Source organism: Haliotis rubra, unplaced genomic scaffold (genome assembly GCF_003918875.1).
Source record: "Haliotis rubra isolate DU_JTF1 unplaced genomic scaffold, ASM391887v1 Scf234, whole genome shotgun sequence".
Taxonomy (NCBI): domain Eukaryota; kingdom Metazoa; phylum Mollusca; class Gastropoda; order Lepetellida; family Haliotidae; genus Haliotis; species Haliotis rubra.
This window is the reverse complement of record NW_025766381.1, coordinates 797,607-919,502: the sequence shown is the minus strand read 5'-3', so window position 1 is coordinate 919,502 and position 121,896 is coordinate 797,607. Positions and strand designations below refer to the sequence as shown.

Here is a 121,896-nt window from a genome sequence, read left to right as displayed (position 1 = left end):
TCATGGTGGAAAGTTTGTGAGCAGCTGTCCGACTCATCATTATGTTGTAGACAAACACCTAAGGAGCCCGTACCACGCTCTCAAAAATTACTGAACCTAATCATCGAAGTGTTTACTTCTATGTGACTCCAGTGTTCACAAAATGACATATTCCGGAAAGAGGCGAGCGGTGACGACTGTGCAACGTTATGAAATGACGTTCCGAAAGTGTCCCGATTGACGCTGAATGTTCTACGGGAGGCAACTCGTTGAACACAGCAGAAGATATTGTGGTAGGAATTTTCGTAACTTTTAATTGATTCCATATTATCATAAATGTTGAAGTAATCGGAATAGGTATATATGTTTCTCGTCTTAGGTATTCAGTTGATCAGACTTTATTGAATATCGAAATTGCGGAGAAGATGATATGATTCTTCCATACAACAAACAACTCATATTGCACAAGTTGAAGTCACCTTTCGTCAGTTTCGAATTATATAGACCAATTTCACAAGAATAATTCCAGCCTTTAACTTAGATACGATTTGCCGATAGTTGTTCTCACGTTCATGACTATAAAAAATATATCTGACAGTCATATGTAACATAGGGACAGGGCAGTATTTTTTAGGTGGTGTGTGTTTGAAGAGAGTCAGAGTGGCAGGGTTTGCAGCATAGCCTAGAGTATATATAGGCGCCCGACTCTGATATATTTATAAGCATGACCTATATCGATATATATGGTCATGCTTATAAATATATCAGAGTCGGTTTGCAGCTGTTTTTGTTTTATTCTGCACATTGATGGCCTATTGTCAACCAAAATATATTTGAAATGTTTTTGTTTTATGTGTTCATTGTTTGCCATGGTCAAAGTAAAGTAAAGACAATGTGACTAGATAGCAGATTATTTTCTTGTTAAAATCATTAAAAATGGTTAAAATCAATAAAAAATAGAGTGAAGGGTTTAGTAATTTATCTATGACATGCAGAAATGGTATTTATGCCTAGGCTGAGACTACTTTACTGTGTAGAGGAAAAGTAAAATTCCATAATGATAGTCTGAGATTGTCCGATAGTCTAATAGCATTTGTGAGCTATAATTATCATTCTTAACCTGTTCTCAGTGCTTCAGTTTTTCTACAAACTGAAACTGAATAAAACTGACATGAAGTTTGCACATTGTAAATATTGTTCAAGCATGACTAGCTCAAAATTCTAAAGGTACATGTAAATTAAGGTTAACATTAGTCCCTTTGAATAGTCCTCACATGTATTAATGTTTAAGGCAGGTCCCTGCAAACATTACAATTATTGTTTATTTTAATGAGTCGTGTATCCCAGTGGAGCCAAACAGTTTCAGCCCTGTTCATGCTAACAATTATATTAGCAAATTTGTAAAACTTGTTATGTATTTAAAATAGTCTTTAGTAAAGGCCACACCCCAATATATCACTCACATCATTTCAGGACAAGCATATAAATATGCACATATAAAATAGTGTTCAAGTAAATGGACAAGTGAACAAACATTTTCAAGTTTGAGATAAAACATGACCAGATTTAAGATGAGATTTTATAAAATAGATAAATAACATAACTTTCAAAATACACTGAAGACCTTTTTATAGCCTGGTTGTGTAATAACAGGATTAAATTGTGATCAGTCCAAATTTGTTTACAGGTTTGTTACACCAGGTCTTTGAATTGCATTTTTAGATGTCATACACATAAGGAAGAGTTTTAGGGATGTCAAATTCTTCATTAGGCCAGACCAATTTTATTTCTTGTTTCATGGACTTTTGTCCTCAGAATACCTAAAGGCATGAGGGAAAAAAATAAAATAAAAAATCACCAGTCAAATTAATATTCCTTCTTTATTTATGAAGTGTATATGGGGCTAAAAAAAACATCCAAAAAACATTTTTCTTGTAAGTTTACATTTTGGGCCAATAAAAACATTAGGATTATATTTTTTGAGCGGCGATAATTATTATTATTTTTTTTTTCTTATTCTTGAAAAAATATGACAGGCGGATCCATAAAACAAGAAATAAAATTGGTCTGGCCTTATGAGGAACACAACATTTTGGAGTATATCCTTACCCCGTCATAAGGGTACAGTCCATGACATTGTGTTCCTTGTGATACATAAGTTGACATCCATAAAACTCTCTTCCTCAGGTCTGTTACATGAAGAAACAGTCAGTTGCTTATTATTTGAAGAGGTACAGCAGAAGAAACACCCTACCACCCATCTTCAACAACACCACAAAGCCCTCCTCAAAGAACTCAGGGATGAAAATGAGATTGTTTACAAAGTCAATCATAGGTTATACTCAAACATGGTGTTTTTGTTATATGACAAGATTTTGCTGGATGCAAAACATTGCATCATATATATATGTATATTCATAAAAATTTGACTATTGACAAGCAGTTTTAAACGGAAAAAAGTGTGGTTTGAATCATTTACTTCGCAAAACTGTTGGTTGTATGTTGTGTTTAACTGACATTTTATGTTCAGGTTAGAATTGTACCATTGGTTGATTGAAATTGAGACCATTCTATAAGAGACTTAGACATGTAAGAAAGTGCTCTGATATAAATGATGCTATTTTCATCATCTTGGTACCCCAGTGTGTTGCCACCGTTCAGCAACACCCCTACCAACTACCCCACCCCCACCAAAGTTATACTGAGACCCAGGTAAATCCAGTCGCCAAGTACCCTGGGTGATGTTGTACAGCGTGACCTTAGAGCTGAGGTGATCGTAATTCCCATACCTTAACACAGACTTACGATTGTCTTAGTGCTAAGGTTCATTTGTACAACAGCCCCCAGATCCATGTCACTTATCTTTACCCTAGCACATAATTTCTACAGCACATAAACCTGATGTCAGTGACCAATACTCCATTTAAACATGACTTTGATATAGATCTATATCTAAAATTGTGGCCTAATCTGAGCAAGCCCTTGATGTTGTCAAGTTATCTTGCAGCTGGAAAGGATGTTTCTCCTGAGACCTGATGCAAAGAAGTGAGTGAGTTTTATGCCACTTTTAGCAATATTCCAGTAATATCACGGCGGAGTGCACCAAAAATGATCTTTACACATTGTACCTACAGGGCTCGATTTGAAAGATGTTAACCTGCTTGCGAGAGGTGCAACCTGAGATAAAAATCTAGTTGCACCTGACAATTTCCAGTTGCACTGCTTTTATTGCAATATGTAATGAAAGAAATGTGATATTTATTTATTTAGTAGTTTTATTCAGAAGTTTACCCACTCAAAAATTGACGTGTACCTGGTGCAATAACTGGGTTGCACTTTGTAAAATTGGGTTGCACCAGTGCAAGTATCAAAGCACTAGATCGTGCCCTGACCCATGTGGGGAATCAAACCCGGATCTCGGGCGTGACAAGTGAACCCTTTAACCACTAGGTTACCCCACCGCCACCGCAAGGAAAGGGAAGTACTAATGCAAACAGACATTCCAGTTATATTTGTGTGGGCACCACTCTGTCTCAGGAGACGAGAACTAGTATTAAAGCCAGTTGTATCAATTATGAAAGAACCGTGTAATTGACTGGATGTCTGTCACACAAGCCTCAATGTAAGGTATGGAAAACGGATCATGGGGTTATGTGTTACAGATATGATACACTGGGTAGATGAATATGGGTAATTTCATGATACGACCATTTTGATAACAACAAATCCCCATGAATACTTCTGTCATAAATACATTATGAGACAGAAAAAAGTGAGTACCGTCTTTGTTTTTGCAGAAACCAGTAATGACGTAATGACTGATTAGTTGTGTTCCGTGAAGGAACATTCACTGATAAAATAGACAGGTGATAGAAATGCAATTTTGTTTAAGGGTGGCATAAGGAACCGAAGAGATAATATAGATGTGCCTTTGTGGAAGTAAGTGTGCCCATACCTTTTGATAATCCAATTACACTCTAAACATGACAACACCTAAGTCATTTCAATTTATTGTTTTATAAATCAGTAAACATCATGTAAACCTGTATACTTGAGAGCTTAATTTCATGAACACAATCATTAGATTCATTACTACAAGAATAGTTCAGCTACCTTTGTCCTGGACGCATAAACTCACCCACAAACTATCACGTACGGTTTTATCTTATAAGATCTTATAAGATTCTTATAAGAAGATGAATTTTTATAAGATTCCTATTAGAAATAATTGGGAATAAGAAACTTATAAGAAATCAAAATGGTGTTTCTTATATCAATCTTATATTTTTCTATTGTTATTATCTAAAACGTGGTTTTCTGTAATGTACACTGGCATTCAAAATGGACACTCATATGTTAAGCTGTAAGATTGAGAGTGTCACTGATAAACAGTTTCACAAGTTTTGAATCATTTTAGGTGGTAAAATTTACAACATTTTCCTTTATTATTTTCATAGTTTTAGTTTATTTCAATATTTACTGTGCCATGGCACCCAAATTAAGCACTATTTCAATCCCTGACAGACTGCTTTGGATGAAGATCACGTCAAAAACTGTCCAGGAACCCAGGTTCTTCATCAGCAAAGCTCATTATAATAAAGATCATACACAGCACCCAGCAATATTCCAGCTATATAGTGGTGGTCTGTAGATAATTGTATCAGGACCAAACAATCCAGTGATCAACATTGATCTATGCAATTGGAATACAATGACATGTCTCAAATAAGTCAGTGAGTCTGACCACTCGATCCCGTTAGTTGCCTCTTACAGCAAGCATGTTCGTTGACAGGTTTTTACAATTTACCATTAATTACTATGTATAAAATTAATTGTTCTCGTCACGATATGGCTGAAATATTGCTGATGTGATGATAAATTTTAACTCACTCACTCACTACAGCAAACTTGGGTTGCTGAAGATCAGTTCCACCCCAGATCTTCATGAGTGAAAATTTGTGACCTGATATGATAAAAAATTACTATTACCCATGCTACACTTAAATAACTGTTCCTCTTCTTCTTCATAAAGCTTTCTTCATTTTCATTTAGTAAGAAAATGTTTCCAAAGTAAAGCAACTCGATCTTCATACAACTATTTAAAGGCTATAACTATGTGATCTTAATTTATTTGTTTATTTTAGAAATTGTCCAGTTATTGCAAACACAATTTGTTTTATTGTGTCTAGTATCTCTTGCAGGTGAAGCAACATCTGTCAAGTGAGACAGCTGATCCTTTATCAACACTTGTCCCAGGTTGTCACATACTTCAACATGCAGGTAAGTACATTCTGATTATTCTTTAGTAGGACTTCACGGTATACCGGTATATCGCAATACGCTTTTCATCCAATAGGTATTGCAATATATTTTCTGAGAAACGGTATATTGGGTAAAGAACATATATACTAGTATATGAATTTTTTATGATTTTCTTTATGGTTTTAATCAAAATCTACACACTGTTATTCACAACAAATATTTTCCTTCATTATTCAATGACAAAAAGGCATACTATAATGCAATAAATTGTATAAAACAGAAAATAGAATCCATGCAGACTATGCAACCTAATTTTGAGATTGCTGTTATCAGAACCACAACATGTATGTTTAGGGGCTTATAATGTAGAAAAGAGAATCGACATGTACAATTATTAGTGTCACTTACTGTCAAACACTTTAAGTTCCCAGTATATCTCAACATGTATTGCAATACGGGTACCTGATGCACATCCCTATTCCTAATGCATGTTTTATTGTGACTAACTTGTTTCATGTTATGAACTGTTGTCATGGCTCTTTGTCCTCCATTTGTAAGAGACTTGAGAAATGCCTCTGCTCCATGGAACATCCTTACAAATAATAGATAAGTAAATCTGGTCTAACTTGTCTCATCGAAGTTGTCGTCCCTGTTCCACCAAGTAATCTAGAACTAAAGTGATAGTAATTCCCATGCTTGCGATAATCAAAGTGATAAGAGTACTTAATTATCGTTCATTCCAGAACTTTTTTGTGCATCTCTATGGGATTAGATATCGGTATATAAATGTTCATAAAAAATCTCCTAATGCAGTTAGTTTATTACCAATTCAAATTATCAAATTTGTATTTTAAAGGCACAGTGTCACACTTTTTCGACAATATTTTGGCCTATATTATATATATTGGGGCATATGCACTCACTTTAGCTTCCTATTGATGCAGGAAAAGACTTAATTATTATCCTGTACTTAATAACTTGCCTTAAATCAATAATTGAAACTTCGAGGCGGACAGCTTCCAAACAGAGAACACTTGCCATATATGGAATGTAAACAATTGCTCCGTACATCAAAAACTGACGCACGCGGTGTTGTGGGTGTTTGCAGAACTGGTTTTAATCACAAGTTGTTTGTAGGATATTCGTAAAGAGTGCTCCAAGGGTCATAACTCTATGGGGTGCATTTGAAAAAAAATTACCCCGGTAGAGGGGGCGAGAGTCAATTTAATTCAACATTGCATTAATTCATTCAAACTTTTTAATTGAATATTCTAATCTAAATACGTAAAAAAATTGAATAAATTATATGGTAGCTTCCGAGGGCTGATAGTTTGTATCATTGAGAGAAATGCATTATTATTTTTTAGAGTGGTGTGACAAGGTGCCTTTATAACATTGTTTAACTCTTGCATAGGAACCATAGGTCCTTGGTCACACTTGTACAAAGAGTGTTCCATATATGGTGGATTGGCTTAATCTTTAAGCATGGGAGTGGGCTACTACTGTTAAGGATGTGATTTTAATGACACTAAATATACTCTCAGACTAGGAAATTCTGGCTTGTTGCAGAGAGATCAACATGGTGGCCCCTCTCGGCCTACTCCAACCCCCCATCTTCAACCACAGGAAACGACAAAGACAGGCCATGTTTGCTGATCCCATCAGTAACCATGGCAACACCCCATCCATGCCTGCATCAGCCCAACCTAGCTATCCAGGTAGCAGTCATAAATATTTCAGCGTTATTTGAATCAGAATTTCAGTCATTACAGTAATACTAAAGTACCAAAGTGAGATACTTTAATTGGTTTCAGTCAAGCGTTCATTCTGCATTATTCATTAAATCCCTATAACTGAAATTAGTGGAGGAAACTCCCTAGCTAACTGCCATACCTTTCCTGGGTCGATTTACAAGGAACATAAATCATCACAAGACAATAGATGTCAGGTTGTTGATCCATCTCTATGCTGCATTTTTCTTCATTAGTTTGTTTATGAATTTATTTCTTAAAACTTTTGTCATTGGTCTCAATTAAAATAAAATACATTATTAGCTACTTCAATTATTTTTCTAACATTTAACATCTTTTAAAGGTCACATAAACCCTAGGGGGTAAAAATACATAAATCACTAACTGGCATCGTTATAAATGCAACCCCGTCATTAAAACTACTCATTTCGACCTTTAATTGACTTAAATCGACCTTTTTGACAACAGTGCACAATTCTCACCCGCAAACGAAATTTCAACCAATCAGAGCGGCGCGACTCTTTGACGTCATATGAGGAATAGCTTTGAGGGCCGATGCAGAATTCATCTACATTTTAAACCCGTGAAGATCCGGGGTAGAATAGATCTTCAGCAACCCATGTGCTTGCCATAAAAAGGCGACTATCTTGTCGTAAGAGGCGACTAACGGGATCGGGTGGTCAGTTTCGCTGACTTGGTTGACACATGTCATCGGTTCCCAATTGCGCAGATCGATGCTCATGCTGTTGATCACTGGATTGTCTGGTCCAGACTCGATTATTTACAGACCGCCGCCATATAGCTGGAATATTGCTGAGTGCGGCGTAAAACTAAACTCACTCACTCACTCATCTACATTTTAGGGGGTAAATTATCTTGTTTACAGGCTTGTATAAACCTGAAATCGTGACAATTGTTGTGGAAAATGAAAGCTATATGTTCTCACAATCTACTGGCATTTAATTTGGTCTCCTGCTTTGCCTAGTTTCCGAGTTACAACTTGTTTTCATAGACGCTTCTGTCACAATTGATTGGTGTCGTTAGGCCCTATTTGTATAATGACTGATCCAAATTGATCCCATTTCTGTGTTTTTTTGCCTCGATATTTAATCATGTCATGTAAAAATCTGTTTGTATTCTCAAAACAGTGTCGGCCCATAAGTTTTCACATGCAATACAGCAATTAATACTCCCTTGTTGTAACCGTGTTAGGTGGTATAAACCTACACATGTTATTTGTCATCATTCACTTGATGGTCAGTTAATGAATTTATAACAGGTATAATTAGTGGTAACACACTTAGATTACCCGACAAAGGTTCCCATTTGGCATTTCTTGTGTCTGGAGTAAATATTCAACATTATGAGCATCGATCAAAGGATTAACCGATAACATGCTGATTGATTAATTACGTTTATCTTACACAGCGGAATTGTCAAAAGGTAGTGTTTATGTATGTAGATTTACTAATCTATACTGAATACACTCTGCCGTGTCAGTGTCTGCGTAAAAACAACGTCCTTCTTTCAAAGGATTAACCCGGCAATACATTGATTGATTGCCCATTATTGGCTAACTAAATTACTGTTTTAATGAAAGGCGGACATTATGCAATTAGTTGCCAGGTGTGCTATCTTGGGTGACCAATGAGACTATACACCAATACCTGAAAAGATTTATCACTTTTAGTATATTAAACTGTTAAAAGACACATCATTTGGAACAGTTTTGTGGATATTGATGGATACATTCCTCAAACAAGGTAATGGCCTGATATTGTTCCTATAACTTTAATCTGTTTTAATTTTAATATTTGCATTTTGTTTTTTAATCATTTGTCTTAGCATTCAACAGAATCATTGTTTTCGCCGTGAAGTGTAATGAGACAGACAACATACACTAGGGTGTGTGTGCGAATTATGATTCACATTGGCAAACTATAAAATGTCTAGATATTACAGTTCTGTTATAAATTCACTGTAAGTATCAGCAGATCGTCAGCTTTTTTATTTAGTTTCAAAATGCATAAAAGTATGATAATAAACTAATTATGATTATAAGACCAAATATAAAGACGCACATTGACTAGTATCTACATACTGGTGAGTGGACATTAACCATGTGATAATGTAGCAAGAAATTTATCGCGCAGTATTGTGACTTCGACCCCCACCTCGCTTCCGTGGAAGAAATCGTTATGTTATAAGTTGTATCTTGCAAGATCCTTTTGGTTATGATTCCAATACATATTTAACTACGAGTAGAAAGTAGTTTTGATTTTCTAACTTGATGAAAACAAACTATAATCTCATTAATTCTAACAGACTTTACGATTTTCAAAATGGTACCTGTCGGGAACATCCGCCAGTCTGTGGATAAATGCTATTTAGGTTTGTTTTCACCGAGTTACAAAATCAAAACTACTTTCTACTGGTAGTAAAATATGTATTTTATTGATGGCCAATAGGATTTTGCATGACATAGCGTATAACATAACAATTTCTCTGGCAGCAGTGGGTGTCAATATAATACTACTTACAATATTATTGTTGCCGACCACAACCTCACTTCCGAGGAAGAAATCGTTATGTTACAAGTTGTGTTATGGAAAATTTTATGGTCATCAATCATATACATATTTTACTATAACTAGTAAGTAGTTTTGATTCTTTAACTTCCGTGAAGCGATCTGAACACAAGTAAGATATCGTTTCAGGCTTCCACCACGCTTAAACCGCACTCACAAACATAACCCATTTAGCTTACGAACTGCGGGATCCTGTGGAAATCTGTGCATGGTGACACCATCACCCGACCCTAAGAGCAATTGGCGACAAAGCAACGATTCGGCATGTCGTCGTTCATGTCGAGAAATCATCAAAATGATGAGCGTGCTACACACTTTCTATACAACTAACTGAAAATCGTTCCTCATATGACGTCACTGCAGTGCTCTGGTGACAGAGTTACGTAACCTGTCTGTGGTTTCGTTGGCGGGCGAGAGGGAAGCAGGCGACTTTTTGGCCACTTTTAATCGCTCGGTATTAATTAACCACAAGTTTTTAAAGAATAAATTTGGTGTTCCGCATAAGACTAACCACAAATCTTTCATATGTAATGGTTAAAAGAGTAACAAAAAACAAAGTTTAGTGGTTCTTTAAGAGGAGGGTTGGTGTGACAAGAAAAGGTGGACACAAAGTTTTCTATTTTCAGTTCCACATTTTTATGTGGCGTTAATATTGTTAATATTGTGTATATATAAATAGCACTAGTAGTGCTCCAATGGGGGAAATGTCATATATTCATTAGGACTGCACGTTATTACCAGTATAGCGGTGTATCGCAATGACCTGTTCAAACGATGCGTATTGCGATATTTTTTCTGAGAACCGGTATATTGGGTACAGATCATGTATGAAGTTTTTGTGATTATCTTTATAGTTAAATTAAAATCTACACATACTTTCAGTAACAACAAATGTTTTCCTTCATTATTCAATGACATATGGCATACTGTAATACTCTAAATTGTATAAGAATGAAAATAGAATCCATGACTCTGCAACCTAATTTCGAGATTGCTGTTATCAGAGCCATAACATATGTATGTTTAGGGACTTATAATGTTGACATGCACAATTCAAGCTCACTGTCTAATGCTTAAGTTCCCAATATATCGCAGTATGTATTGCAATACAATTTATTTGCCAATACACAGCCCTAATATACATGACCTGATACATAGAGAATCTCATATCTTTTGATATCAAATATATCATCACGAGTTGATATATAACAAATATCCGAGGCCTGCTGAGGATATTTTTACTTTTATCAACAAGTGTTGATATATTTGATATCAGAAGACACGAGGGTGAGATTCTATTTATCATCAAAAATCTCTCTTCATTAGTTTTCAATGAAAAAATATACATCTCTGAACACAGTACTGCCATTAGACTTGCAGTGCAGCGATGTCATAGCATTGTGACGTCATCAAGTTCATGACGTCATAGCATTGTCAGGGCATTGTGCAAAATCTACTATCAAAACGATATCTCCTAGGAGATATCGTCTGATCTCAAACAAGCAATATCTCCTGTGGAACACAGTTTTGGATGATTAAGTCAAATACCAAAGTGTCGAGTTTTGATATATCAAGCATACGATTGTCTCAAAGTAAAAGCTTGGGCTGGCTATTGATGTTGACCATGGAGATCGATAATCATTAAATAAATATTGATTGATTATCGATAAATATCAGAGAAGTAACTTTGAGCGAAAAAAGTCTGAAAGTAATGAATATATTTCACATCACTGCGGAGTGGTGACATGTTTATACATGGAATATTAACACAGCAGCATCCTGAACAATAACTGAGAAAGCAGCCCATGAAAACGAACCTAACTTTGTATATTGTGAGTAAATTAAACAAATTTCCATCACAAAAGTTAATGTGGGTATTATCGAGAACACATTTTTCATATTGATAATCATTAATAATTTGTCCTCTCGACGATATTTCCGATAACAGATAGCCAGCCCAAGTAAAAGCTTAGTGAAAGTATCTTACATAGCCTGCTGATCCTGAGTCCGAAACATGATCTTTTCTCTGATGGATTTCATTTGAGTAGTTTGTATACTGGATTACTGTGAGCTATCACCTTCACTGAGCTAACAGCGTGGGTGGAGCTAAAGTGTTCGCTCATCACGCTGAAGACACATGGGTACAATGTGTGAAGCTCACTCACTCACTCACTCACTCACTCACTCACTCACTCACTCACTCACTCACTCACTCACTCACTCACTCACTCACTCACTCACTCACTCACTCACTCACTCACTCACTCACTCACTCACTCACTCACTCACTCACTCACTCACTCACTCACTCACTCACTCACTCACTCACTCACTCACTCACTCACTCACTCACTCACTCACTCACTCACTCACTCACTCACTCACTCACTCACTCACTCACTCACTCACTCACTCACTCACTCACTCACTCACTCACTCACTCACTCACTCACTCACTCACTCACTCACTCACTCACTCACTCAGCTAACATGCCACGACAAAGCCCCAAAAATTGTTCTTACTGCTTTAATCCTCTCATTCTATTCATGTTTGCACCACAGATTTAATGCCCGTAGGGGGATTCCAGGCTCAAGGACGAAGACTGCACACCCAGTCAACAAGTGCCTATGGAGTAGGTGATTCCTACACACCTGCTCAAAAACAGAGAAACTGTGGTGCCAACAGTGCCAGAGGTAGGAATAGGGAGATTAAGTGACAAAACTGCAACTAATGTTGAGGTTTGCCTGGCCCACAATGAATCTTAGCATACTCTTGTGATGTAACTGGGATATTGCTGACTGTAACACTCTCCCCCAGTGCCTTGAAGTATGGGGTCATGTTCTGGTAGTTCAGAACATCTGCATTACTTCAAATTTAAAGGGGCGTTGGGGTAGCCTATTTGTTGAGCATTCACTCTTTACGCTGAAAACCTAGGTTCTATTCCCCACATGGGTACAATGTGTGAAGCCCATTTCTGGTGTCCCCCGCCATGATATTGCTGGAATATTGCTTAAAGCGGCGTAAACCTAAACACACTCACTCACTCAAAATTTGAGTTTCTGCATCACGTTAGAATTATCTGCATTTCTCCAGAATTTCTGCATTACTTTAGAATTATTTGCATTACTCCAGAATTTCTGCATCACTTTGGAATTATCTGCATTACTCCAGAATTTTCTGCATTACTTTAGAATTATCTGCATTACTTCAGAATTTCTGCATTACTTTAGAATTACCGTTATCTGCATTACTCCAGAATTTCTGCATCACTTTAGAATTATCTGCATTACTTCAGAATTTCTGCATTACTTTAGAATTACCGGTATCTGCATTACTCGAGAATTTCTGCATCACTTTAGAATTATCTGCATTACTCCAGAGTTTCTGCATCACTTCAGAATTATCTGCATTAGGCCAGACCAATATTATTTCGGTAGGAGTGAAAGAAATATAAAAAATGAAAATCATTAGTCAAAATAATTTTCCTTTTAAATACTAAAAGTATTTTATTTTGGGCAATTTATGAAGTGTATATGGGGCAAAAAAAATCAAAACAATTTTTTTTTGTAAGTTTACTTTTTTGGTCAAGTGAGTATTTTATTTTTTGAGCGGGGAAAATTACTTTCTATTTTTTTTTCTTATTTTTGAAAAAAAATACGACCAGCGGATCCGTAAAACAAGAAATACAATTGGTCTTGCCTTACTTCAGAATTTCTGCATTACTTCAAAACGGCTACATTACTACAGACGGCTACATTACTACAGAATACCACTGTCAGGTCATCTCTTGTGCTGCGTAGTGACTTTGCAATATTCCAAAAACTAAAAATGTTTCTTTCCATACTTGTGGATGATGGCAGTTATATAGTTGGATATCTTTTCAAAATAGATATTTTTAGCAATAACACAAACTAAATTGAAAAATCATGAGTATTCTTGACATGCTACAGTGGAGGGTAAATATTTTGGATTTTTTCAGGTGCAGGTGGAGGAAATAGGGTACCATCATCAGTCCCCACTCAAAGTTACCGCAGCAACAACCACGGCTACAGCAACAACAACAACAGCTGCAGTAACAACAACAGCACAAACAATGCTGTGAAAGTTGGTTGGGGACACCAAGGCAGTCACCAAGCTGTTCCCTCCAAAGATCAGAGAAACAGGTGGATGAGAATACAGACGACATGCTCTCTGTATTGTTAATACAATGTGTGTTAAAATGTTCATTCCAAGCACTAGCACATTTAACAGGAAAATAAAACATTTTCTCTCTTTCACCATAGCTATCTGCTTCAAAGACGCAATCTAGCAACTTGTCAAAAAGGGGTATCATTAAGCATCACATATTTTCCATGTGTAAATTTACATGGGCAGTGCCAGTTATTTTCTTTGTCTGCTGGTTGGCTATGATTGTGAAAGTCTTTACAACTGACATCCAATGAAATCATTTGAGACAATACAGGCAATATCGGAATCAATATAGCAGATGTCCTTTTCATCTGTAGCCGGGTTGGTGGGGTAGCCTAGTGGTTAAAGTGTTCACTCATAATGCTGAAGGTCCGAGGTTTGATTCCCCACATGGGTACAATGTGTGAAGCCCATTTCTGGTGTTCTTCGGCATGATATTGCTGATATTTTGCTAAAGCAGCATAAAAATTCACTTACTCCCTCACTCATCTGTAGCCTGTTAGACGATGCCTCATATGCTGTTTCTAAATTGATGTTATCAAGTGAGGCGAATGAGTGAGAGTGAGTTTAGTTTTACGCCGCACTCAGCAATATTCCAGCTATATGGTGCGGTCTGTAAATATTCGAGTCTCAGGACCAGACAATCCAGTGATCAACAGCATGAGCATCAATCTGCACAATTGGGAACCGATGACATGTGTCAACCAAGTCAGCGAGCCTGACCACCTGATCCCATTAGTCGCCTCTTGCGCGGCAAGCATGGGTTAGATCAATATTCTAACCCAGACCTTCACAGGTAAAGTGAGGCAAATGTTCAGATAACTTAAGTTCACATAATACCTATGCTAAATGAGAGTTATGTAATATGATGTGAGTTAACAAGCAGAAAGTTTGGTACCAGAGGTTCCAACCCATACGATTGTTCACATTCCTTAATTTTTTTACGACCATCTTGGTGATTCATAAAGTATGAATTTCTGAAATTTTGTGCATGTGATTATTTGATGTTATCAAGACAACAGTGTAAGTGATTCTATGGTGTAAACCTCATTAATGACAATCCACATCAGTCAAAATATTCAAGATCTCTGAATCTCAGTTTAATATGTAAACTTAAGGTAAAGCAGTGACATAGGTATAAGCAATAACAAATTGGTTGGTTGGTTGGTTGGTTGTTTAACACTGCACTCAGCAATGTTTTAGCTATATGGCGGTGTTCTGTAAATAATTGAGTCTGGACCAGACAATTCAGTGATCAACATCATGAGCATCAAGCTACGCAATTGAGATACGATGACATGTATCAAATAAGTCAAAGAGCTTGACCACTTGATCCTGTTAGTCGCCTCTTACCACAAGCATGGGTTACTGAAGACCAGTTCTAACCAGGATCTTGTGTAACTAGTAACAAGTGAACAGATCACAAGTAGTCATTAAAAAATTCAAAATGATGCTAAAATCGTGTAACAAAAGCTGAAACACATTCATTACAACAGCTAATTGATCAGTTAACTTTTTACTTCAGTTTTTAACTGATATACCCTTCTATAAGAAAATATTCATGATATTACTCTTTAAAACATATATAAAGTAATGTGTGTTACTCTTAGTTTTCTGAAATTACAATTTTTCCCAAGCAAAGTTAATATTTAGAGGTGAAAAGGGTTGGCACCTCTGTGGTGTATTTAAAAGTACACCAGAAACTGTTTTATGGCATCATTTACGAAAGGAACGTCAGCCAATCACTGAAATTCCAACATATCACTTTCCCTTTCCCAGCATTGGAAACATACTTTAATATGTTGTTTAAAGCCTACAATATAATAAACATATAATGTTGACAGGACCAGCAGAGGTGGAAGTAATTCTTTCACCAGGAACACTCAGCCCACCTCCACCAACAACCAGCTCCTGTACCAGGGCAACCAGCAGACAGCCAGAGGTAATTATAATCAGCAGCAGAACAGGAGCCAAAACACACAGGGAGGTTATGATCGCCAGACCCAGGGTGGTGGTGGTGTGTGGAATGCAGGGACAGGCACCCATGACCAGAGTCTACAACAGTATAGCAATCATGCAGCTCAGGCTGGCAGGGGTGGTTCCAAGGGTTGGGGAGGAGCTCCACCCCCACCCAATGCACCTCTGGCTGCATCCCCTCCTCATACTGGGAGTCTGTTGACGGATTCAAGAGTTGGAGCCAACACAGGGTTTGGTCAGGAGTTTGCTTCAACTCTTACAAGATCTAAGGATGTTTCAAAGGTAGGTCATGTTTCCTCTGTTTTCAAAGTCATATCCTGATATGCGACATATATATGGTCTCTCTTTTGATTTTATCCGACAAATTTTGACTGAGGGAATGTCTGTGTTCCCATCAGATTTATATCAAGGAATTACTTTTAAATTACAAGTTGCCATATGTGATATGTTGTTCATTTGTAATCATGTATCAATAAATACTTTAGTCATGAATTGTTTCACACATGGACCTATTCAATTATTTAATTCTGGGTGCGCATTTCAGGTTGTTTGCAATCAGGGAACTTTGTCTAATAGTAGAAAATACTTATGTTGACACTTCAGTTTTACTTGAAATGACATTTACCAGATACCAATACCAGATATTCAGGGAGTTTCAAGCCTATTTATTATCACTATAGTATTTATGAACTTAATTAAATATAAAATGTTCAGTCTAAAATGCTGAGAATGACTTATCGCCATATGTATTGTAACTCGAACAAAGTATCCTAATGCATTTCGTGACAGGAGATTGTCAGTCATGACATCCCTATCATATACTTCATCGTGAACTGACTTTCACTGAGTTCTATCAACTTCAGCTTGTTGCGTTCTCATAAATCCAAAGTACATTCCAAAACATTGTTGTTAGTGCTCTCAGCATGCTTGTAAAATAATAATTTCTGCACCTGAATTGCAATCTGTGTTTTAGCTGGATGACTGACTGACTGACTGAGTTTGGTTGAACTCATATTGGTTGATGTTGTGAGTCAATTTCATTCTGTCAGGCCTCCAACATCAAGTCTTCAAGACAATCAGGCACAAAGGGTAAAGACCAGACAGGTTTGAGAGTGCTGTGTTCAAGTGTGGCAATGGTGAAGAGGTCTGCCCTCCAGAATGATCAGTTGGGGCCTCACCTGTTGGAAGTGTTTGGTGAGTAATAGTATGGTTTTTAATATTCCTGGACAAGTCCCTGTGTAGACTAACGCTAAGTCTCTGAATATATATAATTTTGATAGAAACAAATTGTACCTTTCAAATTGAAAAGGAGCCCCAGTGAGATGAGAAAGGGCTCAGGGTGGAGGGGAAAATAATGCGGATCTGGCACTGTGAGACACTCAGTAATATTCCAGTCATATGGCTGCGGTCTGTGAATAGTCGAGGCTGGACCATGCAATCCAGTGATCAACAGCATGAACATCGATCTATGCAATTGGGATACGATTACATGCATTAACCAAATCATAAAGTCTGATCACCAAATCCCATTAGTCGCCTATTATGACAAGCATGGGTTGACGAAAATCAGTTCTAACCCAGATCTTCAAGGGTCCTGTCCTGGAATGGCACAAGTTACCGGTAACACAAGGATAAGTGCAACTCGAATGTTGTATTTTTGTTTCAAAATTATTTCAAGAATAATTTTTGCAGCGTTTATGCAGTAGTTCTGATGGTACATGTGGGCATTTGTATCATGTTCATCTATGATCAAATTTCATAACATGCATGTTATCTGTCCATCCTCGATCATCTCCAGGGTATACCTTCTGATAAATCTCCACTATACCCTGGATGCATCTACGGCTCGAGCCGATGATTTTATTAGCTCCCTTTGCTGGCTCCGCATTCTCACAGTAGCCAGTCAGATAAGCCGCCGTTACAACTGAGCTTGCCAGTGTCAACATAAATAGCGGTCGCAGCCGTGAAAGTTTGTTCGCAGTGCGACTCAGATTTTTGGGAAAAACATACAGATGAATTGACAGATCTGAAATCTTAAAAAAAATATATGCAAGAACTCTTTCTATCTCTTTCAGAGTACCTCTGCAACAATATATTATTGTGTTGCCAAGTTTAATCGGTTAGATAAGTTAAAAAGCGAAAGTGAGTTGTGATTAGTACGCTCAAGTTCCCAGCATAGACACCTGATTGGATAATAAGCCAAGTAAGGGAGGTAATAAAATCATTGGCTCGAGACGTAGATGCTGATCCAGGGTATAGTGGAGATTTATCAGAACGTATACCCTGGAGATAATCGAGGATGGTTATCGATCTTGCATAACAGGTATTGCTTGTATGCTATGTGTGACACAATCATGTGTTACGTTAAATGCTTGTTTTCTGTTTTGCATTATGGTTATGTTTTCTTCTGTTACAGGTGTGCTGGACTCTGCTGTGGTGGCTGACAAGTCTGGAACAGGGAAGGAATTTGTTCTCAGAGATGAAACTGATGCAGTACACTGCATTTTCTATGAAATAGTGAGTTTTTTTATGGTTGTTTGAGCAGCACTGACCAGGCAATCCAGATGTTACTGGCATGGGTAATTGACACAAATGACCTGTGAAGATCTGGGTTAGGTCTTCAGCAACCCATGCTTGTCATTAGGGGTGACTAACCAGATCGGCTGGTCAGGCTTACTGAACTGGTTGATGTTATCATATCCCAGCTGTAGATGGATGCTCATAATGTTGGTCACTGGATTGTCTGGCACAGACTCGATTATTTACAGATTGCTATATAACGGGAATATTGCTGAGTGGGCGTTAAACAACAAACAAACAATTAGTTAAATATTGTCTTCAGAGAATGACAGCAGTGATGGGGTGCGATCCCCACATGGGTAAAATGTATGAAGCCCATTTCTTGTGTCCCCCAACGTGATATTGCTGGAATATTGCTGAAAGCAGTGTGTGACCCAAGTCATTCAGAGAATGATGAAACACAGTGAACAATGACATGTCTTCAGTGTGTGATGAAACACGGTGTGCCAGGTACATAGCTAATCTTCAGTTGTTGCTTCTTGACACAAGATTGAGATACTAAAGTCACGTAACTGTCGGAAATAGAAAAAAAACTGTTTTTAGGCTGTTACTCTGTATCCCTAAAATTTACACAACTGCAAATAGCATATGTCAAAAGAACCCACTTTGGCCTAACTTGGCATTCAGTGGGATGCATAATAGGATATCCAGAAAAGCATGTTTACTCGTAAAATCAGGCCAAACTTAGAAAAAATATGAATAGCTGCTGAAAATAATAGATCAGACTGTAGATGGCAATTAGGTCGCTCAGCCAGGTATGATGACGGACCATCGACTCACCTGGCATGAAATGCATGTGCTGCCTACAGGCACAAGGGGTCATCTCAAAGATATTTTGTGCTTTTTCATGTGGGTTGACTATGCCTCATCTATTGATTAATATCTTACGTGTCTTTCTTTCCTAAAGTTTATGTTGAGATATGTAAAAGAGTATAATACTTGATAACCATAGAAATGCATCGTATTAAATGTCTCAAAATGTATAGGTGGCATGACCACCCAATTGCGAAGATCGACAGGACTGGGTATTATTTGTAAATTGTTATGACATGCTATGTACTTCCCCAGTATAATTGCCCTAAAGGATTATCTTATCTTAGCTGATATCTCTATCCCGTAGCCCGACCCCAACGATTGTCTGCAACACCCGTCCAGGTTTTGCTTTTGAGACGAACCCTCCTATCTGTTTCTTGTTATAGTGACAGTGAGACTCCATGGTAGCTACATCCTTAATAGATTCAGCATGAAAGTTATTATTTTTTACGCATTGGGCATTTAAACAGTGTCCTTTGTAATACAATATCGTCGCACATTAATTTGCATAAAGCCATGGTCTGTTCCAAATAAATCCTTTTGGACTTAGAAAAAACCCGCATTGCTCATTTCTGCACTAATTTCTCCCCAGTAAAGTCCTTTTGTCTACGTTTCCTACCACTGAGACTGTAGTTAGGTTGAACATAGTTTAACAGATATTTCACACTTGCAGATATCAACTACATAAATTGCAAAGATAAATGAGAAAATACAGTTTTTTTCTATTTCTGACAGTACTTTAGAACTATTTAGTCTTTGGATCCCTACAGGGGTGTTTGGATCCCTACAGGGTTGTTTGGATCCTTACAGGGTTGTTTGGATCCCTACTGTCATGTTTGGATCCCTACATGGTTGTTAGTGTTGTTTGGATCCCTACATAATTGGTTGGACCCATCAGTATTTGGCATTGAAACAGATTGTTGAAGCTGACTGAACTCAGTGTCTTCAACACTGCAGGCTGAATAACCAGTTAACTGACCAGGCAGTAGTCATGCTAAAATGATCAGGGATAAAAATGCAGGTTTTTCGAAGGGTTTGTGCATCAGACAGATAATTTAGGTGTGCCTTTTCAGGATCCAATTAAACTTAAAATATCACAACAAATTATGTCAATTGAAGTTATTGTTAATGAATCAGTCAACTTGAGAGCTTGATTACCTGAACACTGTCATGACTGCAAGAACAGTTCAGCTTCATTTGTCTTGGACCCATAAACTAACCCACAAACTGTGTTTTCATCCCAAATTGGATTTCCTGTTATGTGCACTGCATTTCAAACTATCCATACCCAGGTCAAGCTGTGAAACTGAGAGTGCTAACGATAAACAGTTTGATGGGATGCAAAAATAGGTTTTGAATTATTTGACGTTATCAAATCTATCGCATTTTCCATTTAATGAATCATGTTATTATTTTTATGATTTTAGTCATGCCACCAGAGCACACTGAAAATAGTTCATCTTTATCATATAATGGAGGGTGTAATCTAATAAACTTGGTGTCCCAAGCTGATGAATATGCAATTATAGAAAACATGTATTATGCTTGGCAAAGGCTCGCATAATACAGTTTTCATTCCTAAGATATGATATTAATGTTTTTAAAAAAACAATTCACTGACACATGCTTCAGCAACATGTCCACATCTAAATTGTCAAAGAGCAAAATAACAATGTTTCAAATAAATCATTAAATAAATTGAATAAACTGAGGATTAAAATCAGCAAAAATACTCTTTGAACGGTTGTATCCCATAACCCCTACATGCCACTACCCCTACAGCCCAGTACCCCTACAATTAGTTAAAACAACACACAGCATTTACCTGTCTGGCATAATGAACTGACCCAAAGAGAGATTAGTGCATAGAGTATGCAGATGAGATCAAGGGAGGGATTAAACTGTTCTTTAGTGTTTTGTGTCAAGGAAATTTGGGATTAGCTAAAAGTTGTTTTAGTTTCATGATGAAAGATAAACCTCTAGTGAGTAGAACAATTTTACAAATTGGATAATGTGTAGGTTGTTAAATGTTGAAATTAAGTTGTTTTAGTGCCATGATAAAAGATACACAGTATTATTGAGAAGTGGAGGGAAATGAGAAGGTGAGACGCGAAAGTAAATTGAGATAGTTCGGTATAGTATATAGCTGTTGACAACAAACTAACATGGCATCAACATGGCTGGTCTGCGTAATGTTGAGTTTTTTATGTCACGGAGAGGTAGCCCCCAAGTCCTATTTGACGGTTATCTTCACACTAAGAATGTCGAGAGACAGTCTTGTGTACACTGGAAGTGTGTTCAGTCAACATGCAGAGGAAGAGCCACAACTGTTGGCAATGTTGTAAGGAATACGACAGAACATAATCACCCACCAGAGGATAGTCAGAAGGTCCGGTTTGTCAGCAACCTGAGGAAGAGAGCCAGGGAGGAGTCAACACAGATGCGCACCATCTACAACGACGAGCTCACCAACCTGACCAATGATGAGACACACACGATGCCATCCTTTCTATCCATGTGCAGCGCCCTGTACCGCCACCGCCGGAAGACGATTCCTGTTTTACCACAGACGAGATCAGAAGTCGACCTTCAAGATCCCTGGACGCAGACAGCAGATGGTCGACCATTCCTCCTGTTTGCTGACGGCGATGATGACAAGATCCTGGCATTTGGCACCCAAGAGAGTATTCAGGCTTTGCAGTCAGCCGAGAACATCTACATGGATGGAACATTCACTGCCTGCCCTGCACTATGGAATCAAGTCTACATCATACATGCCAGACGTGGGACCACCACATATCCCCTCATCTTCGCCTTACTTCCCGACCGCCAGATGACGACCTACTCCAGACTCTTCAGACACTGAATGTTCATAGACTGAAACACTTGACACAAATGACTATGTTAACATTGAATGTTAACAATTAATTGTTAATGTCCATCAAAGAATCATGATGACGAATTATTGTTAATTCTTATTAAAATCTTGATGATGACAAACGATGATCACTTTTCATTAAAACCATTCTCTCAACCTTTTAGTTGTGTGTTGTTATGTCTCTTAAGTGGATTAGTCCATTGTGTGGAATAGGTAACAGGCAGTGGATTAACAGTGCAACAGACCGTAAACTATGTTGTTATAAGCTGTAGGGGTAGTGGCATGTAGGGGTAATGGGGGGGTTACCCTTTGAACAGTTGTCAAAAGTACATCTAAGTTACTCTTACCATCTTGTATGAGATAATACAAATGGAAAAAATAGCTGCAGTCTTTGCTACCTTTGTGGTTTGTCTAGATATTATACATGTGTAGAATTAAGAATAAACTTATTTAGGTTGCTCAGATACTATGTTTATGCGAAAATATATGCATGATTCATGTAACCAAGCGGGAAGCCATTGTTATTGGGAAATAGGTGACCATACATATTATTTAAGAAATTTCTTTTTTTAACAAAATTCTGATTATGTCAAAATGAAAAGATGAAATAAAACTAGGTAAGGGGATACAATGACATCTTACAAATGAAAAAATCGTTCAGTTTTTGTTTCCTTCGTGGTTTATCTGGACATAAATGTGTAAGCTTGCATGTTCATGGAAAATAAACTTATTTAAGTTGTAGACGTATTATTTAAACAATATGATAAAAATTACTTATTTATCAACAATAGGATTAGACCTTTCAAAATGGTGTATGACATGTAGTAGCAATAATTAAAGCCTATATTTTCCTTGATATTAACTATCATCTCAGAATCTCAAGTGAGAACTTTAGAATCTAAGTTCAAGTCGTTACGACACAGGTCAACGTGATACGACACTCGTGTGATGTACGAGATTAGTTTGCAACTAGCCATACATTGACCACGTGGGTAATAAATCCCAGTATCGCATTCTATCATATATGATATTAATAATAACAACATAGCTCTTTGGTACAGCTCATTGCCATTGAATTCATTTACAGGGATCGAAATAGTGCTTAAATTGGGTGCCATGGCACAGTAAATATTGAAATTGCTTTGATGAAATATTTTCAATGTGCTGTTGCGGAATAACTAAAATTATGAAAAAAAATACTCACCATGCTTAATTCAATGGAAAATGTGTTAAGTTTAACCAACTAAAATGATTCAATGATTTTTGCACCCTGCAAAACTATTTTATAATCAGTGGCAATCTTACAGCTTAACATATAAGTGGCCATTTTAAATGCCAGTGCACATGACTGTGAAGAAACATAGTTTTGGATGATAACATGGTTTATGGGTCAAGGAAGCTGAACTTGTAGTCATGGTACTGATCATGAAATCAAATTCTTAAGAATACAGCTTTACATGATGTTCACTGAATTATCAGAAAATAAATTGAAATAACATAGTTGTTGTGATGTTTAGAGTTTAATTGGATCATCGAACGGTATGGGCATACTTACTTTCACAAAGGCACACCTAAATTATCTCTCTGGTGCATTATGGCACCTTGCAGAAAAGTTGCATTTCTAGTCCTGCATTATGTCTTTGAATAGCCAGTAGAAGTGATACACATAAAAGGGGAGCGTTTATGGATGTAATTTTTTTATCATGAGGAACATGACATTTCAGAGTTTATTCTTATTACTTCGTCATGTCCTCATATAAAAGAAGCTGACATTCGGAAATTCTCACTTGTTATGTGTTGAATACATTGAAGAGATTCTCTGTATGGTTTATGTTTTGTCATCACTATATTTCCTTATTGTTTCCTTAAGTGATCAGTGAATATAATATGCACCATTTTCCTCTGTACCACTGCTGTAAATTAAGTAGTTTTCAAGATGTAGTATACTCACTCATCCTGTTAAAGAGCTGAAGCTTACACTGCCACACTCGCTCACTCAACCACTCTCACTCACGGGTTGGATGGTTGGTTGGTTGGTTGGTTTGTTGTTTAACGTCGCACTCAGCAATATTCCAGCTGTGGTGGTCTGTAAATAATCGAGCCTGGCAATCCAGTGATCAACAGCCTGAGCATCAATCAACACAGTTGGGATATGATGATATGTGTCAACCAAGTCAGCGAGACTGAGTAACCCGATCCCATTATTTGCCTCTTACGAATAACATGGGTTACTGAAGATCAATTCTAACCCGGATCTTCACAGGTCCTCAGGGTGGTGGGGTAGCCTAGTGGTTACAGCATTTGCTCGTCATGCCGAAGACCCAGGTTCGATTCCCCACATGGGTACAATGTGTGCAATCCGTTTCTGGTGTCCCCTGCCATGATATTGCTGGAATATTGATAGAAACTAAACTCACTCACTCTCTACTTTCAGGATAGAAGCCTACCTCGACTGATAAGGGGACAGTGGCAGAGGTATGTTAAAAATCGGTTGGGAACATGTTGCTGGCTACTGATATCGATTTGAAGAGATCAATAATTGTTACCTTAGTACTGATTGATTATCCATAAATATAGGAGAAGTAACTGCTAGATAAAATGCAGAAACAGCCATATTTAGGGTCACTGGAAAGTGGTCACATGGATATGCATATACATATTTATGCATGGATTACTAATGAAAATACCATTCTGAACCTAATTTAGAAGCAACCCATGTGACTTTGTGTGTTGTATGTTTATATTAAAACTATATTTAATCACAATATTTTATGTAAGATATTGTCAATGACAAAAAGTTCATATATCTAATCGTGAATAATTCTTCCAATCTACAAAAGTTCCACATATCGATAGTTTCAGCTAGCCCTACATGTGGTGAACATAAACCTCTTCATACCTACAGATGTCAGAAAACAATAAGCAGGCACATGAAAGGATATTCCAATATTCTTTTTTACATATGCCAACCAATACGATTTTATCTAATCATTACAAGAAAACAACACAAAATACGCGACTACAATAGCAGTAAAAATATATGATTTGTTGAAAAAATACATTAAATTAAGTTCTCAAATACCATACACAATAAATTGTAACAAGATTTAATTCAGTATCAAGCTATATGTGAATACTGTTTTAGGCGAGTATAACGTTAATAACAAGTTCTTAGAATATCTATATATTTATTATGCATCACTGTTTGACTGACCCAGAGTGTGGCCTGTTTTGCTACTGCATTGTTGTGAGCTGTGAGCGTTATACCACTCTCTGTGTCTATTCATTTTCTCCAAGAGAAAGGTCATATTCTAATGACACATGCAGCAAGTACTGTAGTTTTGATCATTCCCAGGTTTGCATTATGAGTTGATACACTTTTAAGTGACACAACTAAGCACTAACCAACTAATCTAAGCACTACAACTAGTATATATAAGTCTACGTTACAGTAGGTGGTGGGGCAGCCTAGTGGTTAAAATGTCTCTCGTCATGCCGAAGACCCGGGTTCAAGTCCCCACATGGGTACAATGTGTGAAGCCCATTTCTGGTGTCGTCTGCTGTGTGCTGGAATATTGCTAAAAGTGGTGTAAAAGTAAACTAAACTCACTCAATCACTCACTCACTCACTCACTATGTTAGAGTATGGGAGTTATGATCAACGTAGCGCTAAGATCGCTTTGTGCATGTTGACCCACCCGGGTCACAAATGATCTTTGCCCATACTACCATGTTAATAAAGCAATTATCTCTGCTTATCAATCTAGATGTGTTGGCACAGTTGAACACAAGAGTGGCAGACTTAAGTGTGTGTCTGTCCGTGCAGCTGGTCCTGATGAAAAGCATCTTGCCAAACTTGCTGAGCATCACACTGAACAACTGATGACGACAGGGCGGACCACGGAGGAGTGAACATGTCACACGGACAGGCGTGGGCATGATGTCATACATTCTAGTTTGAAGCAAGGCAGCTGATGCAAAGATGGATGTTGAAGTTGAAAATATGCAGCCTTAAATACCAATACACAGTAATTCTCGAAGAATTTGTGATCACCTTGTAGGCCTCAATATTGTGTAAAGATCGTCTAAGCTGAACTCGATGAATACTACTATGAATTGTTGTGTGTCATATTGCTCAAATTATATATTAGTACCCAGATATCCCTTTGTTTGAGGTGATATAGTTCACAAACTGTACCGAATACCTTGATCTTTCTAAGATCTGCTATATGCTAGTAAGCGTTCCACTCACTCACTCGGACTTAATTAATTACATAATTGTATTTAATTTCCATGTTATCTGAAACAAGTATTTATTTTTAACCTGAAATATTTACTCTGTCGATACCACCTATTGTTATTTTATGTGTGACACATTGCCTATTGTTATTTATTGTTATATATTATTATTGTTGATTACCAGAAAATAAAGTTGTTTATGTGTATGTCTTATGTTTTGTCCAGATTTACAAAAGCTCACTATTAACCTGTATGAGAAAATTTTGTTTCCACTATGTAAATGTTAAACGATCTAATCAGAACCTGTATAGGCAATATATTAGGTCTAAAATGTTAGCTTCGATCAACAGCAAGTTCAGCCCAAACAATGCAGAAATATTTGACAATTTTAAGAATATATTTCCCTCGAATACAATGGGATGAAAAGATACCGAGAATATGTAATTACAGGCCTATGATATGGCTTGAATATTTTCAGGGTGTGGAAATAGAAATTTGTCAAGGCCCATTTCTGTCCATTCGTGCAAACGTGAACTGTGAAAGTGAGGCAGAGGAGCTTGCGGTGCAAGGGAGATAACACTTGATGCCTTGTCTCTTAGAACACGGCTTGACGCTCAAATGTCAGAACGACTTGTCCAATCGCTTATTACACCCCTGCTTACGAAGTAACAGGGTATAGAGCGTTCATTCTGACCGCCCGTCTTTCCGTCCGTCCTTCCGTCACTGAACTTTGTACGGAGTATATCTCTAAAGTTTACATGCTAGGTTCACCAAACTTCAGTCATGTTATTTATTACCGATAGATGTGCCCTTTGCTATTTTGAAGATGATCAGATTTTTTGCTGTTTCTTTGGAAACACGACTTAATGCAAACTGTGTTTGATGGTTATCCTCTCCGGAGCATATGACCGGAACTAAACATGCTAGGTTCATCAAAATTAACACACAAGTTAATCATGACCAACGGATGTGCCTTTTACTATTTTAAGGTTTATCAGAATTTGAATATTTGCTGTGTCTATGGTAACACGACTTCGTGCAAAATGTGTTTGATGGTTATCTTGTCCAGAGCATATCACCGAAACTATATACATGCTAGGTTCACCAAGCTTAATACACGTGTAAATCATGACCCACAGATGTGTCTTTTGCTATTTTAAAGTTTATCAGAATTTCATCTCTTGCTGTTTCCATGGAAACATGACTTGGTGAAAAATTTGTTTGATTATTATCTTGACCGGGCATATCTCTGAAGCTATACATGCTAGGTTCACCAAACGTAATACACAAATTAATCATGACCAACAGATGTACCTTGTAATATTTTAAGCAAAATGTGATTATTCAAAGTGTGATGTTGTCTTTTCACTTTTCATGGTATTTCCTTCATGTCATCATGAGACAGTCAAGTTCAACGGTATGTCACGTTTCCAAGGAAACACAAAAACCAAAACATATTTCCATAAATTATTAATGTAAACAATAAATTGCAAAACTATTATCTTACATGTATATAAAGTTTGTTGGAGTCAAGGAGAAAGTCTTGTGAGCTGCTGATCCTTGTCCCATTATATATATCAATATCAGTCATTTCCATGTCCCAAAGTAGGAAGCGGGGGTATGTGAGCTTTGCTCTCTTCCACACTTGTATCATGAGTGACAAAATGTGAGAAGTCAGCCAAAGACCATCAATATCCTAGCGGCTTGTAAATAACCGTGTGTACCACACCACCGGTTTGAGGCGATTGGCAATCTGGAAGTTGACACTCCCCACCATCTGAACACTGACACGTATGACAAATGAGGCAATGAGTACGGATACTATACTGTCGCTGCTGCTACAGAGATGCCAACCTCTACGATTTTATCGTAGTCGCTACGAATTTTAGCCCCAAACTACGCCAATACGAAGAAAATTCATTAAAATTCGGATATACAGACAAAATCATATTTTTCGTCGATTTAATACATGTTCGCTAAAAAAAGAAAACTGTTTTTGGAGATATGTGAAATTAAAGCTTCACTCTTGATTAGTGTAATATTGTCTTTCTCAGAATCCATCATGATTTTAAGTATTTAGTTGACTACTAATTTTGTGGTCACTTTGGGGTGGGCATCTCGGGATACCGCTTTGACATGTTTGAGGTTGCTTTCACAAAGACTTCACACATGACTGCGAAATAGGATCAGATGTTACGTCTTTAGCAAATTTACTGGTCATAGTTCACATACACAATATTCATGTTACACCTACGCAGTATGAAGTTTACGTGGACCTTACAGCAAGAATACCCGTGAATATCTGAATTAGAGTTGATCTTCAGCAACTCATGACTGCCGTAAAAGGCGACTAACGGGATCGGTTGGTTGACACTTATCAACGTATCCCAATTGCTTAGATCGATGTTCATACAGTTATTCACTGGATTGTCTGGTCCAGACTCGATTATTTACAGACTGACGCTATGTAGCTGCAATTTTGCTGAGTGTGGCGTTAACAACAAACACAGAACAAGAAAGGGTCGATGAAGTCTCGAAATATTGAAAGACTCGACTGACATAATTATTTATTATCGTCCAGTGCATAAGTAAGTGATCTTTTACTACTTTTAATCGGTCGTTAAGGCATTTCGCCAATGGAGCTGTGACGATATATCATAGTATCGATAATCGGGATACTTTTTCTGGCGATAAATATATCGATACTTTTTCTCGTATCGTGATATGAATCGTTGACCTTAAAATCGTTAATTTTCCCAAGAATTTGACGGTTATGTAAAAATTTACACTGTTACTTGCTATCAAGTATACTTTTAAAAGAAAACCACTAACGATAGCATATCGTGATATGCATCGAATCGAGTCGAATCGTATCGTTCCAAGATATCGCAATACGTATCGTGACATTTCTGTATTGTCACACCTCTATTCGACAAAGGGACCAAACAAGGACACCATTCATGTTGAGATCAAACACATTCCCTTCGGCTGGACGAAATAAATGAGGACACGGTATCGAGCTGACATAATCTCGGCTGTCAGAGAATCTTTAAGACAATCTCACTATAAGCACCTCCTTATCGCAAGGCCAGTGCACACTTGTGTGTACACTGAAATCACCTTGAATTAGAGTGCTGAGAGGGGGACTTTACCCGATCGAAGGTCCAATGTTCTGTCCCATTTATCAGTCTCTCAAATGGCTGTTTTCCAAAACCTGTTTTAGGTCAAGGCTATACCCGATAAGTAGATGTTTTCGTTGTGAAGAACATGTTCATTACTTCAAGTATTCGCCCAAACGCGTCATTTTGAAGTTTGTCCTCCACACTGTTGAGTCCCCACATTGCACTTCTGAGCTGCAGACATGTAAGACACCGAAGACAGCAGAATGGTCAGCTCGGACTTGTGTTTTGTTCTGCTTGTGTTGGTGTCCTGTGCTACAGGTGCGCCGTTTGAAGATGGACACCGACATTACTTTACCTACTCCTCCAAGTCTCAAGTTCTTGGTCTGCACAACTTGTCCACGATCATTAAGGTAGATGTGTAAGAGGTTTTGTTAGGTATGAAAAATACAGATAGCGAGAACTAGACAGTGAAACTCCTTTAGACCGGTGGTTACTATTCCAAGGGATAATTCTCTGGTTTAACAAGTACAGCGAACTACTGTTTTCAATCCAAGTCACAGTTGTATCGATCTAACAGTCAAAAGTAAAAAGGTCGAGTCGGATAAGTCGAATCTTTCCGCTAGTCAAAAGGAGTTCGAGACAACATGGTTCTATTATATTATATCGAAAATAATATAAGTTATTGAAAAGAGCCCATTGTGTAAATGTATATACATTATCAATGGCAGGGTTTCCGGGTTAAAGGAGATTCACTGGAACGGATTGTTGTAATTGGTCAAGTGAACAATGAAATTTCAAAATAACATCACCGCTAACAAAGTAACTGACCTGTTTACCCGGACGTGTGGGAGCACAGTCCAATACGCTGCAATTCACATAGCAAATATGCGTCCTCGAAGCCTGCCAGAGACTTATGTTTGTGGGTCCAATAGCGGTTCACCCAGAGTATGTTTCTAGGTTTGTCAAACCTATGCTCGTGGATTTCAGTAAAGTTGTAAACTTTGAAAAAATCACTCTTCTCACACGTTTAGCTCACACTTGATTTGACAAATACGCCTTTAAAGCGGCTAAAACGCTAAATCGTTCACTCACTCAATATACTATTTGTATGTTCTTTATTTTATAAGTCGTTCACGCATATTGCCCTGACCATAGGATTAACATAATTATGATTTGTTCTATTTAGTTGTTTTTTGTTATTGTTCTCGAGGCTGCGAAAGGCATTTTTTAATATTTTTATTAGTATTGATCGGCGCTATATTATTTTAGAAGTCGCTTAATAAAAATTATATGCAAAAATATTTTTATCCAGTTATGTTCAAACCACCAACCCTTCAGTTTTTCATAAGAGTTAGTGAGTGAGTTTGGTTGTGCGCCGTTTATAGCAATTTTCCAGCAATATCACGGCGGGGGACACCAGAAATGGGCTTCGCACATTGTGCCCATATGGGGAATCGAACCCGGGTCTTCGGCGTGACGAGCGAACGTTTTAGCCATTTCGCTACCCCACCACCCCTTTTCATAAGGGTAGCAGCAGCAAGGTCTATTTGATTCTCCCCGATTTGTTCTTTAATTTGATTCAGCCAATGTTGTTAACAGAGAAATTATTGAAAAGGTTGTTGCCCTTTCTTAGTGTAAGTGTATACACATGACTGTGTTATAAAGATCCATTCATATCGAGTGCTTACAACGCGTGACCTGAATGATTTTGATACATCGTACATGAATATGTGCATCACTGTTCACGATGTACACGGGTGGTCCTATTTACCTAGACTCTTTTTGAATTCGCCTGGTAAAAGTCTAATTCTTAAATCGAGCTTAACGCAGCTATAAATCGTTGAATCCATCGTAAACGCCCCCGACGTCGTGACCTGATTTAGAAAACAAAACTATCATCGGTGCTCACTGTATCAACCACTGGTTTGTTTGGACCGGGAATGATAAAGAACAGGCATCCATTATATTGCTGGAATATTGACTGCGGTGAAAACATCAAACGAAAGATTATCGGCTTTTGTACACGTACACATTTTTTGGCAGCGGGAAATCTGTCATTCAGAGTGAGTGAGTATGTTTTTAAGCCGCAGCAATATTCCAGCAATATCGAAGCGAGGGACATCAGAAATCAGGCATTGTACCAATGTCGGAATCGAACGCATGTTATCTGCTGACGAGATAGCGCTTTTTAAAGGCTACACCGCAGCCCAATTGTTAAACCAAACCTTTACATACTGCCCTGATCTGAATTAATCTCACTGATTTTGTTCGTTAAAGAAAGATAACGCCCATATACGGTTTGTTCTGTCTCTTACATATTGGCAGTACCAGAGGAAGGTATCATTGCGGTTTCAAAAGCAGTTTTGATTTTATAATGTCGTCGTTTGTTGAGTTTGCTGACTAAAGCAATCGCCCAGGCAGATATTTCACTTTTTATGCCCCTGCAATATTTCTAGCAGGGATATGTCGAAAGCTGTGCAAGAAAAGACTAAATGAGTAACGTCTGCCCCACACTGCATCGACACATCCACTTGTCATCGCGAATCTGCATAAACATGGACATTCATAATTCATGTCGTCACCACGCCGAAGACCCGGGTTCGAATCCCCACATGGGTACAATGTGTGAAACCCATTTCTGGTGTCCCCCGCCGTGATGTTGCTGGAACATTGCTAAAAGCGGCGTAAAACCAAACTCAGTCAGTCAGTCAGTCATGTCGTCACAGATGGCAACGGCTGAGCGTATTGGGAGTCTACAATGACCCTTGTTTAACCTTTGTTACAATTCTGAAGCAATGGCATCTGCCCTGGCTAGCTATTCTCGAAACGTTCGCAGCCCTTCGAACCTCCTGAGCCCATACATAACACATTGGCAATGATCATAGTTTAGCATTGTTAGTGCTACGAACGTTTCGAGAATAAACTACTACCGTGGTTATTCGATAATAAATTATGGGAACTATGCTAAGACCGCGTTCTTTTTGGAACGGGGCCCCAATAATCCACTTCTGACCCACGGATCCTAAAGTCTGACAAATTCCCTAGAACGTGTTAAAGTGTCATCATCAACTTTTTGTATATTACTGGTAGCAAAATACAAATGCTAACATTCCTGTATATTACATTCAGTTCCACGTGACTCCCGTGAACCAATCAGAAGATAGCAGCATGAACCTCCTGATGATTGACAGCTTCGTACAACATTCCGACAGAGGATATGGTATAATGTTTTCAAATATTCGAACAGGCTAAATTCCGGATTATTTATTTCTACATAATCTTCAAGTAAAGTTGTATTTTAAACTTTTTGTCGGTGTTTGGCCTTCCATAATTGCAAACACGGACGTATTATCCATAACAGGCCAAACCTGATCCTAATCTATTTCAAATCGGGTAATTAGTGTTCTGATGATAATGTTAATATCAGACTGGTGTTACTTTCAGTGGACAACAACCCTAAACACTGGGACTTGACACGGAAGTAAGTTATCCATGAACATCACCTCTCATTATTATTTAACAGAGGATGTATAGTTACATATTGAATTTGATCTGGGTTTAGAAATGGTCTTCAGCAACAACTTACTTGTCTAAAGGCGACTTACGAGATCGGGTGGACAGGATCGCTAACTTGTTAAGCCGCAGTCAGCAATATTCCAGCTATATCACGGCGAGGGACATCAGCGAATCTGTATAAACTATCGTATCCCAATTGCGTAGATTGATGCTCTGGATTGTCTGGTCCAGACTCAATTATGTAAACCCTGCCGCCATATAGCTGGAATATTGCTGAGTGTGGCGTTAAACAACTCATATACAAACAACGTTTTTGAATATAGTTACCCCTTAAACATGACCTCATCCACAACTTCCTGGTTTTACAGCTTCCTGTTCCACGTGGGCGGGGATGGAGCAGTGACACAGATCTTCCACCATCCGGAGGAGGAGGACGAGGTGGTGACCTTGAAGAAACTACTAGCCGGAACTCTCTCCATGTACAAGAAGGTACGACTGTACGGACTGTACGACTGTAAGATACTGCCAGGGCGAGTACTTCTGGAATCGTTAGTCTATATTGAGGTGAAAGTATAAGTATCCAAGGCTCGTTTAACTGGCGACCTGTTCATTTGGAAGGTCGATGAGGCTCGCTCACTTGGTTGGTGCATGTCGTATTCCAACTGCGTAGATGGATGCTCATGAAGTCGATCACTGTCAAGACATCTTGACATCATGTTGACACGAAATATACAAGTATAACATGTTCGTGTTCGTTGGTATCGTTGGTATTGATTACCTACCGCATCAAACGATTTTAAACTCAACTCACCTTCTGTATAATGGCGTCTAATTCAGATCGTGGATCTTTGTTAGAGTGTCAGGCACTATTTTAAAGTTTCGTATGTCTTGCAAATCTCCCCTTTAGCGGTGTGGCAAATGGGGTGTCTTCGTTAGAAATACACCTGCGTGATGAGATGATTATGAAATTGTTGAACATTTAGCGCCTCACAGGGGATCGTGCTCCATAAGCAGCTGAGAAAGAAATCAGTTGTCCTATTGATGGTGTGGGCTCTTTGGAGATGTGTCAAAGGATGACCTATAGCGCATTACAAATATCACCCTTCTTATTATTATTACGATTTGTTGTTCATGGCCGTTGGATTCAACCGTTACGACTGCGTTTAATGGCAGGTGTGTTGACGTGTATACATTCGCTTGCTGTCAAACAAATGCGACCGCCTCCGTGGTTTAGTGGTTAGAGCGTCCGCCCGCAGAGCGGAAGGTCGCGGGTTCGATCCCCGGGAGCGTCATACCAAAAGACATTAAAATATGGTACTTGTTGGTCCCTGCCTGGTTATCGGCATTAATGGGTACAAGAAAGACGCGTCGGCTCGTAGTCAGTATAATGTGTCTGAGTGGCGTATTCATGCTTATTAAACAGCAGCATGGTTTCTCAGTGAGTTTGCACTGAAGTCTGGGCTAGTAGAATCAGCCACACATACACACGCATGCACGCCGTCATATGAGCGAAATAATCTTAAGTACGACGTTAAACCCCATTTCCCCTCACATCACCTCACTAACCACATACCTCTTATTTAAAACCTCGTGTAGTAGGCTACATTTCTGTACTGTTTCTTTTCAGCATTCCCTGAAGACGACGTGGACTTACAGCGACTGGGAGACAGATCAACACGGTAATGTATAGCGTTGAAGTTCATATGTCCATTTTTAGAGCTCAATATAAAAGGAAATATACCTGGTAACTTTAAATTTGACTACTATAGAACTGTTCACGTTTTGTTAAGGGAGGCTACTGCACTCGTATTCCGCCAAACGGTTACCAACCGGAAGTATGGTGAGCAGACGACACGAAAGCACGGCCGAAACCCATAGACAGCACGAAAAGGTAGGTGTGTGATCTTGTGTGAGTGACTGTTCATTTATGACCCTGGTACCAACATTCAAGATATGGACGAGGCCATGGTATGATAGACACGGGGTCGATTCGTAACGCTGCAAGTGGAAGCACTTCCCTACCGCGCGGTCCATCGTGTACACTCGAGCAAAGTAATGTAATATTGTTTTTTTGAAATGTAGATAACTTTATGCTTTTGGTATTCATGAAATGTTTTGTTTTGTTTTGTTTTCATTTTCTCAGACGATTGAATATGACCGGAAAGGCCGCATCCAGCATGTGAAGTGTACGGACACCATCACCCTCAGAGACGAACCTGCCCCATCCCAAAGGTAGAGAGAGACTAGAGGCATGGTTATGTTGTCAAATATCGGTGTGTCTTAGTCTTATAAATAATGTTTTTGTCAAGCTCCACGTTCGTGTTGATGCGTATGTTAGCTTCCCCTTGTTAAGGTGACGCTACCGCCTCCGTGGTGTAGTGGTTGAGCGTCCGCCCAGAGAGCGGAAGGTCGCGGGTTCGATTCCCATCCGCGTCGTACCAAAAGACGTTAAAATATGTTGGTCTTGTTGGTCCCTGTCTGGCACTCGGCCTCAATGGGTACTTGTAACAAGGACTGGTCGGCTCGGAGTCAGTATCATGTGTCTGAGTGGGGTATTCATGCTTAATTGCGGCAAGGTATCTCAGTGAGCTAGCACTATAAAACCAGCTTAAGTCTGGGCTAGTACAAGCAGACACACATACACACGCATGCACATCGTCATATGAGCGAAATATTCTTAAGTACGACGTTAAACCCCATGTCACCTCACCTCACCTAAGGTGACGCTATGGGTCTTGTGGCCCCAATTGAGGGATATGAATTCATAAGAGGCTGTCTTACAATAAGAAAACGATGGGCATTATACATATGGCATAGAGGAAAATCAGGTGTTTCATGAATGCTTTCCAGGTTCCGGAGATCCTGGTATGGATAGCCTTGGTCCGATTACTGACAGTGTCGAAGTGTGGTAGTCAGGGTAGACGACAGACAGTTTGCGTGAGTGAGTTAATATTTAACGTCACATCGGCAATATCTCAGCCATATCGTGACGAAAACAATTTATACTATAAAAAGTGAAAACATTTTGAAGATTAAAACCTGTCGACGATGGACAGTAAAAATACTAGAAAATCACAAATATGAATATAAAACTAGCGAGCAAAGCTAAAAACATTCCAATTAAAGAAGACAATACAATATAAAACACGGGCTATAGATCGCCAACAACTGAAGGTAGATCACCATACGAGGAACCATTGGGACTTACATTACTTTTGCTACCTGCATGGAGCCTAGCTGGATTTACACCATCCCTTCAGCCGCTGGCGATTGTAGGATAATTTAGCCGAAATTTAAAAGAACAAAAATACTACGTTTAAAAACTTGTTACGAAAAATTTCACTTTGAAAGTTTTTGGGACTTACGTACCCTCTCAGGAGGACAATAATTTTATGCTACTTCAACACCCTTTGAGGATACAGCCACAAAGACAGTTTGAGGGAGCAATGGTTTCTTTGTTAACACATGTACATTCTATCCTGCAGCTCTGAACAAAAGGGGGAAGTCATCATAGTTTCACCAGACACTGGTAAATATGACGATGTGTATCGACTTCCTGATAATTCCTTTGTTATATTACTTTTATCTTAATCTTTGAGGCACTAGCGATATATGTGACCCGACAACGCTTATATAAAATCAGTTCATCATATTTTTTTCATTAAGATTTACAGGTATTATATAGGAACACCTTAAACTAGAACTCGAATTATGTTAATGTGAACAATCTGTTTTGATTGCAGAATTCCCTTCCCTGTCTTCTACCGCCAACAGTGTAGTAAAGCTTACAGCTCGCAGGTAAACCCATAAGACAGTTGACCGTACAGTTAACCCTCATATTAATTGCAACATTTATTCAGGACGACTAAAGGGTTAGGGACGGTGGGGTAGCATTGTGGTTAAAGCGTTTGCTCGTCACGCCGAAAACCCGGGTTCGATTCCCCACATGGGTACAATCTGTGAAGCCCATTTCTGGTGTCCCCCGCCGTGATATTGCTGGAATATTGCTAAAAGCGGCGTAAAACTAAACTCACTCACTTAGACGTTAAAAGTGTAGCGTTTGTAACGATGGAATTCTTTATAGTCAGTCAAAACCACGTCGTATATGAGTTCATGTTCATTCAATAAAAATCAGTATAGTGAGATTAATTCATCTGTATAAATGGAAACAGGAGAAATATTACATTCATACTATTTGTGCAGTCAATTTGTGGAGAGCAATTAGTTTCCAAGATCACTTTGAGTCAGGCCAGTCATTTGCAAAAAAACATCACTAGTGAAAAGGTACAAAGTATCAAATCTTGAATAGTATTGGAACTGTGGGGGTCTTTATGTGTTTATCTAAACCATTCAAACTTTCAACACTAGAAGTACAGATTTAATTGGAACATTTTCACTGAAGACCTCACACGTAAATGTTATCTTCCTACCAACCCAGGCGAGTGGCTCCAGCAAGTGGAATACTGATGTCTGAGTTCAAGGTGGACACACCCCAAGTTAAGCTGGTCAGTCTTTTATATCAACCCAATGGCTATGCTGGGTTTACGTGCGCAAAGAATCATAACTCAACAACTAACTTGTAACATTATGCTAAAACCTACAGTGTTTCATCACCTGATGTGTGTCATCACAGATCATTGCTCGTGTAATCAAACAGTTTTGGTCATGCCAACATGAGGTTATTTAACTATATGCTGAGTCAGCTGATTTCGGCCCTAACTGCTCTGTCACTAACTCGATACATGATATTTGAAATTATTATTTACAAAAAGCTTATCAGGTTATCCATACATTTATTTACAATTTATGACAAATGCCATAAGTGCAACTTAAGTTATATTTGGGATTATACTTTCTCAGTAAAGTACCGATTCTAGTACCTTGTTGGGTTGAATCCGGTCCGGGATTCGAACCAAAACTCTCAGAGCGAGGCACCTAACGGGCAGCACACAAAATCAGCGATCTGACCCAATCAGTCACCGCGGCATCCGCAAGAAATGAAGTCTGATAACTGGAAGTCTAGATCATGTATTTCGTGTACCCATCTGGTCGTATGTGTTTATAGTTGAAGTAGCCGTTTAATACTGGTTCTGGTTTATTTTCATGTTTGTCTCACGCAGCCAGTACCAAAGGAGCAAGCACTGGAGGAAGTAAAGACACAGTTTCACGATCTGCTGGACTGCATACAGTCATACGATGACAAATGTAAGTTTCTGCCCATACTGTTCGTTTGACGCTAGGGAAGGACGCCATTTTGGTGTGTGTGAACATATTGCTCCAACAAGGCCAAATGGGGCGGAATACTATACTCACTCTAACCGTGTTCTTATGATGTGTTCGAATTGTGTGTAGATCCCGTGTTGAGATATATCCGCGCCTGTTACCTTTACCCGGATTCCAGTTGATTAGGTTTTGATAACTTTAGATTTAATATTTTCTATATTCAATGTAGAAAGTAGGTTACTGTGCCTATCTGTTGTATAACTATTCAGCAATACGTTTCTTCTATTGAACAAAGATAGGGTAGAAAGTCATGAAATAATGCATCCTTTTTCGCATTTGATGAATGTTCTATACGCTAATCTCAAATGGAGATAGCAACAGACTCTCATCTAGAAATCTCAGAGAATGACTAAGACTTTGAAGCCAATTTTAAACCTTTGACCAGATGCCAATTCTCAAGTATGAGTCAGTTGGATCTTGGTATTATCTCTTGACATAAGTCTGTCCTTTTAGTATTGTTAAAAATAAGCCTTCTTAAAGGACATTACTTGTGAGTCACACTAATAATTCCAAATACATGGAGTGTATAATACATCTCTTCCCTCCAAATTCCAGTCGCAGCTAACAGGACTGTGTGCGTCCAAGACCTCATGCGTCTCTTCAGCAACCTGACTCAGACGGACAGAGTCGCCCTCGGCCACCAGTACCTTGCCAAGTGTACCACTAACGACACTGTGTGTAGAGATGAGAGGTACCTGTTCTTGGACATCCTGTGCCGGAGAGGTGACGAGGACTCGCAGAATCTGGTGTTGCAGTATGTCCTGAACGACAGGAACGCCACAGAGGAAGACCTCAGACGCCCTCTGTTCCACTACGTCGCTCTCAAGGAACCAATCCCGGTACGGAAACGTCAATCTTTTCTTATTACACATTTTAAAGGTGCTACTCAGATCACTGATATTGCAGTGAAGGAGAATAATTCGATAACCCAACTCTGTTCTTATCCGAAAATCAATCATCTGGGTTTGAGAGCAATGTTTATGAACTGGATTAAAATAAACGAGAAGCGGGTCGTGACACCTCTGTCCTACAGGGTGACCAATAAGATAACACATTAATATGCAAAAATAACGATTATATGATGTACTTGTTATTTGCATTACACTGAAACTATATTTCCTTTTAATCACCAGAAGATTAAAATGGGGTGAGTCTTAATTCAATAGGTTGACTTGAATATGGTGCCATCAGTAATATGCATTATCATCCAAAACTGTGTTCCACAGGAGATATCGCTTGTGTGAGATCAAACGATATCTCCTAGGAGATATCGTTTTGACAGTAGATTTTGTACAATGCCCTAACAATGCTATGACGTCATGTACTTGATGACGTCACAATGCTATGACATCGCTGCACTGCAAGTCTAATGGCAGTACCATGTTCAGAGATGTACATTTTTCATTGAAAATTAATGAAGAGTGATTTTGGATGATAAATAGAATCTCACCCTCGTGTCTTCTGATATCAAATATATCAACACTCGTTGATAAAAGTAAAAATATCCTCGGCAAGCCTCGGATATTTGTAACTTTATCAACTCGTGTTGATATAATTGATATCAGAAGACACTTGGGTGAGATTCTCTAGTTATTCTTTACAGGAAACAATCAAATCTGTTGAACAACTATGCTTTGTTGGCAACTATGAGCACATTCGTAAGTGTACTATTGGGGCTTTTTAAAAAAAATATATATTGTCAGTTTCATATTTATGTTCACTAAAAACGATTGTTAGTGTCCTGCATTGCCAAGGTTGACATATTCCTAAATATTACAGTTGTTTAGTCCCGCTGAGATCACAGCTCAGACGTTTTATCACCATTAATTCAACCGTATACCGTGGAGGGAGGTAATGGTATTAAAACCAAGTATCAGACTGATTTTCAGCATAGCACAGCTATTCATGATTTTTAAAACAGAGAAGTGCGGTATTTCATCGGATCTCTCGATAAGACAAACCAACAACATATTTTTGTAAAAATTGGAAAAACATTGATTGCAAGTGAAATCATCATATTTGACTGAGAACTATTTATTCCGATTATGAGCCGAACTGAATTAGGCCACGACCTATAGCGGATTGATGTTTCCTGATCAACTGGTTAATGTCCCTGATTTGATGGTTTTGGCAAAATGTGTTGAGGGTTAAATGAAGCTGCTGTTATTGACTCATATTATTCTATTATTTGACTTGAATATGGGTCTTTTCATTATTGAAGTATGAACAAAGACAAGAATGCGGCATGACTAAAAGAACATGACAGCATGGTGGTGATTTACTTCTAAACAACTAAGATGGAACTGGCATGCATGTTGCTCGTACTTTACCATATTAAACACGTATGCTGTGGCAATCAATCCATATTTCCAGCGACACTTGAAATGACCTTGACCCAGAAGCGAGCCTGTCTGACATTGGGGGCTCTCGCCAGATCCCTGGCTGACATAGGTAACAGCGCAGCTGCAGAGGATGTCCTGAACAAGCTTGAGAACAAATTGGGTTTTTACAATAACAGTGAGTTCACTTTAGATATTAGGTCCCATGTACAATACAAAGAACTCTCATTGGTTACGCTCTATTCTTCTGACCTTGCCCTGTCCAGTATTAACCCGTGAAGATCCGGGTTAGCATTGATCTTCAGTAACCCATGCTTGTCGTAAGAGGCGTCTAACGGGATCGAGTGGTCAGGCTCGCTGACTTGATTGACTCTTGTCATCGTATCCCAATTGCGTAGATGGATGCTCATGCTGTTGATCACTGGGTTGTGTGATCCAGACTCGATTATTTACACACCGCCGCCACATAGCTGGAATATTGCGGCGTAAAATTGAACTTACTCACTCGCTGTCCAGTATTAATGGGGGCGGTGGGATAGCCTAGTGGTTAAAGCCTTGACTCGTAACGCCGAAGACCCGGGTTCGATTCCCCACATGGGTACAAAGTGTGAAGCCCATTTCTGGTTTCCCCCGCCGTGATATTGCTGCAATATTGCTAAAAGCGGCGTAAAACCATCCTCACTCACTCACTCACTCACTCCAGTAATAATGTCCATTGACCTACAAGTACGCTCGCGTGTAATTTTATTCAATGGTTGCTCTTTACAGTATCAACTCAAAACAATACTGTCAATTTTAAAGATATATGCTAACAGATAACGGAAGTGATAAGCTGTATCTGTTGTTAGGCACCGGACGATGGTTCATTAGCATTGTTATTTTGCCAGCTCTCTCCTCCCCTATACTGGAGCGCAAGAAGCGATCAATCCACGACTTTGACCATGAGCAACATCACCATATCGTGTCCAAAATGGTTCTTCTACACAGTCTTGGGAATGCCGGAATGCCAAGATCTTTACGTCATATCCGGTCCTATCTTCAACCCAACGTGGGGTCCTCAACATGGCGGAGGGCAGCAGCCAATAGTCTCCGCCAGTACACATGTAATGAGGTAAAGAGCTCCAACATACCCAACAAAGTGTAGTGCAGTGATCAATCCTAAAGCAGTATAAAACAACATAAACCTGTATCTGGATTGTGTAACAATTTAAAGGCATATGCAAAGCTAATTCTGGTAAGCCAAAGATGAAACCTCTATAATTTGTACCTCTGTAATTTCATTTCAATTGCCACAATTATTTCAATAATTCTAATATTGTTGATATTATACAGTATTTATAAAATATTCAGCCAAGAGGCTCTCTCGTTGATGAACAGGCACCAGGGGCGGATACAGCTATTTGAGTGGGGGTGAACAGTTCAGAAAGAGGGGTGCACAGTTCATTTTCACCCGTTTTCACGAGAGTTTCAGTGGTCATTTAATAAACTTTTAGGACAAAAGGGGTGTGTGCACCCCTGCACCCCACCTCTGGATCCGCCTATGGGCACGCATATTCTTTATGTGTTATTTTCTGGTTAACGAAATAAATACGATTATGTATGGGTGAAGAAATATATAAAAATAAGAATTATAAATCGATCAACCACAACATATCAGAGTGCACTGGCGCTGTTTGATGTCCTCGCCCACGAAGAGAATGAGAAGGTCCACAAGGAGGCGAGAGAAGTGTACCTGAAACATCCACAGCGACAGGGCTTGATCCGAGACAAGGAGAACCTTCTTCTGAGGTAACCTTTGTCTTGTTCGGCTGACACTGGAGTCAACAACGTTCTAGCTGTAGGGTGGGTTTAAAGTCTATGGGTTTGGACCAGTGATTGATTATGAGCAGCGATTCTTACCATCAGGTTATGCTGACAAGCATTCAACCAAGTAACCTAATCTGGACTCCCATTTTGTCCCCTCTTTCCTTCAGCATGTATAACTGGGAACCAGACATAGAACTTAGAATCCTCATGGGTTTCTACAGTAGAGGGTTACCATCATTTAGCCGTTGGTAAAATACTTTCATGCTGAGGCCAGAACGTAGATTGTGACAAGCGTTTATATGTATATTTCTATTTGTAGCAGTGAGACTGCTGTGGCCCTATTGGTAGCAGAATTACATGTTAATGTTATTGTCACGAAAACAATGTTCCACGTGGTTTGTTCTTAACAACAAATATCTGAAACTGGTAACAATTCTTCTATACAGTCGCGACTACACGTTCCACTCCTTGTCCCGTGTTCGCCGCGAGATCTTCCACATCGACTTCAGCGACGGTATTCGTCTCACCATTAAAGTGCCTGGCTTCCAGTATGACAAGACCTTTGGGACCAACAAAATAGGCGCAAGTCTTGGCCTTCGCATGATCAACATGCTGGACCTAAAGCTCCGTATGTATTGTTCATTGTCTAATTTCTCCATTAGCCATACACAGTGACATATCAACTTCACATCATTCTTGCGACTTGTGATCGGACGTTGTACAGAAAAGAAGTATGAATTACTCAATGTATTTAACAATGGTGACTATAGAACCTGTGGATTAGTGATGGTTTCGATACTCTAATGACATTAACAGGAGACGAAACATCCTTTCCTGTAGACCTTAAGACGTTTTACGATATACATTTCCTGTGCACATTCGGGTAAATTAGCAACTAAAGGAGGCCTATACTTCTTTGGGGCCTTCCGGCACTAACATATATTTCGCAACAGACTGGTAATAATAAAGGCAACTGACATTACCAACAACGCCCAATGCCGTCGAGATACGATGACACATAAAACCAAGCCTAACCAGCAGATGCATTTGGTCATACCAAAGTCAATCTATTCTGGACCCCAGTGCACAGAGGCACAGATGTTTATATTCGTTTACATAATTTGCCCTACATCTGTGCAACTATCATATTGAAATTCCTACATACTTGACCGTCTTGGTTTCAGATCCACTGCACAGTTTCTTCAAGATAGACGTGGACAATGCAGCGTGGGTGACAGCGAACATCGGCATTATTGGCAAACACGTGGACATCATCAGGGCGTCGCTCTGTTATGCTGGACACATTAACTACGACCTCAACATCTTAAAGGTTCATAGAAGTAACGTCTGACATAAATATGGGATGGCACAGTGATGTTGATTATTACATAAAGGGGAGAAAGATCGTATGTGATAACGTGCCGATATTTGCGCATGCGCAGCTCGCGATTCTCTATGCTGATTGATCAGGTGAAACCTCTACATATCAAAGTCGATGTCCACGGCAATATGACACTATCTTTTGATAATAACTCAGAATATTGAATAAATAAAGTTAGGCGAAAAATAGCCTGACTTCTGTGAAGTTTACCAGTAATGTTGGCAATTCATCCGTTTTTCTTGATATTCATTATATTCATATGACTAAAATATTGTTGCATGTGACGTTAAATTACAAAAAATTGCTAGTGTTAAATCTTTTTTAACACTGTATATTATTCACAATTAAAATGTCAGTGAGTGATATACAGAATACGGGTTTTCACTTCTCAGTCACACGAGCCAAAGGCTCGGGGCTAACACCACTAGATCACTGTAGACATATATAATCCGTACTTCCTTGTAATGGTTTCGGCATGCTCTCAATGTGAATGTTAGCCGTTTACATGTAAATAAAAAAAACGCATTTCCTTTCAGGATTACGACATCAACCACTTCAAGGACCTCCTTCAGAAGCTGGACGACATATTCCACTCTATAGTAGATGGCATCAAGGACGCAATCGACATGTTCAAGAAGATCACTCGGCCAGGCTATATTAAAGACATGCTTACGGAGATCATCAACTTCGTGAAGGGTCTTCCAGACCTGGTTGTCCAGTTTGTGGACGACTTTGTGATCCTTGTGAAGAAGGTGATCAGATACCATACTGATCCCATCATGGAAAGGGTGAAACAGATCGCGCAGAGGGTCAAGGCTTTTGCTGAAGAGATCAAACAAGACGCACTGGAGTTCTACCACGTAAGCTCTTCAATCAGGGTTAGGCACATGAAAGGGAACGGGCTATTATAGTTACCATTGATTGAATTGAAATGAACATGCCACGCGGGCGCTTGGCTCAGCACGCTAGATCTTGTCTAGGTCTTGGCCAGCTAATTGAGATCCTTGTATGGTCCCTATCCACAAAGTGTCAGTAGCGTTACGACCTGTCGTAACTCTATACTGTACCATTGGTTTACGAATGACGTAGTGCTTCGAACGCTTTGTGGATAAGGTCTCTGGTTCTGCACAATTTGTTGTTACTAGTCTTAGTACGTGAATTTGCAAAATCCAACCACATTATAAAGCTGAACTCTAAAGTGTTGTTTTAAAAATCCGTTTGAAACTTGCTATCCAGTGTTTGGTTGTCACGTTATACTCACAGCTTTGTTATTCCAGAGTATAGCTGACGCCGTGGTGATAACGCTGCCCGAAGTGGGCAAGATGCTGAAAGAAACTGGTGATGACATCATTGCAGTTTTCAAGGACTTCTTCAAAAGTCCAGCACAATCCTTCTCCAAACTTGGCATAGGTGTTATGAGGTATTCAGAGCTTTGTACTGTATTATATTATCAGTGTGATATCTTTTATAAGATTGACAGAGGCCGCGGAATTAGTTGTCGAAAGATTGGCATGTCACCCCTGAAAGCCCGGTTTGATTCTTAACATGAATATACTATATAATGCCACATATATTATATGTCATTTTAAGGGTTCGTCTTGCTGTGACCATGGTGATAGATGCCAAGAATAGGATAGTCGATGCCTGTGCATTCATGAAAGGTATGACCAACATGAGATACGTGTATATACATGTACATATAACATATACATATTGTGTACCAGATTATGTTATGGCGCTGTGTTTAATCTGCTTTTTATCCAGCAACATTGCATTAGGGGAAAGTTGATTTTCGCTATGATTATCTGTTTAAGGAACAAGTCCATTCTGGATGCATGTCGATGAAGAGGTCACTGGAATAACAGATGACATCAAAGACTTGGTTGACATGGTGGAGGACAAGGTGAACATGACAATTCACCCCAAGCTGTCAGGACCCGATGGCATTATGGGGCCTGTAAGTATATTTTCCCAATCTTCTTTCATACACTTCCATGATTCTTCATGAAAGCCGGCGGTGGGGTAGCCTAGTGGTTACATCGTTCGCTCGTCAAGCCCAAGACCCGGGTTCGATTCCCCTGTGGGTAAAATGTGTAAAGCCTATTTCTGCTGTCCCCCGCCGTGATATTGCTGAAATATTGCTAAAAGCGACGGGAAGCAAACTCACGCACTCACTTAGGCGTTAAATCCAGCGTAGCGTTTGTAACGATGGAAGTCTTTATAGTCAGTCAAAACCACGTCATACGTGACTTCATGTTCATTCAATAAAAAACAGTATAGTGAGATTAATTCAGCTGTATAAATGGAATAGAAGAACTATTATATACAATTTTCACAATTACCGCCATGAAACACAGCCGTCTATTTTCTGTGTTACACATTTCAATCACCATGAGGACCGCATTCTGTGTTACACATTTCACCATGAGGACCGCATACATATTGCTTATGTCCTTTTGTAATCAAGATTAAACTTATGTTTTGTGGACTGCTTTGTGAGACAAATGAAAGTAGTGAGTGAGTATAGTTTTACGCCACTTTTAGCCATATTCTAACAATGTCACGGCGGGGGACACCAGAAATGAGGTTCACACATTGTACCCATGTGGGGAATCGAATCGAATGTAACGAGCGCATGTAACCACTAGGCTACCCCACTGCACTGTATGTCAAATGAACATGTGAAACACTCTGATTCTCGTTGTACCTGCTCTTTCAGTACTCGATGAAGGTATGGTTTCACAACGAATCGCATGTGCTGCTATCCAGCGTCACAGAGAGGCTATCCAAAGTGCGGACCATGGCAGATCCGTTCTTCAAGGCGTACGCGGACGTCATGACTGTCGTCAAGGGAGTGAAGGAAGCATACGAAACCGTGAAACAAGTGTAAGATGTTGCTTTGTGTGGTGTTATTTAGCTGTATGGCGTACTCACCAATATTCTAGCTATATGGCGATGGTCTGTAAATAATCGAGTCTGGGCCAGACAATCCAGTGATTGACATTGATCTACGCAATTGGCATACGATGACATGCAGTGTCAACCAAGACCGACCATGGGTTACTGAAGATCAATTCTAACCAGGATCTTCGCGGGTCGTAAGATGGCTCTAATGTTTGATGATCAGTAATGGATGATCACATGGAATTGTGGAGATAATGTACACCCTATGTCTGATGCTCAGTAACATTACTGCTTTTGAGATGTAGCATTATTCAGTAAATACGCTTGACTTGAAAGCTGCAACGGAGAAATTAGAGAATATAGTGATTTAAAAGTCTAATATTCTCTTAGGCCATGGTATTAGGAAATGCAGTGTACCGTATCTTACCCAATAAAACAGGTATGTGAAATGAAACATCCTGGCGACACTTCAATACTTTGATATATCCGATATTCAAACAGGACCAGCGTAGGAAAGTCATTGGTTCAGAAGATATTTGGAAGCAAGTTCCACCGCAAGTTTCCAGCTGAGAGAGACTCCGGATCCTGTACAGAGGCTGTGTGGCCATCCACAGGCGGAAACAAGTATCACACTATCGGCGTTGATGTCAGTGCTAGAAGAGGACTGGCTGTACGTAAAATACATATGTGTACTTAGCGGTCGTTCAATCATATGTAAAGCATATATAATTACAGGGCTGTAAGATCTGAAACAAACATACACGCACATTCGGTTAATGCAACACCCACACACACCTTTCTGACAGCAGAGTAAACTTGTCCAATGTGAGTTCCATGCCGAAGCACGGGCGGTGGGGTACGCTAGTGGTTAAAGCGTTCGCCCGGTTTCGTTTCCCCACATGGGTGAAGTGTATGAAGCGCATTTATGGTGTCCACCGCCTTGATATTGCTGGAATATTGCTAAGAGCGGCGTGTAACTAAACTCATTCACTCACGCCATGCCGGTACAAGTGTATCGTGCCTTTAAGAACATGTGTGTATTGTGTCATACTAGCTTTTTCGTTTTTGTATATTATATATTGTATGGCATGTCTTTACATTGTGACAGATCGTTAACCCTGTAGCAGGCCTTGTCAATGCAACAGGACGTGATGAAATCACTATAACACCGACAGATGACAACTTCATTGAATACCAGATCGTCATCAACAACGTCGTTCCAAGCAACTACATCAAAGATTCAAGTGTCGTCATGGACGCCGGGGAGATCATCGGCACTGCTGGAGATACCAGATGCGTTCCCAACTTCATTCACGTAGCTCTTCGTGTCACAGAAACCGGAGAATACGCTGATCCATCTAAGTACCTCGACAGACTTCTACCCATACCACACTGGGAACAAGAATGTAACGAACACATATTTAAGTACGTAGGCAAGACGTATGAAGCCGACGGGATTACACATGAACCGCCCAAAGAAACGGAGGACCCGTACATGGGTGCACATTTCACCAAGATGACTGCTGCAGCTAATGTCCAACCCGACACAACCCCTCCTTTCAAACCTGCTGGAGTGGATCACCCAAATGCCAGGGCTCTCGCACCCTCCTTCTCCAAGCTCGTGTCGCCACTGAAGAACTTTGGTCTTATGTTGAAGGCAATCAAGTAAGTACGCAAGGTGGGGACAGTTAACACGTAGCCATTACGAACATCTGTCAAACTTTCCTTTTTATAAAGAGGTCCCTATATTTGGGGGTGGTGTAGCCTAATGGTTAAAGCGTCATCACGCTGGAGACCCGGGTTTGATTCCCCACATGGGTGCAATGTGTAAAGCCCCATTTCTGGTGTCGCCTGCAGTGAAATTGCCGGAAGATTTCTAAAATCGGTGTAAAACCAAACTCACTCACTCTCGCATATTTGATTTCCACTTCACAAGAACACTGACATGGTTTCTGGGATATTAGTGGAAAGATAAACAAAATGATTTACGAAGCTTACAATTCAGTTTATTGATAATATTATCAATGAAAAAATATCAGCGATGTGCAACAAGATGCCTTTACGACCAAATATTTCGCTCGTAATTCTATTTCTACGTCAGGATCAGAAATATCCCATCCCGCCTGTGTGTAACAATAACAAAAACCCAGAATCATCACTCGTTGTTTTCTATCTACAACAGGATACCCAGTATTGAGTCTGTCTTCAACATCAACACAATGTCGGTCTCCAAGCTGAAAGATATATTGAAGGCTAGGTCAGACATTGTTAAGGGTATCGACGAATTCGTGTCCGATGTCGCCCAATGTCTTAAATCCAAACCCGTCGAGGAACCGATGTCCTTCTCAACATTCAAGATGCATATGCTTCTGTCCCTGAACAAAATACCTGTAGTTGGAGACAAGATTGAAATGTTGGAATCTCTGATAACCAACGGCATGGATGGTAATGACCTTTCGTGCAATATTTTAAACTCTGTGACCCCGTGTGATGGCTTTTCCATCAATCTTATCTAATCCATATTTACCCCTGGATGTAGTTAAATGGCTAAGTAGTAAAAATGGTCTCTTCGATTGAATATTTTTTTTGTGTCATATCGGGACATTATCAGAATATTGCCAAAAATAATTCTCATTTTGTCTTTTGGTTAGATGTTTAAAAGTATTACTTTTTGTTTTTTTAAATCTTCAAGAAAGCTGAAATCAGTACTAAACATTAATGTACGGTCATGAATTGAGCATTGTATCTGTGTCTGATAAACTACATACTGTACGATCACGTCCTATTTGATGGATAGTCATGTTTGCATTGAATAAAACGGCTTCTTTTTAACCACAGATTGTCCAAACTTGAAGGCGGGCATGTCCTTTGCCTTCGGGCACCTGTGTACCCCAGACCCCGACTGCCACGGCATGACATGTGGCGTGATGTTCCCATACTCTCACTACGTGAAGTCTGTCAAGGTGCACATCAGAACATGTGGCTCTACCTTAAACCTGACAGCCCCTGGGATGAAGCACGTCCAGGATACCCATGGTATGCTATATACGATGTATACCCATCGATATTTCTAGTTTAACGTGAAGCACATGGTGTCCCTTAATGGTTGAACGATCGAGTTAAATGACATACCGTTTTGATTTTAAAACATATGCATTTTCAAGATTTACAAAGTGATTCGTCGGGTAAATCATTTTGAAATCATGGCACTACACATTTATTATTGAAATCGACCTCATTGGTATGATAATCATTACGTTTTCATATTTCTATGTTAACATTTAGCCACACTCATTATATTCATATTATTTTGAAGTCAAATCATTCTCAGACAGCTGGAGTGGTTAAAAGCCGGAGACCCAGGTTCGATTCCCCACATGGGTACAATGTCTGAAGCCCATTTCTGGTGTCCTCAGCTGTGATATTGCTGGAATATTGCTAAAAGCGGCGTAGAACTAAACTCAGCCACTGACAGATGGAATGACTGTGTTTAAATCATAGTTTTGCGATTTTGTTCAAGGTGGCGTTGAGATCCACGTGCCTCTGCTTGACGACGTTGTGGAAGGGATGCACATTGTTTTCCAACTGAGTACAGTTCAAGATGGGAAGGACCTGATCGCGAACCTCACGGGCAGTCTCTGCTCAACAGAGTTTGGTTCCTGTTTGCCTGCTGTCGGCATCATAAGAGGCGCAAAGTTCCGCAACCCCATGTGCACTGCAGGTAACAATGAATGCTGAATGCCTCATGATGATTTCAGACTGAAAGTGTTCAGCCAGATCTGTTTGTCGGAACATAATCCATGTCGACGTATTGCATGGCTTGGTCAGCCTCAGTGAGCCATCCTACAACTAGGTACAAGTACACCGACTGCGTGGATCGCTGTTTCAGCATCAATCACTAGGTTATTAGATCCAGGTTCGATATTATACAGGCCTTCACCAAATAGCCGGGACAATGCTGAATGCATGCTAAACAATAAGAAACAAACACAGCTCTAACTGTTGGGCAGAAATACCTTATTTCCTCTAATAAGCGCCGGGTCTCTAATAGGCTTTGGGGGTAAATTAGGAAATAAGCGCCAGGTAGGGTTTTTTTAATAAATGTATTCTCCCTTGATCCAAAAATAGATTTATTTTTGGAATGGTCCCTAACTTGACGTAACGCTCACTAACAATTAATTACGGTACACCTAGTGAGCGCAATAAGCGCCTGGTATGGAAGTCCGTTGAAAACATATAGGAAATGCGGTATGTGTAATAGCACTACCGCTGTTTGAAAAGTGTCGATAAGACAGCCAAATATTACATCACAGGCTCACTAGTGAAACATATTACCAGCAGCAGGAATGTGTGTATATTTCCAATTATGTGACAATCTTCTTTTTGACCAAGTGGACCAAGTCGGGGTTCGATTCCACAAATGGGTACACTATGTGAAGCCCAGCGGTGTTGATCCCCGATTTGATATACCTGAAATATCGTCCAAAGTCAAAAACGTTTCCGTTTTGGAATGTTTGCAAGCCAAAGCATCTCATTCTGTCCTTTCTCTGATAACTGAGATGATAAAAATCTCATATCGTTAATATTCATTTGAATTGTTATAGTGAATAATAAGAAGTTACATTTGCCAAAATACATTAGTATTCAGGTACTCGTTTTGTAGAGATACACTATTTACGCCCAATAATACGTCAAGTTGATGCATAATACGTTTTGTATTTCACAGTCAAACTAAATACCAGCCTGGAGTTCCAAATCGAGTCCATGCCAATCCGAATGTGGATGTCAAAGATGTCGCAGTGTCATCTGGATATTCCCAAAGCAGTTGGACTGCTGAACGATATCAGAGGAGGCATCCTTCACGAGGTATGCACGTCGTTTACATAACATGCTTAAAATGGCGGATAAATAAGGATTCATTGTCACTGTACTGGGTGCCTCACGTACTTACTCCTTCAACTCGCAGTATGGACTATCCTTACACGCCGACCAAGGGTATATGAACAGCACTTAACATTCAGCGTTACTTTCACACTAAACATAATAGTTATTATTTAAAAATTGATTTTCGATCAGGAAATAACTCTATTCCATTGCTAAAATACATATCAACCCCAAGTCCTGTCTTGTTTTGAGTTCCACACAAATTAGATCAGATGGACACTAGTGGTGTTCCGATTAATTGAAATAATCGAAGATTGGTCGCAGTGACCAAACGACCAAGCAATCGATCACATTTTCTCATAATCGAACATAAACGATTTTGGAACTACTGTTTTAGTCTTTGAAAAACTTGACAATGGAACATATCTTAGAAATTGTCAGGGCCTGAAAACGTGTTTAATTCTTAGAAAACTCACTTCACTAACTGAAAAGACATGACTGAATATTTCTCTAAGACTCAAGGAAGTTTATGTTCATGATATATTAGTCATCACTTTAAAGTAGCAAGTTGCATCATGTTATACATATCTGCAATATTGGAATGGAAAATCTGAAAAATCTCGCTAACCAATTTTTTTCGAAGATTGTTCGTTGGTAATGAAGCAATCATTAATTGTGAGATTTCAACCAATTCCCAACACTAATGGACACTCAAATCAATTATGCAACAAACTGAAACGGTGAATCTCAAAGAGTAAAATTTATATTGATGTGGTAGTCCTAGTCCTAGCACACGTGCAGTGCCGTCGTTATTAGGGGGCAACCAACTATTGCAATAGTTTTCTCTCTCCTTAAATTGTCTCATTTGAAGTTGTCATTTCCCAAATGAATGTATAGTTTGTATGGATAAAAACAAGCTGAAGTAGTTTCATCTTTTTTAATAACTGACCAGAAACTTGAAACCCAGATGAAGTACACAGTTAAAACATAACTCAATGAAGCTGCAAGTCTGTACCTAAACATCCTGTATTTTGCGCTGCGCATTTATCAACGAAAGTCAATTGTTGAACTATCGATAGTAACAAATACTATCGATGCTTCGATAGGTTTTCGTTTCTATCATCGATTAATTGCCATGGGAGACTCAACAATTGCAATCCATCGACAGTTCGATGCATCGTTAAAGCCCTAGTCGTTTGGCTGTCTTAAAAATCAGATGAGTATGTACTGTGCTCATATATTGTTTCCCTACAATGTACCTAATGGTCCGTGGGTGAGATTATTGATGATAAGGGACGGTGGGGTAACAAACTCCGCTTGCCATCCACGATCCGGTTTCGATTCCCCAAATTAATCCAATATAAAACCAATTTCTGATGCCCAAATATTGCTGGAATATTACTACAAGGGGCGAAAACCATACTAAGTGGTCCATTTTTTATTTTGTTATTATGATATATTTTATATTATTGTAATGGATTTAGTCACATTCACATGTGAAAGATGGTTATTCAGTGAATAACGTACACTATAACAAGACTCAATTTTATATTGTGTTAATGGCAATATATTTTCTATTTCTGTGGAATGTTATAGTCAGATATACTAAAACGTGATAATTAATTTGCTCATCTCTCTTGATAAGATAATGTGAGTGAGTAAGTATGGTTGTACGCCGCTTTTAGCAATATTTCAGCAATATCACGGGGGGACACCAGAAAAGGGCTTCTGAAATTGTGCCCATGTGGGGAATCGAACCCGGTTTTTCGGCGTGACGAGTGAACGCTTTAACCAGTAGGCTAACCCACTGCCCGATAAGATGATGTGGGCTATAGGATCTTCAGCAACTACATGTGACAACAATGATAGGGAGCATGGGGACTTACAATACTCCCGCCAGTGAGTGAGTGAGTTGGGGTTTTACCCTGCTTTTAGAAATATTTCAGCGGTGGACACCAGAAATGTGATTTTGGCATGACGAGCGAACGCTTTGACTACTAGGATACCCCACCGCCACCAGGTCATACTCTGATAGCATATTCCAGAGTAGAAATACATTGAGCTACACAGGCTCACACGTTAGTGTGGTTCGTTTCTCACTGAGGGGCGGTTGGGTAGCCCAGGTGTTAAAGCGTTCCCTCCTCACGCCGAAGACCCCGGTTCGATTCCATACAAATGTGTGAAGCCCATTTCTGGTGTTCCCCGCCGTGATATTGCTAAAAGCAGCGTAAAACCTAACTCACTCACTCGCTCGTTTCTCACTGAATTGTTGCAGTGATTCTTCTGTCTTGTAGCTATTTGACACAAAGAAGACGGTGATGGAAGTACTGCAGCAGGAGTTCAAGGCCAAGAAAGACAGCTGTACTCATAAAGTTATTCCAGTGAAATCTATCGATATGACCTTCTTTGCTATACGCTACCGATTTATGGTTGGGCCAATTCCAATGAACTTAGGTAAGTATATAAAAGACCCGTGAAGATTCGGGTTGGAATTTGTCTTCAGCAACCCATCTTGTCATAAAAGGCGACTAACAGGATCGGTTGGTCAGGCTCGCTGACTTTGATGGCACATGTCATCGTATCACAATTGCGGAGATCGATGCTCATGCTGTTGATTACTGGATTGTCTGGTCCAGACTCGATTACATACCGCCGCCATATAGCTGGAATATTGCTGATTGATGCGGAGTGCTGCGTTAAACAACAACCAACCAAGCATATGGGAGAGGTTCAAGGATTACATTAGGTTATATGTGTGCATGCTTTACTTCAGGGCCCCGTTTCACCAAGCGATCGTAGCGCTAAGGTGATCGTTACTCCCTTAGACTTAAGATAGTCGTAGCGCTACGATCGCGTTGTGAAACAGACCCCTGGCTAGCTATTCTCGAAACGTTCGTTAACGTTCGATCAAAGTTACGAATTGTTAGGGCTACGAACGTTTCGAGTATAAGGGCCCTGGTCTTGATTTCACTCACAGAAACTATATATAGCTATATGGCTTCACTCACTTCACTCCCCATACCACTCCCTGTTTGAATTTATAATCTTTACGTTGGATCAAAGTAGGGTTTTAGTTGCGCTTTAATTGTCATCGGGTTTTATTGACAATCCCAAGGTTGTATGATGTTGTATACCATCGTACATTGCTGTACATTGTTGTGAGTCGTCACGCCAAAGCCGCGAGTTCGATACCCCACATGGGGAACAATGTGTGAAGCCCATTTCTGGTGTCCCCCGCCGTGATATTGCTGGAATATTGCTAAAAGCGGCGTAAAACACAATTCACTTACTACTAACATCGCAATAATATTTTCATATGACCGAAGGGAGCAAAATAATGTTTACTGTACCACATTCTTAACAATACATATACAGTTCTTGTCATGAAGGACCCGTGAAGATCCGGGTTAGAATTGATCTTCAGTAACCCATGCTTGTCGTAAGAGGCAACTAACGGGATCGGGTGGTCAGGCTCGCTGAGTTGGTTGACACATGATGTCATCGTATCCCAATTACGTAGATTGATGCTCATGCTGTTGATCACTGCATTGCCTGGTCCAGACTCGATTATTTACAGACTTCCGCCATATCGCTGTAATATTGCTGAGCGTGGCGTAAACCTAAATTCAATCAATCAATCTTGTTATGAAGGTAATTATTATGCCTCACCGAACAGTACTCGGTACTATTTCATCACTTTAATAGAATCCTCATTTCTCTTTAAGGGCCCCTAGTCTTTCAGGGCAAGGTACAGCCCATTTCACTGATAAAGTTATTATTATCAATGATTTCAGGATTTGGAGCTGGTGGCTCAGTTGGAGTTGAGATTGCACTTGGTGCTTGTTTCATGAGCATGAGCCTTGAGGTAACAGTTTTAGTTATTGCTTAATAATTAACATGGTTCTTGTATTTAGCATCAAGGGTGAGAAAACTGAAAAAGTAAAATCATAACAATCATCATATGGTATGTTCCTGATATATCATTATCACACCTTAAAATCAGACTGAAGATGTTCTTTTTATAGTTATATTCATTTCATTTGGTTGTTTTCGTTTCATCGACCGCTCAGGTTTTACATACATGTCATACGTCAACCATGCCACAATAGAGGGATGGGCCTATACATTGTTTTTAGTCAAGCACCTGTCAATATGTTTTTTCATTATGTGCATGCACACTGCCCTTTTGGCAGTCACATATATATACTCTTTGCTTAGCTTAAACGTTGCAGGTACTAGATATAACATCCCTATAAGGGCGATGGGTAGCTAAGTGCACAGGCAAACTGTAGCGCAAATAGGGTTGCGCAACAGAGAGAATAATGACCAACCAGTCTTCCTATATGCGAGCGAAGCGAGCACAGGTTGGCAACGTAGCTCCCTCGCTTCGGTTAAAAAAATATTTACAATATCAAAATAAAATATCGCCACCATCAAAGGTAGGCCCCCTTTCCTCACAGGGTTAAGTATACGAAGTCCGCTTCTGGTGTCCCTTGCCGTGATACTGCTAAAAGGCGTAAAACCATATTCGCTCACATTACCACATTGTATTTCTTGTTGCAAAATGGAAGGATGTCAATGAAGGCTAGTATACTGAAAGCCATTAAAAATGAAATTGGTATTTGTTGTCCTGGAGCTTACAAAAGTTCTACTGAAGATTGTTTTTCGTGCGATACAGAGCATGTAGGGATAACAGGCTGTTATTCTGGCCCATTTGGAATTCGAGTCCCGGGAGCATTCCTCTCACATGAACTTCGATGCTTAAAACCGAACCTTTGACATTTCTCGTAAACACAACCACATTCATGAAACACGTTGTGCGCGAGCGTTACCTGCACCCAGGCCCTTTAAAAGCACAAGGTATTGTGAAACTCAATCACTTTGAGAAAATGCCACGCTTGACACAAGCCGAAAGGAATCAGTCTATCGGTACAGTCAGCCAAGGTGTTTCAGATGTGATGATTGCCAGGCACTTTAATGTGCATCCATACAGTGTTGGTCGACTCAGACGTTTCGGGCCACCGGAAGTGTTGCTGATCGTTCGCGACCTTGTGCACCACCTGTGACGACAGCTCGACAGGACCGCAATATCCGAGTTTCACACTTGCGAAATCGATACGGCTGCTGATACGGCAAGGAGGACAATTGGGACAAGACAACGTCATGTCAGCGCCCCAACCGTGGCCCAACCTTATTGCATCGCCTCAGTCTTGCCAGACAGCGATGGGCAGCTAATGGGGCCGATCTTGGCAACATTCCTTGGCGAGATGTCATTTCTTTCAGATGAATCGAGGTTTAACTTATCCTTTGTAGATGGACGTCAACGGATTTATCGACGTCGAGGAGAAAGACTTGCGCCAAACTGGGTCCTTCAACATGATCGTTTTGGAGGGGGTGGTGTCATGATCCTGTGTGCTATCAATGCCAACTTCCGATCCCAGATAGTAGTGGTTAACGGCAATCTGATTACTCAACCTTATGTGGACAATATCCTTCGTCCGGATGTACTCACAATGATGGATCAACATGGCGGTCGCAACCGTTTTGTGTTTCAACATGATGATGCACGTTCCCCTGCAGACAGGGACTATTTGAATAATGAGAATACTTGTGTGGTGGACTGGTCTTAGACATGAACTTGGACTGCGAGTTCTAAAACAACTTGTGCCACCAAGGACAGTTGCTGAATTGACACAGGCCCTTCAACATCACTGGCAGACCATCCCACAGCTGTTCTTCAGAAATGTGTGTCTTTCAATGACTGCGAGCATGTCTTGCAGCGTGTCACGGTGGCACACACGATATTCACTGCAACTGACCCCATCTTTGTTTGATGTCGCTGTTGCGTCACTGATGTTGTTGTTGACTGGACATTTTCAGATGAAATTATCCACAGATTCTCACTTAAAACATAGATGCCAGTTACATAGAGTCAAAAAAGAAACTTCACATTCTTTCTTCAGGGCACTATAAAAGAACAAGAGATGGTAAGATCGTTAAATTGTTATTATTTCATTGCTGAGATCTGTGTGATGTACTCGATACACTGACAGTGCTATAATCAGTTCCATTAGGCTACACCGCCGTTCCAAAACATGGGTATACAGAATGTCAAGTCACAAGAATAAAAATGCGAAATTTCTCAGTTCAATATCGTGTATGGCCGCCCCGCGCATTCACCACTGCCGAACACCGTCTCCTCATCGACTGCCTGATGCTTGTGAACACGTGGTTGGGGATTCTGCGCCATTGCTCTTGCAAGGCAGCGCCAATTTCCTGCAAATTCTGAGGTTGGTTCCTAAGACCACGAAGCCTTCTCCCAAGTGCATCCCAAACGTGCTCTATTGGATTAAGGTCAGGGGACCTCGATGGCCAGTCCATGACGTTGATTCCAGTGTTTTGAAGGAAATTTCGTGTCAACATCGCGGTATGCGGCCGAGCATTATCATGCTGGAAGTGTAGACCTGGGCCATGAGCCGCCATGAAAGGAACGAGTTCAGGGGTGAGCACCTGGTCGCGGTAAGCAGCAGCTGTGAGGTTTCCACGGATGACCAGAAGTCGGGAACGGTTGTTCTCACAGAAAGCACCCCACACCATGCAACTTCCGCCCCCGAATCTGTCGACTTCCTGTACACAACATTGGGCATACCGTTCACGACGTCGTCTCCAGACTCTATGCCTGCTGTCCGCGAATCTGAGGGTTCATTGCTAAAGACGACTCGATTCCAGTCTCTCTGGGTCCATCGGAGGTGACGTTGGGCCCACAGCAGACGTTGACGTTGATGAAACGGCGTCAATATTGGCCCACGATATGGACGTCGAGAATGGAGATTGGCAGCCCGCAACCGATTTCGAATGGTCTGTGAGGACAGTCGACCTCTAAACATCTCAGCCCTGGTTCGTGTAGGACGTGTAGGACGATTTGACGGTCTTCTGCTCGTGACGTCACACGTGGACGACCCGACCTTGGGCGATCAGAAGTGGTGCCAGTTTGTTGTAGACGACCTCGCAAGTCATACACAGTACGACGGCTGCATCCCATTGCTCTTGCGACGTCAATAACTGATCTTCCCGCTTGCAACATGCCAACGGCACGTTCACGTTGCACATTTGACAATCGTGGCATTTCAAGTACCGTTAGAACTGTGGTTTAAAAGTGTTTTTTCAATTCTTGACGCCAATGCAAACACGTGCATATGAAGAAAACTTCGATGCGAAGATCACGTGATCGACTGCACGTGCAAAACCTGATTTGGCACTAACTTCATTTGCACGACGAATGGATGGGTTTGAGTGGGTTTTGCTAACGTTTTTCTAGAGTCGAAAGATAGGGATCCCATTTCGGATACATAGATGTATCATCAGATAAAAATTATTCATTATTTTTCAAATTACATTTTGTGAAGTTTCTTTTTTGACTCAGTTTATGTTGACATTTGTGTGAGTAAAGAAAGTATGAATGTCAAATTGCGTTTTTAATGGCTTTCAGTATATTTCCTCTGCATTGTAGGCCACGGTTACACCCAGTGCTTCCCTGAATGTATGGGGCAGTCTTGGGGTGGACATAGGATTCGCTTATGGAGGAATTAAACTGACAGGGTACATCATGCAAACCAAGTTTCCAGTGACCGGCGGCCTAAGATTTTCGAAGTTCCCCTTGGATGTGACGTAAGATATCGTTTCGTATTTTTCTTCTATTATTAGCCTGTGCTTTGCTCCTTGTCTCATATAGATTCCATAACAGTTTGAATTTTTCTTAAGAACGTTTGTCTCATAAGTCATATAGTTAAAAAAGTAATCAAATTATTGATTATATATTTAGAAACGTACATTATATATCGAACATCAAAATGTCAGGCTATTCTGGAAAGTCATTACCTGTGCCTAAAGAGTTTATTACATTGATATTAAAGGATAATGTACATAGTTAGTCTTCAGCTAAAATATATTTCAAAAACAACTAGCCAAATATTCCAGCTCTAAACACAGGTTAACCTTTGCTGAATGGTCAAAACTTAGTCGGTTAAAATGTGGACGTCACATTTAGACTTCCGACATTGTGTACACTGTGTGAAAGTTCCTGTATTCCAAGATTGTGGCTTTATCTCCAGACAAAAATGTATTCATGAAATCAGTGTCAGTTCCATTTGGTTTCAGGAAGGACAAATGTATCTTAATGCACAAACAGTGTTATTACAGCACTGATTATTTTCGATCTGTCCAAAGTATATAGTAGTGCTCTGATGTGTCGATGAATTTTATGAAGACTACTATTATTTCAGCGCAAAGATGGACATGGAGATGGTGCCACTCACACTGGTACTGTCGGCATATGCAAAAGTCAGACTGATTTTTAAAACTGTGACAGTATATAGAGGGAATATATGGCACTATTCAACGCCAACAATAAGGAGGAATATTTTCACACATCCGTACAAAGGCACTGACTCTTCACCACCAACGTTTTCCAAGAATGCTGTTGGAACCAGGAACAGGAGATCCACTGGTTCTGGAGGATGCGAGGTGAGGCAGCTGAAAGGACGGTCTCCATCTGACACAGCATTTCTTCTGAAAGTTACGACCTATGACGACGTGAGCGATGTCAAGGTGGATTATGCCATAGGAACATACTCGGGTGGAACCAATGTTGTTGAGTGGACTGAAATGTCCGGAAACACACTTACAATGCCTGCAAAACTCACATACGGCATTCCTCTTTATTGGACAGTAAGGGCAAGGAATAGTGAGGGTGGCGAGGCTTTGACACAGTGCATGCTGCACACATACGATGACAGTCCTCCAGATGGTAGAGTTGATGAAGATTTCAGGATATCAAGTAATCCATTTGAACTTGGAGGCACGGTTGTAGTGCTGGATGACAGCATAGTCGATCCTCAACAGGAAATAGCTCTTGGATTCGGCCCTGGAGCGCAGGGTTATGAGGTCATATCCTGGGAGCCAGTGTCTCTAGAGAGAACAACCATGAGATCAGGGGAACCAACGGATCTGAAGTATTTCTCTCTGCCAAATACTGGAAGTTTGACTGCTAAACCAATGAAGAGCCTCACGACACGATTTGACTATGAGTGTGCGAAACAGTGCATTGCTTTTGGCCAGAATTGTGTTTCATTTGACTTTGAATACAATTTGCAAACCTGTGATCTTCATTCTGTTAGTGAAGGCCCCAGTGCAGCACTCCGGCTAAATGGCAATTACAAGTCCTTTGAGAGACTCGGCGTAGGTCAGAATCATTACAAGATCTTCAAAAACCTTAACCTTACACACAAGGAGACATATTTCATGAACACCCATGTTACCAATGAACTTGGGTATGAGAGCCACCTGTCCTCGCACGGAACATTAATAGATCTGACGCCTCCAAGTCCTGGACCAGTCGGGAACTTCACGAAGGATGAATTCACGTTTGATAGCTGCTCGGCATCTATCCTCCAGCGCTGTAAGGATATCTCGAAACTTCCTAACCACAGGTGTGTATACATTTGTCCAAGAAATACAATATGATCATGGGCGTCCGTCATGTTGAATATAAAACTTTCATTGTTTGGCTACTACAATATTGTTTAATAATTATATCACCTATATTTGTTAACCTACATTGTGCAGTGTCATCCCATTGGCTCTTCTGAAAGAGTGAGTGAGTGAGCGAGCAAGGGAGGGGCTGAGTGAGAGAGTTGGTTGGTCTCAATGCCTTCCTGAAGGTATTCCACATTTTGTCAGCTTAATGTGGCTGAGTGAGTGAGTGAGTTTAGTTTTACGCCGCTTTTAGCAATATTCCAGCAATATTACGGCGGGGGACACTAGATATGGGCTTCACACATTGTACCCATGTGGGGAATCGAACGCGGGTCTTCGGCGTGACGAGCGAACGCTTTGACCACTAGGCTACTCCACCGCCCCTGAAAGTCTGAAGCGATACATGTCGTACATGTTTACCAGTTTGGTGAAATCCACGAGTATGGCGCTGACAAACCCAGTAATGTTAACGTCCAGTTAACATCATGTTTCATTTTGTCTTGTTAACGTTTCCTGGTCTATCGTATTCAAGGAAAATAATCGATGGAGCTGATGGCGAGACTGTCTTCAATGGCCACAAACGTCTGTTTGATGAAAAGTACACCCTCTCTAATAATCTCATTGGAGGTAAAAGAAATATTATTTTACTGTTTGAATACCAGTTTGACCTGAAACTCATTTCACACAGTGTACTCTCTAAACTTATATTTATCCTTGAATCTCATCATGCTAATTGGGACTGGTACACATAGAAATACTTACTTGCATTAAGTTTTCGTAAAGTTGTGTATTGTCTTTTTGGTAGTGGACTGTGGGTAGCCAAGTAATTTCTGACACATTACCGATGTTTCAGTAGCTCAAAGTTGCATAAAACCATATTCACTTACTCTTGTTGCTACACATATGGTATTAATGTCACACAGGAAACTGGGATGGCTTTCATGACAACGAGACTGGCATCTATGGTTACACTTGGGCAGCCGGTACATCTGTGTGTGCAAACAACGTGGTTGACTACAACGACCCTCATGCTAAAATACCCAACAGAAATGAGTGGACCTACAGCGGGTTGACCTCAGACCTTCACCTCTCAGATGGGCCTCATTACATCACAGTTCAAGCTGTCAACAACATCATACATGGAGGTGCCCTTGTCACAACAGTGTGCCACTCAACACCCCTCATTGTAGACACGACGCCCCCTATCTTCAATGGCATAGATGACGTCTTCTTTGATGGCGATTTTGAGCTCCTGGGACTGTACTTCAATGGATCTGATCCTCTCTCTAAAATTGCCCACGTCCACGTTGGCCTTGGGTTAACCCAAAATGATGTCACCTTGCGCCCCTATGAAGAATATAAAAGCTATACTAACCCGAAACAATATGTGCTGGTGGATGATTTTGTCCTGAAACCCGGAGTTGCTGCCTGGCCAAGAATCCGACTTACCAACAACGGTATGTTGGCACAATGCGTCTAAAACCTGTAACATAATACCATTGTTTCCCGAGCGGGGTTATGGATGAGAATTGCTCTTCAGCAACCATTTCACGTCGTAAGACATGCTGACTGGATGGTCTGGCGATTGAGTTGGCTGATAGCATGGCATACCTACCAATGATTTTGGATCATTCTGATAGTATCAATACATGTTTTGTCTGGTCCAAAATATTTACAACCTACCATCTGGACAATTCCAGTATCATAAACAAATACACACTTATGTGAAATATATATCCTAATGACAATCCTAATCCTGATAAGAGGATAGAACCTGATTTTTCACTTTGTCATACATAGTGTAAATGAAATCACACTATCCTTCTTCTCTTTCCGTGTCTTCAAGTGGGTCTTTCAACAAGTGGCCATGCCAACGAACCCATTGTCATTGACAACACGCCTCCAGTAGCTGGCCTAATCAGCGATGGGGCAATTGTAGGCACAGATATGGACTACCAGGCACAGGCTAATACCATTTGCGCACAGTGGAAAGATTTCTTCGACCCGGAGTCGGGCATTAAGACGCAAGTTTATAACATATTGTCTCTAATCTCTTATAATGTTGTTTTTGTTCATGTTAGTGATTTCTGCAAAGCGCTAGCATCGTTATAATCAATTTATTTGTGGTTTCTATCCATACATATTTTTACTTTGTATTAGTAGGGAAAACATATTTCAAAGAAACTGCACCTAAATTGTTTCATGAAGCCAGTAGAATATCCCTCCATGGCTATAAACATTTATATATTTGTAACAGATATGCATTCCTTTTGGGGTACAGGTACATGTGGGGCGTTGGCACCAAACCTGGCAGAGACGACGTTGTCAAGTTCAAAGATGAGGACCGGATAATCCATGATGATTGCGCCAAAGTTTCCCTGACTCACAACACGACCTATTACTCATCCATCATCGCATTTAATGGAGCCTTGAACATGATGAGAGTCAACACTACTTCTAATGGAGGTATTGGAACATGTATTACAGTGTATTGAGGGTTATGAAAGAAAACCTAAAATTGTCTCTGTGAAAAATGATGAATTTTATGTTTAATAAAAACTCGATGTTAAATGTCTAATCCTACCACTCTGTTGCACAGTCCTGGTGGACCTCACGGACCCAGTAAAGGGATGGATCAAAGATGGGGACAATGAAACACTTGATGTCACTTACACCTCAGAACCAGCGCTGATTCAGGCAGTTTGGGGAGGTTTCTCTGATCCTGAGAGTGGGATTGTCAAGTATGAAGTGGACATATATATCAACAATCAGCACAGGAAAATTAACACAATCGTACCAAGACAGGATGAACAGTTACACTACATGAACGAGAAAACACTGGAACTGAAGCAAGGTGATAACGTGTACACAAATGTCAGAGGCTTCAATGGAGCGGGAAAGAGTGTGGAAGTCTCAACCAATGGCTTCACAGTGGATCTGACACCACCAGTAGCTTACTTTGTCCACGACAGTGATGGGCAAGGAGGGTACCAGTTGGATAAGACAGGACTTCATCTGTCATGGAAGTTTGAAGACACTGAATCTGGTATCGAGAAGTATATGATTTCAGTGTCTCAGGAGGTAAATGGCATGAAGAAGACAATATGGCCCTCGCCATATGACCCTCAGGAGGCAAAGGACTTTCCCCCAACACAGACGTCGTACCATGTACCTCTTGCTCTTCACGATGGTACACGCTACATTGCCAGGGTTATAGCGGTCAATAATGCCGGATTGTCCAAGACAGTTGATTCACCTGGCATTCTCATCGACTCAACTCCGCCAAAAATACAACAGGTTAATGAACTATAAGTTTGATACCCATTAACAATTAACTCTCTGTCTCCCACGTAAATATTTCTTACATTCAAAAGCATTCATCCATCCTCACTTTCATGTATGTATGGTTGTAGGTGTGGAGCTAATTACCTAAAAAATGTGTATCATCTTGAATTGTTCCAGATTCACCTTGGACCAATGAAAGAAGATGAGGAAATTGAAAATCAAGCACTTATCCACACTGACAATTCCAAAATGACCATCTCTTGGAGAGCAATTGATCCTGAAAGTGGCATCAGTGAAGCGTATGTTGCTCTGGGTACCTCCGAACATGACCAATCCATAACCAAAGGGTTCCTCACTTTCAAACATACAAGTGAAGTCACACTGAAACATCTGAACCTTGTTGATTTTAAGACCAGTGGAAAATATTACTACTTCCAGATCAAAGTAAAGAATGGTGCAGGCATGGAATCACCCGTTAGTGTTTCCATGCGTATAAATGTCCTACCTGGAAATGTCCCTGGTATTATCTATGATGGGAGGAAACGTTTCATTGATGCAGATTTCCTCCATGATAAATCAACCTTTGCAATGTCTTTTGCTGGCTTCCAAAGTATTGCTTTTGGTATTGTGGCCTATGAGTGGGGTATTGGGACTGAGCCTTTTGTCACAGACATTGTGCCTTTCACGAGCTTTGGGATTGTCAAGACAAATGAATCATCAGGCTTTGGACAAATCGACATCCAGCTGTTTGAAGGTGTAAAGTATTTCACGACAGTCAGAGCAAGAACTGGACATGGTGGTCATGAAGAACACATTGTGGCAACATCTGATGGCATCCTCGTGGACACACAGGGACCTACAATCAAGGCATCCAACACAAAAGGCCACACAATCCCAGATGTGAAGTCCTGGGGTCTTGTGTTCCAGAATGAAACCGACATAGTGGAAGTAACGCCTGATATCACTGACCCCTCTGGAGTCAATGCGAGCCATGTATGCTTGGGTTCCTACCCATATGAGAACGACATCCACAAATGTAGTCCTCAGAACGAAAAGAGCGTCAAGGGACTATCTCTGAAGCCAGGATCATCAGTCTTCATAACCATCCAGGCAACGGACAATGCTGAGAATAGTGCCACATGGGAATCTATTGCCTTGATTCCTGATTCAACTCCCCCCGAACTGGTCAACTTCACATGTACAAAGGAAATATCCAGCATGAGATCTGGAATAGAATGTGTTTGGGATGAAGCAAGGGAGCATGAGAGTCATATACAGTCTATCCGTATGTGCATTGGTGTGGCTGATAATCCATGTTCACTGTCTCCTTTTGAAAACGTAACACTCCAAATGAGGTCATGGAAAACGGATATCTTCAGAGTCATCAAAGGAATTCATGGTGATAAGATTTTTGTCACAGCTCACCTTGAAAATGTCATGAAGAGGAAGACCGTATTGACCAGAGAGGTCTTCATTGACACTACAATTCCTACAGCCGGTAATGTCTTGATTGTTACTGACGACAGGCTACACGCAACCAGGACAAGTAAGCAGTGTCAAGTTCCACAGTCTTTTGTTGAGGTCATCATTGCGGGATTTAAAGATGCGGACACTGGCATTGGCAGGTAAAATGATAAGAATAACATAGTTTGCTTAGCTAAACCTAAATACTTCAAACTAAACAATCAACGCATTATTTCTGTTTGTAAATGCTGAAACTAATAATGATTGCTTTGTATCTTCTCTATTGTTGGTGTAATGGGTTGTGTGTAAACCAAGTTTTATCTCATTTTAGATGTGAAGTTGGTCTTGGTCGGCAGCCAGGGTCAACAGATATTCATGGAATGGTGGAAGCTGAGCAAGATAAAATTATTTTATTTGGAGGGCTGTCTCTTCAACCTGAAGATAAAGTTTTTGCAACTGCAAAGTGTTCTGATATGGCTGGTCTCTCTGCATCTGCAACATCTCAAGCAGTAGTTGTTAGTCCATCGCCTCACCTGTCAGTTACTGATGGACCTGAAGAAAAAGACGCCGAATTCCAGACAGGCCTCACAACGATAGAAGGACATTGGCATTACACTAGTGGTTGTCCTGTTATTAAGGCAGAGTGGAAGATTCTGACAGTCAGCTGGGCCGTATTCCAAGACTTCATACCAACCTCAAAATCTCATGGCACCTTCTACAATGATGAACTCAAGCTCACAGCAGGATTTACCTACATCAACGTGATTCGTGTAACGGATGCCATAGGAAGAATTCACGTCGCATACTCTAATGGTGTTACTGTTCGCATACAACCACCACACCCAGGGGCTGTCAGGGATGGGACTGGGAAAGATATAGACTACCAGACCTCTACAGCTGAACTATCAGCTAACTGGGATGCTTTCGGTAAATCAAACAGTAAAGATGCCAGTCAGCAGATCGATCGCTATGAAGTTGCAATAGGTGATGATGTCAAGAACCCAGCTTCACGGTACAATGTCCATTTCTATGAAACCGCTCACCTGAATACCTCGTACACATTCAGACATCTTAAACTGACAGCGAAATTGATAACGTATTATGTTACAGTACGTGCATACAGCAAGGCTGGGAGTTTTGAAGAAGCATACTCTGATGGTATTAAAGTTGGATTTGATTTGGACATATCTCCTGGGAGCATTGACTTAAGCAAGTACAGTGATAGTCGTGAGGATCTGAAGGTGTCATGGAGTGGTTTCTACTCCGATATTGGACTCACAGAATACACTGTTGGAATCAGCAAGGACAATATTACTCTCTCGGGTAATACTACTAACTGTAAGTCACTGATGACAGCTATTCCCTCCTACAATGCATCCTTCAGATCTGCGGGACTAGACACTGTAGTGCATATGCACAACCTTACACTCCAACAGGGTCAGTCCTATTATGTGACAGTGATTGCCCATGACAAGGTTGACTCTTGCATTGGGGTTTCTCAAGGTCCTATTACCATTGACACAACTCCGCCTACACAAGGTCATATATCTGTACAAGGAGGTCAGAGTACAAGGGTTGTGTACATCAGCAGCAGAGACGTGGTGACTTTACACTGGGATGGCTTTACGGACAGTGAGAGTGGTATTCAAAGATACCACTTACAACTGTACTCGGAACAACCTTGCTTGCACCAACAGAAGAAACTTATCAAACAAATGGATGTTTACAATATCACACACACCACTCTCTACCGTTTGGATCTCACTGTTACTCTGATGTATACGTTTACAATAACTGCCATCAACGGAGCTGGTCTGAATACGACAGCTGCAACAGTACCTGTCCTCATTGATGTCTCAAGGCCACAAGCAGGGACTGTGAAGGTTGGTAGGGACTGGTACACATCAAGGACCTTCCAAAGTCAACCTGACAAGGTGGTTGTGCAAACAGCACTTGCAAGAGACAAGAGAGCTTCAGAATGCAAACGGAGTAAGGAAATATTCCCTAAATCTTTAGGCAAAGAACACTGGAAAACCCTTGCCAGGTCGGACATATCTCCCTCTTCTGCTCTTATTGATGGGTTTGCAAGAGTTGCCCTCACGTATGATAAGGGTTTAGAAAATATCATACGTGGTGGTGTGTTCCTTAACGTTGAGGACTCTCTATCGGAAGGAAACTATACATTCATGTTATTAAGTGCCAAGGGACAGAACATCATCACATCCTTACATATGGATTTTTCTGACATTGCAACGTATCAAACCCCAGTCCTGAAGGAAATACCAAGACTTGATGACAACGATGTACCTGAAGACACCAATGCAACTTCCAATGAAACTGATGAAGTAACTCAGTGTCTATCATCACCAGGAGTCGCAGTCTTCTTCTATGGTTATGATGATGGTACTCATGCTTGGAAAGGACGTATCTGTTTAAAGGATGACAATAAGGAAACAGAATCCTGGTTTGACTTACCGGAAGATCCGTCAGACTACGTTTATGAAATCTGCCTCGGATTCAAGAAGAATTTAGACAATGTCAAAACCACATGGAGGACCACTCTTTTCTTTGAAGGTCATCGCAAAGCAGATATTGAGGGTTACACATTTTCTGGAAAACCAAGTATCATCTACCGTGTACACAATCTCAATGATTACAAGCCTCCTGTACGAGATCCCCTTCATCCATTCTTCGCTCAGGCACTGTTAAGCTATGTTTCAGTACCTGATACAACTGATAAAGAATGTTTACATGGCAAACCATTCTTTGATGGCGAGAGCGGAATAAAGGAAATATGGATGGGAGTTGGATCAAATGAATCTTCTGTGGACAATGTGGTCCCATTTAAGCTGAAATCAACATTTTGTCTTCCTTGTAATGATGTATGTAAAGAAGTGTGTGATCCCAACTGCACTGTTTCAAATCTTGACACACTGGATGTTTTGTCACTTGAACTAAACCATATAGCCCTGGAACATAGTGAAAAACTACCTGAGAATAATAACTCCGACGCCTCGAAACTGATGGAGTATAAAGCTCCAACATACTATATCAGCGTGAAGGCTGTGAACTTTGCAGATGAGTCAACAGTTGCGATTTCAAATGCTTTCCAAGTTGACATCACTCCGCCCAAATTTGAATACATGATGTGTGTTGATCCTCGACATTCTCTGGACGAACCGACTACCTTCATAGGCTCCAATAACAGCGTTGGGGCATTCTGGGAATGCAATGAAGATGTCAGTGAGATAGCTGAATACACAGTGCAGATCGGCAGAAAGGAAGGCGGAAACGATATTCTGAATGCGACATCGGTTGGATTAAAGAGAAAGGTTGGTTTGACACTGGAGCATGCGATCCTGGATGATGGCAAAACTTACTACGTCACCGTGACAGCTATAAATTCAGCAGGATCATCAGCCAAGACGACATGCAATGTGACGGTCATGGTGGGGGCACCTGCTGTTTCTAGCGCCTACACACAGAGTCTCTTTACCTCAGGTTTAACAAAGCATGGCGTGGCACTGACATCGTCGCAGCACAAAATCGGTCTTGATGTACATGCTGGACATGGCACCGTTTACTATGGTGAGTTAATAACTATATCCTATTGTAATGTGGACCAGTAATAGTTATAAGGCCCGTAAGTCTCGCGAGGCGCAACTTCCGGTACTAAGCTGGTTCCTGGCTCCCTTTGCGCGTGCCAACTTGCGATATGCGAGACGGGGCCCAACTTATTTCCGGTACCAGATTTGCCGGTGGCAAGCGTATATTCAAGAACCAGTCCTGGTTCCAAATTGCGCGATCGCCAAATATGACTTCACGAGACCGGACCAACTGCACAACCATGCTTGGCTGTCAGAGCTGTTGATAGTCGTAATAGTTGGCTAATTGGGGAATGGTTAGATCGGACATTTTTTATTCCTTCAAGGATTATCCGTTCCTTACTGTAAACAGAAAACCATGAGACCATTCGAAAATGTATGATACCTTGTGTGTCGTTGGAAGTACTAAGGTCTCGCGAGAAGTGACCTACTCACGGGCCCTATAAATCAAGCAAAGGGTTCCAAATCAAAACCATATATCATGTGTAATCATACGCATTTGAAGAACGAAACACTATTAAAACAATTAAGAAGAGACGACACACAGCGGAGTTTGTGTATTGCATTCCAACCTGTTTTGTTTTAGAATGGACTATTGGCACTGAACCTGCAACTGATGACGTCTTCCCCATCATCAAGGTGGCAACAAGATCAGAATCCAAAATTGCTATCACAGAAGGACAGTTGATGGTCGATGGACGAATCACAAACATCTCACTGAGTGATTACAATACTAACGGCACAGACAAAAATACCCCCAAAGCAGACGGGTCCTTCCTGATGCTGGAGCCAGGAAGATGCTACTACCACAGTCTTCATGGTGTGGGGCGTTCCCATGTTTCTGTTCCTGTTTTCACACAACCAGTCTGCATTAAACGTAAGTATTTCAGTATTTCATGTCAGGAAGTGAGTGAGTGAATTTAGTTTAACACCACACTAAGCGATAGTCCAGCTATATGGCGGCGATCTGTAAATAATCGAGTCTGGACTAGACGATCCAATGATCAACAGCATGAGCATCGATCTACGCAATTGGGATACGATGACATGTGTCAACCAAGTCAGCGAGCCTGACCACCCGATCCTGTTGGACACCTCTTACGACAAGCATGGGTTACTGAAGATCAATTCTAACCCGGATCTTCACAGGTCTCATGTAAGGGGTTGTTGATAGTTTGATATCATTATTTCATGGGGGAAGATGATGCCTTATGACTAAACATGTGGTTAACTAGTCTAAATCCGGAAGGTGGAAAGGACTTGGAGGATGGTATCTGTTTTATGGCATTAAGGGGATAGAAGAAAGATCTGCCTGGCTTTCGTCGTATCACATTGATTTAGCCGAATGAAATAGATTATCATATTTCCGTGCTAAAATAAGATGCCAACCTTCATATGGTCATTAAACAAGAAAATATAGTCACCATTTACCAAACTCCATGTGTTTCCAAAGAAGAAAGTCTTGTTTTGAAATTACGGTATGTAATATTTTAATGAGCTGCTCTGACAATCACATAGTCCCGTCGCGTTTCAGTTGCACAGTTTACTTGCCTCTGCACGTGTTTGTGATGGTAACACAGGTAGGCCAGGATACGCTGATCTTGAATCATCTCAATTTCATAGCAGTTTCGAGATTTAGTTGGAAACGACTCTGCCTTGACCAGTGATTTCTTTTACATTGGAAAGGATCTTGTTGCTTTTATTTCCGTTTCAGAGGTGAACGCCATTCCATTAGGGTTGTGTATATCAAGCGGTCTCATTCATTGATGCTTTGATGCCGTTTTAGATTTTGCGCCTTAACATCGTTGTTAAAATAGTTGGAGATGAAGCTGCATTATGCTGGATCAAATTAGACTGACTAACTGACTGAATGTAGTTTTACGCCGCTTTTAGCAATATTCCAGCAATATCACGGCGGGGGGACACAAGAAATGGGCTTCACACATTGTGCCCATGTGGGGAATCGAGATCAAATTAGAGACAAAAATGAATGTACACAAATATCGGTGATATCGACTGCCATCTGATATCGTTTTAGTCAAGAGGCTCAGGATACAAGTTCAGGTCAAACGGTTTGGCATTACCCGTTTACAGCCTTCACATTGTGTTATTTTTTTACGAAGTAGGGCTCTTGGGATGAAATTCTGAAACCGAAATTTTCAAAAAAAAATGATTATCAAATAGAATGAATACAATTGAACCTCAAAATGACAATGGGTGTTTGATTACATTGTCAGTTACTTTCTTGATTTCTTTGCATTTTATTAACCAAGACTTGCAACTAGTTTAACACGACACAATATTACAGCTATATGGCGACGGTATGTAATTAATATAGTCTCGACCAGACATTCCAGGGATCATAATCATGAGCATAGGAAACAATGACACTTGGCAACCAAGTCAGACCATTTGATCCTTGCCTGTTACGACAAAATACGATAGTTATATAGCGCACATATCCAGGCAACTAGTGCTTGCTCAAGGCGCTGGTATTTTTTCCCTCCATCATTGGATGTCAATCTTAACGGCACATCGTGTTATCAATCTCAACTCCCTAGCAGCCACTAGGCGCACCGAGTTATTGTGGCTTATTCATCCTAACGAGGTACCCATCCACAGCTGGGTGGACTGGGACACATAGTCACAGTACTTTGTCCAAGTTCACTGCACGTTGCTGTACCCGCAACTAGGTTTTTACACCCGGTCACAGGTGGGCTCGATCCCGACACCTCAGCTTCGCTGGATCACTAGCCTGGCGCCTTTGCCAGCTGGCCCACCGCGCTGAAGACCAAACACAACCCGGATCTCAACACGGGTCCCAATGTGTATTAAATATATGTATACATACTAATATAGTTGTATGATAAACTGATTATATTTTATTTTTATGTCAGGAAATGGTGACACTCTGGTGGAATTTGAAGAACACTACAATGTCGAGAAAACACATGTGATAAATGCTGAACCAACACTGGGCAATCGCAACAGGTCTCTGTCGCTGTCCGTGAAAGGTAATTATTTCAGGAAACGGAACAGTATACAACTACCTGGGCATCTTTGTTTCTAGGCATTATTTATGCTAAATGTTTTGTGAATGCATATCATTTACTGCATCTGTATATACAAAAGTGTTATGCATCATGAAGACTCATTGAAGAGGAACACTTTTATTTATGGATAGACTTCATTATTGCAATAGATGCGACGTTTCGGTGTAGATCCTAACATCGTTATCAAGCAAATGACAACAAGGAGAAATATATACATGAAGGATATTTAAGTTTATACAATTGAAGAGGTTGATATACAGTATGTTGACATGATGACTGAAGCCGTGTGATGTGTATCAATTGCTTGATAACGGTGTTAGGTTCTACACTGAAATGTCGCATCTATTTCAATAAAGAAGTTGCCTATCCATAAAAAGTGTTCCTCTACATCATACCAACTTCTAAATGCCACTTAAAAAGTTATGCATCATATTGTTATCGTATTATTGTACCATGTAAATATATAACGGAAAGGAAATGACGACTTCCTTCCGTCGTTTAGCTCAGTAATTCTGTCAGTTGCCTTGCTGCTAGCAATTGATGTTATTTACACAGGCTACAATGGAAGTCTCCTGATTGGGACCTTAAACACAACCGACCTCTCCCAGATCTATGGAAGTGCAGCTTCAGCTGAATATGTCCCTTACCTTCATGATCCGGAGGAGTCTTTGCAGTCTACGACAAGGCTATTATATGGGAGGTAAGAACATATAGTAGAAAAGAGTGAGGCGCATTCTGTTTGTGCGTGTCACATCATCTTTAATTCTATGAAATCTCAATTACTAATGCAGAGATTTGAGTATGCTAATGAGTATTCCTCTACCCTGCTTCAGGCTAATAAAACCAGTTGGACTGTCATTCTACATCTCGCCAGCCAAAGAAGCATTGGTGGAACCAGTGTTGAACATCAGTGCTCATGGATTTACACCTACAAATGACAACAGTTCCATTTCACTGTTGGCGTGGAATAAAGGTCTGATTTTGGTTTGTTTTTTTACTAGAAACACTTTCACCACATTGACAAACCGTTCCGCTTATCATGAAACAATAGTAATATCAGTATAATAATGTTTTATGTATTTGCATATGCCGACAGATATACAGCAATGGGATTTCACCGACACCTGTTCAAAGATTTCCCCCACGGACATCACGAATGGAAAGGTAAATGATACAATGTTTTATTCAATCAAGGGACACTTGTATTTTGTGTTTATTATTTGTAGTTTTATTTTAAAAACTGTCAATGGAATTGTGTACGGGTTAGGATCCTTTCTCCGTGATATTTTCACAAGTGGAGTGCAAGTTCTATTATTTATGCATGAACAGCAAATTATGGAAGAAACTTTTGGGAAGGTACAGTGAGAAACATTTAGGTAGCATCGATCTTTTTGTATTATCTATGTCAGTCAGAAGGTTTTTTTACATGTTCTTACATTTCCATTTTCATTTAATATCAAATTCATTAATTCATATTTTTCACTTATATTTCTAAGGAACGTGTCTCTATCTACACTTAACAGTTCAGATTCAAAGACAACATGGTATACATTTTGACGTATATACAAATACACAGTCAGTCTGTTTTTGATTCCAAGCCAACGCAAGTCACATATCCACGTGCACTGATCATTCGTGCCTCAGCTCAGTGCATAAACTATTAAGTTTTGTATATCCAATAGTACGATGGGGGCCTTTCGAAGACTACGAGTTTATAAAATGTCGTGGTTGACATACGCCTGTATGATACATGTATTCACGACGAGGTAATGCTTGGGTTTCTTTGTCAGCTCTGCCTTTCTGGTCAAAACCAAGTCATACAAGGAACAGAATTTATCAGGATTACTGAACCTCTGCTGCTGAGTCTGTTTGAAGTGGACAAACATATTCACAACACACCACCAGTCGTCACGACGAAGACCGTAACGGCCATCGAAAACAAACAGCTTACAGAACACATTGATGTCCAAGACAAAGAAGATGATATTATATCCTTTTCCATCAAGGCGCAAAGAAAACATGGCAATGCTTCCGTTACTACTGATGGCTACCTTATCTATAGTCCAGAGCAGAACTATTGTGGAAATGACTCCGTTACAATTGAAGCGAAAGAACAGAAAGTTCCAATGCCATACAGCGTTCTCCAGGATATTCAGATCCAGGTCACCTGCCGTGACGACCCTCCAGAACTAACCTTCATCACTGCTAATAATAAAATCTACGATGCAGATGTAGAAACTATCTACATTGAAGCCAAATCGTCCGCAAAAACAGTCACCAGGCCTCTCCTTGGTACCTTTGTTGTGACTGATCGTGATGTGGACAAACTTCGTCTTGTATATGATACAGAGGCAGCAAAGGTGCTGCACATGCAGCTGGTTGAACTGAGCAAGCCCAGTGACCATAAGGCGATGACTGAATTAAAGTATAATGTGTCGCTCGTGAATTCGCCAAATGCACGGCACAAAAGCACCATGAACTTCCGAGCTACAAACAACGTGACCTACAGCAACATGATATCCTTAAACATATCTGTCGTGAACTCGACATGTCAAGGCTCAGCATGCACTATAATCAAGACGCATACTATAAAAGATGCTCATAGTAAGTGATGGCCAACCAATTATACGGTATACAATGTTAATCATTCCACATCCTTGCCATGCGGGTAGGGATGAAACGATATACCGCGGTAGAGCGGCACTATGTTGCCTTTGGTTCGGTATACCGTAATGCAATAAACAAATTCGGTATTTTCGGTTCTTGTACCGTAATTTTAGTAACTTTTTAAAACTTTTTCTAAAATGTTTAGAAATCGAATCATTTTGTCAAAATCTCTGCATTTCTTTGCAAGAAATCCGCTTTTTTTCCCGGAAGTAAGTTCTCATATACCGAACCGAACTGAAGGCCTTGTACAGCAGTACGTAACATACGTACCCCTAATGCGCGATCTAATACATATTAGTATTACTCAACGCAGACCATTTCATTCCGGGTAGGCGGGATAGGGTTTAGCCTTGAAGTAATGTCCTAAAATGCCTGTAAAGAACAAAGTTTTGCTTTGCTTGTTCCTAAATGATATTATTTCCCGTATGATTTTTTTACGTTTCACTGCAGCTGTAGAATTCGTAGAACACCATGACCATGACAAGATGTTTGCTCCTCCTGCACAGCTGTTCAGGAATGATGTGAGTTATAAATTATTTCACTTAATACATCTGATACCATTTTATACAATTCTGATTCTTTGAAAGTAGCGTTCTTAACTCTGTTGTCATTATTGGCCATATCTCTGGCATTATCTGCTCTTTACATTTTCGTTTCCAATTCTAAAATATATAGACAAATCGATAAATATATGTATATTCTGAAGGCTGTTCGATGTATCTACACAGTTCCTTGGCAAAGGATCTATCACGACTACAGGCTTGGAAGGGAGGGACATATCTCTGAGCAGAGAGGGGATCTTCTCGCTCACTTTAGATACTGTTGACGCCACAGAGGAGCACATGATCTTGACACCAACAGGTTTGAAAAACCGACTTTTTAAATAGTTCTGTAATCAACGATCGCACTGCAGGAACGATGACATGGCCTGTGTGCGCACTCATGGCTCTACATATTCTGTTGAATGTCTTCCTTCACAGTCTTATTTAATATAACCAGTGAAGATCCGGGTTAGAATTGATCTTCAGTAACCCATGCGTGTCGCAAGAGGCGGATAAGGGAATCGGGGTGGTTAGGCTCGCTGACTTGGTTACACGTGATCGTATCCCAATCACCTAGATCTATGTTCATGCTGTTGATCACTGAATTGTCTAGCCCATGCTCGATTATTTGTAAACCGCCGCCACATAGCTGGAATATTGCTGAGTGCGGCGTAAAACTAAACTCGCTCACTCACTCACTCACTTTTATTTTATGTGGCGTAAACGCTTGGTCAAGTAATAAAAGCCTCAACAGAACTCACTGTGCAGAACTACGTTCCTTTGGTACATGAGCAAGCGATCATTGTTTGTTCGAATCCCGACTGGCCGCGACTATATTTGCAGCTGTTGGTTTGTCAATGCCAAAGCAAACCCCTTTTGTGGTTCAGAGAAGTTGGCAATCGTCTGACATTCGCGTCACTTTGGTCTTTAACCCGACATGCCGTGATATAACTGAAACCTTTCAAAGCAGCGTTATACTAAACTCGCTCATTCACTCTTTCTGACAACAAATATAACAATCACTTCAACTTGCAATGGTTGCATCCACTACAACCTGCTCCAGCGTGGTTAACATGCGACCTTCATCTCGTCGGTTTTTCTTCAATTGGGAAGTAGGGTAGCCAAATGGTTAAAACGTTCGTTCGTCACGCCGAAGACCCGGGTTCGATTCCACATATGGGTACATTGTGTAAAGCGCATTTCGAGTGGTACAGTAGTAAATTCAGTCACTGTTTCCCAGCATCAAGCTGGAATCTTCCAGTAACTGAAATACAATTTAAACCATAGTAAAACCATAACACACCTAATTACATATCTGTTTTCTTTCAGGGAAGTTACAGTTAACTGCAAGCGAACCAGTGACTCCTTTCGAACAGGAGAAAATACTATCTGACAGACAATACAGAGGAAGGTTGGTTCATCCGTTGTCAATACATTCTTGTACTCGTGATAGTCAACGTTACACCGGACCCCTTAAGTTTGATGTTTCGTTTAAGCCAATATCAAACAAATTGCAAGTAAATCCGTGACATTGGAGTGGCTTACGAAGCCACGTTGCTTTCTACAAAGTGTGCACACCGATTTGATGTTCATGCCTTCATAAACGCTAAGCAAATTGATGTCCGCCGTTATATATATTTGAGGTGCTACTGTCTATAATTTGAAAGCATTTGGATGCGATAAAATCATATTATATTAACTGGCTATATATGACACAGTTTGTACGAACAGCTTAAATGGATGGTTGGTTATTACCGCGACTGAGCATTTGTATGATGTTTATTACTCACCCATTGTGTTACAGATTGGTAGAACAACTCGGCCAATCTGTGTCCATCAGCGTCAAGCCGCAAGACCTCAAAGCAATGCATGTTGACATAAAAGTGAAATCAAATCACGACAGCAACACCAGCATCAAAGTGTTCTTTAATGACAGCCGTAAGACCATTTCAAAATTCTTCAAAGTATTGTTGTCATCGCCCTGGGGAATAACGTGCTATACACTTTTTGCGATTAGTCATGTATTGCATACCAATCATGTCATTATACTATATGGAGAAACATATATGAGTCAAAAAAACATTGCGCGGGAACCGGAAAGGGTGAGGCACGGGGGTCCCAATTGTCCAAATAGAGTATCCCTTGGGCATTCCAGAAACTGTGGGGTCAAACCCCAGTTGCCGAGATTATTCGTCTGTTTGTCTGTACAAATCCCATCTGGTGAGCTTTTAACCAGTGTGGTAAACATCTACGACGGCCATCACTGGACTTTCCCTCCCCATTAAGCTGACACACTGTGATGTAATGTTGTTCAAAGCGCCATGAAAGCCCACTCATACCTATTTTGAGACCGCAAGTTCTTGAAAACCAATGACCTGGGACTCCTCTTGAAGCAACCTTTACTAAGGTTAACCTTAGCTCTCATTCTTTAGCATGGCACTAAGGTTACCTTAGTGACTTACGATCACCTTAGTGCTTTGTGAAAGGAGTCCCTGTAGTACAAGTAGCACCTGCTGAGGGTGAGTGACGTACTGCATCGAAAATAGGATACAACCGTCTTGGAAGTGCAGCATCAATGTTTGCCCGTGGGTTTGTAAACAGTCACCATTAATCAGTTCCGCTACATCCTTCTTCCTTTTCCACAGATGGTGTATGGCACGAGTTACCGGACATTTGTAACAAACCTAAGACAGTGCTGCTGAGAGAGGACCAGCACATTGTGCCTGTAAGTATAAAGCATAGCCTGCTGTTGGTGCCTGCTTCCATACGACCCGTGAAGATCCGGTTAAAATTTGCCTTCAGTGACCAATACTTGTCGTAAGAGGCGACTAACGGCATCGGGTGGTCGTGTTCGCTGACACACGTCCTCGCATCCCAATTGCAAACGTCGATCCTCATGCTGTTTATCACTGGACTGCCTGGTCCAGACTCAATTATTTACAGACCACCGCCACATAAGTCGAATTGTAATTGAATTATAATTGTTCAACGTTATGTGGCCAGTATTGATACATTTTGACTACAACTACGTTTTTATCTAAGGCGTGTTTGTACGACGGTGTATGTTTTTATTTCAGATATGTCCAGACCTGTTCGGGAAAATGAATCTGACCCAAAGCGGAAGCGGTGTCCTGTCGGCAAAACTGGTTTTGCTTGCCATGAAAAACAATCTAGTGAACACTCCACCGTTTTTGGAGGACAATGTGATGTACATTCAGGAAGGGCAGAAGCTTCATCATCAGATCAAGGCAAAAGATGCGGAAGGAGATGTATTTACATTCCACCTGGTAAACACCAACGGTACACACGGCACTGCTCACCTACTTGCCACAGGCGTCCTGGACTACACACCAAGGTCTCACTTTAGTGGTGCTGATCACATTGAGGTTGAGCTTGTGGAAGCCACTGTGAAAGGGTTCAAGCCGAATTCTCAGAGATACACGCTCACCATCATCGTCACTGCAGTGAACGGACCACCAATCTTGTACTACGTTCCCCCAGACAGTGATATGTTCCGAGTAGACAACAATGACAACGTGGAGCTCGACATCACAAGACCAATGCCCTACCAGACAGCAGTTGTTGATCTCGGCTACGTTGTCGCAGCATCCTGGACCAACGTAGACGATATCGGATTCGAGCTGACGCCCCTGAACACAACGCTTCATTTCTTTGAAGTCAAACCAGCAGCGTTACCAGACTCGACATGGAAAACCCAATTCTCTGAAATCAGGGAAATTCCTCAGAAGAAGGTCTCCAAAATTACCATGCACTTCCTGTCAGAGTTCAAGGGGACCCTCATGTACAGGGTCAAGGTCACGGGCAAGGCTGCAGAAGGTGTACAAGTTGTCCTGAATGCCAGGGTTTCCTACAAGTTCTGTCAGCCCGACACGGTCTGCGCTGATCATGTCAGCGCCACAAAACTTCCTGCCCTCCACGACGAACACCATGCTTAAAATCCATATTCGGTTGCTTTAGTTTAGCGTTGATTCTAAAAGTTTGAGTGTAATTATTGGGGAAATTTATGCGATGCCTGAAGAAATATTAGTGTGCAGGTTGATATTGATCATTCCAATGAATAAACCGGCAGGAACCTGCATGTGCAAACGTGCAACAGTTTTACCATATGTAATGATGAGTGATAAGTATTCAAATATATCAAGTAGCATAGTTCTTATGTACAGATGATGTCTCAATAAATGTAAATGTTCATTGATATACAGAATATATTATCAAGTAAATAAACAGTGCGAATAAAAGCTTTGTCTGCATGTAAAAGGTTTCGAAGTTTGCATTTGTTCTTATAGATCGCTGTGTTAGCCTAGTGGTTAAAGCGTTCGTTCGTCACGCTGAAGACCAGAGTTCGAATCCCACATGGGTACAATGTATGAAGCCCATTTCTGGTGTTCCCCGCAGTGATATTGGTGGAATATTGCTAAAAGAGGCGAAAATTCATACTCACTCTCTCTTGGTGTATAGTGTATGGATGTGTGGTTTTTGTACACATCATTAGTATAACAACGACCATACAAGTGTAACTGATTTGAATATTTTGCAGGCAATGTATGCAGTCTTCCAAAAATGAGAACTCTGAATGAATTTGAATGTGTCACACAAATTGAATCAACCCACATGTATACTACTGAGGGGCGATGGTTGGCTCGTCACGCCGAAGTCCCGAGTTCGATTCCCTACATGGGTACATTGTATGAAGCCCATTTCTGGTGTGAAGTTGCTGTAATATTGTAAAACGTAAAACCCAACTCACTCACACGGGACATGCTGGGCGACCAAATGGATCGCGTGGACTAATGCATTAACGTTGTGTTGCTAGCAGGCCATCGTGCCTCAACTGCCTGGTTAAGTGTTCAAACCATCAATCATTGGTTTGAATAGTTATAAATCAAGTATTTTTACATAGAGCTTGGGAAGCTGGGGGAGGCGCAAAACAACCCAGCAATATAAGACGTTCATATCTTTAGTGAGTGAGTGAGTTTTGTTTTACGCCACACTCAGCAATACTCCAGCAATATGGCGGCAGTCTGTAAATAATCGAGCCTTGATCAGACAACCCAGTGATCAACAGCATGAGCATCGATCTACGCAATTGGGATATGATGACATGTGACCACCACCAACACACGAACACGAACACTGTGGTAATTTATAGAAAACGCAAAAGACCAACATCCTATGGTTGAATATTACAGTATATTACTAACACACGATATATGCGTTTTGATTTAATAAAGTCAACCCCTGCAAGTGGTCGTATCGGTCCACATGAAAAGTCCCTTTGAAAGTATGTTTCTTCAGGTTCCGAAGCAAAGCATGAGGGTGTAGATACAGTGGTCTGCCGAGGTGATCCCTTCAAAGATGTCGTTTTAAATTCTGTTATGAACATTCTTAATAAATCAGAAACAAAAGACAGAAACAAATGATTTCACATATATCTGAATCGCCCTGGCGATGGTTTTGTAGATGGTTGAATGTTTGGCTGATCGAAAACTGAGATTTCATTGACATCAGTTTGAGTTTCTTTGAGCAATTGAAGTCTACTCTAGCCGACATTTCATTGGACGTTCCCTCATATATCAGAAAACATTACAATGATCGAAGGGTGGCTTTATACCCCGTATCTTCTCTACACAGTGACATAATAACGTTTCGGGTTTGACTGACGGGACAGCAAAGCTGAAAGTCAGATTATCGTCAGAACGCGCTTTGGCACCCGCTGACATCCATGATGATGTTACAAGTACAAGCAATATAGTAATAACATGGTGTAATCAAATGGTAGATGCACATAAAACATACAATACATGAACGAAAGTTTGAGATTATGCCTTGTAAATTAATTTTGCCACCTAATATATGCTCCATCTTATATGGACCAAACGGCTGTGTCAGCATGTCGAACCACAAATGGACTGTTCCTTCCAAGTACTGGTCTTAGAAGAAGGTAAATCGTTCAATGATATGACGGTACCTTATACGGTATACATTAGGATGTCCTATACGCAGCTTGATATGCAATTAAAAAAACAATTTAACTGTTATATTAATGTTTAATAAATTTTTATGTAATAATATGTAATAAGAGGTTATCACATTATCTAAAACGATAATTAACGAGGTACACTTCTTGGTTTTGGTTTCGAACCACAGCCCCACGAAATCGACGTTCTGTTTAAAGTATTTGCATTTTCAGTTTATGACACTATCATAATGCTGTAGCAATTTCAGTATTAGCCGAAGCCGACAGCACCGAACGTGTCCTGGTCACCACTTTGACAAATTCAGTGACGAGAATAGTACTGGCAAATAAAGGATTATAACGGGATCGAATTTTAATCTCAGAACCCCGAGTAGCGGATCCTGCATGGGTGCCGAACAAACCATCCCTTTACTGATAGCTAAACATTAAACTTCCAGACCACCGTGACCGTTTTTTCCTTGCAATGGCATCAATAACACTCGGCTGAAATGAAATATTCCTTTGTAAAACTGCAGTGAAACTTGTTGCTTAAGTTTGGAAGTGAAAGATTGGACGAATAAGGTCAATCAGCGTACTATTTGGGTAAGATTTGCCTTTGTCCAGAAGCGGTTGTAGTTGAATAAAGAGTGTTCTATATACGTTGGTGGACTGGTTGGCACATGGGAGCATATAACTCAGCATGATCATGCTCCTATCAAATAACCTTGATCTTGTTATACATTTCTTAGATCATGGCATAAGTGATCAAATTACCCTATGCTAGACGACCCGATAATATCTATGGCTTCAAGTGTTTGTTTAACTTCTATCTTTGTTACATAAACACTTCAAATGACATTACTTACAACGTGACCCCCACAACAGTGTAATCTCAACTCATAGGTTGTTCTCAATTTATTTCTTTGCGTAGATTACCGAATAAGTTGTGACAGTGGATAAATGAATTCCCCTTACTTGCTAATTTTTTATCACCTTGTAAAAGCCATTCACTCGTGTTTGCAGGACCTCCCTCATAGGTGCCCCGTATTGTAAATAGCTTTCACGCCAAGAAACAAGTCCCTTTTCAACATTAAATCACCCCAATACTGTCACATGCAACGGTTGTTTGATAAATGATAATATCATCTGATAAAGCTATATCCCTTTGGTTTAATGGTTTCAATCCCGAAATGACCTTGTCCAGATTCGAGTGAATGAGTGAGTGAGTTTGGTTTTACGCCGCTTTTAGCAATATTCCAGCAACATCACGGCGGGGGACACCAGAAATGAGCTGCACATATTGTACCCATGTGGGGATTCGAACCCGGGTCTTCGGCGTGACGAGCCAACGCTTTAACCACTAGGCTACCCCACCGCCCCTTGTCCAGATTCGAATATTTACAAGCTTTTATGACACAACTGAATATTGGTATCTGAACATTAACCACTGTCTAGGTTTTATGTTGGTTGTTTAACGCCGCACAATATTCCAGCAATATGATGGCGGTTTGTATATAATCGAGTCTGGACCAGACAATCCAGTCATCGACAGCATGAGCATCGATCAACGCAATTGGGATACGGTGACACGTGTCAGCCAAGTCAGTGAGTCTGACCACCCGATCCCGTTTGTCGCCCATAACAGTAGTTATAAGCACAACCCAGTGATACGAAACTAAAAATGCGAAACTAAAACTAATCACTCCTGCTTTGTCTGTTACTTCTGTCACTTAAGGTTCATACATTTCATAATAATGTTTATCTCTATACAGGTTCATAAAACAATACTTTGTGCTGATCTGTAGCGCGAGATTATAGCTGGATGTAGTGTATGTATATATTTGTTTCAAATTTATTAACAGTTTTCAACTTAAGTATCACTGTTTGTGCTTGACAGCGTAGGTTTTACAAACGACAACCATAGTTTGCTGAAGACCAATTCTAACCCGGATCTTCACGGGTCAAAAGACAATATGAGAATTATATATGTCGAATAAAGCATTATTGACATTAATATTGAATTTGGAAGAACATAATGATCAGTTATGTGAGAAAGAATCTGCAGGTGTCTTGTAATATTCGAGGCGTCTTGACAGTTTCGCTTCTTTGTTTTCCCATGTACACAGATTAAACGCAGTGTGTTAACCACATACAACGTCAACGCCAGGGAACAATCAGTCTCGAGGTTTTCTCAGAGAAATGACAAGTATGGTCTGCCCTACCGGCCTGAGCCACCGCTCAGACAATTTGCATTTCAAAAATAATTGTTTGATTGCTATTTGACGTTCACAGAAGTACTCCTGGCAGCATGTTATGTTGCCCTGACATCTAGTAAAAGGCTAGAGCGTCCAGTAACAAGATCGCGTTTTACTGATTTTGTTGAAAGTAAAATCAAAATGTGAATTACCCCTGCTGCTGATAGGTGAGGAGAAATGGTAAAGAAATCTGTTCGCTTTGTACACAGTATGGACAGATGTAATGTCCCCAGCTAAACGTTTCCTTTGTTGTTGCATCAGTATAACTGCCGTTATTACTGAACCGGTCTGACAGGACACCTTTACCCTTTCGCGAACACCTGGTAACATCACTGTTAGATACTGTTTCTTAAAAACATTCTCATTATGCAGTCGGAATTGCTAATCGATTGCTTTCAGCAAATATTTCTTATGGATGTACTTATGGATTTTGTCGCTTATATTCATCATGATGAAACCAGTAAGCTTCTGTCCACCATCGGAATAATCTACCAAGTTCAAGTATATATTAAACGTCAACGCAAGGAAATCACCAGTCTCGGATATATACGGTAGCATATTCCTCTGGGCGGAAATGCAAATGTGAAATGTGTATGGCAGGAACACCCAAACTAATGCTTAATGAGATTGATTACCGCACTCAACAATATTCCAGTTATATGGCGGCGGTCTGTACATAATCGGGTCTGGACCAGACAATCCAGTGATCAACAGCATGAGCATCGATCTACACAATTTTACGATGACATGTGCCAAACAAGTCAGCGAGGATGACCACTCAATCCCTTTAGTCGCTTCTTACGACGAGCACGGGTTGCTGAAGACAAATTCTAACCCGAAACTTCACAGGTTGATTACAAAATAAAACGTCCCCGAAACGCAACCGACTTAACTAGGTCACTCTGTTCTCTTTTTAAAACATGTGAAACAAATGAGCCAAGGACGTTCGATCTGATAATCAGTTTGGTACTTAAAGACTTACTTCTGACTTGACCGGTTTTCTTATCGCTTAACGAATCAAAGTCACCTTGATAACACGTGCAGGCCTCAAACATGGGGTGAGACCCCTGGGTCCGAAATCCCTCGTCTACCAAAATGAACACACAATGCAATACCCCCGAATCTCCTTGACATCTCCTTTATCACTTCAAAGAACAATAAATAAATAAAAAATAATCCCTGTCTCTTGCACGTTAAAAATATATGAGACAATACTGAACTCTCGTATGTTTTTGAAAATCCCTCAACTCAATAGTTGAACATATTCTTAAAGATCAATTTACCCCAAACTGGCACAATGACATTATTTCTAGTCCTAAGGGAATTTTCTATCAGCACCTGAAGCCATTTCCTAATTTTGACGTATATCTGTTCCTTCCTAAACGTATTTCTTACCATTATTGAGATTCAGAACATGTAACTATAGTTTACCTATTGAGACGGGCCGCTGGTACGAGGGACGAGAGAACGTGTCAACTCTACACTTCTAAAAGCATCACAGATGAGTATCGTTATATTTTTCATTGCAAAGCATAAGATACTTTGAGGAAACAATATTTACCCACCCATCTAACCTCTTTTCCCAAAATGAATGAAATATAGTTCACGAAAACATTATCTGTAAAAACATCTCGAGACATAGTACATCTATCAAAATATATCGTACATATATCACCTCTTGTCAGAAAAAAAATGTTTATATGTTGTTTTCTGCTATCTTGAATTTGAATCTGTATTTGTATATATGTTTACAATACATGCTCTTGTACCACCAAGGTGGTTTATGAGAATAAAGAATTGAATTGAACTGGCACTATTCGCAAGTAAACATTCCACAAACATGGATGTGATAACTAAAGAAATACGCCCACCTTCAATCACATTTTGGAAAATGGGGAAAATATAACGTAAAGAAAACATTTATGAGCTCCGATGTACATTCTGTGAATAATATCACATATTTACATATATATTTCGCTAGTCTTCAATGCCTCCCTTGAATAGCTTATCTTTTGATGTACATATTAGTTTGGTTGGACTGTACAATCCGTAACCGGTAAATAGAACTGGTTTGATTTCAACAGAAAAACCACAGCGACTATTCACACAGGAAGGAACATCATGAAGATTGTACCGTTATGGATTGTTTTCTGTGTAGTTTGTGTTAGCACTGTCAATGGCGGGCGTCGATTTAAACACCAAAGTCGAGGCAACGACGTTGACGACAATGCTGAATGGGAACTGGACTCCAAAGGGCTCGTGTCACACATCGTCAATCTCGATGTCCTGCCTGACGTCAGTGTATGTACATTTTGAGTAAATAGAAATTGCATAAAGAAACTGATGACGGAGTTACTGATGGTTTCGTTATTAGAAGCAGTCAGTGTTTCACATGTTTCTATGCATATAACATATATATTACTTGTTGTTAACTATTCATATGTTAATGCCATCGGTTTTCATGAATCAACATATGTGGTCAACAATGTTTTGAGTGAGTGAGTGAGTGAGTTTAGTTTTACGCTGTACTCAGCAATATTCCAGCTATATGGCGGCTCTCTGTAAATAGTCGAGTCTGGACCAGACGATCCCGTGATCAACAGCATGTACATCGATCTACGCAACTAGGATACGATGTCATGTGTCAACCAAGTCAGCGACCCTGACCACCCGATCCCGTTAGTCGCCTCTTACGACAAACATGGTTTACTGAAGATCAATTCTAACACGGATCTTCACTGGTCTTCCCAATTTTAAGCCATGAAATAGTATACCCATTATTCAATGGCCGCATGCAACATTTAAAGAACCTTACAACTGAAACGTACTTTCTAACTGTTCAAAGGTTGCCGAAAACAGCAAAGGGGAGATAATCGTGAATCTTCGAGACACTTCCGTTGCTTACAGATGGCAAAAGGGATGGTATCTGATGAGCACCAATGTCAGACAAAGACACGGATTGGACGTCAAACACGTGGCCATTATACGAAAAATACAACGCGTAAATGTCGTCAGTCGTACAAAGGTCAAGGTTGAGGGTATCAACGTCAGGTAACCAATCCACAAGTGCCATACCTCAAACCAATAATGTGTTTTAGTGTCACGATTTCAGTTGATATTCATTTACCGATTTTCATCTATCAATTTTTCAGCCCCTTAGGCCTACTTCAGGAGGCACAAGTGTTCCTTAGATATCCCCACATAACCAGCAAACATGGTCATCGCCAGAAGAGATATGTGTCCAATCTTCTGTCTGACGTCTTGGACAAAATCAACTTCCATGCCACTGATCGTGATGAATCCATCAACTTTAATCTTGATCCCAAGACTGGTCAATCAAGTAATACATACAGTGTATACAAGGAGCAAGGTAAAAAGGAGGTCAAGGTCGAAAATATCGTCAAAGGTAAAACCAGTGCCATTCCACGAGATGTTGACTTTCGCCTGAACTGTAAGGATTGTTTTGAAGTACGACACATAGGGCATACAATGTAAGTATTATTATGCAATAAGTCATTATATCAATAAAAATAGATAATATATAATAATACAATATAGAAACATTGAGAACTGTGAATCACCCATATTACACAGGACATTTTTCAATACAGTAGTAAAGAGTGAATTTATTCAGAAAATGACACATCACCTACTAATGTTTCACTGATACTGACAAATTATTTATAAAAAAAATTATCTATTGTTGCAGGGACCTCAACGTAGAGAGACGAAACACGACAGCTATTGTTAACAAATTCCTCATACAGGTTGTATGCAATTAACTTTAGATATACCATTAAAATAAGTAGGGGATATTGGATTTACAAGATTGATAAAATGAAAATGAAACCAAGGAGGAAACAGATGATGAAGAGAAAGTAAGGGAAAATGTGACAATTTATTCCATTCCTTTGGAAATGTTTCATCTGTATATAATTTCTTTTCTCATTTCTCATATGAATTGGCATTGGCATTGGCTAGTGGTTTGCTCGAAAATTGGAATATCCCCTACTTTTTTTTAATGGTATACTTTTAAGTCACTTTTCAGTAATTCTGAAATATTTGACATACGTTAATGCATACTTAAAACCTAATGCTAACGTTTTACAATAATACGTTCCTAGGTGTTAAACAATCCCTGTAGGGATGTTTTCAGTAATTCTTCAAAAATGTTACAGAGTGACGTCAATACCATCCAAAACGTTGACTTCGACGTGGACTTCAGAAAAGCTCTTGGCGTTAAGGAAAGACTGATCTTGGACAAGACACCTACAACCGTGTTACGGACTATTCCAGTTGCAAAAGTGAATGAGAAACTACCACCCATACAACTAGTCATCTCATATGACAAAACTGTGTATTTAGAAGTCAACGCAACATCTGATGGACCAATCAACTTCAATGGCAAATTCCATGTACAAGGGAATTATACTGCGAGTATGGAGAGTATAGTTTCGTGACCGTATCACATTTTGCTGCCTTTCAAAACATATTTTCAGAGAAATATTCATGAAGATTTGAATCATTTGCAATAGATTTGTACAGGAATACCGAAGTCGAATTATGTCATAACGCACGCATGCATATTTTACAAGTTTCCATATTTAGACTACAGAAATGTAATTATCAACGCACCTAATTATAATTCAGTGAGTGAGTGAGTTTAGTTTTACGCCGCGTTCAGCAATATTCCAGCTATATGGCGGCGGTCTGTAAATAATCGAGTCTGGACCAGACAATCCAGTGATCAACATCATGAACATCGATCTGCGCAATTGGGAACCGATGACATGTGTCAACCAAGTCAGCGAGCCTGACCACCCGATCCCGTTAATCGCCTCTTACGACAAGCATAGTCGCCTTTTGGGGCAAGCATGGGTTGCTGAAGACCTGTTCTACCCCGGATCTTCACCGGTCGTTATAATTCAGACCAAGTTTTCATACCCTACCGAAAACCTTGTTAAAATCATATTTGAACAAATCATGTTTCCCTTTCAGCCTCAACAGAAACATCCGGACATATTCCGAAAACAGACCTGACCACAATTGGCTGGTCATCTTCAGACCTTTCATTCCATAGCCATTCTGCAACAAGATATAACTTTTCGATGGCCCTTTATCAAGAGGTGAGCACATGAACTGTTACGACTATTACATTCATTATTTATATGGGTGCCAATATCCTGAACACTAATGTTTGCATGAAGCCCGATCGTAGGTGTCAATATCAATTCTTGTATCATCTATGTGGTTTTATCCTTACAATAACGGGAGTACAGAATGTCGTGGTTCACTGTTCATATGGGTGCCAATGTGCAGGACACAAATGCTACCATGAATACCGACCGTAGGTGTCAATGTCAAATCTCGTATTATCTATGTGGTTTTATCCCCTCAATAACAGGAGAAAAAATATCGTGGATCAATGTTACAACTGGTACCACTATGCTTGACACCAGTGATAACATGAACCCCGACTGGAGATATCAAAGGTCGATGGTTCGACCCACGTAAAATTACGTTCTAGTTTTCACTCTTCCTGACCAGTGTCATTAAGCGGATAAAACAAAGATTTGTGTCTGGGAGGGGTGGTCACGGTATGTGTGGCATTATATCTCCATCGGCTAGCAATGTAACAATAGCAAATGTCCAATGTGACTTGCACCAACAGTCATGCAACACAAAAGAGTGCATGTACGTCGCTACATAAGTGAAAGAATATTGAACGCGATGTCAAACACCATTTCACCATTCTTCAACTTACAATAATGGGAATAATATTCATTATCTATCATGTTTCATTTTATATAATAAGCCTCGTCTTATCTGTCAGGTTACTCTACGAACTTCAGTACAGTGGTCTCAGCATGACGTGTCTCTGGTGTTCACGCCGCCGGAAGTTGCAAGTTTCAGGCCTGTTATGTACGCCCGTACTACCGAGGATGAGTACAGTCGATGTGAAAACACCTCGCTTACAGTTGACGGGGTATTTACCTACGACAAGTCGGATTTTGTGGCTAAAGCTTTCCACAAAACCGTATGGTAAATTCATTAATTTGATTATATTTTGTTATATCTTGTTTAATGTTTAATGATGTTTGCCATTGCTAAACATGATGTTGTTCTGATATGACACTAAATAGTTCAATTATTAATGTTTACAACAATTTATAAATCCAGACAGTTAAACATGATCTGGTACTACTGCACTGATCTGACATAGGTATTTTTATAATATTTTAGGGATCTGGGATTAGTAGCTACCACTGTCATCCATAAGTCTTTGGTAAAAGACACACTATCTAGCGTCTGCTCTGCAAATTGTGGCGCTCCAGTCGCTGATGTCCAAGGGAAGACCATGGAAGCGGTTTGTGGTGCAGCTGGACACGCCATCGTCAGAGGAGATGGCAATTTTAAGAAGTAAGGTCACGCTATGTTTTACTATTGCACCATACGCTTGTGGTATGGTCTTGTCAGATAGCTGATGGAAATGTTTTTCTGTGGTTCTTAACAATTTGTGTTCAAACTGTTCAAATTCTGCTTTCACGTTGCAGAGTGAAGAATCAGTGTGGCGTATTGTAACTTGGAGGATACACTGATGTGTGACATCATAAAAATGTTTGGAAGTCATACTAATTCACGGGGACCACCGTAGAGCGGAAGGTCGTGGATTCGAACTCAGGGCGCGTCATGCCAAAAGACGATAAAATATGGTAGTTGTTGGTCCCTGCCTGGCGCTCGACATTAATGGGTACAATAACGACTGGTCGGCTCGGAGTCAGTATAATGTACTGAGCGGGGTATTCATGCTTAACTGCGGCATAATATCTCATTTCGCTTGCACTATAAAACCGGCTTAAGTCTGGGCTAGTACAAGCAGCCACACATACACACGCATGCACGTCGTCTTATGAGCGAAATAATCTTAAATACGACGTTCAACCCAATTTCACCTCACCTATTTCCTGGGAACAGTCCCAACAATGGTACATTATATCAAAGCTTTTTAACGCAATGCATTATAACAAAATTTCAATAACTTGAGTATCATTAAGTTCAGGTAGTCGTGAAATTCCTGACAATGAATGAAGACATTACGTTCTTAGGTTAACGTTGATTGGAGGGGACTTCATCCTGTTTCGGTCTGAAGAAACGGTCAGTGCAAGCTGGTGTGGAACGTCAAATCGACCTTGTCGTACATGTGTATGGAGTGATAACGGCGACAGTGAGGCCGATGTTTGTGCAGACAGATTAATGACGTCTGCAGCAGCAGCATCGTTGACTACACTTGGACAGTTTGCCGCACAGGAATGGCCAAACCGTGAGAACTCGTTTTAATAACACTCGCGACGTTGATTATTGTTACGTCATTATTGTAAGGTGAAAACACCGCATCGGATTCAATGCATTCTAACTGAACGCCAGTAATCTTGATTACATTAGAACTCATCAGGAAAATGAAGGCACCTTCAAAACAATGAGATGACGACTAGAGGAGGTGTATACCAACGCTCACTGGCATAAGTACTAGCATAAGTACTGATAAGAGTCTAGACATACATGTTATGCCTACATGGGAATATGTATTCTGATTCAATTGTTCATTAGACAATAGTTGTCCTTAAGTAGACAAAGTGAACGTAGATTTTTGCATATATCTTAAACACAATAGAAGGAACGAAATATCATGCATTTCAGAGAGAAGAAGAACTGGGAAACATAGGCAGTCAGTTGTGGATTCACAATATGCATTTTATCACAAAGTATAACTACAATTTGCATATAATACAGGAAAGCTGGTGGTGCTTGAAGCATGGGATGAACCAACGTCAGATCACCCTCACGGAAGTCATGGCGCATCGTCACTTCACTATTCCGGAAGAGCTCTACAGGTGGCGCTGACAATTGAACATCCGAACAGAACTAAATCACTGCAGTTGGAATCGTCAACCCCGTTGTTGAAGAGACTGTCAGAACTTGGTGCATGCGCTGGGTTCCCATTCTTTGATGTCACTTCCGGTCATGTTGAGTTCTGCGTCCATGATGGTTCATCGCATCAAACAAGGTCAAAGCGATCGTCAATCGGACCAACAGGAGACAATATGGAGAAAGGGTCGTTTCTTAGAACAATGAATGAAACTGGTAAGCAAATGAAAGATTATTAAAACTAACATAACGTTAAACAAAGTACTGGTTAGTTGTGAAGCACATGAGACAGCGGATGTTGTGCTTATGTCTGTTGTTGGTACATGTATCTCTGAGTAAGTTATGACGTTGTTTTAGAGCAACTTTGAACATTTTTTCATTCATATCACGACGTCTCAGCTTAATGTAGAAGGAAAGCCCTACACGATGCAAGGTGTTTCATTTCTGGAAAAAAGTAGTATTACGGGTATGTGGTTGATAAAATAAGTAGCAATGCCAAGGCGATTCTTGGAGTCGAACCAACTTTCATAGGGGTGTAGTAACCCTTTCTGCAAATTTTCACAGCACGCCGTATCCAAAGTATCTCATGGGTACCTGACAGATATGACGATATTATGTACAGCTGTATTACATATTGGACATTTATGACTTGTTACGCTGTATTTATATATTTCCTTACCAAATACATAATACCACGGATATAAAGAACAACTTGAGATCAAAATTAATGTTCACTGTTTAAGGAGAATGTATTACAAAAGCCATTCACTTTGGTTTCACAAACTCAAATAAATTCGCAGATGAAATGTCGTTTCTAAAACATAAGCCAGATAACGCGTGTTGGGGTGTGGATTTTTTCAGGGCTTAAGTCGGCTTCTACTGCTTGCAAGATTGGGCGTATCAAGCAAACTGATGTTCTTGACCATATCATCAATCCCCCATTGAGGGAACATGATTTACAATATAGGTATGTCTGTATCTCTATGTCCGGTCAATTCCGTGTCTATTAATCGATGGGATAACCTAGTAGTTAAGCGTTCGTTCCTGACGCCGAAGACCCGGGCTCGATTCCCTACATGGGTACAATGTATGAAGCCCATTTATTGTGTTGATACTGTTGATATTGCTGGAATATGGCTAAAAGTGGCGTAAAACTAAACTCACTCACTCTATTAATCGTCGATGCCATATTAACTTTGACATCTTTTGAAATAAACGTGAATTCTTTGCAGAATGATTTATTACACAATAATTAAATTAAACTATTTGGTTTAGATTAATTCAGTATCCATATGAAGACGTTATATTCAAGCCCGAGGGATCATCATCAGCCACATGCTATCAGTCGACTAGGAGATGCAAGAGCACGTGCAAGTGGTCTGACAGTACGGAACCCTGGGATTGGTGTCAGACAAGGGTCATGACCCCCAGAATGGCGATACGCCTGCGACGATTGGCCGCTATTGTTAGTCACCAGTATCCAGGTATTTACCTTTCCTGTTAGTGCAAGATGAAGTGAATTGGGTTTTTTGCTTTGTTTTGTGTCTTTTTTGCTTTGTTTTGTGGTTGTTTTTACACGATCTTCCGGGGTTCTTTCTCAGAGTCTGACTCAGTTACACAGCATATTAGAACACCTATACTTTCAGAACACAAAACCTTGCATGGCTTTCAAAATATTTAGATATATTTCTTAATCGTTCGAAACGGATTACATAAGCAAATAATGTATTAATAACGACAATGTAATTTCATCTGACTACAGTTTGTCTGGGATATACTCTTTCTTTATTGAGAGTGCGAAGTGGAACTGTACCTATTTCGATAGTTCAGTTGAAATGTGAACGGATGCATGACTATATTACAGTCAGGGCCATCACAACTGAGATGAACACTAAACTAATGTCGAGAATCGAACGCATCGAACGTCTTTTGCATGTACTACTACATGCTGACTACTCCACTGTCCTTATGCCTTTGATCAACCGACCATATTTCTATCGTTTTAATCCTGCAGGTGCAAAATTAAATGTGGGAAAGCCATCCCTAGCAGCTCACCGAGGGTCGTCTAACGATATCCTGCTTGAAATGAATGGGAGGTAAAGTTGTTGTGTTTCATAGAATACTCATATAGAATGTCATTTATATAAAGTACAGTTCAGGAGAAGTCTAGAGGATTGCCAATCAGATATACTGTACACACATTGTCAGTGAGAAACCCCTTAGGATAACCATTGATAAGATTAACCAATGATAGCTATGCTTAACTATGTACCAGTGCACACTCACTAATTCTTCGACTGATCAGATCAGATCATTCTAACCAGAAACTGGAACATTTGTTCTGAAAAGGTTGGCGTTAACGCAGGGGCATTATAGCTAGGGTGCAGTGAATGTATGGTGATTTGTTCCAAGACAACAATCAATATAGATGTTTGATACAATGTTACCCCACGATACGCCCTCCACTCACTGTGGATATACCATAACAACAGGAAACTCCAGATTGCTCGTCAGTCAGGCACAACACCAACCACATCACAACTTCACTCTTTGGCGACCTGTGCAGGCTTTGACTACATAGACAGTTCCAAGTCTTCAAATATTGATGTCTATGTCAAGCTTCAAGATGGCTACAAGGCAACAATTGTCCCTTTCCCGATAACTACAGTGTTGGCGGTAGGGGTCAAGGATGAAGACTATGCATACCCATCAGCATTGGTTGGCGAGTCCAGAAAGTCTCTACTGTTTGATGGTTTTAATAAGGACATAGCACTCTCGCAACACTTCAAAATATCAGACTTCAAGCACTCAGAGAGAAGATTCTTCAGACTCGATGCATCCCTCGTTGACTGTCTGGAGCTGGTGGTAAACGATCTTGGACAAGATGTCAGAGTTGTTCCAAATTCTGCTTACAGGTGTGTTTATGATTAGCGATGCATTATTATAGAATTGGCAAAAGATTTAATAATGAGTATTGATTGGTCATCTAGTTCCTCTGTATATAGGAGAAGCAGTTACCCTTTTATATATTAAATGTTAGACTTGGCAGTTGGTAGAACATTAGAATGAGATGTTGAAAGATATGTTGAATTTGTTACCTGATATGATATGAAGAGATCCTTTTCATGTGTTTACATTACGTGTGTTTCCACAAATATGTCTTGTCGTTGTAACACCAAGGTCACACTCCATCAACCTGCGTGACATGGACCATAGACATTCCCAGGAAAAGCTGAGATTTGAAGCAGGACAAGCAATGCATGTCAAGAGCATCGCGGGCCAATCAACAGAGGACCTTGTGAATATTGGACAATCGTTTCTGAGAAGCTGTTCTCCAATTCTTCGACTGCAGTCACGTGGTCTTGGCATTGGTTGTCATGGTGATTCTTTATACATCGACATTCGGCCGATGACGCCTGGTGATGTTCGAGACATAGCTGAAGTGTGGGGTGCAGGAAATGAGGCAGTCTTTGACAAGTTGCACAGTACCATGGAAGAACTGAGGAAAGGTAAGTGATATTTGTTGAGCATGTCAGCAAATGCGTGCTGGTGACAACCTTAAAATCGACAGTTTAATCTTTCGAGGAATGAACATGCGATGACCAAATTGAAACTGTTTTCGAGACAAGAACAATAAGAATTCCAACTTTTACGATTATGATATATAGAACGAATGTACATATATGAGGAATATACAACATACGATAAGCACTGTTTGTGTTGTAGGGGGGCCAGCAATAAATCCCCTGAACCTGAAGAGGACGTGCAAAACACCACGGCTTGGTGAACAGTTTGCATACTTCTCCTTCAACACACGTTCACTTGGGTACGTTTCATAAATTAATTGTTTGCAAGACACTTTCATCGGTTATGCTATTTGAAATTATGGTACTTATTTCTTATGAGGTTTCCCATTTTATATCTTTCAACTTGATAAATGCGAAACTGATCATTTTCTAGAAAATGAGTGGTGGAATAATGTATTCATATATGAGAGAGTGACTGAATAATGTTTTACTCCGCTACAGCATTATTCCATCAATATCACGACTAGCGACATGAGGAACGGGCTTTCTGACATGGTAGCAATGTGGGGAATCTAAACTGGGCCTTCATTGTGAGCAAATGCTGTAACCACTGCTTACCGCATCACCCAGCTCATGTCTGAGCAATCAACAGTCATTGATATCCAAATGGAACGTTATCATAAATCAGTATGTTTACGCTACTATGTTCCCTTCATGCATTTGTTAGGTTCTGTTTCCACGACCGAGAGAGCCAGTTCTGCCGTGACACCAAGAAACACAGACAGCATCAGGCCGAGAAACTCCGAGATGACCTGATGAAAGTTGCAGGCACCACGATGACCAGGAGTGCGATAGAGTCGGATCTACAGAAGTGTGTTCTGGACAACTGTGGAGGATGTCCAGGCAAAGGTATGACACATGAAAAAGCGCAGCGGTTACTCTATCGCCCAGGGTTCCTTGACAGCAAGTGAACTATTTTGTTGTTGCCCTTTCTAATATAATTTCAAAAGTTATTCTCCAAATGCTGAAAGGTCTGCATTCTATCATGCAACCTACCCGTGAAACTCCGGGTTAGAATTGGTCTTCAACAAACCATGCTTGTAAACCATTCTTGAGTAATGGGATCGGGTCGTCAAACTGGCTGTTCCGGCAGACACATGTCATCTTATCCAAGTTGCGTAGATTGATGCTAATGATGTTGATCACTGGATTGTCTGGTCCAAACTTGATTATGTGGCGTTAAACAACAAAGAAACGAAAATATCAAACAACCATGCTACCTGGGTCCCGTTGCACGGACCTATCTTAACGCTACGACAAGTATAAGTTTAAGAATGGGAGTTACGATCGCTTTAGCGGTAAGATAGCTTCCGTTATATTCTGATAATTTAAGGATGTTTTAAAAACATTTTAACTTCTTTTGCACATGTATAATTCTTAGGAACAATATGGAATAAAAAGGTGAGTGGATGCGTGGGAATGGTTCACACTTTCCTGGGGCTTGCCAAAAACCAGTTCAAAGACGTAGTTGACAAGGCTGCCTTCTTCAACATCGACAACGCCGAATCAAGTGTTCACTCCCTGGCGTGTCATGACGGCCACGTATGTTTGGAGAACACACAGCTGTATTCCCTAATAAGTAAGTGATGTATAAGTCAGTTATTTTTATCTATCCATTCAAAAGTTTCAAGGACGTCTGTTTTCGTATTTTAAAAGTTCGTAAAACTCGTGATACTGGAACGTTTACAAGACTCGTAGCTCCACTGTGTCATAAACTGAAAATGATAACTTTTAAAATAATATAAACTAAATAAAATATATAAAAATATTTTTGTTATTGATGATACGATGATAAAATATTCGTTATAAACACTATATCGGTAACGATCTGTGAAGAAAATTTACAGCTTTTTAATCTGCCCATTACGATTCATTATTTAAGGGATAGTTGCCTATTCTATGTGATATGCATTTCATGAAATTCATTAAAAATCCATATCAGACAGTGCATCAGAATCATCTGTGTGTTTCCAGTGCCTCTAATGAATTCCAAGTACCAGCCGGACCCACAGATGAGCCGAGAGGAGTTATTGTACAGTGGAGATGACAACCCCTTGCCGCTGATATCGCTAGTGGAACAAGAGTTTGCAAAACAGGTGTCGGGCGTTGTGAAGGTTTATATAGAGTCGGAGGCAGACATGGCCAGTATGAGGGACGTTTTGAAGGTATGCATGAAAAATACACCTCTTCCCTTTTGGACTATAATGGGAAATTGTGCATGAATGACAATTAGAAAATGCCAAAATCCGATTTATATGAAAATTAGTCATAACGTGCATTGGATCATTGTTTTATGTTGATGTTGACACTGTGACAATAGCTTGTCATATACAAGATTTCTTCACGATTCTGTGACTATCTCTTATGCTTTTATAATCGTTGTACTTCTTCTACGAAGAAATATACAGATACCAATTTGATTCTTTGAAAACATACTAGTTCGTTTCTTTGGACACTATCAGGCATTGTACTATCACAGAGCCATTCTTTAGCATGTGAACCGTGCACATTACGTACCAATACCAATTATAGTGGACATTCTGACAAACGCTAGATTCTCTAAAGGAACGCTGTTGCACATTGTTATTTTGTGCCAGATTCTGATGATCTACAACCGGGACGTGACTGAGGTGGAGTTCCATCTGACGGACACGGTGGACCAGGACAACGTCATGTCCGCCCTGCAGAGGAAGCTGGAGTACTGGTCGGGGACGGCCTGTCCACGGTGGAGTCGGTTTGCTGTGGCTGGGTACAGCGTCCATGACATCCCCCATCACAGGAGGAGGAGGAGTCTAGAGAGGAGCAGGAGCAGGAACAAGGTGAAGAAAGCCATGAAGGAGTGGGAGCTGGACTGGATCAAGAAGATGTGAACTGATGGACATGTTGTCGGATTATAGATGTGCTGATGTCTACAACGTAATATATATTCCATGTGTGATGGTGATATATTTGTGATTTGATGTCATGGTTCTTGAAAACGGTGAACCTAATAATGAAATACGCTGGGCACTGATCAGTGACGTATAGCAAGCATTGACTTTGCATGTTACTTCGATACTTACCTTTATCCAATCTGAAATGCTCTCATATATCAGTGTGCACAAGTTACATCTTGTTAAATAAAATAGATTGACCAATATGTCGTGTTATCTGTGTGTTATTAGTTTTCTGTTTTACGATCTCCAGCATGCATATTGGTATGTTATTTAACGTAGCAGCTTAATAAAAACTCACTCACTAACGTAGCAGCTTTAACTTAAATGAATTAAGTATTGAAACGATTTTATAGTTGATAATAATAATAATTATTATTTGCTGGGGTGAATAAAACTGATTGTTTATTGCATAGAGCAACGTTCCAATGTAGTCTCTGACACAGTTAACAGGGTAAAGTAGCTACAGCGAAGTGATGAGAGGTATATATGCATAGTATGCAGTGACAAGCAGCAGAGTAACCTTAACAACAGCAGGTGATTGATCAGGTGGATCAGGCAAGATAGAGAATAAGACTCGACATCGAAACCTCGCTCTATGCAATAAACATGAAGTTGTTATCCGTAAATTTCTATACTTTATTATTTTCTAACCAACTTCAAGAGTGCCGATCAACAAATTAGATGTTTCATTTCATGGCATGACGCTGGCATGCACGGGGGGGAGGGGAGGATTGTTGGTAACGAATGCACCCGCACATACACATGCGCACACAAACACAAACGCACACATACACACGCGCACGCACACACACACACACACACACACACACACACACACACACACACACACACACACACACACACACACACACACACACACACACACACACATACATACATACATACATACATACATACATACGGAAGCGGGTTATTTCACCCTAAACACGATCACTCCAGAACAGTTTCACCCCATTTAGAGGTTGTATCACGCCAGCAAATAATAATTATTATTATTATCAACTATAAAATTGTTTCAATACTTTATTCACCTAAGTATAGCATATTCAGATTGTTTCTTAATTAACATTTCAGGCCTACCAACCTACCTACCTACCTACCTACCTACCCACCTACTTACCTACCTACCTACCTACCTACCTACCTATTTACTTCCCGACTTACCTACCTACCTACCTACCTACCTACTTACCTACCTACCTACCTACTTACCTACCTACCTACTTACCTATCTACCGACCTACTTACCTTACCTACCTACCTACCTACCTACCACTTACCTATCTACCCACCTACATACCCATTTTACCCACCTACTTACCTACCTACCTACCTACCTACCCACCTACCACCTACCCTTACCTACCCACTACTTACCTACCTACCTACCTACTCTACCTACCTACCTACCCTACTTACCTACCTACCTACCTACCTACCCTACCTACTTACCTACCTACCTACCACCCTCTACTCTACCTACTCTACCCACCTTACCTACTACCCACCTACCTACCTACCCACCTACTTACCTACCCATTCACCCACTTACCCACCTACCTACCTACCCACCTACTTACCTACCTACCCACCTACACACCTACCTACCCACACCACCCACCTACCTACTTACCTACCTACCTACCTACCTACCTACCCTACCTACCTACCTACCTACCTACCTTACCCTACCTACCTACCCACTTACCTATCCCTACCTACCTACCTACCTACCTACCTACCTACCTACCTACCTACCTACCTACCCACCTACCTACTTACCTACCTACCCACCTACCTACCCACCTACCTACCTACCTACCCTACCTACCTACCTACCTACCTACCTACCTACACCTACCCACCTACCCACCTACCCACCTACCACCTACCTACTACCTACCCACACCTACCTACCTACCTACCTACCCACCTACCTACCTACCTACCTACCTACCTACCTACCTACCTACCTACCTACCACTTACCTACCTACCTACCTACCTACCCACTTACCTACCTACTACCTACCTACCTACTTACTACCTACCTACCCACCCACCTACTACCTACTTCTACCACCTACCTACCCACCTACCTACCCACCTACCCACCTACCCACCTACCTACCCACCCACTTACCTACCTACCCATCACTTCCACCTACCTACCTACCTACCCACCCACTTACCACACCCACCCACCTACCTTACCTACCCACCTACCTACCTACCTACCCACCCACCTACCCACCTACTAACCCCACCTACCTACCTACCACCCACCTACCACCCACCCACCCACATACCCACTTACCCACCCACCTACCTACCTACCCACCTACCCACTCCACCCACCCACCCACCCACCCACCCACCACCTACCCACCCACCACTCACTCACCCACCCACCTACCCACCCACCTACCTACCCACCCACCCACCCACTTACCCACCTACCCACCCACCCACCTACCCACCCACCCACCTACCCACTTACCTACCCACCCACCTACCTACCTACCCACCCACCTACCCACCTACCTACTAACTCACTCCACCTACCTACCTACCACCTACCTACCTACCTACTTACCTACCTACCTACCTACCTACTTACCTACCTACCTATCTACCACACCTACCAACCTACTCCACCTACCTACCTACCTACCTACCTACCTACCTACCTACCTACTTACCTCTACCTACCTACCTACCTACCCACCTACCTACCTACCCACCCACTTACCTACCCTACTTACCCCACCTACCCACCCACTTCTACCTACCTATCTACCTACCTACCCCTTCTTACCTACCTACCTACCTCCTACCTACCTACTTACCTACCTACCTACCTCCCTATCTACCTACCTACCTACTTACCTACCTACCTACCTACCCACCTACTTACGTACCTACTTACCTACCTACCTACCTACCTACCTACCTACTTACCTACCTACCTACCTACTGACCTACCTACCTACCTACCTACCTACCTACCTACTTACCTATCTACCCACCTACATACCTACCTACCCACCTACTTACCTACCTACCTACCTACCCACCTACTTACCTACCTACTTACCTACCTACCTACCTACCTACTTACCTACCTACCTACCTACCTACCTACTTACCTATCTACCACATACCCACCTAACTTACCTACCCACCTATTTTATCTACCTACCCACCTACCCACCCACCCACCTACCTACCTACCCACCTACCCACCTACCTATTCACCCACATACCTACTAAACTTACTACCTTACCCATTCACCCACCTACCTACCTACCTACTTACCTACCCACCTACCCACTTACCTACCCACCTACCTACTTTACCTAGCTACCCACCTACCTACCTACTTTACCACCATTTACTTACCTACCTACCTACCTACCTCCCTATCCACCTACCTACCCACTTTACCTACCTACCTACCTACTGACCTACCCACCCACCTACCTACCCACCTACCCACCTACCTACCACCCACCCACTTACCCATCTCACCCACCCACATACCCATTCACCCACCTACCCACCCACCCACCCACCCACCCACCTACCCACCCACTTCACCCACCCACCACCCACCCACCCACCCACCTACCCACTTACCCACCCACCTACCCACCCACCACCCATTCACCCACATACCCACCCACCTTACCCACCCACTTACCCACCCACCCACCCACCCACTTACCCACCCCCACCCACCCACTCTACCCACTTACCCATTCACCCACCCACCACCTACTTACCCACCCACCCATCCACCCACCCACCCACACCCACCCACCCACTTCACCTACCCACCCACCCACTTCACCTACCCACCCACCCACCCACCCACCCACTACACCTACCCACCCACTTACCCACCCACCCACCTACCTTCTCTACTTACCACCCACCTACCTACCCACCTACCCACCTACTTACCTACCTACCTACCTACCTACCTACCCACATTCGCTTTGTACGCTAAAACCTTATCAAATGAGATAATTCGAGATATTTTTATGGATATATTGGTTGCAATTATTGTCCTTCAAGACATTTTTGTCACTAGCCCCGATGGTAGTTTTAATTAGTTTTTTTTACGTCGATGTCTTAAATAACATATCTGACATCATTAATCATCACACCCAGCCTTGACACAAAATAACAGCAGGGGCATGTTTCTAGGTTGGTCGAATGCTAATGCTACACATCACTCGTGACCAACTTAAAGGGCAAGACTACACGAAAATGAACCTATTTTCCTTGGGTTTTTTTATTATACAAAATATTTACTTGGTACTTAAAAGACAAAAACAATAAAATGATAAATTGTCTCAGTGAACTAATTCGTACAATACGATGAAGAGAAATCCATTATCACTGCAATCTGACATCATCATTTACATGCATAATATCCAGTCTTGTAAATTTGCTTCTTAACATCAGATGGTATGGTTAGTGTATACGATCGCCTAAATCTGTATCCTTTCATAAAGGTTTTCAAATTAACTACATTAACATAACATACTTTTATGAGATTACCAAAATTCAAACGATCATTGTATAACATATTGTTTTACACGTATTTCGTTTGATAAATGTTCAATATGTGTACCATTCTATTCATTTAGTGTTGTGTCTTTCCACATCAGTTCAGGGTCACGTGAAGATCCGGGTTAGAATTGGTTCTCAGTAACCCATACTTGTCGTAAGTGGCGACTAACGGGATCGGGTGGTCAGGCTTGCAGACTTGGTTGACACATGTTATCGTATCTCAATTGCGTAGATCGATGCTCATGGTGTTGATCACTGGGTTGTCTGGTCCAGATTCGATGATTTAAACGGCCATATATCTGGAATATTTCTAAGTGCGGCGTTAAATAACAAACCAACCAACCATCAGTTCGGGGAAACCTTGTGTTGCAGGGAGTAAGTCCAGCACTGCAAAGGTCGTTTGAAAGTCGTTGAATTGTCCTTGTAACAGAAATAGGTCTGTGCACCATTTGTATCAGTAACTGGTGCAAACACAAAAATTGCCGCAGAGGTCGTTCAAAAGACATTGAAATGTCCTTGCTATCGACCGGGGTTATCGGGTGATCAGACCCAGGCAATTTACAGTCTTGAATTGTCAAGAAATGGAACAAAGAGCTCAGCTGTTTAAAGGTTCGGGAGTTATTATCTTCGAAATTTCTGTTTACGTAAGGCGGGGGTTCGCATTGATCGTCGAGTGGGATTTGTACCCCTGTACGTTGCTGCCCACTGCAATCAGTGGGGACTTGCTGGTAATTCTCCAAGTTGACACACTACGAATCCTTGAAGTGTTATGTATTGGTTTGTTTACTAAATACCGTACACAGTTACAATGGAATTTCCGTGACATGACACTTTTGATTGAAGGACTACTGGACCAAGGAATAGATGAACATTATAATGTAGGTGTTGGAACATCAACTTTTTCAAGAACATAGAGTTGATCATGTTACAAATAATATTTTGTTTGTTTAACGCCGCACTCAGCAATATTCCATCTATGTAGTGGTGGTCTGTAAATAATCGAGTCTGGAACAGACAATCCAGTGATCAACAGCATGAGCATCAATCTACTACATTTGTCACGCAAGTCAGAGAGCTAGACCACCCGATCTAACGACAATCGCGGGCATACAAATAAGATGGGTGCGGTAGTAAGACAGTTGGTAATACACCAGGCGTGGACAGTTTTGTGTTTTGCGCATCCGAGATATCAAAGTTATATTTAAGTTAATTCTTTTGCATAAAACCAGGGTGCAAGACAAGTACATACACATATTTAGACATTCGAAAATCATAACTACCTTTAGCTTGTAATCCTTTTCGGTGGCAGTCTCGAGTTGGTGTGCAAAATAGGGTAACATTCCACTTTTTTGTGAAACAGCTTCGTGTTTATTGAATCTAGCGGTGATGTAGTTTCAATGAAGATCCTTACATCGTGATCACGTGTCACTACAGCCGAGTAATGAAAGGTAGACACGATATCTTGCTATAAGGTTGGTTGGTTGTTCTTTTACACCACACTCAGCAGTATTCGAACTATATCTAGTTGGTCTGTAAATAATCGAGACTGGGCCAGACAATCCAGTGATCAACTGCATGAGCATCGATCTTCGCAATACGATTCGATGACATGTTTCAACCAAGTCTGCGTGCCTGACCAGCCGATCACGTTGATCGCCTCTTACAGCAAGCATGGGTTACTGAGACCAATTTTAACCCGGATCTTCACTGGTTTGTTGTGATAAGTGAGTGAGTTTGGTTTTACGCCCCATTTAGCAATATTCCAGCAATATCATGTCTCGGACACCAGAAATGGGCTTCGAACCCGGGTCTTCGGCGTGACGAGCGAGCGCTTGTTATGATAAGCAGCTGATTAACAACAATAGGTAATTGACAACAAGAGCTTAGCCAACGCTGAGGCTACCAGCCAAATGTCCCGGGCCATCATATTCAGTTTGATAAAGTTTAAATCCTCACCAGCATACATCATACCTATCACAAAAAAGAAAACTCTTAGAAGCCATGGACATCCGATGTCACCAACCTTCTATCGACTGAGATCAAGGGTATTACATTCCGTCAGCCTATGTTGATCTAATTAACAAATGCAGATAGAGTTGTATTATTCTAATTGTTCATCACTTATGTCTGCAGATTAACACAAGCAACATCAGGAACAAAACATTTTGCAGTTAAGGGAATTGTGTGATAACAACGTTAGTAGTAGTTGTAGTAGTGAGTGAGTGAGTGAGTTAATATTTAACGTCACATCAGCAATATCTCAGCCATATCGTGACGAAAACAATTTATACAATAAAACATGAAAACATTTTGAAGAGTAAAACCTGTCGACGATGGACAGTAAAATACTAGAGTACACAGATGTTAATATAAAACTAGCATGTAAAACTAAAATATTTTAATTAAAGCAGAAAATACAATATAAAACACGGGCTATAGATCGCCAATAACTGAAGGTAGATCACCATACTAGGGACCATGGGGACTTACATTACGTTTGCTACCTGCCGTAGTAGGAAGTAGCGCTCTCTTATGTTATCTATTGTAAAGCCAATACTTTGAATGGGGAACACTTGACCCGAAATAACCTCAACTAGACTACCTGTGTGGGTAAAGCTATAGTTAGGACCATTTACATCGCCTATGCATATACGTTAGCACCTTTATATGCACAAAACCGAGAAGAGGTATATGGACAAACACCAGGTGAGTTGGGCTTGTGTTAAAAACTATTTCGTGAAAGTGTTTTTGTATAGATGTTGTATATATGAACATCAAAACCAGTGCTATAAAACGGTTCTAAAGACACGTTATAACAACAACAAAAATGCACTTCAAGAAGAAATATCTATTCCAGTATATAACACATGTTATACTTCGGATTAAACTTCAGCTTCTAGTACGTTTTGGGCTTGAGCCAAATGCGGGATTCGAACGCCCACTGTAAGAATGAGGCACCAAATCGCCAGCACCGATCGTGGTTCTAACCGCGGCGTCCACAAGAATGGAAGTATGACAGCTGGTAGGCTATACACGTACTTTGTGTACCCCTTTGCAAAGTGTACATCGCACAGTTCCCGTGACCGAATGCTGTGAACTCACAATGCCTCCCAAATATATATGTTTGTTTGTTGTTTAACACCGCACTCAGCCATTTTCTTGCTATATCGCGGCGGTCTGTACATAATTGAGTATGGACCAGACTATCCAGTGCCCAGTCACTGAGCCTCACCACCCGATCCCGTTAGTCACCTCTTGCGACCGGTTCTAACCCGCATTTTCACGGATAAATCATGATATTTATGTATTTAAGTTTGTGTATATTCGTCTAGGGGCGATGGGATAGCCCAATGGTTAAAGCGTTGGCTCGTCACACCGAAGACCCGGGTTCGAATCCCCACATGGGCACAATGTGTGAAGCCAATTTCTGGTGTCCCCCGCCGTGATGTTGCTGGAATATTCCTAAAAGCGGCGTAAAACCAAACTCAGTCAGTCAGTCAGCCAGTATATTCGTCTAAATAAGTGATGTCCAAAATAAGACATAGTTGTCCAATAACCAATGACATATTATGACTTCAATGGTTAACTTACTAACCAGGTTAGAGTGGTTAGTGGTTGGATACTCAAGCCAAATACTAGAGTATTATTCTCGGCAGGCCTATTCCTGGTATCCCCTTCGACGACCATACTGACACGTTTGTTGTAAATATTTATAAATACAGTCAAAGTCAAAATGCATTTAGGTGCACACACGTGATCTCGATCGTCGCCGGTCACACTGTGCAGAGTTGCTTCCCTTAGACGTACCCAAACCTAAGATGATGGGTTCGAATCCAACTGAACCTTCATTACATATCAAGATTTATCAGCACCATACATGTGGTGTTAGGAGTTCTCCACAGTGAAAAATGTCTAGTTGAAGACTGCTTATAGTAATGTTATATCCAACCCAATCAATCACTATGATGTTATATGTGGCTCCACCAACACTCCATATTTTCACCTTCTTTGCAGTGTGAGCGATGAAATCCTGGACATGCCTTGCCTTTTGGATCGTCTACATTTTCTCATATGCGGAAAGTCTTAGCAGCACTGGGTATGTCATCTGTTATCACCAAGGATACTCCATTCCATCCGCTCCTGATGCACTCCTCCATCAAGCCCAATAAACCGTATAAACATCTCCCTGTCAAACTACCGCTTTGATATATACACCTCTGGCTCCTACGACATTTTCTTTCTTAATACCCAGTCTTTACTTATTGCCTTTATCAGCTTCTGCCCTGCCAATTATATTAATTGCGCTGTTTTATTTGTTACACTCAGTATATAAATCTCCCATCCGATTCCGATTCACTCCTCCATCAAGGCCAGTGACGAATATAAACATCTCCTTTACAATCTCTAGCTTCCATGCCTTTTCGTTTGTTAACGTTCTGACTTTATAAGCTTACTGCCTAGAGACATTATGTTAATAATTTCTATTCTATTTTTTACATACAGTACATAAGAATCCTCTCCACTCCATGTTACATTTCTGCTGACGCCGCACTCAGCTATATGGTAGCAGTCAACAAATAAATAATCGAGTCTGGACCAGACAACCCAGTGACCAAAAGCATGAGATTCGATCTATACAATTGGGATACGATGACATGTATCAACCAAGTCAGCGAGCCTGACCACCGGATCCCGTTAGTCGCCTCTTAAGACAAGTATGGGTTGCTGAAGATCAATTCTAACCCGGGTCTTCACGGTTCATCTGGGAAAGTGCTTACTAATTATTTACTGTTGCAGGTCCCACGTCTGCCATCACACAGTAACTTACGCCGGTCCCTACCAAGAGAGATACACGTCTCATTGTGGGGCTTTCGGCTGGAAACGGTGTAGCCATCATCGAACCAGGTGAACATGATTTGTGAATGAGTGAGTGAGTTAAGACTTTAAGTCACATCGGCAAAGTTTCAGCCATATCGTGAGTAAAACTAGTTCTAAATTCATGATAAATACATACAATTGATAAAACCCTGTCAACGGAGGACAGTAAAATTGGTAGACTACCACAGATTTGTTAAAACTAGATTAACGAAAATTAAAATCGTAATATTATACTAACAATTCATGATACGAGTTAAAAAGTGGGCAAGGGATCGCCAGCAACGGAAGTTAAGTCACCAGGGAACCTGGGGAGATCATGACTTGTGTCCTCTCAGTCTTACTTGTCTTTGATGCTGATATTGTGCATTAGAAATAGGGCTGTGTACTGGCAAATATATTGTATTGCAATATATTGCGATTCAGGTACCCGTATTGCGGTACGTATTGGGATATATTGGGAACTTAAGTGTTTGACAGTGGGTGACATTAATTGTGCAAGTAAATCCTGGTCCCTAAACATAGATAGATAGATAGTCTTTTTTTCCTCCAACAGCAATCTCAAACTTAGGTTGCATTTTAGTCATCTGTTCTAGTTTCTTTGTTATACAGTTTATAGCCTTTCAGCACGAATGGTGTTTCAAAGGAACAAGACATTGGGTTCTGTAAGTTTCAGATGTCTGTCTGACCCACTAAAATTCACAGGACCCACAAAGTTAGTGAGTTTAGTTTTACGCCGCACTCAGCAATATTCCAGCTATATGACGGAGGTCTGTAAATAATTGAATCTGGACCAGAAAACCCAGCGATCAACAGCATGAGCATCGATCTGCGTAATTGGGAACCGATGACATGTGTCAACCAAGCCAGTGAGCATGACCACCCGATCCCGTTAGTCGCCTCTTACGACAAGCATGGGTTACTGAAGGTTCATTCTAACCCGGACCTTCACGGGTCCACAGTGATAGAGGATTTACGTTGAACAATAGTAGCTAACCTCGATTTTCTTAACACAGAATGGCAGGAGATCGATCTACGTAACACAGTAGTAGCTGATGTACGTAGCATGATGGCAAGTACATCACGTAGCACAGAACACATAAAATAATGCTTTTGATTAGTATTTTGTTATCGGATGCACCCGATTTATTGTTGGATACTTTAGATGCTTACTTTCGTCTGCTTGCCACTGCTATTGTCACTTTGTAATTCAACATAACCACGTCAGTTATCCGCGTGTTGTAGGTACCGCGTAGAATCACGTGTAGTGTATGAATGCTGCTCAGGATGGCGAAGTACCAACGGCGTCGACTGCAGCACAGGTACTGGCGCTCATTATTGTCATTAACATGGTAACATACCTTATAAGCAAGGTAAATTATGTAAGTAAATTCTGACTGACATTCAAATACCTTTTAGCATTCATAATACCAGTGTTTACTGAACTGCAACACTGTTGTCTTTTCCAGCCATCTGTTACAACAAGGACAACACCAATGGAGCCTGTAACCAGAGAGGAAGCTGTGTTGCTCCAAACAATTGTTCCTGTCACACTGGGTATACTGGATCACATTGTGGTAAGCGTCACGCCTTTATGTATTCGGTGCAAACGAGATTGGAGTGTGTTCAGAGTGTCGTACTATATACAACGGAGCCAAACAGAAAGCAAACTGCTACAAAAAGCGATCATGTTAATGCAAATGTTTGTAATATTTACGCCGCTTAAAGGACAGATTGTGCCATTCTTGCTTTTATCACAAAGTGCACACCTTCGTCTAACGGCACGACTTTACTAACGTAAGGGACAGTACGGTTAACATGACGCCAAGGTCTTTAAGGATGTTTGACAGTTTCACTAACCTGACACCGAGTCTCCCCTACTTCTCGAGCTGCTACAGCTGCTTTAGTTAATGAAAAAGAAACGTGCCCATAACTTGATACATAAATACGACATGATTGGTTGTCTTCAGATGTTGTTGCTTTTTGTCTCCATGATCACATACTAAGTTTTGTCCCCGTTTACCTGCTCCTAAGTCATTTGTGCTTTATTGCATATTGTCTACAGTACTTTATTATCTACAATGGCGAACATATTGGGGTTCGCATTTTTCATACGATGCCCTAGGGCAAAATATCTTTGTCATGGTGACGTGACGTCATGATCAAGGCTATGACGTCACGTTACTTCTGTGACGTTGCGTTCTATATGCGGCGACTGCCGGAAGCCAGCCTATGTTTGAAAATAGATTTGGGTTTATTTTCCTTAGTTTGACGACTTCGGTAATAAACAGAATATTATATTCGTGCACATATCATACTATGTTTACGACACTCGTGCCTAAATATCGGTATATCCCTCGCTCTCGCTCGGGAAATACCAACATAAGGCACTCGTGTCGTAAACATAGTTTGACATGGTCACTCATATATAGATGACAATAGTTTACATGGATATTTTTATAACACTTATTTTTAATGTTCAGATTCAGTTAGTAGATTCAGTTCATTGATACAATTTTTTAGAAATGGTTTTCTTTTTTGTCTTTCAGATCATTGTCTTGATGCTGGATCTGATCCTAAATATTCTATCTGGTGGGGCACAAACAGTCATCCTGACTGTGCTCGTGAGTTCTAAAGTTGAACTATGTGTATAGTATCTTACATGTAAACGCTGAATGTTTGCGTAATTACTTGGACAGTTACTTCATTTGGGGATAAAGGTTGGTACGTTTACTCTGTATTTTATTGTTAGTGACGTGTTCGTGGAAGAACCAATGGTGTTGGCCTGGCGACTGCCCAGACAGAAGATTGAGGACATCCTGTAAATGTAGGACGGGCTTCGTGAAGAAAGATGGAGGATCCAGCTACACAAAGTGTGACCGTGAGTCCAAAAGTGTTCCCCTCAAATTCGATGTAATTGCAGTACAGATAAGGTGAATGTCCTAGGAGAGACCAGATAGTTTGTCAGTTGTCATTTCAATAGTTTCCTTGAAATTGATTTCATAACAGTCTGTCGGTTAATGCTGTATGCATATGTACAGAAGCGTGTCATTTATATTCGGACACTTGACGTTGTTTAGACTTGCATGTTATTTCAGTGTAGCATAAATAATTTTCATGAAGTGAGTTTAGGATGGATCTTTGTAAACTTTGACAGGCAAATATGAAATCTTATCTGCTCTGCTCACATAATTTCAGTTCAATTTTCCGACCACTATTTAACTAATGACTTCACATTCATAAACCGCCATGTTAAAGGAGTTCACAGCGTTGTACATATGTTGATTAAATTGTTGCCATTCGATAAATAAGCATGGCCAATTTAAACAGAAATTATGAGATTGTAGGTAAGATGATTCCTCACAAATTGCAAATTTTGACTTGGATCTTACGAAACTTGAATTCATGAAAATAATTTTTGCTGCACTAAATTAACATGTAAGTCTATGGGAATTACGTCAAGTGTCCGAATATAACTGGCACGGGTCTGTATGTATAAACATGGCATTTGTAATGTAAAGAAGTTACCAAGCCACCTGATCGACTAGCTTCAACAACACCTTTGCATTTCTATGACCCTGATTGTTGAATTCACAGTTACTTACAAGCCCGAACTTCTAACCTGCAATATTGGGATGACCGATGCACACCACAGCAAAAGGAACTCCACACATGGGTCCAGCACTGGCTGTGCGCATGAGGCAGATACCTACGTCAACTTGAAGCCCAAATCTGTTTACTATCTGCTCTTCTCAAAGTTCGACAACATTAACATAAAAAATTCCCCAAACTATGTCTGCAATCAAAGCTATGGAATCGTGACTTCATCCGCAAAATTGAAGAAGATTCTCATCAACGGTACAGTGATTGCAATATTCTAACCCACAATGATAACTCTTCATTCCATTTACTATGTTCGAGACAATTGCTTAGAGGGAGTGAGTTAAAATACGCATCGTATCGGCGTTATTATTTCATACATATTGCGACTTGACCAAGTTTATTCATGGACCGATTTTGCACCAAAAGAAAAGGGGCGTTGGGGTAGTGATTAAAGCGTCCGCTTGTCACGCTGAAGACTCGGGTTCAATTCCCCACATGGGTACAGTGTGTGAAGCCAATTTCTGGTGTCCCCCGCCGTAATATTGCTGGAATATTGCTAATATCGGGATAAAACCATACTCACTTACTAAATCACGAAAATAAAATCAACGGAATAAAATGGAAAAGAGAACGATATCTGCTGAATAGAAATAGTGTTCCATGTGCATATTCTTTACAACACCTCACAATTAAATTTCGTAGTGCAATCAATCATGACCAGATGTGATCTTGGACTGATCTGAGTTGAAGAAGCATGCTTAAATATGTTCTTTGCATTATGTAGTTGGTCGTTTTCAATACAGGAGCCGAGACTACTCTGTCAACAATACCGTTACTCGGCGACAGTGACTCTGAGTGTTCCAATGCTCTGAGTGATACTTCACCGTCTAACTATCTATCATGTTCAAGGACTCTTCCGATTTCAACAGATATGCATGATGGGGAGAGGTATTTATACATTGCCTTTAATAATGCAACTTTGTTAAATATGAAATAAAAATTCTTTTTGAAAATATTTCAGTTGATAGAGTAGTACGCATCAATGAAAAATGTACTATTCTCTCTTTAGGCGTGTACCGTTCGTGAACAGTTGACTTGACATTGCATGTGTTTGCAATGACTGTCCCCGTTTCACGTACGCTTTCTATCATCACTATAGTGACCGATAACATGTACAAAGGACTAAACCCTTTACATAGTTTGAAAGCAGTGTCGATTGTACGATTCCGACTATATCAGGGATATATGTATGTGAATCACTATAAAGGGTGATGTTAACACGTGTTCGCGTAAACAGTGAACATAACACTCATCACAAACACACGTTAAGGCAAGTAAATTATTCATCTGAATAGCAAAAATGTCTTTGTCACTAACACGTCAAAATATGTCCTCCACATGTCTTCCATAAAAGTTCATGAAAGATATCATTCGCTTTTCAGTCTTTAACGTAATGCATTTGATCAACCCACAACTAAGAAATTATGAACGAAACTCTTAAAATAAGCCTAATTTTATCTATCCAGACTGTGCATCTATTTTTCCGCTACTGGAGGAGGATTTTTCAAGTATCAGGACTTTAACAATCACCACTTAGGAACCCAGATTTACAGTCATCAGACTTCTACCAAACAGCTCTGTTTCCGGTATGATATTGGTCAACCAGAACACTGCTCTAAACTCAACACGGGACACTGCGTGTCACAGCCACTGGAACTATCAACCCGCGTTACACGAACTGGTATGTATTTCAGCATTCGTAATCACCATTATTTATATTTCTTGTTTGGGCCAATGTATACACATGGAAAAGGGGCGGTGGGGTAGCCTAGTGGTTAAAGCGTTGGCTCCTCACGCCGAAGACCCGGGTTCGAATACCCACATGGGTACAACGTGTGAAGCCCATTTTTGGTGTCCCCCGCCGTGATGTTGCTGGAATATTGCTAAAAGCGGCGTAAAACCAAACTCAGTCAGTCAGTCAGTACACATGGGAAACAGTATCGCATTTTTAGTACTTTTCTTAGTTTTAGCATGCTACCATTAACCATAGCAGAGGAAAGGATCGACTCCTCAAGGAATAATTAAATGGCTAATGTAATTCAATTCAAAAAAGCTCTTTGTTGAGATAACATGGCAACATATTGAGACGTTTTGTAGGGCTGGTAACTATAGTCGTATGACATTATCAAGTATACATCATTTTCAAGATTCTAACATCAGTCCTCAAGGACTCACACAAGTATCATTAGCCGATCACAATGTCAGTATCTGGTGTAACATCCCTGACCCCCCTCCTACTCATTGACTGCATTCTACGATCTATAATGTCCCAAACATGGGCTGGAGATAGGGACTCTTGACGTAAGAAAGGTGCAACAGCAGATTCACGATTTGGCCTGGCATTGTCTTCCATGAGGACTGACCTTAAGTTCAGACGAAAGTCATCCAAAGGTTGCACAGCAACCCTGTCTAGGTTATCAGTGATGTCTGATGTCCATTCCGATTTTGCCTGATCGTCACAAGGTCAAGTTGACAGTCGTGCGAGAGGCTCCCAAACCACCAATGAACGCCTGTGAACTTGTCCAAGGTATCCCATTCCGAGTGCATATGCAGTGTTTCGTCCGACCTGTGGACCCTTTCCCATGACGTCAAATTCCAGTGATGTCGAGCATGACACCAAGCTAGTCGCGTTGCTTTGTGCTATGGAGATAGCAACGCACATTTGATAGGTCCTCTGGCTCTATACCCATTGGATTTTATGCTATTTCGGACCGTTCTGTAAGACAAACGACGATGTGAAAGCCAGTCTGTTTCACACGCCACATGCCATGCATGGATGAAGTCTTGAGATTCTGAGAAGGGCTATATGCTCACCTGGGGGTTGTCACTCGTTGTCGAACTGGACAGCATTCGTTTGCTGATAGTCGATTGTTGGCAGTCCGCATCTCTTACAATTGCCTTCAATGACATGCCAGAATTGTGCATACCTATTACGTGCCATCTTTGAGTAGATGTCAGTGGAGGAAGCTGATTATTTGCTTATCAACAACGAATTCAGTTGATCTTCCAATCAATAAGAGAGTTTAGATTTATAGTCACGCCGGCAATATTTCAGCCATGTTGTGACTTAAAAAGTTATAAATTAACAATAAACGCAATTAAATTGTAAAAAGAATTGTCGACAAAGGACAGTAAAATAACTATATTATCACAGTTATAGAATTAAAACTGGCATGTAACTTTTAAGATTAGACAAATGGTGCAGACAATACAATATAAAAACGGACTGGAGATCACCCACAGCTGAAGGTAGATCACCATGCTAGGGGCCATGGGGACTTACAGTAGCTTTGCTACCTGCTTGGAACCTAGCTGGATTTATATCATCCCTTCAGCCGTTGGTGATTGTAGTCGAATTTAGCCATAATTTATAATTGCAAAGATACTACGTTTCAAATATTTGGTAAGATCAATTCACTTCATTTATCTTTGACTTACGTACCCTCTCAGGAGCCAATCAATAGGAACAGTTGACTGAAACCTGATACCGAGTACACGTACGGCACGTGATGCTCGCCTTTGATCTTAGCAGGTATACTTTTAAAAAAAGGGTCAACGTAATCACATAAACAAACATAAATATATTATAATATACATGGCAAAATGGAGGTTAAAATCAGAGGTGTTGCCATTTCCAATGTGCATATAACATTTAAAGTTGTTTACCTTCAAGTTTGAATATTTGCTACTACCACCACGATGTGCACCGAGGCGGCTCCTACTCGTTGCGGCGTGACACTCCCGAGGGGCATTCATACTAGAAAACGAACTGTTTTTACATAATAGAATGAAATTTAAATATTGCAGGTGTAGTGCATGTTAAAACCTCTGGATGGACAGACCCTGTTCCGACGGGAGGAAAGGCTGATGCAGCATCGGGGTTGAAGTACACTAAAATACAAGTCCTCGAAACTGAACACAAAGGAAATGTGATCGACGTCATATACACGCCACTGAAAGGTTTGGATTTAAAATACGATAACAGGTTCGAGCTGGACATACCTATTCATCTCCCCAACAAATATGGCCTTTATGCTGTAATCCTGGAGGTACATGACACAGCTGGAAATATCAAGTCTGTACGTCGATTGGTGCTGTATGACAACTCATCCAAACTGATGACAGATTCCTCAAAACCACTTCAAGTTGTGTCAGCAACACAGAAATCAAGTTTCAAATGGCAGACAAACCTGGCACCTGTATGTATAGACTGGAAAGGCCGTTACTCCAATGATGAAATGAGGGACAATAACCTTCTGGAGCCGGTGCGTCCACAGGTAGAAGTGGTGGCTGGATATGACCAAACTACTGGAATCCTTCCTATTTCTGGGACTCCTAATGTTGATGGCATCGTCGAGGCAAAGTATTCTGTATCTGTTGATTATGGCGTAAGGTCAAACTGGGAATTGGTTCCTAACTTCATCAACCAGTCACTTTGCATCTCCCCAAAGCTGCTGGATGGTCAAACTTATAATATTTCAATAAGATTTAAAGACATTGTCAGCAACTCAATTGAGGAATCGGTACGTGTCTACATTGACTCTACTGTTCCCGACATATCCAACATGTGGCTCGTGAAAGATGGAAACAAGCAGGTGTACGTCCACGACAGCCTCGACCTTTCTACCATGCTGCTCCAGTTTGATGTCAGTGATCCTCACAGCGGCATTGTGTATGTAGAGTGGTACCTTGGCACCAAAGACTCGTCAGACGACCTTGGCCATGGTGTACTGCCAGTTATAAAACTGAAAGAAAAGGTAACTATGCTGTATAGTTTTTAATTTATAATGAAAACCAATTTTATTTTCCTTATTTTATCTGTAGTTCAGTAAGTTGGAACTGTGTGTTTGTTAAAATTGTTTTGGTTGGATGATCCTTTAATTTTTAATACTGCAGTATATTTTCATTCATCATTTATTTTGAACTATATATTTTTATATATTCTGTTTGCAGTCCTGTCCATCAAATTCCAACTGCTACTGTCCATCCATTGGAGAGTGTCAGTTTCACAACTATACTGTAAAGCTGAATGCTCTTGTGGCAAACAAGACCAATCAAGCTCAACACAACCAGCCCTTCTTCTTCACGGTCGTATCAACAAACGGAGCAGGCCTGAAGAACATCGATCACATGGACATCCTCGTGGACACCTCTCCTCCTGAAGCAGGGACCGTTAAAGAAGGAGCAGTGGACGGACCTGATGTGGACTACACAAGTGAGGATACTGTACTGGTCAACTGGGCAGGGTTTATTGACCATGAGAGTGGCATCCATCATTACATGGTCAGTCTGGGCCAGAAATGTCTGACACTTGATGTCATGAAAAACATTACGGAAGTGATTACTATTCCAGGAAGCATCAATACAGCACGGTTTATAATTCGTGAAGAGATGAAGAAATATTATGCCACAGTTGTTGCCTTCAATGCTGCTCTCAGTCCTTCAATAGCCGCCTGTTCTGATGGGATAATCAGGGATACCTCACCTCCATCAGTATACAATGTCGTCTTGAGATCTGCAAAAACATCAAAAGAACACGTTGTGTGCCTGAATGGGGATCTCTGGCTTGTCAAAAGAAATCTAACATTACAGCTGTTTCAGAACACCAGTGAATGTTCACAGAGATGCAATTCAATTTCCACATCAACCTTTGCTGAAATATTCCCCAAGATTAACAGAATCTTGAATGATACTGAAATGGCCGACAGCCTCTGTAGACATCTTCCATCTTTAGAAGACTCTGTGATCTTTCTTCCATCAGACAAGATAGACCTCCATTGGAACTGCACAGAAAATGAAAGCCAGATACAAGATTTCTCAGTGGGATTTGGATCTGACACGACAACAGTTCATGACCCAGATATTCTGGACTACGCATCCAGTAAAGGACGCCACTCATTTAAGATTAACCATGCTGGCTTTTCTGGGAAGAACATGTTCTACGTCTTTCTAAAGGCAGTTAATAAGGCCGGTCTGACTTCAGTTGTAACTTTTGGACCAGTGATGATCGACAATACACCCCCCTGTTGTTAATGAGATTATAACACCAACAGCTGGGGGAGATTTTGTCACTGTTACATGGGACAATGTGACATTCACAGATTCAGAGCAACAGGATTCCGAATTTACAGTTTTGTACAGAATTGGTAAGGTCTTACAACACTACTAGTTGTTCTTTTAAAAAAAAGTCTCTGTTTCAGTTTAATTAATCTTCTAAACATTAAGGAACATCGGATAAACCAACGACGATTGTTTAATCATATGATTTTGATGAGGGTTTCTGTTACTTTTATTGGAAACAGTACTTTGAATTTTGTTTTAGTTCACGATGGACATCATGTGACACCTATACTCCAAACGCCAAACCACATCACAAAAGCCTGTCAGATCCAGGGCCACGCTGGTTGTATAAGATATCCACTCGAAAGACTAAAAGAGATGGACTCGGAGCTCAACAAAGCATTTCTCTTTGAACTGTATGTGTACAATTCTGCAGGTCAATTCACACTCGTTACCACGGAGGGGATTACAGTACCATCTAAATTCCCACCAGGACATGGCCTAGTCTATGACATTGACCCAATGGATGTTGATGGGAAGGATGATGTTGACTTTCACTCAACACTAAAGAAGTCTTGTGTCAAGTGGAATGGCTTCCTTCATCACAGAGATGTCCAGTTTGAAGTGGCCCTAGGGTCTGCTGTAAATGGAAGTGACATTAGTCCGTTCAGATCTGTAAATGGTACAAGTGCATGTATAACTTCATCAAGCATCAAGCCACGTGTCAAGTATTATGCTACAGTAAGGGCAACATGTTCAGGTGGATCATCATATGCTTCATCCGATGGTTTCATCATAATTGATCAACCAAATGATGACCAGTTTGCCTTTGAAGTTTTTGATGGAGTATCGTGTGATATGGACACTTCTGTCATCTCGGTATTGGCCCGAAAAACAGATGAAAGTTCAGACATCAATATAACGAGGTCATACGTACCATCTGCGTCTCTCGGCATAGGACAGAGATATCTTGTTAAGTGTCAACTTTCCCTAAATGGCACACTAAGGTCGGATGACGTTTTCTTTGTGTCAAACCTTAGCACTGCTGGAAAGATGCAAGACTTGGACACGTATGAGTTTGTACCTTTGACAAATTATCCTCGGTTCTACATTACCAATGCTGCTGATGACATCGGCAACTCAACTATCCATATGTGCTCACTGGACATTGACTACACGTTGTCTAAGAACAAAGTGTCATCTTTCTGGAAATATAATGGTCCATGGAAAGTGCTTACAACTCATTTTCAAGCTGTTCTCAAAGAAAGGATGCACTGCAAAAACAGCACGCAATGTTATAAAACAGTCTCAGGCGTTTTTGTAAACGGTGGAACTAACTATGCAGACTTCACTAATATAGTCCTTGAAAAAGGCAAGGTGTACCAAGTGTTTGTGAGACCCTGTTTTGATAGTGTGTGTTTGGCTTGGAAATCTTCAGATGGCATTAAAGTTCTTTCTGGACTTCCAAAAGTAACAACAACAGCATCCTTCACCAATAGATCCATATCGTCTTGTCATGCTGTGACAATTCATGTCGAAAACACTGAATGTGAAGAGGAACCAGGAGATTTAAGCACAATAATCTATCGCTGGTCTGTTGTGGACAAACATAACGATACCTTAACTCCCTGGCAAACTGACCAGTCACTAGCCTCAGGAAAGGTAGTAATTTATTTTTATATACGAAGGAATGCTGACAAAATAGTTATAATAGCCTTGATGTAGTTTGTACATGGGAATAAAAGGTCATCGTTGATATCCTTATCTTCTTAAACATGGTGGGGTTGCAAAAGGGGATATTGTGTCTTATTGGGTTGGGTTTGCAAAAGGGGTGCTGTGTCTGATTGACCATGCTTTGTCTATACCATATTGTGTCTCTAACAACAGACAATTCTGCATCTCCCTTCCAGGCTGACGTCTGTCTTGAGGATCATGTTCAGTCACACAGTATCATCAACGTATGTGTCAGAGTCACCTGTCCATCTGAGCTGTCTCGTACATCGTGTACGACTCTACGCCAGACTGTGAATCACGGGAACAGACTTGTTGAAGTGAACCAGAATGATGTTCCGAAAATTATGAAAATGATGGAAATCCTGCAATTTTCCAATCTTTCCTCCTTTGATACTGACATTGCCGAGTCTCACATTAAACTGGCGGGTGTTATGCATGGACTAGAAGGCCTGATGTCCACCTGGTATTTGATGACAGATCCTTACATTCCCACTGACTGTAAATCTGACGATAAATGTATCACCAGTGTACAAAAAGAAGGACCAGTTGCTAAGTTTCATGGTACACATTTACTGGATGGTATAACATATTATGTATGCGTCCAAAGCAATAACACAAGATTAACAATGTCAGAATGTGGAGATGGTGTTGTCATAGATGATCGCCCGCCTATCAAAGGAGATGTTTGGGTGGTGAACCAACACAATGGATTCCTTACCGAAGGGGATGTTCTAGTGATGGCTTGGTCAGGTTTCAGGGACCATGACAGTACCACTGAGTCAGGCATAACCCACTTCTCATGTGCTATAGGTAGGTTCATTTGTTGCGTTATACCATGTAGGTAGGTTCATTCCAGCATACTCATGTTTCGTTAATTATAAATGTCACAGGTGAAAAGAGGTGATCTTAGATAAACAAAGCTTTCTACTTGTCAGGGACAGGTTATAGTGAGCAATGCAAAATAGAAACATCGTTAGGTATGTTATATAGTCCAATTGATAACATTATACATGATTTACGTAACCACTAATAAATGTCCCCATGTTCGTCTGTTTCAGGTTCTTATCCAGGAGGCCAAGATGCTCTGGTCTTCACAAATGTTGGCTTTTTACACCATGCACACTTTTCAAACATGATGTTGGTGAATGGGAAAACCTACTATGCAACTGTGAAAGGTGCGTCCAGAATATATGCATACACTATCAAAAAACAATTAACCTGTTTTTAAATTTAATTGGTAAAATCGGTATATCCCTTTACTTTCATTTATGCAACACGTTTGTTCTCCTACAACATTATGACGACTGTTGTTCGGTTCATTGTGACAGAATGGAAACCAGGTCCTGCAAAAGCTAATAATTGCCATATTTTGGTGTTGGTATTTCAGCTTTTGACCGACTTGGGCACTCAACATCGGCTACTTCAGACGCTGTTCTGGTTGACGTCACACCACCTAAAACAGGAGACATCTTCATCGGCAATACACTCGACAGCCACAGCGTGGTTTCAGCAGACAGGCTGACCGTTCATTGGACGGGATTCGAAGATCCCGAGTCTGGCATCCTTTCAACGTACCTGGCCATAGGGTCGACCATCACTGGAACGCTGTCACCTTTTACGAAATATGCAGGAACATTTGCAGACATCCACACGAATGGATTTATAGATGGCCATGAGTATTTTGCAAAACTAATGGTACTGTTGTCATTTTGATCTCTGCTTATTCATTCTTTTAAGTAAGTCTATGTTTACAGACATAATTGCAAAAATCAAAGAAGTAACACTGACATTTTATATCCAAGCGGGAAAAAGCCATGTGCATCATTAAAACCCCCATTGAATTCAGAAACCATATATGTGTTTAGAGTAATGCCTGATAATCCAATGTCGATGGCTTGATTATCCACTTTAACTTTGGAACCGCACGTCCATTCCGCTTATAGCATCACGACATAAAATCCACTGAAGTAAGAAATTCAGGCATTCACCATGACAACAAAGAGTGACGCAACAGATTTGTAATGCCGGTTATTGACCACGATGGACGCTCACGAGCTACTGTGACATCACGTCGGTAAGGATGTCAAATCCGCCTGGTTCATCTGTGAAGTCGGATCCAGACTGACTTCTGAAATGACAATTGCCCAAACACCACTTTTCAGCCTGGAATGACCTTCACAGGGATTTGGGGTTGACACTTATATGTCAGTATATTGTTCTGTTGTTGGCATTATTTGCTTTCTCCTATGATGGCAATGCACCTGAACTAGTGGTCGCTTGTACACATCAAATAGATCATATACAACACCAAGACTGTTAACATGATTGTATCAGTAGTAATCTACTGCCAACAGGAGCGTCGTAGTATATACATGTATATGAACGTGTCAGCACGAGAAACGTTTGAGATCCTTGCAATCTCTGTTTAGATAACCAATCGAGCTGGCTTGACTTCTACAGCAGTGTCCAACACCTTCACTGTGGACTCGTCACCACCTACCCGAGGTGTTGTTACTGATGGTGAAGATACAGACAAGGTAGTGTTCTGCATTGACATATGGTACGGTTGAAGTCCACATTTCCAAGCAGCCTATGATTCAAGAATCAAAATTAAAATTACAAGAAATTTTATTTGTATAA

General features: G+C 40.5%; 6 protein-coding genes across 8 annotated transcripts in view; all 6 read left to right on the top strand.

Annotated features, from left to right (window-relative positions):
• Positions 1-224: 224 nt before the first annotated feature.
• LOC124278274 (uncharacterized membrane protein DDB_G0293934-like) lies at positions 225-26,462 on the top strand. 2 transcript variants are annotated; one of them, XM_046713993.1, is made up of 10 exons: positions 225-272; positions 5,181-5,259; positions 6,811-6,959; positions 12,143-12,274; positions 13,561-13,744; positions 15,614-16,028; positions 16,796-16,940; positions 18,163-18,263; positions 24,452-24,492; positions 25,785-26,462. In XM_046713993.1, the coding sequence occupies exons 3-10, from the start codon at positions 6,821-6,823 to the stop codon at positions 25,927-25,929; spliced, it is 1,302 nt and encodes a 433-aa protein (XP_046569949.1). In that variant the 5' UTR covers positions 225-272; positions 5,181-5,259; positions 6,811-6,820; the 3' UTR covers positions 25,930-26,462. The 2 variants fall into 2 exon arrangements, with proteins under 2 accessions (XP_046569949.1, XP_046569950.1); XM_046713994.1 differs by lacking the exon at positions 12,143-12,274.
• A 3,122-nt stretch (positions 26,463-29,584) lies between these two features.
• Positions 29,585-79,919, top strand: LOC124278272. Its single transcript, XM_046713992.1, has 52 exons — positions 29,585-29,788; positions 32,508-32,598; positions 32,823-32,859; positions 33,263-33,383; positions 34,522-34,573; positions 34,685-34,785; positions 35,038-35,126; positions 36,380-36,423; positions 36,638-36,692; positions 37,333-37,399; positions 38,015-38,099; positions 38,733-39,016; positions 39,781-39,835; positions 40,551-40,694; positions 41,404-41,627; positions 42,174-42,304; positions 42,769-42,950; positions 43,507-43,652; positions 44,240-44,563; positions 44,981-45,123; positions 45,294-45,364; positions 45,518-45,660; positions 46,423-46,589; positions 47,109-47,277; positions 47,716-48,272; positions 48,790-49,052; positions 49,446-49,643; positions 50,128-50,328; positions 51,334-51,473; positions 53,786-53,945; positions 55,286-55,356; positions 59,002-59,159; positions 59,774-60,979; positions 61,558-61,652; positions 61,949-62,482; positions 62,872-63,049; positions 63,307-63,491; positions 63,625-64,322; positions 64,488-65,935; positions 66,106-69,362; positions 69,966-70,256; positions 72,277-72,393; positions 72,988-73,132; positions 73,266-73,405; positions 73,529-73,596; positions 74,223-75,036; positions 75,550-75,620; positions 75,828-75,960; positions 76,971-77,052; positions 77,446-77,579; positions 78,287-78,366; positions 78,719-79,919. The coding sequence occupies exons 1-52, from the start codon at positions 29,642-29,644 to the stop codon at positions 79,595-79,597; spliced, it is 15,375 nt and encodes a 5,124-aa protein (XP_046569948.1). The 5' UTR covers positions 29,585-29,641; the 3' UTR covers positions 79,598-79,919.
• A 6,016-nt stretch (positions 79,920-85,935) lies between these two features.
• LOC124278268 overlaps positions 85,936-121,896 on the top strand; it is a 187,787-nt gene continuing 151,826 nt past the window's right edge. The window contains exons 1-20 of one of the 2 annotated variants that reach the window (XM_046713988.1): positions 85,936-86,174; positions 86,719-86,924; positions 87,026-87,364; positions 87,583-87,640; positions 88,052-88,310; positions 88,872-88,999; positions 89,707-89,915; positions 90,117-90,293; positions 90,980-91,194; positions 91,665-92,015; positions 92,661-92,766; positions 93,075-93,283; positions 93,814-93,895; positions 94,292-94,714; positions 94,980-95,308; positions 95,526-95,625; positions 96,054-96,235; positions 96,768-96,965; positions 97,361-97,551; positions 97,984-98,288. In XM_046713988.1, the coding sequence (XP_046569944.1) occupies positions 85,995-86,174; positions 86,719-86,924; positions 87,026-87,364; positions 87,583-87,640; positions 88,052-88,310; positions 88,872-88,999; positions 89,707-89,915; positions 90,117-90,293; positions 90,980-91,194; positions 91,665-92,015; positions 92,661-92,766; positions 93,075-93,283; positions 93,814-93,895; positions 94,292-94,714; positions 94,980-95,308; positions 95,526-95,625; positions 96,054-96,235; positions 96,768-96,965; positions 97,361-97,551; positions 97,984-98,256 (4,215 nt within the window). In that variant the 5' untranslated portion in view covers positions 85,936-85,994 and the 3' untranslated portion in view covers positions 98,257-98,288. Of the gene's footprint in view, positions 86,175-86,718; positions 86,925-87,025; positions 87,365-87,582; positions 87,641-88,051; positions 88,311-88,871; positions 89,000-89,706; positions 89,916-90,116; positions 90,294-90,979; positions 91,195-91,664; positions 92,016-92,660; positions 92,767-93,074; positions 93,284-93,813; positions 93,896-94,291; positions 94,715-94,979; positions 95,309-95,525; positions 95,626-96,053; positions 96,236-96,767; positions 96,966-97,360; positions 97,552-97,983; positions 98,526-121,896 lie in introns of those variants that run through there. The other variant, XM_046713987.1, reaches the window with a different exon arrangement.
• LOC124278266 overlaps positions 110,567-121,896 on the top strand; it is a 200,798-nt gene continuing 189,468 nt past the window's right edge. The window contains exon 1 of the mRNA XM_046713984.1: positions 110,567-110,680. The gene's annotated coding sequence lies outside the window, so the exon portion shown is untranslated. The remainder of the gene's footprint in view (positions 110,681-121,896) is intronic.
• Positions 113,893-117,495, top strand: LOC124278290. The gene is made up of 3 exons (XM_046714017.1): positions 113,893-113,989; positions 115,270-116,219; positions 116,416-117,495. The coding sequence occupies exons 1-3, from the start codon at positions 113,893-113,895 to the stop codon at positions 117,493-117,495; spliced, it is 2,127 nt and encodes a 708-aa protein (XP_046569973.1).
• Positions 117,477-121,896, top strand: part of LOC124278267 — an 11,827-nt gene continuing 7,407 nt past the window's right edge. Inside the window, exons 1-6 of the mRNA XM_046713986.1 lie at positions 117,477-117,608; positions 117,785-119,184; positions 119,433-120,066; positions 120,315-120,431; positions 120,644-120,951; positions 121,686-121,793. Of these exons, the coding sequence (XP_046569942.1) occupies positions 117,901-119,184; positions 119,433-120,066; positions 120,315-120,431; positions 120,644-120,951; positions 121,686-121,793 (2,451 nt within the window). The 5' untranslated portion in view covers positions 117,477-117,608; positions 117,785-117,900. The remainder of the gene's footprint in view (positions 117,609-117,784; positions 119,185-119,432; positions 120,067-120,314; positions 120,432-120,643; positions 120,952-121,685; positions 121,794-121,896) is intronic.

What these genes read in the sequence shown, in the direction of transcription:
- LOC124278272 (XM_046713992.1), top strand. Translation starts at nt 29,642, where the DNA reads ATGGTCAGCTCGGACTTGTGTTTTGTTCTGCTTGTGTTGGTGTCCTGT. An exon ending in CCCATAGACAGCACGAAAAG is followed by an intron (nt 34,786 to 35,037) that starts GTAGGTGTGTGA and finishes TCATTTTCTCAG; the next exon opens with ACGATTGAATATGACCGGAA. An exon ending in TGGCAACTATGAGCACATTC is followed by an intron (nt 39,836 to 40,550) that starts GTAAGTGTACTA and finishes CCATATTTCCAG; the next exon opens with CGACACTTGAAATGACCTTG.
- LOC124278274 (XM_046713993.1), top strand. Translation starts at nt 6,821, where the DNA reads ATGGTGGCCCCTCTCGGCCTACTCCAACCCCCCATCTTCAACCACAGG. An exon ending in TCCAAAGATCAGAGAAACAG is followed by an intron (nt 13,745 to 15,613) that starts GTGGATGAGAAT and finishes TAATGTTGACAG; the next exon opens with GACCAGCAGAGGTGGAAGTA. An exon ending in GATCTAAGGATGTTTCAAAG is followed by an intron (nt 16,029 to 16,795) that starts GTAGGTCATGTT and finishes TCATTCTGTCAG; the next exon opens with GCCTCCAACATCAAGTCTTC.
- LOC124278290 (XM_046714017.1), top strand. Translation starts at nt 113,893, where the DNA reads ATGTCCATTCCGATTTTGCCTGATCGTCACAAGGTCAAGTTGACAGTC. An exon ending in CGCCTGTGAACTTGTCCAAG is followed by an intron (nt 113,990 to 115,269) that starts GTATCCCATTCC and finishes TAAATATTGCAG; the next exon opens with GTGTAGTGCATGTTAAAACC. An exon ending in TTATAAAACTGAAAGAAAAG is followed by an intron (nt 116,220 to 116,415) that starts GTAACTATGCTG and finishes TTCTGTTTGCAG; the next exon opens with TCCTGTCCATCAAATTCCAA.